The sequence below is a fragment of the Rutidosis leptorrhynchoides genome, chromosome 1 (assembly GCF_046630445.1).
Source record: "Rutidosis leptorrhynchoides isolate AG116_Rl617_1_P2 chromosome 1, CSIRO_AGI_Rlap_v1, whole genome shotgun sequence".
NCBI lineage: Eukaryota > Viridiplantae > Streptophyta > Magnoliopsida > Asterales > Asteraceae > Rutidosis > Rutidosis leptorrhynchoides.
The window spans coordinates 568,143,697-568,287,875 of NC_092333.1; the positions used below are offsets into that span (position 1 = coordinate 568,143,697).

At 33.1% G+C, this 144,179-nt stretch overlaps 1 non-coding gene across 1 annotated transcript; it reads left to right on the forward strand.

Annotated features, from left to right (window-relative positions):
* The first annotated feature begins 102,816 nt into the window (after nucleotides 1–102,816).
* LOC139886913 (small nucleolar RNA R71) lies at nucleotides 102,817–102,923 on the forward strand. The gene has a single exon (XR_011772773.1). It is a non-coding gene; the product is annotated as a small nucleolar RNA R71 (small nucleolar RNA).
* The last annotated feature ends 41,256 nt before the right edge of the window (nucleotides 102,924–144,179 follow it).

The window sequence follows — 144,179 nt, forward strand, 5'->3', positions numbered from 1 at the left end:
TTCAAGTGTCAACCAAAAGGTTGGTGAGTTCATTAGTTTAACATAAATAATCATTACATAATTTTAATAGACCACAAGATTTCATATTTCCATTTCTCATAAACATACGTCCCATGCATAGAGACAAAAATATCATTCATATGGATTGAACACCTGGTAACCGACATTCACAATATGCATTTAAGAATATCCCCATCATTCCGGGATCCTCCTTCGGACATGATATAAATTTCGAAGTACTAAAGCATCCGGTACTTTGGATGGGGCTCGTTGGGCCTGATAGATCTATCTTTAGAGTTCGCGTCAATTAGGGTGTCTGTTCCCTAATTCTTAGATTACCAGACTTAATAAAAAGGGGCATATTCGATTTCGATCATTCAACCATATAATGTAGTGTCGATTACTTGTGTCTATTTCGTAAAACATTTATAAAAAACAGCGCATGTATTCTCAGTCCCAAAAATATATATTGCATAAGCATTTAAAAAGGGATTAATGAAACTCACGCATATAAATATTGTAAAACAGTCATTAAAACAGTGCATGTATTCTCAGTCCAAAAATGTAATGAGTAAAAGGGAGCAAATGAAACTCACCATACTGTATTTTGTAGTAAAAAATACATACGACGACATTGAACAAGTGTCGGGTTGGTCTCGGATTCACGAACCTATATCAAGTATATATATTAACGCCTCTAATGGTAATCGAACAGATTTATATATTAGATTTATATATTATAAATGTTATCTTAGTAGATTAGGTGTTTCATTAGTAACTTAATTAAATGTATTTATTTTGTATACTTTAAAGAAATAAATATATTGATATAGTTTTGTTAAGTATATTTTTATATGACTAATTTCTATAGTCATTTTGATAATAATATTAATAGTAGTATTGATAATAGTAATATAGTTATAATGATAATAATAATAATAATAATGTTAATAATAATAATAAAAATGATAATTTTTGTAAAATGATAATAAAGATAATGGTTTATAATAATACTCGTAATACTTATTTTAATGATAATAAGGTAAACTATATTAATAATAAAAATAAAAATGATGATATTAATATCAATAATTAATATAATAATAATAATAATAATAATAATAATAATAATAATAATAATAATAATAATAATAATAATAAGTGGTAACTAATACTTATATTAGTAATAATAATAGTAATAACTAATGTTTCATAATACTTAATGATAATAATACTAATAATAGTAATGATTCTAATACTTCATGATCATGCTAATAATAATAATAACACTAATACTAAGTGTAATAATAATATTAATAATCATAATAACAATTTTAATAATAATCATAATAATGATAATAATAATTAAAATAAAAGTAATAAGTAAAAAATATATACCCTTTAGGAGCTTTTTGTAATAAAAATTGACACGAACAGGACTCGAACCCAAGACCTCTCGCTAAAGCACACCACACTGAGCCATTCCTACATCTGTTTCATTTCTTAACTATATTATCCCCGAATTTATTTAACCCACGTCTTCTCTTCGGCCCAAACAATAGTTTCGGCCCAACAGTAAGTTTAAGGGATCCAAAGGTTACGGCCCAACAACAAAGACATGGCCCAACAAAAATTCATGACCTCCTCTGATCTGGTAACTCGAATTGTAATTGGCAGAAACATAAATGAAAAGGAAAAAAAAAATTAAAGTGGGGTTCGATATTAGAAGGAAACAATAATATCATTCTTCCTTTTCATCATTACGTTTCATCATCAACACTTAAATCATCATCCTCTCAATTTGCTGTAACCTCTTCTTTGCTCGAACAAAAACAGAAAACAAGTACAACAGTAGCAGCCCAACAGCAATAGCGATTGAAGCTCGGTCCAAGGTTCCTCACAAGTCCACTAGTAGTTATCGGCCCAAACAAGAGATAACATGATTAAGACCCATCAATCAACCCGCTATCACATACAGAATAGATGTCCAGTTGTGGTTCCGTTTTTAAAATAGAAAAGGAACAATTAAGTCGCAGTAATCGAATAAAATAAACCAAGTGGAGTATTTGTTTAATGGGTGTCGGTGAATGGCTTGTAACAGGAATATAATATCAACACTTTACAGCCGTATTCCTCACTCATCAAATATCACTTTTACATAAAGTCATATCATTATCTATCATGCTATTTTTACTGTTACACAGAAACAAGGATAACAGTGGGCTGTAGCACAACCATGGTGTTGTAGTGGTGACAGTTTGCAGCGACTGGAATCGAAACACAAGTAGCAATAATAGTACTATAGTGGCGGTGTTGTGGTGGTTGTAATTTAAGAGAGAGAGAGAGAGAGGAGAAAAGAGAGAGATAGTGGTGAGGGTGGTGACTCCAACAATAATAATAACTAATGATGGGGATTGTGTGGTGTCCGGTGACGGAGGTGAATGTTGGTGATCGAGCAAGTGGGGTTTTTGTTGAGTGGTTTTCTTGGACAGGAACGAAGTACACAACAGCAAATTAATAGGTGTTGGGTCTCGATGGTATTTAAACAAAGATACAGAAGTGTGCAGCGAAAGGTATTCACAGAAAGTATTAACCAAGGTTCTTGGTTTTGGCTTAATTAAAATAGAAGAACTAAGTGGGTTTCATGTGGTTAAATGAGTTCCGGTGGTGGTGGCTCCAAATTGGTGACGATTTGATGATGATAAAGTTGTTGAGCAAAAAGAAAAAAAAACAAGAACGATGTTTGAATAAAGTTATGATGCTTGGTGATCGTAGTTGTTGAATGTTATAGCATTATTGATCGACAAATTCCAAAACAGAAGAAACAAAAATTGAAAAGCAAGACAACGATAGATAACCAATTTTGTACAAGTTTCATGAATTATTAGATTATTTTTATTTAATATTAATAATTAATAATAAAAATTTTAGTAATAATATTGATAATATTATTAGTAATAAATACTGATAATAGAAATAATAATAATTATAATAATAAAAATATCAAGATGATACTAATACTATTAGTAATAGATATAATATTAATATTAATAATAATATTAATGTTAGTGATAATAATTTGTATAATAATAACAATAATAAATTTTTAATGATGATGATTCTTAATGATAATAATAATATCTATTAATAATGCTAGTAATAATAAAGGTATAACAATTTACATGTTTTAAATTTTTTTTATATCAATATATAATATATATATAACCTAGAATAAGACAGATATTAATATTAATATTAATATTTATAGATAATAATGAAAGTAATATTGAAATTACTAATAGTAATGTAACATTTATCTTAATTTGTAATTATATATGTTAATATTATAATTCATTATTAATCTACATATAATATTAATTATTTATATATTATAGTATATTAGAATATACATATCATCGTAGTCATATTTAAAATTCATTTATATTTTATATATAGATTCATTTCAGCAATTAGTTGTATTCTATTTTACACTTTCATTTGATTATATATATTTATATTTATATGTATTTATATATATACATATTAAATTACATAATTAATTACAAAATAAATTGTTCGTGAATCATCGGAAATAGTCAAGGGTTAAATGGATATAAGAAAATAGTTCAAACTTTTAGAGATTAGATTTACTAGACTTTTCTTTTTGTGTCGAAATCACATATCGATTAAGTTTAAATTTGGTCGGAAATTCCCGGGTCATCACACAACATGGTTTAGACACCTGTCAAATAGTACAAGTATTCTACCAAGGATGTGACATCACTACAAGAAAATACATCGATATAGCAGCTGGTGGTTCCATTATGAAGAAAACAGCAACTGACGCTTACAAAATTATTGATAACACTGCTTCCCACTTACATGAGTGGAATCAAGAAAAAGATATCGTTAGATCATCTAAAGCAGCTAGAGCCGATTCTAGCCATGACTTCGATTCCATTTCTGCAAAGATAGATGCTGTCGAGAGACGAATGGAAAAGATGACTAATGATATTCGCTCAATACGAATTAGTTATGAGCAGTGTGGAGGACCACATTTGACAAAAGATTGTCTCAGTATTGAACAAACAATGGAACAAAGAGAGAATGTTTCCTACATAAACCAAAGGCCTGGAAATAATTATCAGAATAATTATCAACCGCCAAGACCGATCTACAATCAAAATTAGAACTATAACCGAAATGTTCCATACAACAATCAACAAGGTCCTAGCAATTAACAAGTATCCAACAATCCTTACAATCAGCAAAGACCTATTTTTCAAAATAAACCACCACAAACCGATGATAAAAAGCCAAATTTAGAAGACATGATGTCAAAGTTAGTTGAATCTCAAACTCAGTTTTTCACATCTCAGAAACAAACTAATGAAGAAAATGCTCAAGCATTTAGAAATCAACAAGCTTCTATTTAAAATCTGGAACAAGAAGTAAGTAACCTAGCAAGGTTGATAGGTGAAAGAAAACCGGGAAGTCTACCTAGTGATACAAATGCTAACCCCCGGAATGAAACAGCTAAAGCCATTACCACAAGAAGTGGTATTACACTTAAACCACCTGAAATGCCTGTAATTTCTGATGACTCTATTCCTACTCCACAAGAACCACAACCTGAGCAAGATAAGGAAACAGAACCGGTAGTTGAAAAGGTTAATGAAGATAACACAATTCAGGCTAAACCTTATGTTAAACCATACCAACCACCCCTTCCTTACCCGAGTAAAATGAGAAAAGAAAGACTTGAAGCCGAGCAATCCAAATTCTTGGATATGTTTAAACAAATAAATGTAAATCTTCCTTTCATTGATGTTATTTCAGGAATGCCTAGATATGCTAAATTTTTGAAAGATCTAATCACAAATAGAAAGAAAATGGAAGAACTCTCAGCTGTTACTATGAATGCTAATTGTTCTGCAGTACTGTTGAATAAGATACCAGAAAAACTATCAGATCCAGGAAGTTTCACAATTCCATGTTTTCTGGGTAGTCTTAGTTCAATAGAAGCATTGGAAGACTTAGGTGATAGTATAAATTTAATGCCGTATTCACTATACACTAAACTAGACCTTGGAGAATTGAAACCAACACGAATAAGCATACAACTAGCCGATCGATCAGTAAAATATCCTAAAGAGATAATGGAGAACATGCTAGTTAAAGTTGGTACTTTAGTATTTCCAGTAGATTTTGTTATTCTGGACATGGAAGAAGATTCTCGAGTTCCTCTCATATTAGGAAGACCATTCTTAAACACGGCTAAAGCAATAATAGACGTGTTCGGTAAGAAACTGACCCTAAGTATAGAGGACAAGAGTGTTACCTTTTCCGTTGATAGAGCCATGCAACAACCGCAATCTGTAGATGATACATGTTATTATATTCAAACTATAGATTCACATGCAGAATTGTTAGAAGAATTTCCAGAATTACAAGGAACAGGAGAATGTTCTTTAGGAGAAGGAACTGAACCAATTGATGAAACTGAAATGTTAGCTACACTTATGGCTAATGGATATGAACCAATAACAGAAGAAATTCAAATGCTAAAAGAAGAAGACATATATCGATATAAATCATCGATAGAAGAACCACCGACATTAGAATTAAAACCACTTTCAAACCATTTGGAATATGCTTATTTACATGGTGAATCTGAATTACCTGTAATAATATCGTCTTCTCTTACTGAAAATGAAAAATCTCAACTCATTGCTGTGCTAAAAGCTCATAAACCAGCTATTGCATGGAAGATTCATGATATTAAAGGAATAAGTCCTTCGTATTGCACACATAAAATCCTTATGGAAGAAGGTCATAAAACGTATGTGCAACGCCAACGAAGACTAAATCCTAATATGCAAGATGTTATTAAGAAAGAAATTATTAAACTGCTAGATGCAGGTTTAATTTATCCAATCTCTGATAGTCCATGGGTAAGCCTAGTTCAATGCGTACCTAAGAAGGGTGGCATGACTGTCATCGCAAATGAGAAAAATGAGCTTATTACTACTAGGACTGTAACATGATGGCGTGTTTGTATTGATTATAGAAAATTAAATGACGCCACCAGAAAAGATCACTTTCCCTTACCTTTTATTGATCAAATGTTAGAAAGATTAGCCGGAAACAGTTACTATTGTTTTCTCGATGGTTTTTCCAGATACTTTCAAATTCCAATAGCACCCTAGGATCAAGAGAAAACCACGTTCACATGCCCTTATGGTACTTTTGCTTACAAACGCATGCCATTTGGACTTTGCAATGCCCCTGCAACCTTTCAAAGGTGCGTGATGGCGATTTTTCACGACATGATAGAAGAATGCATGGAAGTTTTCATGGATGACTTTTCAGTCTTCGGTGATACTTTTGAAACATGCTGAGTTAATCTTGAACGAATGCTTATTAGATGCGAACAATCAAATCTAGTACTTAATTGGGAGAAATACCATTTCATGGTTAAAGAAGGCATCCTTCTTGGTCATAAAATTTCAAAGGAAGGAATTGAAGTAGATAGAGCTAAAGTGGATGTAATTGCTAAACTTCCACATCCCACCAATGTTAGAGGAGTTAGGAGTTTTCTAGGGCATGCCGGTTTTTACCGACGTTTCATAAAAGTTTTTTTTATAAAATTGTCACTCTTATGAATAAACTCCTAGAAAAGGATGCTCCATTCATCTTTTCAGATGAATGCATCAAATCTTTTAATATTTTTAAAGAAAAACTCACTAATGCGCCGATCATGATAACTCCAAATTGAAATCTACCGTTTGAACTTATGTGCGATGCAAGTGATTTTGCAATGGGAGCCGTTTTAGGACAAAGGATTGAAAAACAATTTCAACCTATTTATTATGCTAGTAAGACATTACAAGGAGCACAAACGAATTACACAACTACTGAAAAAGAACTCCTTGCTATTGTCTTTGCTTTTGACAAATTTCGTTCATATCTCGTTCTAGCTAAAACGGTGGTCTATACCGACCATTCTGCTCTTAGATACCTATTTTCAAAACAAGATGCCAAATCAAGATTAATCCGTTGGATCTTACTCTTACAAGAGTTCGATATTGAAATCCGAGATAAAAAGGGAGCAGAAAATCTCGCCGCTGATCATCTTTCTCGTCTTGAAAATCCTGAATTAGAAGTTCTAAATGAATCGGCCATACAAGATAACTTTCCTGATGAATATCTATTGAAAATAGATTATAGTGAAATTCCATGGTTTGCAGACTATGCAAACTACTTAGTATGTGGATACCTCGAAAAAGGATTATCATACCAAAAACGAAAGAAATTCTTCAGTGATATAAAACACTATTTCTGGGAAGATCCACATTTGTTTAAAAGTTGTCCTAATGGAATAATACGCCGATGTGTATTTGGAGATGAAGCCAGTTAAATCTTAAACCATTGTCACACAAGACCAACAGGAGGGCATTATGGGCCTCAACTCACAGCAAGAAAAGTTTACGACGCTGGATTCTATTGGCCTACAAATTTCAAAGACGCACACCTTCTTTGCAAATCCTGTGATGCTTGTCAAAGGGCCAGAAAAATAAGTTAACGTGATGAAATGCCACAAAATGTCATTCAAGTATGTGAAGTATTTGACATTTGGGGTATTGACTTTATGGGTCCATTTCTAAAATCTCTTAATAATCTCTACATTCTCGTTGCCATTGATTATGTATCTAAATGAGCGGAAGCACAAGCTCTCCCAACTAACGATGCACGAGTTGTAGTCAACTTTTTAAAATATCTTTTTGCAAGGTTCGGAACACCGAAAGCTTTAATAAGTGATCGGAGTACTCATTTTTGTAATAATCAACTTGAGAAAGTTCTCAAAATATATGGAGTAACTCATAAAATCTCTACTGCTTATCATCCACAAACAAGTGGACAAGTTGAAAATACCAACCGAACATTAAAACGTATTCTAGAGAAAACCGTAGGATCAAATCCGAAGGAATGGTCCATGAAATTGGAGGATGCACTCTGGGCTTTTAGAACAGCCTACAAAACTCCAATTGGAACCACACCTTTTAAACTCGTTTATGGAAAAGCATGTCATCTTCTAGTAGAAATTGAACACAAAGCATTTTGGGCTTTGAAGACATGTAATCTTGATTTACATGAAGCTGGACGTCTACGGTTAAGTCAACTAAACGAATTAGAAGAATTAAGACATGAAGCATATGAAAATTCGTTAATCTATAAAGAAAGAACAAAGAAATGGCATGATAATTTAAAGAAGGAGACGGAGTTCTTCTTTTCAATTCACGATTCAAGCTATTTCCTGGAAAATTGAAATCAAGATGGTCTGGACCATTCATAGTCAAAAGAGTTTTCCCATACGGAACAATAGAGTTAATAAATTCAAATGAGATTGAATTTAAGGTTAATGGTCACAGAGTTAAACATTACATACATGGTCCGATGGAAGTTGACAATGAAGTCAATCATAATTTCACCACCCAAGAAAACCCTCAGAATGAAAACATAAATATGCTATCAACAACATATAAAAAACCAAAATTAGAAGACGGGGAAGCTTCAAATTGTAGTGATGAAGAAGAATTCTTATACAAATCTCCCATTCCAAGAAACGAAGAAAAATGTGAACAAGAAGTTCAAGTAGAAGTGAAAGAACCAAGAAAAGATCACTTGGAAAAGGGTAACAAACTAACTCTACTTACTAAAGTAGGAGACCCAGGTGAATTTATCATTTCTTGCTTGCTTAACGATCGTGCTATGTATAATGGACTCGCAGATTTAGGAGCAAGTGCAAATGTTATGCCTCTTTCCTTATATAAAAGATTAGGTGTGGGTAAATTAAGACCAACCAGAATAGGTGTTCAATTATTTGATCAAACCATTAAACACCCGGTTGGAATAGCAAACAATTTACTTGTTAAAGTGCAAAGTTTGACCTTTGTTGCAAATTTCATAGTTATTAATATGGAAGAAGACCTTGATATTCCTCTAATTTTAGGTCGCCCATTTTTAGCAACCACCGAAGTGTTCATTGATGTAAGTGAAGGTAGAATGACACTTAGGGATGGTGACAAATCGATCACCTTTGTGAACCGAAAGTTTAGATCTCCACCAACCAAAATTGTTGAACCAATAAAAACGCCTAAGTGTGGGGAAGATGAAGCAATAACCAATGATGACCTGATAACAAAGAACCCCGTTGTTGATACAAAATTAGATGAACCCGTTTTTAACAGTTCAACGAAGAAACTTTATAAACGGATTCAAGATGCTAGGATTAAGGGGAACTTTAAGTTATGTAACCGATTAGTATCCAATTTGTCGCCTAAAGAAAAGGCAATGTTAGTTGAATTTGTGAAAGTTACAGAGGAAATCAACAATTGGCTTGAAGTAAAAGTCAGAGATATACAAATTGTTGATAGTCCAATTGAAAACGAAGTTAATCACACTTTCGACACCACAGCTAACTAAGTGTACGGAGAATCGAATCTTTTTAGGGTAATATATATTTCTGTTAGAGTTAGATATTCTGTTTTCGTGTAGTTTCCTAGAATGAAATCCGAATGGTCTTTCTCTAGCAGACCCTAAAGAACTAGTCTTCTCCCCCCATTCTGAATTTTTATTTTTTTTAGGTTTTACGCGATGAAGAATTCCTTTAATCTAAACCATGGTCTAATGCTACACGCTATGATTACTAAACGTAATAATGACACACTTTCGAGTGAACTAGTATCATTCATAAGAGGCAAAATGGACGGAGTAAGAAAAGAACTCCGAAAAGATCATCATAAGATACATTTTGATAAAGGAAAATCAAAATCCGCAACAAAAAGAAGAGCACGACACCTTGAAAGATGTTATAAATGCGGAAAATGGTCATACGAAGGTAAATGTTCAAATAATCAAACATATTCAAATACCGAATTTGTTACTTTATGCAGAGAAGGACCGTTTATATGTTTAGAAGAAAAGATATTGAAGATTCGAGGTTATGCTTACGTAGCTATGGAGAACCAAATCACACGACTCTCCTATGAGTCGGCTAAAGCAGGTCTCTGAGAATTCTTTCTCATAGGTAAGTATGTACAGTTTTTATTTTTATTTTTATTGCTTTTAACCTTTTGATAATAAACGCTGAATCGTTCGATATAAAGTATTAAATTGGTATTCAATAAAATTAGGTATGCGTAACCGAAATTAATGATATCATACAAAAATTTATTACATCACTGCGAAATTTACCGTTTATTCTTAAGGTATAAATATCTTTAATCAATCAACCCAAAATATTTCAGAAATTCGTCAGGAGTAAAACTAGGTTATATATCCGAAATTACTTTACCGAAAAGAGGGGCGTATATTTTTGATAATATTTGATTGATTAAAGTGGGATAAAAGACCAAATAGATTTTTAATTTTAATTTTTACTATGTTTTTAAAATTAATATATAAATATTAAATTAATATTGTAAACTTGTTAAAATCAATATATTTAAGTTTGCAAATATTTGAAAAATTAATAATTTTAATATAAGTTTGTATGTATAAAAACAAAAATATAATATAAATTTGGTGTGAATTTTTAATTTTATGCATTTTAAATTTAAGTTTGGTGTGAATTTAAAAACAAAAATGTACTTTATTTCATTAAGTTAAAAATATGATTTTTAAAAATTCGTCGTGAGTTGAAAACTAGGTCGTTGAACCGAAATTGCTTTAGCTAAGGGAGGGACGAGAACTTTTATTATCATTATTTTTAATCTTATTGAATTAAAGTATTCCAAAAAACATTAAAAAACCCAAAAATCTTTACTTTTAAAACAACGCTTTGAAATAATAAAATTTTAAAACTTTGTTGAGAGACGGACTAGGACAACGATCCGAAACGTCCTCACTCCTAAAAAGAAACAAATTTTTAAAATTTATTAATTATTTGTTTTAATTAGTACAAGGTTTTTATTTAAAAAAAAAAAAACCCGGACCCCATTCGATCGCATGGGGTTTAAACTGCAACCTCATGCGATCGCATGAGGCCTAATTTCAGGTCAGAATGATAAGTCCAGCGAGCTGTGTTCTGTCACTCCACAAAAGCACACACAAAATACAAGAACATCTCACAAAAATCACCCCTAAATTGGCAATTTTTCACCAAAATCAACCAAATTTCTTACTATAACCCGCTGTAATCATGAATTTGATAAGAAGTTTATCAAGAAAGGTAACAATTTCACCCCTAAACCTCTTTAAATTTGATTTTTATTGTTCTTGAGCTATATTTTACCTAATTTGATTTTGTTAATTTCTAGTGTAATTAGAGTTAAATTGTTAGTATATTATGCATGTATAACCTAGATTGATGCTATTTAACATGATTTGAAGCCAAAAACTTCAAAATTTTTAGGAATCTAGGGTTTGTGTTCTTGAGCAATTTGGGGCTTTTTGATATAAACAGGTTATGGCCGATTTTTGTCATGAATTATTGCTAAATTAAGTAGTGTAACATGTTTAGGTAGCTAAATGATCCAAACTTTGATCCTAAACATGATTTTTGAGAATTAAAGTGGACCTTTTAGGTATAAAATTCATGAACTTGATTAAATTGATGTAAATGCCATTTGAAACTTGTTTAATTGCTAGTAATGGTTATTTTAACATGTTATTTGAGTTGAATGCTTATGAACTTTGTAAACATTTTCATATATGCTTATTTGAAAAAGTGTAGAATTGTTAAAATTGTGAAAATGTGTATAAGTTTAATTTTGATTAAACATGTTATTGTAATTGTTTCAAGTTGTTATTTTGCTAACACTAATGCATATTTGGATGCACAAAATTTGTGTTTAATGTGTTTTGCAGAGATTTACTAATACTGATGGTGCATCATCATCATCTAGACAACCTGCTCCAGAACCTGAACCAGAAATGCAATATGAACCTGAACAGGAACAACAACAACAACCTGATCAACACGTTCCATATTATGATCCGCAACTAGAATATATTGATGCCTACATAGTATTTCCGATGCATCCGATAGTACAACAGCCAACGATTCATGAAGAACAGTTGCATCCTAATCTGAGGTTTGATCGAAGTTGGAGAGATTACCCATCATATCAAAGTAACAAATTCAAATTGGTAACGAAAAATGTAGAAGTGCCAAGGGTAATCGATTGGGAGCCTTTGGAAAGGGTCCAACTTGCGAACTCAGTTAGACAGCATCTGATCCAAAGGTATGTAAGCTTTTCTTTTCCTGATTGGGAACGTTTATTCACCATTCGTAGACCTGTATATAAGGAATGGTGCGTGGAGCTTATGAGTACTATAGCATTAAATGCGGATGTAGTTAGGTTAGATGATAGAAGTTTTCTTAGATTTATACTTGGCTGTAGGATGTACAGGATGTCCATGCTGGACATGGCCAGGGCTTTACAGATATATACGCCCGCTGAATTACTACTACCCGATTGTATGAATTTGATTTATCATGGTGAAAGGGTAGATAGGAATTTTGATGCTAACGCCGTCTGGAGGCGTATGTCAGATTATAATGTTTTTGGGCGGGCAGGAACACACACCTACTTACATATTCACAGAGCCAAGCTTCGTATAATTCATAGATTTCTGGCTAACTCGATTACACAGAGAGGTCACAACAAGGAGAAAATGACCTTACATGATTTATTCTACCTTAAGTGTATTCGAGACCCATGAGGCTTTGTTAATATCCCCTACTGTGTTGGTTTTTATTTGTCTAAGATAGTGGAAGGAATAAAGGAAGGGGGAATAATAGGAGGAGGTATTTTTGTTACTCTCATTAGAGAGTATTTGGGTGTAGATAGGGATCAAGGGGGTCCATTCTTGGTTTGTAGGGAACAAGATGATACTTTAGGATTGAAGGTCTATCAGGGTGCTAAGGTATTGAAGAGCAGACGCAATCAGGCAGTACCCTATGTTGGTCGTCATCCACAGGTAGAGAGAGGTTCAGATGAGGAAATGGAGGAAGCGGATGACATTAGGGATGTCATTAGGGAGGCTATGACTGACGTCTACCAGCGTATAGATGAGGTAGAAATGACAAATGAGGATATATTTAGTCGGTTAGAGCAGTGGCAAGCCCGGAATGAGTACGAGCATTCTAGGAAACGACAGCATGATAGATGGGACTATCATCAGCGTCAGATCATGAGTCAGCTATCACCTCAGGATCACTACGTACTGACCCGACCTGCTTACTATCCTCCACACCAGCCCGAGATGAGACCACCATTTACTCTCTACGACCCTAACCAGGCCTACCAGTACACCTATCACCAACCATGGAACCCGACCGACGACATGAACTGGAACCCCTATCCAGATTGATATAGTTCCCGTTGGTGATTTCTAGGATTTTCATCTTTTTATTATTTCTATTTATTTATGTTTAAACACATTATATTTTGATACTTTTATGTAAGTTTTAACATTTTTATTATTTTGTACTAATATTTCATATTTGATTTGAAAGTGGGATGTTAAGTCCCATTTCAAATTACCATGCATGTTTATATTTGTATGTATGTATATTGTCAATTGTATACAACAGGGTAAAACAACACATTTTCAAAGACTTGCATTAAGTTCAGCAAAAGCTACTAATTTTGACGACAAAACGAAAAATAAATGTGATGTAACAACAAGACGGAATGAACAAATGATGTGCACCATTTATCATTCAGCAAACAAACGCCAATATGTTTGGAAACTTTGGTAAAATTTAATCATTTTTCTACGCTAATCACCCTCAATAATTTAAATTGTTACTGATTTCTTGTAAATGAGGGCATTGCAAGATCTTAAGTGTGGGAAGCGGTTAAATTCTTTGGGATTTTTAAAATTTTTGACTTATACACTTGATTACTATTAAAAATACTAGTAACGCAGTAGTTGTATTAGAATCTAGTGCTCTCTGATAATAAAGAATAACCCTAGTCTTATATACTGACTACCCAATTCTAGTAAAATTTTTCAAAATTTTCAATTAAATGAACTCAAAATCATGTTTATACATATTTATGAACGATAAAACTAGGTGTTAACACCGAAATTATTGTTACCTCGGAAAGGAGATAAATTGAGAAACAACCCAAAATGTTAGAATTCATTTAAAATGGAATAGAGGACAATAAAAAAAACAAAGAAAGGAAAATAAAAGCCAAGTGTGGGAAAAATTTACCAAGTTATTTAGAACATATATCACATATTTTGTACAAATAATTGAAGATACTTTTGTTTTGGACAAAATTAACCGTTTTACCCGGTAAATTGTAAGATATTTGAAAGAAAGATGGATCTACACGATGAATCAATTCCATCATTAAAAGGAAGTAAAGTCTTCCAAAAAAGACACACGCTTCTTGATTTAGGTCAGGAAGTTGTCGTCCAGACCAGTTGTAGAGTCTACGAAAAACCTTGAAAAGTTTTCTCGAAAATCAGCTGGAAATCCACGGACCTCAGCATCAAACAGGGTCGCCAAGTGGTCAGACTTATCCTAACCATGAGAGGATCTGTCTCGTAAAATGGGGAGGGCCCCATGCAAATTAGCTTGATAAGACTAATGAATCAGATCCCCAGAAAGGATAATCTCCTTAAAGATCAAAAATCAGCTTTTAAGACTGATATTACTCAATCCTTGAGATTGACTTTTAAAGATTGAGAATTCAAACTCATGGAATTCGATGATATCTAAACTCGAGCTTGAACGAGAAAATATTTTGATCAAATTACAAACCGATTTATTTTATGAAAACCCATTTTTAATGCGTTCATTACCATTGAATGTAAAATCCTAGGAATTCACCTGGAATTCATTAGGTCACCTGAACCAAATCGGGTGTCAACCGTAAGAACGGTGGTTGCATAGCATGGTCAAAGACAGGACCTTGTGCTAGACCATAATTATAGGGTGAGCTTTACTATTGCACCTACAAAGGATAGTAATTGCATCCGACACAATATAGACCATAATTAAAAGCATGTCAGGGGACATTGCCTTAACAGTTGCTTATTCAACGCTTTCCTTTACAACCGGACGGTAGTTTATCGAAAGGTAATATACGGAGCAAGTATACTGGACGTGTTGCTTTCCCAATACAAGGTTAGCAAGTGGGTGACACAAAACCGCAAGTTTTGAGCTAAAATTTTCAAATCTGAAACCCACCAAACCCACAAAAATAATTTTGCAAACACCGGTGAAGGGTTATTCCGGAAAACTTATCTAGGGTAAAAGCTAGATTGAATTTACCAAAGATCAAATGTTTTCATAAAGATCCAATTTCCTAAAGGATCTAAATTTTCATAGTCATGTGGGACTGTAAACCACATCGTTACTACCATTGTTCATACCGCCGTATAAAAATCACTGATGTACAAAGTGTGAAGAATAAAGAAGTGATTCTAGTATTTTTATTTCAAGACTATATTGCTTGAGGTCAAGCAACGCTCAAGTGTGGGAATATTTGATAATGCTAAAAATGAACATATATTTCATAGCATTATCCCTCAAGAAAGACAAGCTTTTAGTTGCAATTGTTCTATTTACAAGTGATATTTGTTTAAATAATAAAAAGTGAAGACAAAAGACAGATTCGACGAATTGAAGACGCAAACGACCAAAAAGCTCAAAAGTACAAAGTACAATCCAAGAGGTTCAAATTAATAATGAGAAACGTCTAAAAGTTACAAGAGTACGAGCCGCAAAACGCAAAATACAAGATATTAAATTGTACGAAAAGGCGTTCGAAAATTCGAAACCGGGACCAGAGTCAACTCTAAACGCTCGACGTAACGAACTAAAAATTACATGTCAACTATGCACATAAATATAATATAATATATAAATAATTCTTAAAATTATATATATATATATATATATTATATTTATTTATTAAAACTGTCGGCAAATAAAAGACAAAAGCATGTGAGCTGGAAAAGCAGGCCATGCGATCGCATGGCCTGGAAGTGCAAAATCCATGCAGTCGCATGGTGAACAGTATCAGCTCAGGTCCTATAAAGTTCGCGTGTTTTGGCCAAATTTTTACACATCTATCTCTCTCTCAAGGTATAAATAAATAAATAAATAAATAAATAAATAAATATATATATATATATATATATATATATATATATATATATATACATATATATATATATATTATAATTTTAATTTTAATTTTAATTTTAATTTTAATAATAAGGGTATGTTAGCGAATGTTGTAAGGGTGTAAGACGAAATTCTGTCTGTGTAACGCTACGCTATTATTAATCATTGTAAGTTATGTTCAACCTTTTTTAATTAATATCTCGTAGCTAAGTTATTATTATGCTTATTTAATGCTGAAGTAATCGTGATGTTGGGCAAAATATTAAAATTAGGTAATTGGGCTTTGGACCATAATTGGGGTTTGGATAAAAGAACAACACTTGTGGAAATTAGACTATGGGCTATTATTGGGTTTTATATTAACTTAACGATACCTCGTTAATTTAATATAAAGGTTATAATTTGACGTATCTATAAATAACCACATACGCTTAATCGGGTACGGTGGGCGAGATATCTATAAATACCAATAATTGTTCATTTTACCGAACACAGAACTGGATTAATAGTTAATGGACCAGTTGACACAGGGGTGGATTACATTCAAGGGTAATTGGTGTAATTGTTAACAAAGTAATAAAACCTTGGATTACACGCAGTCGATAACCTGGTGTATTCATTAAACAAAGTATTAAGACCTTGTTACAATTCGAATCCCCAATTAGTTGGAATATTTGACTTCGGGTATAAGGATAATTTGACGAACACTCTCGCACTTTATATTTATGACTGATGGACTATTATGGACAAAACCGTATGGACATATCAAATAATCCAGGACAAAGGACAATTAACCCATGGTACTAAACTAAAAACAACACGTCGAACATCATGATTATGGAAGTTTAAATAAGCATAATTCCTTTATTTCATATTTCATCGAACTTTTATTTACTGTCATTTTATTTAATTGCACTTTTAATTATCGTCATTTTATTTATCGCAATTTCATTATCGTTATTTACTTTACGCTTAAAATTAAGTTATATTTATTTTTAATATTTTACATTAGATTTTAACTGCGACTTAAGTTTTAACATCGACAAACGGGTCATTAAACGGTAAAATACCCCTTTTTATAATAATACTACTTATATATATTTTTATTTTTACAAATATAGTTTTTAAAAATATAGCGTTAAACTTGGCTAAGATCCATGTGGAACGAACCGGACTTACTAAAAACTACACTACTGTACGATTAGGTACACTGCCTATAAGTGTTGTAGCAAGGTTTAGGTATATCCACTCTATAAATAAATAAATAACTTGTGTAAAATTGTATCGTATTTAATAGTATTTTGTAGTAAAAATATAACTATTTTGTACCCCTTCGCTTTAACATCACTCCCTGTGATGATCTCTGAGGTGAATCATAAGAATACTTCGTTCTTTTCTCCTTCTTTTTCAGTTGCTCTGCGGTCATAGGATCCGTTCCTTTTCTCTTCCTTTGAATCAAACTGGTATCCTCCTCAGTTGTTTCATCATCACCCTCGATAATCTCATCATCAACATTACCTCCTCCTTGAGCATTACTAGTAGCTTTATGATCACCTTGTCCTTCCTCATCTGTAACTTCATAGTCAGAATCTGAATCCTCATTCCTCCAAGCATTACCTGCTGGGCATCGATAGTTCTCCTTGATAAGATGACAAATGAGCTTTCTATTAAAGTCAGGCTTTAAATCCGCAATCCTTGTCTCTTCCATTCTGCGGAAAGAAATCGGATTCATCGGCTTAAGGTGGATAATATCCTCTTCAAGCTTAGGTAGATCAGGTGCAGCATCATTAATGATCAATTGTAGAAAACGGGCGTATATCAGATATCTCTGAGAAGAACTGAAGTGGTTTGCCTTGTAATAGTAGAAAACAAAACCCAAAAAATCGTATGGAGCCTTGAGAACAAGTGCCACAAACATACTCTGCACTTTCTCGTTCAGCTTATCAAAACCCGATTTGCGTCCACTCAAGCAATGCATGATCACATGAGCAAGATATCTAAACTGTGGTGGTATACAAGTCTTCACCAGTTCAGATTTGCCACAAAGGTAACCAGAATAAGCACATCTTCTAAAACAACCATGGATTCGTTCTCTATAATAGTCATATGGGAGCAGTTCTCGTCATTGAAACCCAAAATCCTTCTAATCACATCCTTAGAAACAGTAATATCATGACCTTGAATCTTACTAACAAGCTTATCTTCATCAACATCCAACACATCATTTCTCCAGAACTCTCTCTGATGACTGTAGTATGCAGTGCATTCAGTAAAAATAGCAGTGTGTATCCTTGATCTCTTAAGAAACTCGACAATCTCCTTAAAGTGATAACCTCTTTCAAGAGTAGTATCATAAAGAGCGACTTGATTATTCAGTTTGCCCATTTCTAATGGAATCTCTTGTTGAGCAGGTGGATTGATAGGATTAGCTTGTTGCTCCCCCTGTTCTTCAATGTTAACAACCGGAACGTTTACTTGTTGTTCTACCTTCTGATGATATCTAAACAGAAACTGAATTGTTAACAGAGATGTTAGATATATAAATCAATCAACATACAGCATTAAAGCATTTGCATCAACGTGTCACAAATATGTTAAACAGGATGAAATGTGCGAGTGACAGTGTCACACGTGCGGCTATGAGATCAACCGTGCGAGTGATATAGTCACTCGTGTCACTGTTGACACGTTTGAGCAGTAATATGGTTTCAGACAATGTACACGGTTGAGGCAAAATTCTTAAGCGAGTGAGTCAACCGTGTGGTGACTCGTGCGGTTAATCACACGTGTCAGCTCTTGCATACGAGTGATCAATAAATTCAAGACAAACAAGTGAGCTCAAGGGTCCACACTGTTGATCATCAACCGTGCACTAACTCATGCGAGTCATGTCTCACGCGTGCGAGTGACGTCACTCGTGCATGTCTGATGAAACCCGTATTAAATGCCTTTTTCAAATCATCAAAATCACATAATTGTGCATTTTATGGACCGATTTACATCACGATAGCATCATAAGGTTCAGTTAAACACAAAACAATTACAGATACACATCAAAACAACATTCAATTTCATGAAATTCGAGTTAAGAACCCTTAGGGTTTCGACTCATTAAAACAACAAATTAAGGTATCTAAACTCGATGAAATCATACCTAATAGGTGGCGCTAGATTCGTCTAAAGATACTTAACATTCGTTGCAAAGGAATGCTTGATCGGTGATGATTGAATTTAGAGAGAGAAAAAGAGTTGGGTGCACAAGTGTGAGCTGCTGAGCTCATCACCCCTATTTATACTCTCGTGATCAACCGTGCAGTTGATCACACGATCCACCATCAAACACGCGTCTCACCTAAATCACACGTGTGTGTGACCCAATTGTCTTAGGACAAATTTGATCAGGGTTATCCGTACGGTTAACCTCAAACGTATGGTCAATCGTACGTTTCACACATCAGGCGTGCATGTGAGAACTTAGGCAGTTTCAAAAATTCAAAATTTTACAACCTTAGGATTTCGACTCGTTCGGCAATCTTAGATCTAACAAGCCCTTTCAACTTGAGTCGAAAATCACTAAACCTTCAAGAAATGACCATTAACACTTAGGCAGATAAGAAATCCTAACCTAAACAAGGTTATTACTCTAATCATTCTGTGTTCCAAGAGTAAATCCTACAGTGTAATGTCAACTTAAGTTCATTAGCAATCTAAATCATCAATGTCCTTCAAACAGTCACAAACTTCTATCTCATGGATTTGGTGGCCCAATATCTTGATCTCAACAAAGTTCTTTTAGATGTCGTTATACACACAGAGGATAATCAGAAAAATAAGAAAATGATAAAATCTTTATGGATTTTCTGATGTAAAATGTCATGCAACTAAAATTATGCAAATGAAAGACATTCTATCATGAAATGCAATAACATGCAAACCAAAATCTTTTTGTTGTTTTATAGTTTTCAATGCAAACAAATTAAGAGTACAGATATATAAGACATACAAATCCACATTCTTTTTGTGAGCAAGATGATTAACTATTTTAAAAATGGATCAGAACTGACATATTGAATCAATTTATGTCATTCATTCCTAATTATCCAGTCTATGTCTATTATCATGTAATTACTGATATCAATCCTCATTAAACATGAACATATTCATTCCAGACATATCGACAATCATGTTGGCATTAATTACTTGAATACTATAAAGCAATGATTTTTGAGATCATTCTAAGTTCATTAATCCTTGATTCTTCCATCACTTATGATTGTTTGTTTTTATTAGGTTGTCAATTCATTACACGTAACTTTCCATTATCTCTTTCCATGTACTTCATTCAAATTGAACAGGATGGTTCTCACGGCATTTTGAATAACCCTGTCAGCCTTTGGCTTCTACCAATGTGTTGACAATCTTCAATCTAGTTGGCTCGGCTGATCTCAGAGTATATTGGATTATTCGAATAGGTGCACTATTTACCGCGGGGATTGGTCTACAATTAAAGCAGACTTGCCTGATGACCAGTCATCACACGAAATAAATCTCGAGGCCCTTAACTTCTTTATGTTCAAGTTGTCATGGAAAACGGAATCGAAAGTTAAACTTTCATAAATAAGTATTAGAGTATATCTAGGTAAGTATCTTTCCAACTTACAGTCTTAATGGATATAACTCTAAATTGCAGACGACAAGAATCTTGATAGTTCAATGTGAACGTCATGATTAAACAATTCAAGCTGCACGGGGGCATCACACTAAGAATGATCTGAGTTCTTTATGAGCACATCATGAATCAGCATTCTTCATACTTTCAGGACTTTGCCATCTTGATACGCCAATTTTATTGACATTGATTTTCTTTTGATATTTTATTTTTCAGCATGTCACTGTCTTTTGATATATTGATTTTGAACGCAATCATGAATGGATTTTCCATTTTTATGCATGAACTCATGTTTCTTTGTTGTGTGCTCAGATCACTCAAAGGTGTTCTCCCTTAAATGCTTGAACGGTCCGCAATAAGGAATTATACTTTTCAACCTTAAGCGAGAACGGACACTTACTTTCGACATAAACTAATTTTCTCTGATATTTTTGGGGTTTAGTTTCGATTATAAAGTCTTAGGCCCATGACAACGTGGTATGCACCAGCCAAACAGATAATCCTTAACCCCTTAAATGATCTATTGAATGTTCCATTCATAGCTGTGAAGCTGAATTGGTAGAGCAACGTTGAATATTGCTTGGGGACATCCAACACCAACTTTCTCTAACGATTATCAATTATGATAGGGGATACCCTCAACCGACTATTGAGTTCCTCAACAACTATCATTTGATACAGTTTCGGAGATAATTAGGTGATTACCTTCAAACTCTACAGATCGTCCATGACTTCTGAATCTTAGATGATCATTATTCTTATTATGATTGTCTAATGCCAAGAATTCATAAGTCACATCTATCAGTACATCACACAACAGATGAACATAAACGTTCAAATCAGTCATTACTAATCAAATATATCAAAACAAGCTCATTTTCGAATTTTTCAACTTTTTAAGATTTTCTGGTGAGGCATTTTTTACTTTTTAGGTATTTTCTGCTGATAACATATACTCCCCGTAAAATGCTGAAATATAAAATCTTTTTGTGTTTTAGCATTTTAACCAAACAAAAATATCTACAGACTAGCATGCAATCATGAAAGAAATTATGTAAAGAAATGCAGACAGGAAGCAAAAATATGCAATACAGATAATTAACAACCAAAAATCTACATGTCATGCATCCTACATGCAAAGTCTAAAAGCTTGACTAACCCTCACACACAACATCCGTAATTACTTTGTCTCGATCAACAATGCCATTCATCTCTAGTAGGAGTAAGAACCTAGATTTATCAAAAGCCTTAGTGAATAGGTCAGCCCTTTGGTCCTTAGTACCTATTCTCTTAACCTCAATAATATTTTTCTCATGGCAATCCCTAAGAAAATGATATTTAACACCTATGTGTTTAGTCTTAGAATGTTGTACAGGATTCTTAGCAATTGCTATAGCAGCAGTATTATCAATATAAAGAGGAGAGAAAGATATTCTTAGCCCGTAATTGCGAAGTTGTTGTTGGATCCAAACAAGTTACGAACAACAACTAGCAGCAGCTATATATTCAGCTTCACACGTGGAAAGAGAAACTGCAGTTTGTTTCTTGCATTGCCAGGTCACCAGCCTTTTACCTAGAAATTGACATCCTCCTGATGTAGACTTGTTGTTGATTTTGCAACCAGCAGAATCTGAATCGCTATAAGCTACAAGATTAAACTTCTCATCATTCGAATACCAGATGCCGAGATTTGGCGAATGCAATAGATAACGTAGAATTCTTTTGGCAGCTGTAAGATGAACTGTATTCGGATTAACTTGATAACGAGCACACAGACATGTTGCGAACATAATATCCGGCCTAGACGCAGTGAGATACATAAGTGACCCGATGATTGCTCGATAGTATGTAGGGTCAACAGGTTCTCCTTCGCACTCTAGCGAAATACCATGATTAACAGATAGCGGAGTTGACACAGGATGTTCTTGAGTCATACCGAAACGTTCGAGTATATCATTTACATACTTTGCTTGATGAAGAAAAATACCATTACTCGTCTGTTCGACTTGTAAACCAAGAATGTAGTGTAAGAGACCCAATTTACTCATTTCGAACTCGTCCTTCATAACCTGTTCGAACTCATCAACGAGTTCCTGCTTAGTAGCACCGAAGATAATATCATCAACATAAATCTGGACTAAAATAATGTCGTCATCTTGAATTTTTGTGAACAGAGTACAGTCTACCGTGCCCATTTGATATCCTTTTTCAATCAGATAACTCGATAACCATCCGTACCAAGCTCTAGGAGCTTGATGTAAACCATAAAGGGCTCGACGTAATCGGTAAACTTTGTCAGGATTTCAAAACCCGGAGGTTGACTGACATATACTCTTTCATTTAGATTGCCATAAAGAAATGCATGCTTAACATCCATTTGATAAACTTTAAACTTCATAAAAGACGCGAAAGTCAAGAAAATGTGAATCGCTTCCAATCTGGCAACAGGAGCAAAAACTTCATCGTAATCAAATTCAGGATCTTGCTAATAACCTTTAGCAACTAATCTTGCTTTGTTACGGGTAACATTGCCATCTTCATCAAATTTGCACTTCCAAACCCATTTGAGGTCGATTACTTTCACACCATGCGGCTTAGTAACTAACTTCCAAATATCTAGACGATGGAATTCCTGAATCTCTTCTTGCATAGCCATCACCCAATCAACATGCTTGAAAGCTTCTTTTGTTGTCTTTGGCTCTATTTTAGTAATATGCAGCAGCGGCTGTCATATGAGAATCAACTTGACCATCAAACTGAACTTGTCTTCTTGTTCTAACACATGCATTCGGATCTCCAATAATGTTCTCTCTAGGATGAGCAGCTGTAGTTCTGGGAACTGGGTGTGCGGGAATAGGTATTTCTCGATGTAGATTTATGGTATCTCCATCTTTAGGATTATCAGAATTTTCACTCGAAATATCAGATCCGCAGGTATCGTACACTGGATCAACATCTTGATCTGAATCTTGTGCTGGTTCAACGACAGTAGGTAATGGAGTTGAAGTAGGGGCAGACACTTCTGGTTCATTTTGAAAATCAAACAGTATTTGTAACTTAACTTCATTCTCCGTCTGATCTGGAGCAAGATTGAATGAGTCAATCAGCTCGTCATAGTTATAAATCCAAGGATGACTCTTCGGAACAGTTTTCGTATGATTCCTCGGGACATCAACTTCAGACCATTCTTTAACACATCTCATCTCATTGTTGAAAACTCACTTGTTAGGAGAACTGTAACCGAAAAATACTCCAGTAACCACTTTTGAATCATACTTACTTCCTGGTTTTCTTTTCAAAATGGTGCACGGCGCACCAAATGGTTCTAGATGCTTCAATGATGGTTTTCTCCCATGTAATAACTCATAGCAAGTCTTACCCAGTCTTTTAACAGTTAATACCTGATTCATAGTGTAACAAGAATTTGCAACAGCTTCACCCCAAAAATGAACAGGTAAAGATGAATCAGCTAGCATAGTTCTAACAGTCTCAATCAGAACCCTATTCTTTCTTTCATCAACACCATTCATCTGTTGAGCGTATACAGAACTGAACTGCATATTGATACCTTTTTCAATACAAAAACCTGCAAGAAAATGATTCTTGAACTCTGTACCGTTATCACAATGAATCTTTCTGACTTTCAAATTAAAACCTGTCTCTAATCTATTGATTAGCACTTTCAAGTTCTCAAACGTATCGGACTTCTCTTTCAAGAACATTACCCAAGAGAATCTTGAATAATCATCAGTTATCACCAGACAATACTTACTTCCATCAATGCTTTCAAAACGGATTGGACCAAAAAGATCCATATGTAACAATTCAAGTGAAGCAGAGATAGGATTGTACTTCACCAACTTATGAGCTTTCTTGCTCTGCTTACCCTTCTTACACGGAACACATGTTCCTGGAATCTAAAAAGATCGAAGATCAACACCTTCTACAAGATTGTTATGAACCAGATGGTTCATCTTCCGAAAACTTAAATGACCCATGCGTTTGTGCCATGTAATAGAATCTTGTTCAGTCGCTTTAGAAACAAAAGTTTAATGATGTTCGGCAGTTGAAGTAACAACATTCATATCTAGCATGTATAAATCAGCTTGTCTAGGAGCCTTCATCAAAATCATTTCTGGAGGAATCACAAACTCTGGTTTCAAAATGTAGCTGAATTCGTCATCAAATGCTACTTTGAAGGATTTTTCACAGATTTGTGAAACCGACAACAAATTTTTTGCAAGCTCTTGACAGTAGTTTACTTTGTCGAAACTAACTTTATCATTCTTCAATAAACCTTGAGCTGAAATGTGACCTCCTTTATCTCCAGCAAATGCAACATAACCTCCCTTAATTGGGTGTACATCCGAGAGAAGAGATAGCTGTCCAGTCATATGTCTTGAAGCGCCGATATCTACTATCCAGGTGTTGTTTGCAGGTAGTCTGGTTCCCTGCATATCAGATTAAAAGAATAAATTGATAATGGGAACCCACGCCCGGACGGCAGTAGGTTGTCCATTAACACCCATAGCTTGAACTTCCATCCATTTCCTATTTAAGTCAGGTGGAACCTCATCGTCTGAAACCATAAACTTAGACAGTTTAGAAGAAGCAACATTGCTCTTCTGGTTTTTCACATTTTTCTCATCTTCAGAGCGATTCACTCGTGGTCTGGTACGGGAAAAGTATTTCCTACGACTAGTTTTTTGTGAAGGTGATCGTGCCTTAAATTCATAGGCTTTACCTTGATCACTTGATTCGGCAACTCTTGCCTCGGTATCCTTCTTAGGAACCTTAATCTTCACAGGGGAAATTGACCTATTGAAGTTCTTTCTCTTATAGTCTCCATAGACAACATTTGTGGTATGTCTTCTAGTACGAACTTCATCACGAACAGGTGAACCTGTTCTGTGAGAATGATGTAATCGATGATCATCATATGTGAGGTCAATCTTATGTCTTGGTGTTCTATACCTTGTAGGACAGTTAGCAGCAATGTGTCCAAACACACCATAACTAAAACATTGTCGAAATTCTCTATATCCTCTTGATTGATATTGATTATTAGAGTTAGAGGAAGAGGGATCTTGTGTTTTTGCAAACACAGGAGAATCGTTTGATCTCTTTCTAGGAACAGGTTTAGATATAGGTTTAGGTGTAACCGGTGGAACCACTCTATTACGAAACTTTGGATTTTTCATAATCCGAATTGGCTCATCAGGTGTTATCACCTTCCTTTTCTCCGTCTTATCTCCTAGACTAGTTTTCTTATCTTCCTCATGATCTAAAGATCCTTCAGTGGTATCATCAGAAGGTGCATTCTCAGTTGAGCTACACTTTTTGTTCTTCTCAACATAGTCCTCATAACTAGGTGGAATACAGTCTTCTGGTCATCCATCAACAACATTTGCATTAACAAATTTGTTCTGAAACGGTGGAGCTACGGCCTTTAATCCAATACCCTTTCCCTTGGTGTCATTTAATTCCACCATTAATGCATTCCATTGTGACGCACTTGCCCAACATTTCATCTTAATTGACATAGCTTCTAAATCAGCTTTAACACATTCATTTTCTTTCTTCAATTCATTTATTGTGTTAACACATTTATCTAAAGCTTGATTTATATTAAAGTTATAACATTTAAGATTGTGAAGTTGTTTTTTATAAACTTTGATTTGCTCTTTCAACTCATTTTCAACCTTAGTGGTCACATGGTCAGCATGCCATTTTTCTTTCATCTTCGCATATGCCTTAGTTAAATTATCTATTGTTACCTTAGATTCAGCACATTTAACACATTCAATGGGTGTATCAAAGGATGGATCAGAAGATACCTGTTGAGCATTATTTGATGAGGAAGTCTCAGCCATAAATGCAAAGAAATCTGTCTTCTTCCCATCATCGAGCTCATCTTCTGATTCTGACGAGTCTGTAAGAAACTGTGAAGTATCAGCATCTTTACCCAAATGAATCTCTTCAAGTCTATCCCAGATATCCTTGGCTCTTGTCAAACCGGAAACCTTTTCAAGATCACTAGCTGATAAGCACATCTTCAATAAGTCTACTACTTGCTTGTTCAATGCTTCAAAATCAGTTTGATCTACCCAGTATGAACAGCTTCATCTTCAATCTCTGAGTCTAACTTCTTGTCTGAATCATCAATTTCTGAATTCACACTCTCGATATCTGAACCTTCACCCAAAAGAACTAACATCTCCAATTCAACAACAATCATTCTACCCCATTCGTCTAATTCCTTATCAGCATCAACCAATGTTTCTTCACTATGATCTACTTCTAGACTGTCTTCGAACACTGAGGTATCACTATACTTATCCTTTCAACTGTTGAACTAGTAGTCCTCTGATGATGTCGGTGAAACACTTCCAGATTCAGGTGTACGAGGAACCGAATCACGTGCCTTTTTGAATTTGCTCTCAACTTGCTTCTGAACCTTCTCTCTTCGAATGGTTCTTGACAATTTTTCAGCTCTATAAGCACGAGCAGTCAGCTTCTCAATTATGTTTTGACTAGTGACACAGTCTTCTTCTATTTCGGTGATCTTTGCCATGTTGGCTTTAGGTTGTTGGTCAGCCACATTTAACTTCATAGACCAATCATCATCGTCTCCATGAATAACAACCAAAGCTTTGTTCAGAATTTCAGCTGCATCAGCTTCATTTACTTTATCAGTAATGTAGATCTCAAGTTTAGTTGAATGACTCTGAGAAGTATAATTCTGATTCTTGAACGGATTATGATTACCCTGCTTCTTTTGTTTTGTACACAGCCTTGAAAAAATACCTAATTCTCCACAGTTGAAGCAAGTAACAGTATTCATATCAAAACCCAGTTTTGTATCTTTGGTCAGACTGATCGGTTTCCCAGTTCGCTCTTCATAATCTCTAGCATGTCTCACAATATTTTCCATACCCCACATAATATCCATCTTCTCAGCTTCGTTCTTATCAAGTTGATGATAATCTTCAGTTGTTAGATGAATATTACCTACGCGACCATCAAGATAACTATCATAAGAATTAACAAGGCTTGACAGTAAAGCTATATCTTAACTAATCTTTTCTTTCCCAGCTTTCCTCATGTTTTCGATCTTAAGTGCAGAAAGGACATCTGATGCAGTCGGTGTAGATGACTCAGTAGTATTCGAAGTAGGCTGTGATTTATTGTTAAGTGAACATGGTGAAACTTGTGGTGGATACGAAGTTTGTTGAATAGGTGCACTGCTAACATTCAAACCATACATATTCTGATTGTTCGTAGCAAAAGCTATTTGAAATGGTGCATGAGCCAACTTAGGCGGTGTGTAACCATTTGGACAGTACATTTTGGTGTCTTGAACTTGTTTAGACTTCTTGACTTTGTTTAACAACTCTAGTTCTTCTTCCTGAAGTCTTGCGATAAATGAGTTCACTGTAGCAGTAGCTAATTCTCCACTAGTTTTCATAGTTAATACAAAACCATTCCATTCTAACGGTAATGCTCCAGCTAGACATGTCACTTTGTCTTTCTCTTCAATAGTTACATCATGCTTATGTATTTCAGCTAGCAAATGACAAAATCTTTCAACCAATTCTATAATAGACTCTCCAACTTGCCAGTGAAAACGATCAAACTCAGCTTTCAATTCTAAACCTTTTCTAGTTCTGTAAGATGAATTTTCTTCATTGAAAGTACGAAGTGCTTCCCATATCTTGAATGAATTATCATGACACAGAAATTGATTGAAAATCGGACCATCAAGAGCACTCGTCAAATTACAGTACATATTTTTCTCCAAGTTATACTCCTCACGTTCTTCAGAAGGCATGTTGTGTAATGTATACAACTCATTCGTAACTGGTGAACGTGGCCATTGAAATTCGGTTTCAATGTACTTCCAAAGCTTCGTGTCCTGACCATCAGACCAAATCTTAAACCTCGACTTCCAAGTAGAATAATTATCCATATTCAGTAACCTCGGACATTTCGTACCACTTCCTGATTCACTCTCAGCAAGAAGTAATCATTGAGTCATATTCGTAATGCTCTGAACTAACGGTGCGGCCAACGCGTAATCATTTGAATTAAACATCTTGAAAATTTTACCAAAGGGTAAATCGTGCGGTTCAGGTTATCAATCGTACGTATGATAGTATCAACCGTACGTGTGAAAGTATCAACCGTACGTGTCACTGACTCAAACGTACGTGTTACTACTTAACCAACAAAACCGAACACTAACAAACAACCGTACGCGTGACAATCACCCGTGTGATTACTCGTACGCGTTACAATCAACCGTTTGATCACTCGTGTGATCAGACTGTAGTCACTTAACCTCAAAAGGTTATGCTAATCCGTGCGTGTGAGTTCACGAGTGACTATCAACCGTGTGGTCAACCGTGCGTGTGATCAAAAATTTTGACCCACTCGTGTGAGCTGCTGTTCAGCTCAAATCACCCAAAAACCCTAAAAATTGATGTTAAACCTCAATTTCTTTGTCCAAAAGCTGGATTAGCACTAAACAAATATAAACACACTCTCTAATTACAATTACACACGTAAAAATGATTCCTTTTTAATTAAAATCACTTTTATCTCAAAAACCCAAATAATAAACCCTATTAATCACCAAAAATCACTTGATGATGTTGAAATCACAACGAGTGCTCTGATACCAATGATGAAACATGACTAGGAACTTCGAGATCAACAGGTTTAATTCACACAAAGGCAGAATTAGTGAATCAAACCAATCAAAGTGAATATGGGTAGCTTTTTGGGATTAAATTAGTTAAACCACAACAAGGATTGTGATTAGATTAATGCCTAGAGCAATTATTCACTACCTGGAGTGATTTGGGTTGAGAGAGAGTTGGATCAGGTGAACCAGATCTGAGTGATTTTGTGTGAGAGAGGCTTAACCTAAAATGAAGAACATAAGACTTTATATACCCCTGCTGTTGACTCACCCGTATGAGTCATCCATCACACATACGAGTTGGCTTCATCAGCTGTACGGGTGATCACTCACTCGTGTCTTCTCATTCAGGTTATAATTATGACTTAGCTCAGCATCAACCGTGCGTATGAGCCTGTCATCTGTACGAGTGATGCTTCACTCGTACGTCTGACTAAGTCTAACATAGTCAAACATCCGTATCGCGTTCCTGCAGTACCTATAACCACATACAAACACAGATAGGATAATAACGAGCGATCATGGTATCCCATAAACTGAAGTACTAATCACAAACGTAGGCAAGATGTCTAAGGACTTACAGAACATGCATCAACAACAGACTTTGCTTATCATGTCAAAATCATACAAAGATTAAGTTTAAATTTGATCGGAAATTTTCGGGTCGTCACAGTACCTACCCGTTAAAGAAATTTCGTCCTGAAATTTGATTCGGATGGTCATGGCTGACAATAAGTATGTTTTCATGATGCATACGAGCTGAAAATTAGAGTTTTATCATCATTGAGTAATATAGATAAAACAATCCGTTTATGTGAAGAGTATAAGTGAAGTTATCACAAAAGAGTGAAATGAGTAAATGTAGATTCGTCATATCTTTTGACGTAGATAGGATTGGTTTCCGGAGTTCAAGGAAATTTAAAAAAATCTTCGTAATAAGATTTGGTTCTTCGTAAATTATGGAAATTTGGATTCGCTTTTATTAAATGCGATAATATGTTTTGATTTCTCTGTCGGATATTTTACTATATATCCACCCCTTCGTTTCCTTATTTCCACAACTTACACCTTCCATTCTTTCTTCCTCAACTCATACCTTAAAGCATTCGTCAATATGCTCCATCCAGTTCTGCTTCTTGATATATTTCTAACTTTCATATCTGTTATTCTTCTTTTTCATTTACCGCCGGAAGAATCTATTTACTTCTACTATACTCTTAGTTTTATAGTGTTTTTAGTTCTTGATAAGGCTAAAAAGGAACATATATTTCATAGCAATATCCCTCCTAAATAATAGATTTTTATATGTAATTGTATTATATTTTCATTATAATTGTTTAAATAAATAAATGTGAAGACGAAGCACGAAGATTAAAGAATTGAAGAAAAAGTGCCACTAAAGCCTGAAAAGTGCCACTAAAGCCATAGTACACTTAAAAGTGCCACTAAAAAGTGAGTAAAAGACTCGCACGGATATTGAAATTTAAGGAGAACAATTTTTGTGCAAATTACAAATCGCGAAACGTAAAGTGCACGATATAAAATAGTACGAAAGGACGTTTGAAAATCCGGAACCAGGACATGAGTCAACTCTCAACGCTCGACGCAACAGACTAAAAATTACGAGTCAACTATGCACGAGAATATAATATAATATTTAAATAATTATATTAATTATTTAAATATTATAATTATATAAATAATATGTCGGCAAAGCAAAGTTCCAAACTTGGATGAGCTGTATTCACGATCTCCGTGACTCGCAGAGATCCCAGCCTTTTTCTATCGCGACTCGCGGAGCACAAGATTTCAGAAATGCCTATAAAAGGCTCGAGCATTTGGCCGAGTAAAAGAACATAATAATAATAATACTCCGTAGTATAATATAAATAAATATATATATATAATATATATATATATATATATATATATATATATATATATATATATATATATATATATACAGTATAGATTAGTGTTATATTAGATTAGTTTGGGTTATGTAAAAGTTATTTTTACGGGTTTTAAAGTCGGAGCTCTGTTCGTGTACCACTACGCGATAAATAATCAATGTAAGCTATGTTCTCCTTTTTAAATTAATGTCTCGTGCTTAAGTTATTATTATGCTTATTTGAGCCGAAGTAATCATGATGTTGGGCTAAAAATTAAAGACGGGGTAATTGAGCTTTGTACCATAATTGGGGTTTGGACAAAAGAACGACACTTGTGGAAATTAGACTATGGGATATTAATGGGCTTTATATTTGTTTAACTAAATGATAGTTTGTTAATTTTAATATAAAGATTTACAATTGGATGTACCTATAAATAACCATATACACTCAATCGGACACGATGGGCGGGGTATTTATATGTACGAATAATCGTTCATTTAACCGGACACGGGAATGGATTAATAGCCACTAGAATAATTAAAACAAGGGTGAAATTACATTCAAGGGTAATTGGTGTAATTGTTAACAAAGTAGTAAAACCTTGGTTTACACGCAGTCGATAACCTGGTGTATTCATTATACAAAGTATTAAAACCTTGTTACAATTTGAATCCCCAATTAGTTAGAATATTTAACTTCGGGTATAAGGATAATTTGACGAGGACACTCGCACTTTATATTTATGACAGATGGACTGTTATGGACAAAAACCAGACGGGCATATTAAATAATCCAGGACAAAGAACAATTAAACCATGGGAATAAAATAAAAATCAACACGTCAAACATCATGATTACGGAAGTTTAAATAAGCATAATATATTTTATTTCATATTTCCTCGTACTTTTATTTATTGTCATTTTAATTATTGTTATTTATTGTTAGTTAAATATCGTCATTTACTTTACGTTTCGCTTAAAATATAAATCGACAAACCGGTCATTAAACGGTAAACCCCCTTTTATATATAATTATATATATTTTGTACAAATATAGTTGTTTAAAAATATAGTGTGCAATAAGCCCGCTCCCTGTGGAACGAACCGGATTTCCTAAAAACTATACTACTCTACGATTAGGTACACTGCTTATAGTGTTGTAGCAAGGTTTAGGTATATCCCATTTGTAAATAAATAATTAAAACTTGTGTAAAATTGTAGCATATTTAATAGTATTTCCTAGTAAAAATATAAATTATTTCGTACCCCCACGCTACGACACCAAGTTTTTGGCGCCGCTGCCGGGGAATCGGCGAAACGCTATATTTTTAATTTATTTTTGTATAAATATATTTATATATCATTTTACAAAAAAAAAAAAAAAAAAACATTTTTCAACCTCCGCGACTCGCGGAGTTTTTATGGTACGTGGAACCGCGACTCGCAGAACCGCCCTGTCTGACGCGCCTGAAACCCTAAACCAGCATTTATTACGGTATATTATTATTTATTATTATTAATAAACCCTAAATTAGTTAATTAATTTATTAATTAGTTTTAGTTTTATTATTATTTTGTTTATTTAGTTTAATTAGTTTTATTAAATTATAAAATTAATAGTTTTATTAAATAAATAATATAAAAATAATATTTTTATAAAAATTGTACTTTTTACGGATTTTAGTATATTTTTATATTTTGTCCCTTTTTATTTGTTTTTAGCGTAATATTTGTATGTTTTTCGCTCGTATTTAGTTTTAATCCATAGTTTTTGCCATAGTTATTTTTACTTCTAGATTTTTAGGCTTTGCCGTAAAATCCCTTAAGTGCTATTTCTTTAGACTAAGATTTAGGTGCTTTAGAATTTTGCGACGATTTTAAAATTTTAGTGCCTTTTAAGTCACGACGCGCTATTTTCTTATTTTTTTTTTCGACGTTTTTCGACACGCATTCTTTTTCTTTCTTATTTCTCGACGCTTTAGTTTTTAGGACTTAGAAATTTTCTCTATTTCTTATCTAATATCTCAAACGGAAAGAAAAATTATTTAAGTGGTTAAATTAATGGACGTTGACAATTTTCTGCTTCGTAGTAATAGTTGGATTTGTTAGTGGCTGAGTTGTGAGCTTCCGATTTAAAGGGTTCTGGCTCCCTGCTGCATCTTTTGGCTATTCGAAACGTGAGCAAAAGCAGAAAAGTCTATTGATTGGACAACTTATATAAGTTTTTCTATTTTTATAACTAATAGGATAATTAGTAAATGCACCATATTGTAGCTAAAATTTGGCCATCGCAATAAAATGAAAATTTTTGAAAACAAGGCTATGGAAACTCTTTTTGATATCCAAAATCAATTAAAACAATACTCTCAAACGGGTGTTGATGACAATTCGTTCGGTCAATCTTGGATCACGAATGACGAAACAATAACTGGTTGTGAAATCTGTGGAGATTATCACTCAACATGGGAATGTTATTATTACGTTCCTATGGAAAATTACGCACCCACGGAACCTGAATGGAATGATTATGAAGAATACAATTCAAATTGGGATTATTCCCAAGAATATTTCCAAACTCAACAACCAGTAGACGAGGAATATTACGTGTCTGAAAATTTATTAGACAATATGAAAATCAAACTCGAAGAACTCAATGCTCAAAATGAACAAATGAGAGAGTTTGTAAACCGGCAAGCTGAAACTCTATCAGACTACACACCTGTTGATCTGAGGAGTATTGTGCAAGAAAATCTCATATCATCGAATTTTGATGAATTCGAGAGCTCCGAAATCACCAACTATCCCGATGATACTTTTTATTCAGTTTTACCAATTTCACAACATATCGACACATTAGCCTCTACCGACGAATTCAACGATCCATTAATGGATGAAGAAGAAGAAGTAAGGGTGACAAATTGGTACTCTTGGGAAAATGATAACGTTGAAAATTTTACCCACGAGACCAAAGTGGTGGGACCGATTAGTACCGTTAATGAAGAAGAATCTACTTCTATCCTGAAATTCACCATTCCACAAACTTCCAACCCAATATTCTCAATAGATGAGTCATCTATCGAAGATGAACTACGAGCTGTAATAGATAATGACACCTCAGATTTCACCCAATTGGGTAATAGAAGTGAAACCTTTAATCCCGAGAATAAAAGGAAGGAAATGTTAGGAATTGTCCACCCTATAATATGTATGTCGGTGTATATCGATCCATTTGACCAAGAACCAGAAAAGAAACATATCCATTTACTAAAAGCTACACTTAAAAAAGAATTAAGTAGTGACGATCAGGTGAATCTAAACTTTAAACCCATTGATATATCATACACCATCCGAGATATAAATAACTGGCTCACTATTTTAATTCGTGGAACTTATTCTACCGACTTCACATGTCGTCAGCTAAGTGTGGGGAAGTTTAACCCCACTTAACGTTAAATTAGGGGTTCGGGTTAGTGCATAACTCGTTAACAAAAATGCACGATTAGGGTAAAAGACGCATTTTCAAAAATTATCAAACAGTTCAGAAAAGCAACCGTTTTTGGAAAAAAAAAAACATGTGTGATAAAACAAGAAGGAATGAACGATGAGGTGCACCATCTATCATCCTGCAAATTTATGGTATCTTTAACTACTTTCTACACTAATCACCCTCATGAATTTATAATTATAGTCTGATTTCATGCAAATGAGGGCATTGCATGATCTTAAGTGTGGGGAAGGGTTATAAATTCTCTCGGATTTACACTTGGTTTTATTTGCCAAATTTTGTGAAAATTTGAAAAATTTTCAACTAAATGAATTTAAAATCATGTTTATATATATTTATGAACGGTGAAAACTAGGTGTTAATACCGAAATTATCGTTTACCTCTGAAAGGACATAAATTGAGAAACAACCCAAAACGCTTGAATTCATTTAAAATGGAATATAAGAGAATAAAAATGCAAAGAACATAATAAATAAAAGCTAAGTGTGGGGAGAATATACCAAGTTATTCAATAAAAAAAATTATCTATCACATGTTTCCGTAAAGTTATTGCAGGTGCTTTTGTTTTGGACTAAATTAACTGTTTTACCCGATGAAAGAAAAGAAAAGTTGGATCTACACGATGAATCAATTCCATCATTAAAAGGAAGTAAAGTCTTCTGAAAAAGACACGCACTTCTTGATTTAGGTTAAGAAGTTGTCGTCCAGACCAGCTGTAGGTTGACGAAAAATCTAGAAAAGTCATCACTACAATCAGCAGGAAATCCACGGACCTCGGCATCAAACAGGGTCGCCAAGTGGTCAGACTTATCCTAACCATGAGAGGATATGTCTTGTAAAATGGGGAGGGCGCCGTGCAAATTAGCTTGATAAGACTAATGAATCAGATCCCCAGAAAGGATAATCTCCTTAAAGATTAAAAATCAGTTTTTAAGACTGATATTACTCTATCCTTGAGATTGACCTTAAAGATTGAGAATTACAAACTCATGGAATTCGATGATATCTAAACTCGAGCTTGAACGAGAAAATATTTTGATCAAAATTATAAACCGATTTGTTTTCTGAAAACCCATTTTCAATGCGTTCATTACCATTGAACGTAAAATCCTAGGAATTCACCTGGAATTCATTAGGTCACCTGAACCAAATCAGGTGTCAACCGTAAGAATGGTGGTTGCATAGCATGGTCGGAGACAGGACCTTGTGCCAGACCGAAAAATCATAGGATGATCTTTACTATTGCTCCTACAAAGGATATTAATAGCATCCGACACGTTTATAGACCATAATCAAAAGCAAGTCATTGGACATTGCCTTAACAGTTTCTTGTTCATCGCTTTCCTTTACAACCGGACGGTAGTTTACCGAAAGGTAATATACGGAGCAAGTATACTGGACGTGTTGCTTTCTCAATACAAGGTTAGCAAGTGGGTAACACAAAACCACAAGTGTTGAGCTAAAATTTTCAAATCTGAAACCCACACAACCCACAAAAATAATTTGCAAACACCGGTGAAGGGTTATTCCGGAAAACTTATCTAGGGTAAAAACTAGATTGAATTTTCAAAAGATCAAATGTTTTCATAAAGATCCAATTTCCTTACGGATCTAAATTTTCATAGTCATGTGGGACTGTAAACCACCTTTCAAATGTGCACTTTGCTTTGGAAACCGAAAGTAAATCGGCTATTTGATTGCAAGTGTCGTTGACCTAAACCCGAGGCAACTGTGGATGACACACACACCTTTAACCATGGTTCTATCGTTACTATCATTATTTATACCACCATATCAAAATCACTAATGTACAAAGTGTGATGAATAAAAAAGTGATTCATGTATGTTTTTATTTCAAGTTCTGTATTGCTTGAGGACAAGCAACGCTCAAGTGTGGGGATATTTGATAAGGCTAAAAAGGAACATATATTTCATAGCAATATCCCTCCTAAATAATAGATTTTTATATGTAATTGTATTATATTTTCATTGTAATTGTTTAAATAAATAAATGTGAAGACGAAGCACGAGGATTAAAGAATTGAAGAAAAAGTGCCACTAAAGCCTGAAAAGTGCCACTAAAGCCATAGTACACTTAAAAGTGCCACTAAAAAGTGAGTAAAAGACTCGCACGGATTTTGAAATTTAAGGAGAACAATTTTTGTGCAAATTACAAATCGCGAAACGTAAAGTGCACGATATAAAATAGTACGAAAGGACGTTTGAAAATCCGGAACCAGGTCATGAGTCAACTCTCAACGCTCGACGCTACAGACTAAAAATTACGAGTCAACTATGTACGAGAATATAATATAATATTTAAATAATTATATTAATTATTTAAATATTATAATTATATAAATAATATGTCGGCAAAGCAAAGTTCCAAACTTGGATGAGCTGTATTCACGATCTCCGCGAATCGCGGAGATCCCAGCCTTTTTCTATCGCGACTCGCGGAGCACAAGATTTCAGAAATTCCTATAAAAGGCTCGAGCATGTGGCCGAGTAAAAGAACATAATAATAATAATACTCCGTAGTATAATATAAATAAATATATATATATATATATATATATATATATATATATATATATATATATATATATATATATATATATATATATATATATATATATATATATATATATTTATAGTATAGATTAGTGTTATATTAGATTAGTTTGGGTTATGTAAAAGTTATTTTTACGGGTTTTAAAGTCGGAGCTCTGTTCGTGTACCACTACGCGATAAATAATCAATGTAAGCTATGTTCTCCTTTTTAAATTAATGTCTCGTGCTTAAGTTATTATTATGCTTATTTGAGCCGAAGTAATCATGATGTTGGGCTAAAAATTAAAGACGGGGTAATTGGGCTTTGTACCATAATTGGGGTTTGGACAAAAGAACGACACTTGTGGAAATTAGACTATGGGATATTAATGGGCTTTATATTTGTTTAACTAAATGATAGTTTGTTAATTTTAATATAAAGATTTACAATTGGATGTACCTATAAATAACCATATACACTCAATCGAACACGATGGGCGGGGTATTTATATGTACGAATAATCGTTCATTTAACCGGACACGGAAATGGATTAATAGCCACTAGAATAATTAAAACAAGGGTGAAATTACATTCAAGGGTAATTGGTGTAATTGTTAACAAAGTAGTAAAACCTTGGTTTACACGCAGTCGATAACCTGGTGTATTCATTAAACAAAGTATTAAAACCTTGTTACAATTCGAATCCCCAATTAGTTAGAATATTTAACTTCGGGTATAAGGATAATTTGACGAGGACACTCGCACTTTATATTTATGACAGATGGACTGTTATGGACAAAAACCAGACGGGCATATTAAATAATCCAGGACAAAGAACAATTAAACCATGGGAATAAAATAAAAATCAACACGTCAAACATCATGATTACGAAAGTTTAAATAAGCATAATATATTTTTTTTCATATTTCCTCGTACTTTTATTTATTGTCATTTTAATTATTGTTATTTATTGTTAGTTAAATATCGTCATTTACTTTACGCTTCGCTTAAAATATAAATCGACAAACCGGTCATTAAACGGTAAACCCCCTTTTATATATTATTATATATAATTATATATATTTTGTACAAATATAGTTGTTTAAAAATATAGTGTGCAATAAGCCCGCTCCCTGTGGAACGAACCGGACTTCCTAAAAACTATACTACTCTACGATTAGGTACACTGCCTATAGTGTTTTAGCTGTTGGGATTTAACAAGTTCATATATCTTAAAACCTTTTAAGAATCATTATAAACGGAAGCGTGTAATTATCAAATTTCACTTGTTATCTTTAAACCAATTTAAAGTTAATTCCCACAAGGATCAAGTTGTTAAATATACTCACAAATTAAAGAGAAGGAGAGAGTTTATACCTCCTCAAAATGGATTTTGAAGGCTGTTTGGATGGAGCAGAAAATGGATGAAGATGATGAAGAAATAGGCTCCTAACTTGAACTTTCAAGTAAGCAAAACCCTAGCCTTTGATTCACCAACAACACCCTTGAGCTTGCTAATGTTTAAGACCCTTAAACACCTTAAATACAAGCTTGAAACCCTCCTGTACCTGCTGGAAAATTCGACCAGCTGCTGCCTTAAAAGGATGGAGAATGCAAGTTCCAAAAGTATAGAACCTCAAGGGATAATACCCCAAACTTTGCCCAACACCTAATACAATGGTTAGGATTTACTGACACTTGAAAATAAGCCTTCAAACAAGCTCAAGAACACTCCCTTCACCCCCAAACTTTCGGCCAGGCTGCAGCAAGCAAAGAATGAGAGTGTTTTCTTTTGTTTTTGTAATGTTTGAATGCATGTTAGTCTTTCTTATTACTTGAGTCAAACCTAGGTAAACATGTAGAGCATGCACCTTTGAAGTTGTGTCATCTTGGAGTTGCAACTAAGCATGGGAGACATCCTTTTGTCCCCCTCAAAACCGCCACCCTTGAAGGGTTTTATAAAATATGTGTTATTTTTATAAAACTTGTTAATTTGCTTAGTTACTTTTGTTTTATAAATCATTTTATAAAATGACACAACTTAATTATTTAAAACTTGTAAATAATCAAATCCTTATCATTTAAATTATCCAAGTAATTGATCTCAAGTAATAATACTTTAGAAAACCGATTTTCTAAAGTCCAAGTGTCGTGTATTTATTTAATGATCCATTCATTAAGATTAAATACGTTTAAAGTGTTGGTAAGCTTGTTATTGGGTATGACCCGACTTGGATCATAACATATTAGCCACATTAATTTAATATGTCTCTCGGGCATACGAAAAACCTACAATCTCCCACTTGCACGAGAAACATAAGAAATTAAAGCAAGTGATGGATACAGCCTAACACACCGTCCATCACCCCTAATATGTTATGACTTTGTGCCATTCAATAACATCATCCCTTTCGAGTTTCCTACTCGAACTGATATATGTAGGTGAATCTTTCATTATATCCTTTCATCCTAGATGTCATGTTAAATCCAAGAGGTACAGAGTGATCACTCTCCTATAGGTTTAACTTTATCAGGGCTTAGACATCTGACTCTCAACGAATAAGAGGGACAAATTCCATCTTGACTACATACGTCCTAGACACTACACCTTGTACCATACCTGAAACCTCTCTTATGAGCTACCTTCTCAGAATAGCGAAGGAAAGAATCAAGGTACGATATTCAGTGAATATCTGAACCCAATATGTATCTCAGGTCAGAGGATACAATGATATTCTCCTTTACTCAAGATTACATGTGATCAACCACAAAGGCTCCATTTAGTAAATCTTGAGAGCGGGTCTTCCAATATTTGTATCCTACAAATATCTATGAACCTTGGTTGCAACCTTGCCCTACATTCATCCCGTGAATGTACACCAATCCAAGTTCATGATAGTCTAAACCTCACACTTGTTCCCACAAATGTGATCGACTACGGAATTTAGAATAATTACTTATTCATGGATAAAATATGCAAAATAGGAACATAACTCAAAATAAATTAATACCATAATTATATTAATGAGTTTGAACAATTTCGTTCCATTACAATACTTAAAACAGATCATGACCAATCACTAGAATATCGAAGCCCTGATGCACAAACATGTCCTGCATGTTTTGGTCCATGTAAGAGCTTCGTGAGAGGATCCGCTATATTAAGATCTGTGTGAACTTTGCGAATACATATCTTTCCCTTTTCAACTTCATCCCTTATGTAGTTGAATCTCCGCTCAATGTGACGGGTCTTTTGGTGAGCACGAGGTTCTTTGATTTGAGCAATCGCACCCTCGTTGTCACAAAAGATCTCAAGAGGGTCCTGAATGGAAGGGACTACTCCTAAGTCGTCGATGAATTTCTTCATCCATGCAGCTTCCTGAGCTGCCAATGATGCGGCGATGTACTCCGACTCTGTAGTGGATAATGCAACAACATCCTGTTTTGAACTCTTCCAAGAGACTGCACCTCCAATTAACGTGAAGACATAACCGGATTGTGATCGAGAATCATCTCGATCAGTTTGGAAACTCGCATCCACGTAACCTTTTACAGCGAGTTCCTCCTCACCAGACCCATATATCAGAAACATATCCTTAGTCCTCCTAAGGTATTTCAATATACTTTTAACAGCAATCCAATGACTGTTTCCTGGGTTATTCTGGTATCTACTTGTCAGGCTAAGAGCGCATGACACATCCGGTCTAGTGCATATCATTGCATACATGATTGACCCAATGGCAGACGCATATGGGACTTTCTTCATTCTCTCTTGTTCATCTTTCGTGGTGGGGCACTGAGATGAACTGAGGAGTGTTCCTCTTTGAATAGGTACCAAACCTTTCTTAGAGTTTTCCATCTTGAATCTTTTCAAGATCTTTTCAATGTATGCACTTTGATTCAAACCTATCAGTTTCTTGGATCTATCCCTGTAGATCCCAATCCCCAAAACGTATTGTGCTTCTCCAAGATCCTTAATGGAGAAGCATTTACTTAGCCAAGTTTTAACTCTTTGCATTGCCGGAATATCATTTCCAAATAACAATATATCATCCACATATAGTACAAGGAACATGATAGTGCTCCCACTGGCTTTCTTATATACACAAGCTTCATCACCATTTTTAATGAAGCCAAATTTCACGGCTTCCTCATTAAAACGATGATTCCACATTCTAGATGCCTGTTTCAATCCGTAGATTGACTTCTTTAACTTGCATACCTTTTTAGGATATTTCGGATCAACAAAACCCTCAGGCTGAACCATATACACATCTTCCTCAAGATGTCCATTTAGGAAAGCGGTCTTGACATCTATTTGCCATATTTCATAATCATAATGAGCAGCAATGGCAAGTAATATCCTAATAGACTTTAGCATTGCCACAGACGAAAAAGTTTCATCATAGTCAACCCCTTGAGTTTGAGTGAAACCTTTTGCTACAAGTCTAGATTTATATGTATCCAAGTTTCCATGTATGTCAGTTTTCATTTTGAAAAGCCATTTACAATCAACTAGCCTTGAGCCAGCAGGTTGTGTAACAAGTTCCCAAACTTGGTTATCATACATGGATTGCATCTCAGCGTTCATGGCTTCCTGCCATTTATCTTTATCAATCCTTGATAAAGCATCTTGGTAGTTTATTGGTTCATCCAAATCAACCACATAGCAACCATCCATGAGAAACCCATATCTCTCAGGAGGATTACTAATCCTACCAGATCTGCGAACGTCTTGTGTATTTTGATCATCCATTTGATCATTCTCAACATTTTCATGTTGAGTGCTAGTGTCAACCAATTGTGTATCATCTACTTGATCTTGAACCTCCTCAAGATCTATCTTCCTTTCACTATTTCCTTCCATTAGGAACTTAGTTTCAAGGAATTCCGCCTTCCGAGCAACAAATACATTCTGCTCGGATGGATCATAGAAATAATATCCCATATCATTCTTGGGATATCCTATGAAGATACACTTCGTGGATCGAGCATTCAACTTATTAGGGATGTAACGCTTAGGATAAGCTTTACATCCCCATACCTTTAAGTATGATAGAGACGGAGGTTTTCCAAACCACATCTCATGAGGAGTTCGTTCCACTTTCTTGGTTGGGGCCATATTTAAAATACGAGCCGCGGAGCATAGACAATAACCCCAAAACGATAGAGGTAACGAGCTTCTTGCCATCATAGATCGAACCATATCCATTAGGGTTCGGTTCCTCCTTTCGGAAACTCCATTAAGTTGGGGTGTTCCTGGTGGAGTAAGTTGTGAGATAATCCCACAACTTCTAAGATGATCCTGGAAAGCATCACTTAGGTATTCACCTCCTCTATCGGTACGAAGTACCTTGATTGTCTTATTGAGTTGATTTTGTACTTCGCTTTGATACTCTTTGAATGCTTCAAAAGTTTCGTCCTTATGTCTTAACAAGTAGACATATCCAAAACGAATGAAGTCATCAATGAAAGTAACGAAGTATCTTTCACCATTCCTAGCTATGGGCTTAAAGGGTCCACATACATCCGAATGTATTAATCCCAATAAGTCCTTAGCCCTTTCATAGGTCCCTTTGAAAGGTGCTTTAGTCATTTTGCCTTGTAAACAAGATTCACACACATCAAACGAGTCCATCTCATTTGATTTCAAGAGTCCATTCTTTTGAAGTGTATGCATTCGGTTCTTGTTTATGTGACCAAGGCGACAATGCCATAAGTAGGAATCACTCAAATCCCTTTTGAGTTTCTTGGTGCTTGTATGGTACATTGAGCTACTAGATGATGTGTCATCATGAATCAATTCATAAATTCCATTTGAAGGCGAAGCCTTAAAATAGAATACATTATCTAAATAAGCATGGATATCATCATTAACAAGATTAAGATTAAAACCACATTGTTTCAAACGGGAAACGGAAATAATGTTTCGACATAAATCGGGTGCACACAAAACATCTTTCAAAATAAGTTCCAAACCACTTGGAAGCTTTAACACAAAGTCTCCTTGAGCCTTCACATGCACTTTGGCTCCATTACCCATGTAGAGACTTGATGTTCCCGTTTGCTCGCTACTTCCTTTGAACCCCTGCAATGAATTGCAAATGTGAGTTCCACATCCAGTGTCTAATACCCATGTATTAGAAGAAGTAATACTAAGCTCTATATATACCATATATATATTACCTGAGGATTGCCCCGCATCCCTCTTTTCCTTCAACTCCTTAAGGTAGACCGGGCAGTTTCGTTTCCAGTGACCCATTTCACCGCAACCGAAACATGGGTCTTCCTTGGGGTTTGCTTGTCCGGCAACCTTTTGTTGCTTATTCTTGTTTTTGGTTGGGGTAGGCATCTTTCCCTTTCCCTTGCCTTGATGGGCGGGTCCTTTCCTCTTAGCCGCCCTAGGCTTAGAGGTGTTGTTACCTTTGGACCCACCATCATTGATCACTAGCACGGGTGAAGCCCTTTTACCCATGCTAGTTTCGGCCGTCCTTAACATGCCATGAAGCTCACCAATGGTCTTATCCATCCCATTCATATTGTAATTAATTACAAATTGGTCAAACCTCTTTGACAAGGAGTTTAGGATAAGATCGGTGGCTAGCTCATTGGATATGTTGAGATTGAGACGGTTAGCGCGATCAATGAGGCTTTTCATTTTGAGGACATAGGAGGAGACGGATTGGGTGTCATCCATACGACATGCATGTAGCGCTCGAACCGTTTCGAAGCGCTCGACACGTGCTTGTTGAAGGAACATCTCCTTCAATTGCGTAATCATGTCATATGCACTATGATGTTCGAAATCCTTTTGGAGTTCGGGTATCATAGTCCCAAGCATTAGGCAACCAACTTGCACCGAATCGGCACAATATTTGTCATAGTAGGCCATGCCCACCGTATCATCCATGTCGGGTTGATCGGGAATGGGGTCCTCCAACACATACGCTTTATCCTCGAGTTTGAGGACAATCCTAAGATTACGGAACCAATCCATAAAGTTCGTATGGTTGAGTTTGTCTTTCTCGAGGAGAGACCGTAATGATAGGTTGTTTAGGTTAAGTGGTGCGTTTGGAATGTTGTTGTTGTTATTGGCGGCCATCTACAAAATTCAACAAAGTTCATTTTAAGTATCGATTTTAGATTTAATAAACAATACCCTTTTAATTTGATTGATATTTATTAAATTTTAGAATCCAACGGTAAACCAAATTTCGGTTAGGTGACCTTTATCCCGTTATTTGATTTAGCTAGGTAGTCATTATATGACAATTGCAATCCTTTTGCAACTTCTAAGTTATGGGATCATGCAATCCTTTTGCATGGCATATTATCCCATCAACGCCTATTTGTTCATCATGCTTCGGTGACCCTAAGTTCATGATTCCCAAATCAAGTCGTCCTATTTGTATAGACTTGTAAATTTAACATACAAGTGGTTAGGTGACCTTTATCCCACAAGCATGCGAAATTTACCTTAATCATATTAGTTTGCTCATAATGGTTAGGTGACCTTTATCCCATCATGAGTTCCCTAATACTTTTAAGTGTCACACAATAGGATGGCGTTAAACTTGTTTACCTTGTTTCTAAAAGGGATTTTAAGTTTTCGTTAATTCTAGTTTGAGAAAACTTTTATGCCATTCACTAACATGCATTTAGTGTATGGTATTTATGAAAAACCAATTTCATGTCTTGTAATTTAGCCAATTACTTGATATAAACCATTTTATATACGTTATCCTTTTCTTGTTCTTAATAACCATTTATTAAGGTTTTTAGTTGCTTTCAATTTAACCAATTAAATTGCCGTTTTGCATGCACTTAGTACGTCTAATTTAATCAATTAAATTGTCGTTTTGTTTGTTGTTATCTTGTGATTAATTGTATCAACCAAACATACAAAACAATAATCATACAAACAACCATACATGCAAAATAATTGTGTTCACAATCTAGCCATTTTGGTGAGCATTTGTTTAGCCAAAAACAAATGCCACCGGTTAAGGGGTTATAACACAAAGTAGGAGATTTCAAATCTCCCACTTAACCTTGCATCCAAATGCTTCTTCATGTGTTCTTCAAGTCTTCATCATTCTTCATCATTTTACAAAATATATCCTAATACATTTTGTCTAGAAAATGAAATTACAACCTATTCTATTTTACATACCAAATATAAAATGAATTACATAACAAATGAATGAATTATTACAAACCAATTGAATAATTATTACATGCCATTTGAATGAATAATAATACATACCAAATGAATCATAAATCAACCAAACACACATGCATGCAACACAAGGTCAAGGCTAGGATTGTGAACATTAACATGCAACCAAAATTGACCAAAATGGCAAGTTCCAAACCCCTTTTGGAACCCCCAAAATTTCGGCCATCTCCCCAAACCCACCCAAACCCGAAAATTTTTGTATTCCATTTTCATGCATGTACTTGGAATGCAAATATAGTGGGTTTAAAGACAACAATTCAAAGCATATTTCAACAACTTCGGCTCTAGATACCATTGTTGGGATTTAACAAGTTCGTATATCTTAAAACCTTTTAAGAATCATTATAAACGGAAGCGTGTAATTATCAAATTTCACTTGTTATCTTTAAACCAATTTAAAGTTAATTCCCACAAGGATCAAGTTGTTAAATATACTCACAAATTAAAGAGAAGGAGAGAGTTTATACCTCCTCAAAATGGATTTTGAAGGCTGTTTGGATGGAGCAGAAAATGGATGAAGATGATGAAGAAATAGGCTCCTAACTTGAACTTTCAAGTAAGCAAAACCCTAGCCTTTGATTCACCAACAACACCCTTGAGCTTGCTAATGTTTAAGACCCTTAAACACCTTAAATACAAGCTTGAAACCCTCCTGTACCTGCTGGAAAATTCGACCAGCTGCTGCCTTAAAAGGATGGAGAATGCAAGTTCCAAAAGTATAGAACCTCAAGGGATAATACCCCAAACTTTGCCCAACACCTAATACAATGGTTAGGATTTATTGACACTTGAAAATAAGCCTTCAAACAAGCTCAAGAACACTCCCTTCACCCCCAAACTTTCGGCCAGGATGCAGCAAGCAAAGAATGAGAGTGTTTTCTTTTGTTTTTGTAATGTTTGAATGCATGTTAGTCTTTCTTATTACTTGAGTCAAACCTAGGTAAACATGTAGAGCATGCACCTTTGAAGTTGTGTCATCTTGGAGTTGCAACTAAGCATGGGAGACATCCTTTTGTCCCCCTCAAAACCGCCACCCTTGAAGGGTTTTATAAAATATGTGTTATTTTTATAAAACTTGTTAATTTGCTTAGTTACTTTTGTTTTATAAATCATTTTATAAAATGACACAACTTAATTATTTAAAACTTGTAAATAATCAAATCCTTATCATTTAAATTATCCAAGTAATTGATCTCAAGTAATAATACTTTAGAAAACCGATTTTCTAAAGTCCAAGTGTCGTGTATTTATTTAATGATCCATTCATTAAGATTAAATACGTTTAAAGTGTTGGTAAGCTTGTTATTGGGTATGACCCGACTTGGATCATAACATATTAGCCACATTAATTTAATATGTCTCTCGGGCATACGAAAAACCTACATTAGCAAGGTTTAGGTATATCCCATTTGTAAATAAATAATTAAAACTTGTGTAAAATTGTAGCATATTTAATAGTATTTCCTAGTAAAAATATAAACTATTTCATACCCCCACGCTACGACACCAGTTCTCCCGTGTCTTTATGTTACTATATGCATCGATATATATGGTTTGTAATTTCTGGGTTATTGTTGGGTTTTATATCTTCCCTTATCTTTCGATGTCTCTACTTCTGTCTTTCTATAACCATTGACATCTACGGTTAATGCTCTCTTTCATTTGCTGCGATTTACTCCCAATTATATTTCAGAGCTTCATGCTTTTGTCTTCTATTCCTGACTTCAAATCAAGCGATTAATGGTCCAGTATTTGTAGGTATGGATTTTGAAATGAACATAGTTAATGTTCTAAGAAGGGAGTTATATTGGCACGATCTTGGTTTGTCAAATTACCAGAATACCTCAGAAAAGACCGAATCATCAAGAAAAATATTTTCTTGATATGTTTAGAGGTTAAGTAGAATACAAGAGTCGTGTAACATGGCACATGATGACGTTATGATCTGTGAATCATCATGTTCCATTTAGAAACTCAGCATGACTTACTGTAATATAATCACATTGATCAAGTGTCATTATATTATACTAACTCATGCTTCAGTTCCCAACACTACTTCAAAAACAATCATACTTCAAACTCGAAGGCTTCAGAATTTAGAAACTAACAGTTTCCTTTAAGATGTGATACAGATAACGCGAGGGGATAAATGATTTCAGTTAAGAATGGTTATGAAAATATCTTCAGAAATATGGAGGATATTTATAATGGAAGATACGATGATATCTTAGAATATTTAAGATAAGAGGATGATGAAGAATATTATCCGTAAGGGTTTAGAGTCAGGAGCAAGGTATTCGATAATAATTTCGGCAGACACTGAATCATTTGGATTCTTTGAAAGTAGATTCAGTCTTTGTGATTTATCCGCAGCCCCCTTCAAGGTTTGCTCAATCCGTTTTCCAGTCCCAAACCTTCTCTTTTTCTGAGCTTTGCCAACACACTATTCTTTATCATCAAGCTTTTGACTGTTAAGGTCGTTCATGGTTTTTGCTGCTTCATCAGCATTTTTCCAAAAATTCGGAGAACTACTTCGCAGTTTAAGGTGTTTTTCAGAAACTTCACATTCAAAGTCTGTAAGTCTTGGAGGTAGACGTTATATGTATATGTATATATATAACTGTTGGCGTAAAATTGCTACGAAATTCAAAATACTGATTGCTAATTCCCAGTAGTTGGTATGACAATTGTTGTTACAAGTTGTAGATGAGTACTTGATAGAGTTTCAATGAATAAGTATCGTGATTTTTCGGAGAGGCTTAAAAATCAATGAAGTTGTTGATAAGTTTACTGCTAATGTGGCGAGATATGAAAGATTCCTTGGTAACAATGATGAAGGGGTAATCGTTATAATAAGGTTTATTCGAATGAACAATTGAAGGTGATTTGCTGGAGTAGTGACAAAACTGTCTATTTTGAAAAGGGGTTGAAAAGTTATTTTAGCTAATAAATGCCAAAGGGTATGACACGGATACGTGTTAAACTATGACTTTGGTTTCAAGGATTTTTCAGGTACAAGACTGCGGTTAACATGTGGTTGGATCATCATCTCGATGATTCATTATTTGAAGTGTCTTCAGGAATTTCGAGGGATTTGATCATAAATTGTAATCGTTAATATTTATATGATGTTCTAGGATTTTGAATGATACAAATACTTTTCTGGGTTCTATAAATAGAAATGATGTTCTAGCACAGTTTTGAAGTCAACGTATAGCTTCGAAAGATGTAGGAATCTAAGAATGATGTCTTTTGTTAAATCTTGAATTGGATTTTGATTTGTCAAAATCAAAATATGTAATCAAATTTGGATGAGGATGGTTGTTTTGATTTTTATAAAAGAATATATATATTGTTGTGAAAGTAGTGAGCATAGATGATGATTGAATCAGAATCAATGTAACATATTAATTGTGAATTTATATATATCTCTCGGGTATTACCTACCCGTTAAAATATTCTCACCATTAACAGTTTGTACAAAAGAATTTTCTTAATTACAATCTTTATGAAAATATACCTACATATATATTTTCTTTAGATGTAATCATGGATTTAATGATTTAACATAATATTAATCTTATCTGGTTTTCGACTAGGACTAGAATATATAATCTCTAAAACTTTTAGAAACTACATATTCTCTGCAGAATATTTCTTCGATGAAGTTATGAATTAATACTTCTCGTTTGTTGTTGTTGGTATTCCTTAGTATCTATGGTGCGTATGACGTTGTTGTTCGAGGTACAGATTGTGATGTTGAGGTGTGGGATGCGGATGTTGTTGTTGGTGGTGGTAATGATACTCTTTGTGTTGATGATGGTGGTACTGTTGATGTCAGTGATGCTGCTGGTGCTTGTAATCTTTGCACCATATTCTCCAAAGCCACTACCCGAACGCGAAGCTCATTGACTTCTTCTACTACACCAGGATGATTGGCGGTTCGGACGAGCGAATGAATAAAATCCAGAATTTGAGAGAGTATATAATCATGACGAGATACTCTGGAGATGAGAGAGAAAATGGTATTATGAACAGGTTCACCGGTAAGTGCTTCAGGTTCTTTGCCAAGAGGGGAATGTGGTGGATGGAAGGAATCACCTTCTTCTTGTCTCCAATAACTAAGTAGGCTATGAACACATCCCCAATTCATCCAGGATAGGTGATGGCTGATTGGTTGATCCATTCCGGTTACACTGTCTTCGAAGTTCAGGTGAATATCCATATCGGAATAGCTGTCGGAGTTTAAGGAATTTGAACTAGATATGGGATCCATCTTGTATAATTAGAGAGATGATTTTTGATATGAAATAGATTATAGAATTTAGATTGGTACTCTTCAATACATAATTTACATATGTATATATAATACCACAATTCCATAAATCACGGAGGAATTTTCGGAATATGTCAGGAAAAGTTTGTAGTAACAAATATGTTAAGATATGAATTTTGTCGATACACTATCTATGCAATAAATGCAGTAAGATATGTCTAGACTTAGGAATGATAAGCAGGTAATTTCCGAAAAGAAATGATAAGTAAAACTCGGTAAAAACAGATACGGTCATAGTCCAGACTCACTAATGCATCCTAACAATTATCAGTTAAACACACTAATGCAAATTCTGGTTCCCTATGACCTCAAGCTCTGATACCAACTGTGATGACCCATCCAAATCCATTTGAACGAATATATCATTCATTGATTTCATAGTGAGGTTTTGACCTCTATATGATACGTTCTGTAAACATTGCATTATTTTGAAAAGGCACACCATAAATAAATATATAAATCCAAGGTTTTCGACATCTGATGATTTCTACGTATAGACAATCACCGTATATAATAGTTTTTAACAATACATCCGTTGACAATACAATCAAATAAGATACATGGTGATGTTTTTGTGAATGCAAAGTTTTCTCGAATAAAGCATGTATGACTCCATGCACATAGCTTGTATAACGTATAAGCAAATAGCGAAAGACTTCTAAGAACCTGAGAATAAACATGCTTAAAAGTGTCTACACAAAGGTTGGTGAGTTCATAGTTTTAATGTTGCGCATAATCTGTATATAAAGGTGGATCACAAGATTTCAGTTGTTTCATCCAGAAACGTTTATCAAAATATTCTACAAGATTGAGCATCCTGGTAACTAAACTTTAACGTCTATATAATAAGTACCCCTGTTTTAACATACATGCAACCAACATGTATAATACACGCAAACCAACGTGTACTAACCTCAAATAGCATACGTCTGTTTTATAGTTCAGGCTAGGGTTTCTATACCTGGAACAGACGGGGATGTCAAGCCCTATGGATCCATATATAACTACTTGCTCCCACCAAGTTCTTATAACCGGCAGTTACTAGTTACCAAAGCTAAGGGATTTTCGGTTCAAACTCGGTGTAGAATTTAGTATGTACTTGTATCCATTGCGTTTAAAATAAAGTGCATGTATTCTCAGCCCAAAAATATAGATTGCAAAAGCAATTAAAAAAGGGAGCATATGAAACTCACCTTAGCAGCACATAAGGTCATTCACCGAAATGTGACCGAAACTCGGAATGCAAAATAACCGTAGATCTCAACCTAGAGAACATATGTTGGTCAATACATGTCTAACAAGCTAGGTCAGGTCATAGTGTATCACAATCCTAATGCTCGAGACCGACATGCAAAAGTTAACAAAAGTCATCTCAAAAAGTCAACTTTGTCAATTGTTTAACAAAACGAGACGTGTCTTATATAAGAATTCATTTACTCAACTAGTAGTATTCAAAAATCCAATTTATTAATCTTATAAATAAGTTGTTTAAATATTAATTGTAGTTTCAAACAAAATTTCAATTGACATCAAACATAATTTAGTTAACCATATCTTTTAATCCGTTCATCGAAATCTCGCGATTTCTAAATGAAAAGTTATTAATTTTTCGATAGCTTTCCAACGACATGCATATCATATACTTTATATCAGTGGCATATGTATCAAACTCGTGTTTCATCATAAACTATCTAATGACAAAATTAAAATATACAAGTATGCATAAATATATATACTCGAGCACTAGACATAGATACACTATTAATATTTTAAAAACAAGATATGAATACTCACGTATCAATATTGTGATTCAATATTGCAGGAGAGTACGTAGACGCAACGGAAATGATAAATGTTAGGTTGACCTTTGACTCATGATCATAACCCCCAAGCGATACCCATAACTTCCATAGCTATAACCCATAATTTCCTTAGCTCTATCCCGTTTGAAAACCCGTTTTGAAATCACTCGAACATAACCCCGTCGTTGTATTTTATGTATACATAACTAATATTATATAAGATTAATAATAATAATAATAATAATAATAATCTTAATCTTAATAATAATAATAATAATAATAATATTAAAATAATAATAATAAGAAGGATGATGATAAATATGATACTGAGTAATATCAATTCCTTTCGTAGAAACTGATCGAACATATCACATATATATACATATCATATATTAATATAATAATATAAATATAATATAATAATTATAATATAATAATATAATGAATAAAAAATGTGTTAAAACAGTGAAAAACAGTAAAGCCGCCTCAATTATGTCGACAAACATAACATTACGCGTTTCGCGTAAAGATTACAAATTCTGCGTAATCTTTTGAAACATTAGGCGTTTTGCGTAGATGGGTACGCGATCCACGTATGATGTCTTCACGAAACTTGTAGATTTTTGAGTTACGGGCGACTGGACACCAGAATCACCCTATTTCGAGTCAGTATGATTTAGTTATGATTTTTCTCGTGTAAGTGCGCAAGTTTAGTGATTTCCATCATTTTAACTTGTAATCTTGAGATGAAATGTTGTAGTCTTTTAGTGTTAATTAGAAACCTTTATTTTATCTTTATTTTTATTTTCATATCATTGAAAATCTATAAAAATATTTTATAATCAAATTCTATTATATCGAAAAAATGTTTTCGTACGTTTGAAACTAAATCAAATAATACTATAAGGTTTAGTTTTCCAAAACTACTTATATTCAAAATCATTTTATTAAAAAGTTTAAATAATAGAAATTGTTATATCATAAAATATTTTCATTTAATAAAGTAAAATCGTATAATATATAAGTCATAATGGTTTCCAGTTTTTACTTACAGTTTATTCGTGAATCGTAGGGTTAAGTCCAATGGACAATTAAACGTATGAAATTGTTTTAAATCAACATATCCATTTGCTTATCTTGTCGACATCCATTTACATTTCATGTTCTTACTATTAATTTTATGAAAGTTAAATAATTAACTTATCAAGAGTCACAAGGAAGTTATTGTAAAGCATGCATTGAAAATTTAACAGAAATTTCCACTAACTTTTGTCTAGTTCCCGTTAATTGACACATTTGTTCTTACTTGTAATTCACTTTACCATTTTCAGAATATTGTTAAAAAGAACAGATTTCTTAAATCACAGTGGACCTCACAACAGAGACCCGTAATCATATCATGATGTATCTGATAATTCAATCGTTTGATATTATCATTTAATTCCATCGATAAATATATTAAACATATATTGAAACAATTATGTTCATGTAAAGTATTATACCTCTAATACCTTGTTAATGTTTTCAATTAATGTAACTATATATTATATATACATATCTACATACACATAAATGTTCGTGAATCGTCGAGCACAGTAAAAAGGGTAATTGGTTACATGAATATAGTTCCAAAGTTTTTGAGACTCAACATTACAGACTTTGCTTATCATGTCGAAATCATACAAAGATTAAGTTTAAATTTGATCGGAAATTTTCGGATCGTCACAGCAAGTGTGAGCACGGGTGGTATACGGACGAGTATACCGGATTCTAGTGCGTCTAGGTGTTACAATTGTGGCGTGAGGGGTCACAAGTCTTGGGAATGTTCGGTGCCAAAGGGTAATGGCACGGTGTGCTTCAATTGCCAAGAAGAAGGACATCGTAAGTCAGAGTGTCCCGAGTTAGCGGGGACGGGTGTGGCGAGAAGACGTTAAGGTACTTTTGGTTTTAATAAATACGTCCTTTGATTATGCATTATGTGTCGATTGAGTTCGAATTTGTTAATTGCATCGTGTTGTGCATATTATTGTTAGGGGTGACATTCCTAATGGAATTACCCTATGGTGGTGTATGGATTGATGGATGAAGGGCGTAAGACTTGGTACAACCAAGCATTCCTTAGTGTTGGGAAATGTTACTACCAATCCATGGGCATTGGCTTTGGTGTTCGGTCTTTAAGCGCGTGTTTGCTTTCGTGTTGAAGCTGATGAACCACGAGGTTCGACGGGTGGATAGAACCCTAAAGATCAAGTATTGATCTCGATGTATGTTGGTAATGGAGTCTACGTGACATGATGTTAAGTGCCTCTTTTATACCTACTAGCGTGGTATTCGACTCTGATGGTGTTGCGGTTACATTATACTTAGGGTACCGGAGAGAAACCCTTAGGTACATGAGTGACTAGGTGGAAATTTGGCAAACTAGAGAAATCGAAGGATTGCAGGATTAAAGTTTGTGTAAATTGTGGTAAACTCTTCGTTCGAAGTGTTTAAGGATAGGCTAAAATCCTTCTTGTGCTCAAGGTTGGAGCAAGGTATCGTGATGTGGTTAAGGAACGGAGTTCTAAGTAGGGGAGTTTGAACTCTCGCACGAAGATGTTCTTGTGTATTGATATTGGACGATGCTCGTATGGATTCGGAGCTAGCGTTGAGACCTACGTTGGTCGATTGTGGTAAAAGTACGATTTGGAATAAATTGTACCTATGGTTTTGGATTTAAATTATCACCGAGGTGGTAATGTGGTGAACCTCATTTAGAGAAAATGGACGTGTTTGACGAGCAATATGAGATCCCTCGATTAAGGGATGTGTGTGGCGGATTCTCTTCTAGAGAATTATTGCTTTGTGCCTATGTGCGATATAGGTGTTTCTTGCTCAATTGTGATGGCGTTGTGTACGCGTACGTATGATGCGCGTATGTATATGATGGATTTACTTGGGTGGGTTAGTCGCGGTGTTAAGACACCACCTGGTGGTTAGTGTTACGTGGTGTTAAGTACACTAATGGATTTTTGTTTGGGGTGGACGGTTAGTGTAATCCGTTACGAATCATTATGGTGTAGCAGTGCGCGATGTTACACTACTCGTTGTGATCGAGGCTAAAAGAGCATGTGTTGATGGTTAGTGTATTCCGTTAGGATTCACTATGGTGTAGCAGTGCGCGATGTTACACTACTCGTCGTATGAGGCAAAAAGAGCGTGTGTGATTGGTGGGTTATAGCCGTTGACGTGGTCCACTAACTTCACCTTGGGAGTAGTGTTATATCGGTATGGTATAACGTTATCGGGAAATGCGAGTACCGATGGGGAATGGGAGTACCATTCCTGTGTTGATATTTGGGAGGTAAATCACGTGTGGATGAGGATTCACGATGACGCGTGTAGTTTCGGTCATATTATTGAGGAAGTGAGTCTCGTGTAGTTCGGATTCACAATGACACGTGTGGATGTGGTCATTTTATTGGGATAGTGACTCTCGTGTAGTTCGGATTCACTAGGGCGCGTGTAGTTCGGCCAATCCCGATTGTTGTTGCGGTGGAGGTGGTGAGTCGCGTGTGGTGCAGATTCGCTAAGGCGCGTGTAGTTTTGGCTAGCCTTCATGTGGTTAGTATTGAGAACTATTGGGTGTTTTATACACCAATGGTGGGGTTGTGAGGACCATGTTGTGTGATTAGTGATGCGATAGCCGTGTTTCGCTCACATGTTGTTACGGGTGTGACAATAGTCGATTTTGTTCACCTTGGGATTAGCGTTGCCATAGTCGTTTTGGACGCTATCTGTTTTAGCCGTTTGCTTATGATGTTACGATAGTTGCGTATTGGTCGTATTGCGCACTATAAGGGATGTTTAGTGATAAGTGTTATCCGTAAGGATTCGCTTTTGTTCGGTCTTCATCGTTTTGGTTGTTGACCTTATGTTGGAACTTGGTTGCTATTAGCATTGTACTTGGTAAGGGTACGATAAGGGGTTAATATCTCGGTACGAGATTGGTTGAGTTTTTCCTGATGTGAGGAAATGAGCGAGTTTTAGTGCTCGAATTTGTGGTTTTGATAAATCATGGATGACGATTTAGTTATTAAAGGTGATTCATTTAGAAGAATTGCCTAGGAAAGTCGGATTGGGACATATGTTCGAGGACCGTTGAGTGTGGTCTGTTAGGATAAGTGGCACAGATCGCGAGGACGCGATCATGTTTAAGTAGGGGAGAGTTGTAAGACCCTATTTCAGTTTCACACTTGTTCAGTTGTATGGGACGCCGTCCCAATGGTGGGATGCCATCCAGTAGAGAAGGGTTGGACGCGGTTCAGAATGTTGGACGCCGTCCAATTGGTCTGTCGGGCCAGCTGTGTAATTTTAAGATTTTAAAAGGGGTATGTTGGTCTTTTCATTTGGGGTCGATTTGGAGCCTTCAAAGCTGACCCATTGATCATCTTATCCTCACTTTACACCTACAAGCACTCTCATCTTCAAACCCTAGAGAGAGGAAGAGTTTTAAAGAGAGGAAGCTCCATTTGGAGAAGAAGGAGTTGGATTCTCACCAAAGCTCGGGTTTTAAAGTTGTTCATCTCGTTCACGGCTACGTTGTGGTAGTATTGGTAAGTTCAAACTCCGAATTTCATTTGTTAGAATTTATATTCAAGGTAGGGTTTGAGCTTGATTAGTTGTGAAACCCTTTTAGATGATGAATTGGGTTTATGGTGACTAGTCATTCTTGTCACTTGGAGGGTTTTGGGTTGGTTGACGTTTTGGCCATGCTTAGGCTTTGATATTGGGATTAATCACTAGGTTTAGTGATTATGTAAGTGTTGGAACCCTTTTGGGAGTATTTGGTTGATTAATTTTAAAATGGGTCAAAATTAGGGTTTATGTGTCAAATTGGACAAGACGAGTGTTTAACATTTGTGTTCGGGTTTAATTGGCGTATTGGGACCATTCTCACTTCTGCTAGTGATTATTTGTTGGTTTAGACGCGGTTTGGTGCTTGGAAGTGTAATGACTCGAAATTGCACTAAGTGTCGATTTGAGTTGGTTTGTAAATCCACGTTGTATTGTGATAATGGAATAGGTACTTTCCATTGGCGAGTTGCGGATTATTCGGTTGCATTCATCAAGACGACAAGGTGAGTGTTAATATCCTATGTGCATATGTATGTGTAGGATGGGTGCGGGTCGGGTGAAGTGGTTCTCGGTTATAGAGCTCACTTCACATATAGGTGGATTTGATGGACTTGCGTATAGGTCCAATTGGCATGGTTGTGCGTTTTAGTTAACCACCTTTGGCGAGGTGCACACTTTGTGTGTATGTTATCACATGTGCTTGTGATGTGGATTATATAACCCCAATGGCGAAGGGTTGATATTGAGTTGTGAATTGGATAACCCCGATGATGTGGATTTGTATAATCCCGGGACCGTGGGTTTTGATTTGGGAAGTGAATCATGTGTGGATGCGGATTCACGATGACGCGTATAGTTCGGTCATCTTATTGAGGTAGTAGTCTCGTGTGGATGCGGATTTACTAAGGCTCGTGTAGTTCGGCCAACCTCGATGTTGTTATGGTATTGAAGATAGTAGTCTCGTGTGGATGCGGATTTACTAAGGCTCGTGTAGCTCGGCCAATCTTCTTTTGGTATTGGGTTAAGGGGTTAACCTTGGACGTTTTACGCTTTATTGTTGCATATATCGTCGTATTTTTGTGATGTAGCTAACCCTCCGGGTGTAGCTTGTTGGAGTTATTCATAGCGTTGTTAGTGAACTTACTTGTTGATTATCAGCTTGTTGTATAGCGGTTGAACGGTATGCTTAGATTGCTAGTCTTATACTTGGATGCTCCGGTATGTGCTATTATTCGTTTGTTTGGCGTGTCCATTTTATGCATATATATGTATGTAGTATATTCTCACTCACTAAGCGTTAGCTTACCCTCTCATTGTTTACATTTTTATAGATTTGCATGGATGCGGTGGCTCGGGTAAGCGTGAGAACTAGTGGACTCGCGTAGGTTGCTTTAGAAAATGTGCTTTTGGATTGATTAGGATTGGGTAGCGTATCCCTGATGTGTCAAGACGTAACCTTTAAAATGTAGACAATATGCTCAATAATTAACACATAATACATGCAACTAAACCCGATCATGTAGTGACTAGCAAGTAAATTGACCAGTTCGATCCACGGGGAGAAGTTTGTTTTAATGACTTTACCACGATTAATTATTCTAAAAGGGGGGTTTGTATTTGAAGTTGTATTTTTGTTTAACGAAACAGTAAATAATTATAATGAATAACAAGAATGAGAATGCGGTGTTTACTTCTATGCTTGATAAACGACAAGGATTGTTCTTTTATAATTAAAACCGTTATGTGATAGTTACAATAGAGGAGTTCATATTAATTTCACAATTTCTATAAACTTAAGAACTATGTTTAATCAACAAGATTCTTTCGTGGTTAAATTCACCTAAAACCTAGTTTACTAAGATCACTCTAAGTTGACTACACGATAGTAAAACCTAAATATCATTCAATTATCATCCTATACTCACATATAGGTGACCCGATCACTAGGTGTTGAAGTACAAGTTATAGCCAATGATAAACTCACATAAATCAAGTCACAACTCGTATAATTGAACTAGGATATAAAGATGGTTACAGCAATGGATTTCTCGAAAGAACATGGTGATTTAGATTGATTTAACTAACTAGATCCAACCCGGTTAAACTCACGTAAAACCTAAACTACAACAATCACTTGAGGTAATTTCATGAATATGTTGCTTTGAAACTTGTTCAATTACCGAATTAAACACATAACGAAATCACTTAAGCTTATGTATCTAACCATCTAGATTACTAGGTGTATTGAAGAATAAATTGTTCACCAAGTTAACTTACATTAATTGGTTTACTATTTACGTAATTGAAGTGAGAAACTAACAATCATAACTATGGTTCTTTTGGTTGGACTAGGAAATTTAATCAATCAAACATATATGTAACTATCATAACATCGAAATATAGAACAATCCCAAGCCATAAATCTTACATTGAAGTAAACACACAAGGCTTTTATCCAAACATAATCATAGTAGAACTAATGAAACAGTAAATACAATTTGAATTCATGTATAAAAGATATAAAATGATAATCCTTATTGCGATGAATAATCCTAGCTTAATCTTGATGTTGAAAGAATGGAGATTGACTCTATAACTTTCCTTGAGCCTTGAAAATCGTACTAGAACTGAGAGAGAATGTAATAGTGAAGCTGTATCAAGTATGTAACCAAAGCCTTCCTTAAATAGGCTCAAAAGTTAGGTATTTTGGCCAGAAAGTGACCAGATGCACCGCATTTACTTTGGATGCACCGCATCCCTTTAAGGCTAGTGTAATCCAGCTCGTTTTAGCACTCAGAACTTTCGGCAGGGGGACATATGCACCGCATCTGGTACAGATGCGCCGCATCTGGCTTGGATGCGCCGCATCCATCTCAGATGCGCCGCATCTGCTGCTGTTTTGGTCCAGAATTCCTAATGCTCCGCATCTGAAACTGTCGGGATTTATTTTGTCCATAGATGCGCCGCATTTGGACCTGTTTCGGTAGTTTCAGGCTATTTTACGCGTTCAATCTTCTTTTTAACTTTGTTTTCGCTGTTGGTATTCATTTATTCAATCACAATGGACTTTTATAAATGTACATGAATTACAATGCTTAAGTACAACAAATACATACAAATAGATACAAAATTAGATCGAAATAACGACAATAAACATGTATGATTTTGGCGTTATCAAAATCCCCACAATTAAACCTTGCTTATCCTCAAGCAAGATTTACAAGAAATCGAAATTTACTACAGTAAATACACTTATTTAATTGAGAACACAAAAATGGGAATCACACTCACACCATATAGTACACAAGTTATTTTGGCACACAAAAATTCACGCTATATGAAACACACACTTGGTTCACACTTACATTTTTTTATTTATTTCACAAAGTAACACACACACACGTTTTGAGTATACACACGCCTTTGGAGTACACACACGAATTGAAATCACACCAAAGTCGAAAGGTGGGTTTTAAAGTCCACATTTCTTGAAAATTTGGATCCTTAGGGAAATTAGGATCTTTGCGGAAAATCTTTTATGTTTTGAAAATTAGTCATGTTAGTTTTTACACTAATCAAGTTTTCCGATTTTAACCTCAAAGTCCGGTTGAGGGTAACTGAAAACTGAAGCCTCAGTTGGCGCTTAGCAAGCTACTCGCCCCCATGATTGAAGTATCATGGAACTTGAAACCGGATGTCCTAAAAATGGGTTTACACAATATAGTTCATAAAATAGTATAAGTTTTAGAAGAAACTATATCATGTCCAAATATCATCGGTGAGCCATGAGTTTGCACACCTCAATTTGTTATGGCATATGTATGTTGACCGCGGTTAACATAGATGCAGTTGATCTTTATGGAGATCATCCATCTGGGGATTAGATTCATTAGTCTTAAATGCTAATTTGCAATGTGCCCCCCATTGTACGAGACAGATCCCATCTCATGGTTAGGATTAGTCTGACCACCAAAAACCCTGTTTGATGTTGAGGTTAGGTGAATTTCCAGCCGATTATAGAGATGACTTTTCAAGATTTTTCGTCAACCTACAGCTGTTCTGGACTACATCTTCTAACATAAGTTAGCAAGTGTGTCATTTTGGAAGACTTGACTTCCTTCACAATCATTACATAGATGAGCATTGGATTAGATTGTTAGAACAACAAAGTACTTGATGATTCTTTCCATTAAAATGTGGTATAGCATGATGATTATCTCTTTTATATGACTACTAATTTTATGATTTTTAACAAAATAAACTCAATTATTTGGTTGTTTCTTAATTTGTTTTGTGATAATAATTTCGATTTATACACCTAGTTTTAAAATCTACAAATTTTAAACAAAATTTTGAATTTATGAGGATAAAAGTTCAAAAAGTTTCACCATTTTAAGCCAATTTAACCAAAATCAAAACCCGAAAGAATTTATAACTTCCTCCCCACACTTGAGTTCATGTATTGCCCTCGTTACATGAAATCAGAAAAATTAAATTCAAGAGGGTTAAATAGTGTATAAGAGAGTTATTACTTTATAGGTTTAAAACCGAATTGTACGGGATGATGGCGCTGAACTGAATGCCAGCATAAGAACATCATCCTCTTCTTGCTACCACAATTAATTCATTAATCAAGTATGTACTGAACTTACTGCCAGTCTTTGAAAATTTGCAGCAATTAGCACAATGCTCACTTGTCACAAACCAAACAAATATCTCACACAAACACATGGGGTGGTACTCCATGTACCAAAAACCCCACAATTAATTAACGAAATTATTCAAATTACAAACATCCAAAATATCATCAAGTTATTACACACCAAACATGAAATAAATTGTTTTTAAAACAAACCAACATCAATCAAACCTTTAACAACTTCGCGAATCATCCCGTCAACTAGAGAAAAGTACCCAAAAAGAGTTGCTCGACCCAGCTGCTTCCTGGTTTTGGTCTGCCGAGTCGTCATGCAGAAAAACTGAGGTATGGTGCTCCTGATAAGTCGGATTGGCAGGGATGATAGCAGTTTCTTGATTAGGAGGGGGTTATGCTGGAGGATAAGGAGGAGGATATGGATCATCCATTCGAACCCACGGGTCTTATGCAGGCCAAGGAGAGGGGGAGTAGTTAGTGGGATCTGCAGCGTATGACACGGTCTGTTCATGCATCCAGTTAAGCTGATTTTGCTGCCCAGCTTGAGTGTACCAAGTTCTATCATTCCCCACATCAATGTGATGCCGTATATCCCTGTTACCTGAATCATAATAGTCCATTACCTTCTGAGCATTTTGATCTTGTTGGAGATGCAATGCTGAAAATTGGCACTCCATGTATGCTTCCCAATTGTTTCCCGGACCCGAACTACTACCAACTTGGGGCTGTGGATCTGGTGCGGTTGTGGTTGTTGCGGTTGCCTGTACTCGGGATCCACATACCTAGTTAGAAGGCCGTTCAACCCCCTCATCAAGATATTTGCCCTTGTATAATTTACTTTATCAAAGGCAATCATGCATTTCTCTTCTAACCCACTTGTATTTACACGAAAATGTTCAGCAATTTTGGTTACATATTGCCCTCCCATAATTGGTGTAAACTTTTTCCTCTCTTTGAGAAGGAAAGTTAGAATCATTCATGGAATATGAACATGGGTGTGATTCATTATCGTGTGGATGTACCAGATATCCAAGTTTGTAACTTTTTCGCTACTGTCTTTTCGACAGTTTATCGTACTTGAAATGAATCTTTGGACGCATCAATGCTCGTAAGTAAGTAGCTTGCTACAAGTCTGCTTGCTGGCATTATATGCGCTATGGCTCATGTTCACCCACGCTTCTTGATGATTAAAAGAGTAAACATAGACTATACATTGATTAAAGTAAGTTTGCATCAATTGGTTTGGCAAACCTTCGTAGATATCCAGTGCCTTTACAAATTGTAGCAGTGTTAATGTCCGGTCTTTCCCTCCAAGTCGAAATCTCATAAAGGTGTTTGATGTTGGCAAAGAATAATCAACCCTCAGTGAACCAATGGATTCCTTGGTTAAGAGTGGGTACACTTTTTCTTCCATTCTGAACAAGTTTTCCCATGCATGTATTCGATGGCCTTGATATGTTACCCGGAAAAGGTTACGAAAATTTTGCAATTCACCTGCTTCTTCCAACGGTGACCAATCAATATATTTACCCGGGTGATATTCCGGATGCCTCAAAACCGCGTTGATCCATGGATCCGGAGTGGTTAATCCACGGACATTAAGTTTTTGATTGTCTATGTCCATTTCTTCTTCTTCAACAACATTTTCTTCCTCACTTGTGTCCGGATCTATAACTGCTGGGCCCTTTTGTTTTTTTGATCTTGGGTTTGATGATGATGCTCTAGTCTACATAAAAACACAACAAAACCAAACAAATAAAACAACAAACCAAGTTGATTAGCGTTAAAGAAATTCAAAACATCTTTCATATTGCACAAGCGAAAACCATGTAGATATGTAAGTTCAAATTAAATCTCAAAGTTTATGTTAAACAATATCCTAACATGGTATGAACTAGTTTCATTCTCAACAAATATTTCTAGCATGACTCTATATCACTTCATAAGTTCAATCATATCTAGCATAATTAGTTTCACCAAAATAAATATATGGAACCATTAGCATTCATCAATAAGAATGTCAAACAATATGCAATCAATGGTTTTCATTCATTTAGCACATTAAAGCCAACTCAAGTCAACAATTTCATCAAAAAGCCTAAGCATACAATCCTTAACTTTCACAAATAATACTTTCAATTCGAACAAACACTAAGTTAAGGCATATATGAGTTTAGCATAATCAATGAATTACTTTAATTCCACTTAGAACACTTACGAGTCAACAAAAGTCAAAATCTCCAATTCAAGAACCCTAATTCTCAATTTATTCAAAACCATGTGTTTCAACAAGGGTTCGGGGCAAATTTCTAGTGTATGCTAGTAATTAAACTTCAAAACATCTCAATTTAATCAATTAATGTTCAAAAATTCGAAACCCCTAAATTCATGAAGAACCCTAATTTCTAAAGTAAAGACTTGAGCAATTAATCATGAAATTCGAGCATGAATAAGGATTAGTAACAATAATAAGCATATAATGACCAAAAACATGAAGATTCAAACATCCCCACACTTAGAGCAAGCTAAATCCGAATTTGAGAATGAAGAACACAAGAATCATAAAGAAATGAAGATTAATCTTACCTTTCTCATGTTGATAGACGGATTAGAGAAAGATGGGATTAATCGGTTGATTTAGTGTTTAGAGATGGAATCCTTGAGAGAAAATGAGATGAGAGTCGGAGTTGTAGGTGAAAAAATGAGAATAATTGATAAACTCCCGTATTTGTGCATAAAAAATAGAAAGGCAGCAATATTCAGACACAGATGCGGCGCATCTGGCTCAGATGCGGCGCATCTGCAGCAGATGCGGTGCATCTGGTGGCCAAAAGCGGTGCATGACCCATTCTCAGTGCATTTAAAACTGTCAGGATTTTTCTTGTCTACAGATGCGGCGCATCCATCACAGATGCGACGCATCTGGCCCTGTTTCACAAGTTTTCGATGTTTTTCTGTGTTTTAAACATTGCGGAAGGTCCCTAAACAACTTGGTTCATACAAAAACTCGAAAAATCACTCAAAACAATCAATCCTAAGAAACGAGACACACGAATGGGACTATTTACAATTTGTGAAGTTTATTAGCGAGTCGTTCACGCGACTCCTTCCCAAGCTAATTAGCCTTGGGGAAGAAAGTGATGTCATCTTGAACCGTGGTGTCAACTCTATTAAAATAGAGTTTCAGTCGATGACCATTCACTTTAAAAGTGTTCCCGTTTCTAAACAATTCAACATATCCCGATGGGAATGCTTGTTTCACCAAATAAGGTCCCGTCCATCGGGATTTCAACTTTCCTGGAGAAAATTTAAATCGTGAGTTAAAAACCAAAACCTTGTCACCGGTTTCAAACTCTTTCATTCCTTTTAGTCGAGCATCATGCCATCTTTTTGTTTTCTCCTTATACGAGCTTGAATTCTCGTATGCTTCCAATATTAATTCTTCCAATTCATGCATTTGCAGGAATCGATTTTCACCAGCCTTTTCCATATCCAAATTACAAAGCTTCAACGCCCAGTATGCTCTATGTTCCACTTCAACCGGAAGATGACACGATTTACCATATACAAGTCTGAAAGGTGTGGTACCGATTGGTGTTTTAAACGCAGTCCTAAAAGCCCAAAACGCATCATCTAACTTGCGTTGCCAAATCTTAGGGTTGTTATCAACCGTCTTCTTAAGTATACTTTTTAAGGCACAATTCGTGTTCTCCACTTGACCACTCGTTTGCGGGTGGCACGGAGTAGAGAAACGGTGAGCTACGCCATACTTCTTCAACACCTTTTCAAGAAGGTTGTTGGCAAAATGTGTTCCTCGATCAGATATGAGCGCCTTTGGAATTCCAAAGCGCGAGAAGAGATTTTTCAAGAAGTTTACCACCACCCTAGCATCATTTTGATGTTATGCGAGGTCTATACGAAATACTATTATTTTTAATACGAAATACGGTACAATTTACACAAGTTTTATTATTTAATTATAGATGGAATATATCTAAACCTTACTACAACACTTACAGGCAGTGTACCTAATCATAGAGTAGTGTAGTTTTTAGTAAGTCCGGTTCGTTCCACATGGAGCTAGCTGAGTTTAACGCTATATTTTTAACAACCATATTTATATAAAATATATATAATTATATATAGTAATATTATTATAAAAGGGGGTTTTTACCGTTTAATGACCGATTTGTCGATTTTATATTTTAAGCGTAAAAATAAATGATAAAAATTAAAGTGCGTACAAAAATACAAATAAAGCATTAAAAAAATTGCGATAAAGTAAATTGCAGTAAATAAAATGACAGTAAATAAAAGTACGATGAAATATGAAATAAAACAATTATGCTTATTTAAACTTCCGTAACCATGATGTTTGACGTTTTGATCTTAATTTATTTATCTGGGTTAATTGTCCTTTGTCCTGGATTTATTTGATACCTATCTGGTTTTTGTCATAATAGTCCATCGGTCATAATTATAAAATGCTCGTCAAATTAACCTTATTTCCGAAGTCAAATATTCCAACTAATTAGGGATTCGAACTGTAACAAGGTTTTAATACTTTGTTTAATGATTACACCAGGTTATCGACTTCGTATAATCCAAGGTTTTAATACTTTGTTAACAATTACACCAATTACCCTTGTATGTAATCCACCCCTGTTTTATTAAGATATGAACATTAATTTACCCACTTGATCAGTTTGAATAATCAATTACCCAACCCGAATAATTAATTAAATGATCGTAAAAGATGTCGTATAAACGTCACTAAATAGGACATGCATAATCATTTAATAATTATTAGATTAACTAATTTGAAGATAGGTTCGACAGATTCTAATGAGTTGTCATTCGATTAGACAATACCCCCATCGATTATTAGTCCATAGTCCAATGTCCACAAGTGTCGGTCTTTTGTCCAAACCTCAATTATGGTACAAAATCCAATAACCCCGTCTTAATATTTAGCCCAACATCACGATTACTTCGGCTCAAATAAGCATAATAATAACTTAGTTACGAGAAATTAATTTAAAAAGGAAGAACATAGCTTACAGTGGTGATTAATAGCGTAGCGTTACACGGACAGAACTCTGACTTTAAAACCTTAAAACATTCGCTAACATAACCTTATTATTATTAAACTTAAATTAAAATTATAATTATAAAATATAAATATATCGTAGATAGATAGGTAGGAAAAGGTGTAAGGAAATCGATCAGAATGCGCGGCCTTTTATAGGCCCACTTTGAACTGTACAGCTCCGCGAGTGCGGAGGTTTTGTCCTTACAGCTCCGCGAGTGCGGAACTTCGGATTCCAGCTCACCAAATGAATTAAAAATGGGCTGCTTTGATTAAAATAATATATAATATATATATAATTAATTATATATAATATTATATTCTTGTGCATAGTTGACTTGTAATCTTAGCTCCGTTGAGTCGCACGTTGATAGTTGGTTCATGTCTCGGTTCCGGATGTTCAAACGCCTTTTCGTATAATTTAATATCTTGTACTTTGCGTTTTGCGACTTGTACTCTTGTAATTTTTAGACGTTTCTTATCAATAAATGGAACCACTTGGAGTGTATCTTGTGCATTTGAGCTTTTTGGTCATTTGCATCTTCAAATCGTCGTTTTCTTCTTTTGTCTTCGCACTTATTTATTTAAACGATTATTACATAAAAATAGAACAATAGTAACTAAAAGCTTTACATATTAGAAGGATATTGATACTAAATATATGTTCATTTGGAGCACTATCAAATATCCCCACACTTGAACGTTGCTTGTCCTCAAGAATACAGAACTTGAAATTAAAATCACACTTCACTCGAATCACTTTTTTATTTTCACACTTTATACATCAGTGATTTTGATACGGCGGTATACACAATGATAGTAACGATGTGGTTTACAGTCCCACATGACTATAAAAATTTAGATCTTTTAAGGAAATTGGATCTTTATGAAAATATTTGATCTTTTGAAAATTCATTCTAGCTTTTACCCTAGATAAGTTTTCCAGAATAACCCTTCACCGGTGTTTGCAAAATGCTTTTTTGGATTTTGTGGGTTTCAGATTTGAAAATTTTAGTTCCAAACTTGTGGTTTTGTGTCACCCACTTGCTAACCTTGTATTAGGAAAGCAACACGTCCAGTATACTTGCTCCGTATATTACCTTTCGGTAAACTACCGTCCGGTTGTAAAGGAAAGCGATGAACAAGAATTTGTTAAGGCAATGTCTAATGACATGCAGTTAATCATGGTCCAAAACGTGTCGGATGCAATTACTATTCTTTGTAGGAGCAATAGTAAAGATCACCCTAAAAATTTTCGGTCTGGCACAAGGTCCTGTCTTCGACCATGCTATGCAACCACCGTTCTTACGGTTGACACCCGATTCGGTTCAGGTGACCTAATGAATTTCGGTGAATTCTTAGGATTTTACGTTCAATGGTAATGAAAGCATTGAAAATAGGTTTTCAGAAAACAAATCGGTTTTAATTTTGATCAAAATATTTTCTCATTCAAGCTCGAGTTTAGATATCATCGAATTCCATGAGTTTGTAATTCTCAATCTTTAAGGTCAATCTCAATGATTGAGTAATATCAGGCTTAAAAGATGATTTTTAATCTTTAAGGAGATTATCCTTTCTGGGGGTCTGATTCATTAGTCTTATCAAGCTAATTTGCACGGCTCCCTCCCCATTTTACGAGACAGATCCTCTCATGGATAGGATAAGTCTGACCACTTGGCAACCCTGTTTGATGCTGAGGTCCGTGGATTTCCTGCTGATTTTAGAGATGACTTTTCTAGATTTTTTGTCAACCTACAGCTGGTTTGGACGACAACTTCCTGACGGAAATCAAGAAGCGCATTTCTTTTTCGGAAGACTTTACTTCCTTTAATGATGGAATTGATTCATCATGTAGATTCATCTTTCTTTCAAATATATTACAGTAAATCGGGTAAAACTGATTAGTTTAGTCCAAAACAAAAGTACCTGCAATAATCTTGTACAAAAATATGTGATATCTGTTTTAAAGAACTTGGTGCATTCTTCCCACACTTAGCTTTTATTTATTCTTTTCTTTGCCTTTTTATTCTCTTCTATTCCATTTTAAATGAATTCTAGCGTTTTGGGTTGTTTCTCAATTTATGTCCTTTCCGAGGTAATAATAATTTCGATACTATCACCTAATTTTATCGTTCATAAATATGTATAAACATGATTTTGAATTCATTTAATTGAAATTTTTTTTCAAAATTTCACAAAATTTGGCAATTAAACTAAGTGTAAACCCGAGAGAATTTATAACCTTTCCCCACACTTGAGATCATGCAATGCCCTCATTTGCATGAAATCAGACTATAATTATAAATTCGTGAGGGTGATTAGTGTAGAAAAATGATTAAAAATACCGAGTTTGCAAACATATTGTTTTATATCACATTTGATATTTTACGTCTTGTCGTTAAAATTAGTAGCTTTTGCTGAACTTAATGCCAGTCTTTGAAAGTGCGTTGTTTTACCCTGGTTTGTGCATAAGATAAACTACAAACATATATATACATAATATTTTTTTATATAAAACCTTTATTTATTAAAATAATTTAAATGAATAATTTTATAACATTTTGTTTCCTTTTACTTTAGGTAGTTTCGGTACGTTTACCTAGTCCGTCCCTCAACAAAATTTAAAATTTGTCGTTTTTAAAGCGATTGTTTTAAAAGCAAAGATTTTTGGGTTTTTTTAATTTTTTTGGTATACTTTAGATCAATAAAATTAAAAAGAATGTTAACAAAATTTTTTGCCCCGCCCTCGGGTAAAGCAATTTCGATTCTATGATCTAGTCTTTAACTTACGACGAATTTTAGAAATCATTTTTTTAAAACTTAGTGAAATAAGGTAAATTTTGTTTTTTTAAATTTCACACAAAACTTAAATTTAAAATGCATATTAATTTCATACAAAACCTACAAAACAAAAAATTCAGAATGGGGGAAGAAAACTAGTTCTTTAGTGTCTGCTAGTGGAAAAGACCAATCGGATTCCATTCTCGGAACTATACGAGAACAGAACAACTAACTCTAGACAACATTTTCTTTTTAGAACATTTGAATCTCCCCACACTTAGGTAGCCGTGGTGTCGAAATTGTGGTTAACTTCATTGTCAATTTCTCTTGGACCATAATCAACTTGCATATCTGTGACTTTTGCTTTAAGTCATTGGTCGGATTCTTGTGTAATATCCACAAATTCAACTAGTTTTGTCTTTTCTTTAGGCAATAGATTGGATACTAACCGGTTACATAACTTAAAGTTTCCCTTGGTTCTAGCATCGCGAATCCGTTTAATAAGTTTCTTCATTGAACTGTTAATAACGGGGTTATTTAATTTCGTATCAACAATGGGGTTCTTTGTTATCAGCTCATCATTAGGTGTTACTTTATCTTCCCCACACTTAGGTGTATTATTATTTTTAAGCACTACCGTTGGAGTTGGTAAAACAATATGGTTTTTACCAATCGTTTTTGGTTCAACGGTTTTGGTTGGTGGAGGTTTAGACTTTCGACTCACAAAGGTGATCGATTTTTCATCATTACTAAGTGTCATTCTACCCTCTCTTACATCAAATAATGCCCCGGTAGACGCTAAGAATGGTCGACCTAAAGTTAGAGGAATGTTTGGGTCCTCTTCTATGTCAATGACAATAAATTCGACTAGAAAAGTTAAATTACCCACTTGAACGGGTAGGTTGTCAGCAATTCCAATTGGGTGCCTAATGATTTGATCAAAGAGTCAAACACCCATTTCTGTTGGACTTAACTCACCTACTCCTAATCTCTTATATAATGAAAGAGGCATAACACTTATACTCGCACCTAAATCTGCTAGTGTATCATACATGACACAATCACTAAGTAGACAAGGAACAATAAATTCACCCAGATCACCCACCCTGGGTGGAGGTTTTGGTGAAACTATCTTCACCGGGTTTACTTCTATGGTTTTTGTTTCTTGCACTTTCTTATTCTTCTTCTTCTTTCCAGAGGTATCACAAACTTTATTACCTATTACTTGCTCATACTCAACTCCTTTTCTTGAAAACGGGATGGGTGGTCTGTATGGTGCCATCACTGGCTTTACATACTCGGGTAGTGGTGGTGGCGTAACTTCTTCATTGTTACTCACATCGAAAACCTTCCCATCTTCTGATGGTGGTTTTTTAGAATTTTTTGACACCATATTAACATTCTCATTTCGAGAATTTACTTCAGTATTACTCGGTAGCTTTCCTTGTTCCCTCTCACTCATCATGCTAGCAAGAGTACCTACGTGGTTTTCTAGATTCAAAATGGAAGCTTGTTGAGTTCTTAATGACTGATCAAACCTCTCATTCGTTTGGGTTTGAGTTGCAATAAATTGTGTTTGAGATTCAACTAGCTTTTGTACCATTTCTTCCAGATTTGGCCTTTTCTCTTCGGTTTGTTGTGGTGGTTTATACAAGCCTGGTCTTTGTTGATTGAAAGTGTTGTTTTGAGTTGGTTGGTTATTTGGACCTTGTTGGTTATACGAGTTATTGTTGGATCCATTTGGATTGTAAAGAATGTTTTGATTTTGATTGAAGTTTGGCCTTGGCGATTGATAATTATTTCCCGGCCTTTGGTTCATGTAGGAAACATTCTCACGTTGTTCCATCGTTTGTTCATTGTGACAATCTTTCGTTAAGTGTGGTCCACCGCATTGCTCACAACTGATTCGTATTGCGTGAATATCTTTATTCATCTTTTCCATTCGTCTCTCGAAAGCATCTATTTTTGCGGAAACGGAATCAAAGTCATGGCTGGAATCGGCTCTAGCCGCTTTAGATGAACGAAAAATATCTTTTTCTTGATGCCACTCATGCGAGTGGGAGGCTGTGTTATCAATGATTTTGTGAGCTTCGGTTGAGGTTCTCTTCATAATGGAACCACCAGCTACTGTGTCGATGTCTTTTCGTGTAGCGACGTCGACACCTTGGTAGAATATTTGTACTATTTGATAAGTGTCTAAACCGTGCTGAGGACATCCTCTCAACAACTTTCTGAATCTTGTACACGCCTCATATAATGTTTCATTTAGATTTTTCGCGAACGTAACAATTTCTCCTTGAAGTCTCACGGCTTTAGATGCCGAAAAGAATCTTTTAAGAAATTTCTCAACTAAAACATCCCATTTGTCAATCTCTCCTTCAGGTAACAATTCTAACCAATCTTTGGCTTCTCCCTTTAAAGTCCAGGGAAACAACATGAGATAGATCTGTTCATTCTCAACTTCTCTGATTTTGAATACAGTACAGATCCTATTAAAGGTTCGAAGATGTTCGTTTGGATCTTCTTAAGGCATACCACTATATTGGCACTGATTAGTTACCATGTGTAGGATTTGTCCTTTGATTTTATAATCTGGCGCATTAATGTCTGGCTTAATAATGGCGTGACCTTGGCCCGTGCGTGTGGCTCTCATTCGGTCTTCCATACTTAGAGGTTCGGTTACTTCCATAATTGAATTTGTTGAATCCGAATCACTAGAAGATCCTGATTTAATGGTTTGTGGTTCAGGAGGAATGATTAGTGTTTTAGGATCTTGGAATTGTCCTTGAATATCCTCCGGGTTCTCGATAATGAAATTGGGTTCAAAAGATGGATAATCGGAATTTTGAATTGGGGTACTTGGTCGACTAGATGACGATTCTAAAGAAAAATCAATGGCGACAATATTGGCTAGATGTCTTGATCGAGTTACAGGTGGTGAACGTATGAAAGGTGGTGAACGTTTTGCTCGGTGCATTCACTGAATATCCTATTAGTTATAAAGATAAAAATTATTTAAGTTATCAAATTAATAGACTTTTCTGATTTTGTCCACGTTTCGAATAGCCAATAGATGCAGCAGGTAGCTAGGACCCTTTAATCGGAAGCCCACAACTCGCCACTAACAAATCCAACTATTACTACAAACCAGAAAATTTTGAATGTCTATCAATTTAACTGCTTAAAATAATTTTTCGTCGAAATTTTGAAGATAAAATCTATGTCCTAAAAACTAGAGCGTCGAGAAATAAGAGGAAGAAAAAGAGTGCGTCGAAAAATAAAAAGTCGAAAAATAATAATAAGAAAGTAAAGCGTCGAAACTTAAAAGTCTAAAAACTAAATATTAAAAGTTGCGTCTAAAGGAATTAAAACTTAAAAGGAATTCTATATCCAAAACGGCAATAACTTAAAAGGCACTCAAATTTATTTAAAACTAAAACGATAAGCGACGTCGTAAAATTCTAAAGCGCCTAAATCTTAATCTAAAGAAAAATCACTTAAGGGATGTTACGGCAAAGCCTAAAAATCTAGAAATATAAAATAACTACGGCAAAACTAAACTTAAAACTAAATACGAACGCCAATTATAAAAATTACGAATTTTAACAAATAAAAAGATACAAAATATAAAAATAAAACTAAAGTTATAAAAATGAAATTTTTATAAAAATATTATTTTTATATTATTTATTAAAAAGGGTACTACTTTATAAATTAATAAAACTACTTAATACTTAAAATACAAAATTAATTAAAACTAAAACTAATTATTGTTAAATTAAAACCCTAATTTTAATTAATTATTATAATTATTAAACCCTAACAGTGTAATTAATGTGTTCTAGGTTTGCTGCCAGAGCAGGCTCCGCGATTGCGGTATATTGTACCTCAGGGACACTGCGACTGCGGAGTTTAATAGTGTTGGGTTCGGCTGTTGGGCCAAAACAGACTCGGCCCAGTTTAATTTAATTAAAAACTGAATCGGGCTTCGAAATTTAACTGGCCCAGTTCGTATTTTTTATATATTTATTTGATTTTTTTTAGTTTTATAAAATAATATAAAGAAAATTTATAAAAAATAAACTTATATTTTAAAAACTTAAAATAAAGTACAAATACTTGATAATTTTATATATTTTGAACAAACTCTTAAATTTTTTTTTTTTTTACATTTTTATATTTTTATATTTTTTTTCAAACTTATACATAATTATATTTTTACAAATATAGATTAAAAATATAGCGTTTCGCCGAGTCCCCGGCAGCGGCACCAAAAAATTGATGTTATGCGAGGTGTATACGAAATACTATTATTTTTAATACGAAACACGGTACAATTTACACAAGTTTTATTATTTATTTATAGAAGGGATATATCTAAACCTTGCTACAACACTTATAGGCATTGTACCTAATCGTAGAGTAGTGTAGTTTTTAGTAAGTCCGGTTCGTTCCACAGGGAGCTAACTGAGTTTAACGCTATATTTTTAACAACTATATTTATATAAAATATATATAATTATATATAGTAATATTACTATAAAAGGGAGTTTTTACCGTTTAATGACTGGTTTGTCGATTTTATATTTTAAGCGTAAAAATAAATGACAATAATTAAAGTGCGTACAAAAATACAAATAAAACGTAAAAAAAATTGCGATAAAGTAAACTGCAGTAAATAAAATGAAAGTAAATAAAAGTACGATGAAATAAGCAATTTAACAATTATGCTTATTTAAACTTCCGTAACCATGATGTTTGACGTTTTGATCATAATTTATTTATCTGGGTTAATTGCCCTTTGTTCTGGATTTATTTTATACCTATCTGGTTTTTGTCCATAATAGTCCATCGGTCATAATTATAAAATGCTCGTCAAATTAACCTTATTCCCGAAGTCAAATATTCCAACTAATTAGGGATTTGAACTGTAACAAGATTTTAATACTTTGTTTAATGATTACACCAGGTTATCGACTGCGTATAATCCAAGGTTTAATACTTTGTTAACAATTACACCAATTACCCTTGTATGTAATCCACCCCTGTTTTAATAATATAATATATGAACATTAATTTACCCACTTGATCAGTTTAAATAATCAATTACCCAACCTGAATAATTAATTAAATGATCGTAAAAGATGTCATATAAACGTAACTAAATAGGACATGCATAATCATTTAATAATTATTAGATTAACTAATTTGAAGATAGGTTCGACAGATTCTAATAAGTTGTCATTCGATTAGATAATACCCCCATCTATTAATAGTCCATAGTCCAATGTCCACAAGTGTCGGTCTTTTGTCCAAACCTCAATTATGGTACAAAATCCAATAACCCTGTCTTAATATTTAGCCCAACATCACGATTACTTCGGCTCAAATAAGCATAATAATAACTTAGTTACGAGACATTAATTTAAAAAGGAAGAACATAGCTTACAGTGGTGATTAATAGCGTAGCGTTACACGGACAGAACTCCGACTTTAAAACCTTAAAACATTCGATAACATAACCTTATTATTATTAAACTTAAATTATAATTATAATTATAATTATAAAATATAAATATAAATATATCGTAGATAGATAGATAGGAAAAGGTGTAAGGAAATCGATCAGAATGCGCGGCCTTTTATAGGTCCACTTTGAACTGTACAGCTCCGCGAGTGCGGAGGTTTTGTGCTTCACAGCTCCGCGAGTGCGAAGCTTCGGATTCCAGCTCACCAAATGAATTAAACGTGGGCTGCTTTGATTAAAATAATATATATATATATATATATATATATATATATATATATATATATATATATATATATATATATATATATATATATATATATATATATATATTATATATAATATTATATTCTTGTGCATAGTTGACTTGTAATTTTAGCTCCGTTGAGTCGCACGTTGATAGTTGGTTCATGTCTCGGTTCCGGATGTTCGAACGCCTTTTCGTATAATTTAATATCTTGTACTTTGCGTTTTACGGCTTGTACTCTTGTAATTTTTAGACGTTTCTTATCAATAAATGGAACCACTTGGAGTGTATCTTGTACATTTGAGCTTTTTGGTCATTTGCATTTTCAAATCGTCGTTTTCTTCTTTTGTCTTCGCACTTATTTATTTAAACGATTATTACATAAAAATAGAATAATAATAACTAAAAGCTTTATATATTGGAAGGATATTGATACTAAATATATGTTCATTTGGAGCACTATCACATTTGTAGGCAAAGCTTTCGCTTCAGCCCATTTGGATACATAGTCAACGGCTACTAAGATGTACTTGCACTTATGAGAACTTGGAAATGGTCCCATAAAATCGATTCCCCAAATATCAAAGATTTCACAAACTTGGATGCCGGTTTGAGGCATCTCATCCTTTTTCGTGATGTTTCCCGTTCGTTGGCATGCATTACAAGTCCGAACGAAGTTATGGGCATCTTTAAAGATCGTTGGCCAATAAAAGCTCGAGTCAAGGATTTTTCTTGCGGTGTGGTTTGGTCTGAAATGACCGCCGGTGGGCCCTTGATGGCAATGCTCAAGAATTTGTTGAGCCTCTTTTCTGTACACACAACGATGAATCACTTGATCCGCACCAACACGAAATAGGTCGGGGTGTTCCCAGAAATAGGACTTAAAATCCGCAAAGAATTTCTTCTTTTGTTGATAAGAAATTCCTTTTTGAAGAATGCCTGAAGCAAGATAGTTTGCAAAATGGGCAAACCATGGGATTTCAGATTCCTTGTCAACCCTCATTAGAGATTCGTATGGAAATGTGTCCTTGATGATTGTATCATCGAGTTTATCTAATTCAGGGTTTTCAAGTCAGGATAGATGATCGGCAGCTAGATTCTTGGCTCCTTTCTTGTCACGTATCTCAATGTCAAATTCTTGAAGTAAAAGAACCCAACGTATGAGACGATGCTTTGCATCTAGTTTCGAGAATAAGTACCTAAGGGCCGAATGGTCCGTGTAAACAATGGTTTTGGACAACACCAAATATGACCAAAATTTATCAAACGCATAAACAACCGCCAGGAGCTCCTTTTTCGTGGTGGTATAATTAATTTGAGCTCCCGTTAGAGTTTTGCTCGCATAATAAATTGAACGAAAATGATTATCGGGGCGTTGTCCTAAAATTGCACCTAAGGCATAGTCGCTCGCGTCACACATTAGCTCAAATGGCATACTCCAATCCGGAAATACGATAATGGGAGCTTGTGTGAGTTTTGACTTTAGAATGGAGAATGCGTTCTCGCAATTATAATCAAAGTCAAATGGAGCATCCTTTTCAAGAAGTTTGGTCATTGGGCGGGCGATTTTAGAAAAATCTTTGATAAATCGTCTATAGAATCCCGCGTGACCAAGAAAGCTTCTAATGGCCTTAACATTCGACGGTTTAGGTAGCTTAGAGATAAATTTAGTTTTAGCTTTATCTACCTCTATTCCCGCACGAGATATCTTATGGCCAAGAACAATGCCCTCCTTCACCATGAAGTGGCATTTTTCCCAATTTAGGACCAAGTTTGCTTTCTCACATCGGATAAGCATACGTTTAAGGTTAAAAAGACATGATTCAAAGGAAGACTTCCATACAATCCTCTACCATATCATCAAAAATTACCATCATGCACCTTTGAAAGGTTCCGGGTGCATTGCATAAACCAAATGGCATGTGGCGATAGGCAAAGGTACCGAAAGGACAAGTGAATGTGGTCTTTTCTTGGTCATTGGGATCAATTGGAATTTGGAAGTAACCGGAAAAACCATCTAGAAAGCAATAATATTCTTTCCCTGCTAATCGTTCAATCATTTGATTAATAAAAGGCAACGGGAAATGATCATTTCTAGTGGCATCATTGAGACGTCTGTAATCATTACAGACTCTCCAGCCGGTAATCGTTCTAGTTGGAACGAGTTCGTCCTTTTCATTTACAATAACGGTTGTACCCCCTTTTTGGGTACTACTTGTACTGGAATAACCCAAGGACTATCGGAGATGGGGTAGATTAAATCGACGTCAAGAAGCTTGACGACCTCCTTTTTAACAACCTCTTTCATGTTGGGATTTAGCCTACGTAGTCTTTGTACTAATGGTTTGAAGTCATTCTCAAGGAGAATTTTATGTGTACAATAAGACGGGTTTATCCCTGGAATGTCGGTCGTTTTTTAGGCTATAGCCTTTTTATGGGTTTTCAAAACAAAGATTAACCTATCCTTCTCGTTAGCGGAAAGATGTGAAGCAATAATTACTGATAATTGAGATGTACCTTCGAGATAAGCATACTCCAAGTGTTTGGGTAGCTCCTTAAGCTCTAGTACGGGTGGTTCTTCCAAGGAATTCTTTATACGGAATCTATCTTTATTTTCGATATCTTCAAATGATTCCTCTTCCTTGGGAATTCCTTCTTCTATGGTCTCATCATCCGTGACCACCTTCATCAACTCATCAAAATCTTCATCAATATTGAAGTATTCACTTTCACTTATCGGGAAAAACCCCGAGGTATCAATTTCAAGTAGCTCCTGCAATTCATCCTTAACACAAAGATTTATAACATCAATTTGAAAACAAGAGTCATCAGTGGAAGTGGGTCGTTTCGTGGCTTTGTCAATGTGACAAATTATTCTATCGTTTCCCACACCTAGACTTAATTGTTCTTTTTAGACATTAATGATAGCATCTGCGGTGTTAAGGAAAGGACGTCCTAAAATGATAGGAACTTTTGTGTCCTCTTGCATTTCTAGAATAACAAAGTCGACGGGAAAGATAAGTAAGCCAACTTTTACAAGAATATCATTGGCTATACCTATGGGAGTATCAAATGATTGGTTTGCTAATCGAATACCCATCCGGGTTGGTTTCAAGTCTCCTAAGTCAAGTTTTAAATATAACGAGTAAGGCATTAGGTTAAATCTTGCACCTAGGTCGGCTAGTGCATCATACACTACCGAATCACCCATCATACATGGTATGATAAAACTACCCGGATCTCCTAATTTTAGAGGTACGTTTTGCTTTTTCAAGATGGCCAAACACTCCTCATGGAGGAATGTGGCAGAAACTTCGTGGTATTTACCCTTCGAGGATATGAGATCTTTTAAAAACTTCCCGTAATGGGGCATACCCTTAAGAACCTCCGCGAGTGGCATGTTAATGCTGATTTGCTTGATCATATCCGCAAATTTCTGATATTGGCTCGCGAGTCTGTCTTTCTTTAATGCTTTTGGGTATGGAATAGGTGCCTTGTACACCTTCACTGGCGATTCTTCACTTTTCTTCGATATGACCTCTGGTGGATCATCTTTCTCTTGTTCTTTTTCAACATGCGCATCTACATCAACGGGTATCTGCAAAACAGAAGGATACAAAGGAACTTCCGGGGACTTACGGGTCTCCGGGTTAATAGTTAAACCACTTCTAGTAGTTATAGCATTTACATGCTCATTCCTTGGTTGATTGTTGTTGGGATTCACTTGAGTATTTGAGGGGAGAGTACCCGGCGGCCTCTCTGCTAATAACTGTGACCTCCTTCCAACATCTCTTTCTAAATTCTGAATCGTAGCTTGTTGATTTCGAATTTGCTGAGTTTGAATTTCCGCAGTTTGCTCATGTTTAACCATAAAATCTCTCAAAAGATCTTCTAAATCGGATTTCTTCTCGGGTTGTGGTTGTACATGTGCTTGTGGTTGTGGTTATGGTTGATTGTGTTGGAAATTATTTTGGTAATTTCATGGAGGTTGATTACGGTTGTTTAGGTGATTGTAACCTGGTGGTGCATTTCTCTGATTTTGATTTGAGAAATTCCGGTTATTTTGGTAACCTGAATTTCCTCCTTGGTAATTGTTGTTTGAACCTGAAGGTCCTCTTATTTGATAACTGTTGATAGGAGGATATTTCCAGTTCATTGCTTCAACCGCCAAAAAGTCGTCAAACATCATTTCACCTTTACGCAAGTAACCTAAGAAATTTGCTTGCTCTTCCATTGTTGTTTGATCACAATCTCTAGTAAGATGGGGACCTTGGCATAATTCACACCCTACCTTGATAGCATGCATTTCTTTTGTCATCTTCTCAATTTGCCTTCCTTGATTTGCCAATTGAACTTTTAAAGCAGCGATTTCATCGTTGCTTTCAATACTAGCAACCGTGTTTGATCTAGAGAACTTCATCTCTTGATGCCAATTATGAGAATGTGCTGCTATATTGACAATGATTGTGTGAGCTTCTTCGGGTGTTTTTTTCATGATTGAACCTCCTGCTGCAACATCAATATCTTTTCGAGTAGCCACGTTGACTCCTTTATAGAATATTTGGAACTTTTGGAATGTATTCAACTCGTGTTGAGGACATACTCTAAGCATTTTATTGAATCGGGTCCAAGCTTCATAAAGAGTCTCATTAGGCTTTTGCTTAAAATGATTTATGTCACTTTGTAACTTTGCTGCTTTTGAAGCAGGGAAGAACTCTGATAAAAACTTGTCCATCATATCATTCCAATCTTCGATATAACCTTCTGGTAACGAGTCTAACCAATCTCTTACATCATCCTTTAATGACCATGGAAAGATTTTTAAACATGCGACCTCATCGGTGACATCCTTAATCTTGAATAGCTTGCAAATACTTACAAACTTACGAAGATGCTCGTTAGCATCCTCATTCGGAGCTCCACCTAATTGGAATGTATTAGTCACCATGTGGAGAAATTGACCCTTTATTACAAAGCCGTCAGTCATCGTGGGTTGAATAATTGTGTGGCCTTGACCTGTTCTTGTTGCCTTCATTAATGCATCCATCGTTTGATTTGTAGCAGCCATCTCTTCTTCTTCTTTAATAACTGGCTCCATGATTGGTTGAATAACTTGTTCAAAGTTAGAATCTAGTGAAAGTGACTCTAAACCCTGAGTAAGAGACTCTACTTCTTGAGCTCTTAAGCGTTCGTGAAGTTCTCTTTTAGGTTCAGGATATGAAGGAATTAAATTAGAGTTGAAAGAACGTAGATTCATGCATTAATACCTATCTTGCAATCACAACACCACAAACAAACCAATTGTAAAAGCACAAGCTTACAATAAAAAGTAACTTTTCTAGGAATTGAATTCCTACAAAAGGATCGAATAATTCAAAGTTTATTAAAATCTTTTAACAAAACCGCTCTCCGGCAGCGGCGCCAAAAAGTTGATGTGTCAAGACGTAACCTTTAAAATGTAGATAATATGCTCAATAATTAACACATAATACAGGCAACTAAACCCGATCATGTAGTGACAAGCAAGTAAATTGACCAGTTCGATCCACAGGAAGAAGTTTGTTTTAATGACTTTACCACGATTAATTATTCTAAAAGGGGGGTTTGTATTTGAAGTTGTATTATTGTTTAACGAAACAGTAAATAAATATAATGAATAACAAGAATGAGAATGCGGTGTTTACTTCAATGCTTGATAAACAACAAAGATTGTTCTTTTATAATTAAAACTGTTATGTGATAGTTACAATAGAGGAGTTCATATTAATTTCACAATTTCTATAAACTTAAGAACTATGTTTAATCAACAAGATTCTTTCTTGGTTAAATTCACATAAAACCTAGTTTACTAAGATCACTCTAAGTTGACTACACGATTGTAAAATCTAAATATCATTCAATTATCATCCTATACTCACATATAGGTGACTAGATCACTAGGTGTTGAAGTACAAGTTATAGCCAATGATAAACTCACATAAATCAAGTCACAACTCGTATAATTGAACTAGGATATAAAGATGGTTACAACAATGGATTTCTCGAAAGAACTTGGTGATTTAGATTTATTTAACTAACTAGACCCAACCCGGTTAAACTCATGTAAAACCTAAACTACAACAATCACTTGAGGTAATTTCATGACTATGTTGCTTTGAAACTTGTTCAATTACCGGATTAAACACATAACGAAATCACTTAAGCTTATGTATCTAACCGTCTAGATTACTAGGTGTATTGAAGAATAAATTGTTCACCAAGTTAACTTACATTAATTGGTTTACTATTTACATAATTGAAGTGAGAAACTAACAATCATAACTATGGTTCTTTTGGTTGGACTAGGTAATTTAATCAATCAAACATTTATGTAACTATCATAACATCGAAATATAGAACAATCCCAAGCCATAAATCTTACATTTAAGTAAACATACAAGGCTTTTAGCCAAACATAATCATAGTAGAACTAATGAAACAGTTAATACAATTTGAATTCATGTATAAAAGATATAAAACGATAATACCGATTGCGATGAATAATCCTAGCTTAATCTTGATGTTGAAAGAATGGAGATTGACTCTATAACTTTCCTTGAGCCTTGAAAATCGTACTAGAACTGAGAGAGAATGTAATAGTGAAGGTGTATCAAGTATGTAACCAAAGCATTCCTTAAATAGGCTCAAAAGTTAGGTATTTTGGCTAGAAAGTGACCAGATGCGCCGCATTTAATTTGGATGCGCCGCATCCCTTTAAGGCTAGTGTAATCCAGCTCGTTTTGGCACTCAGAACTGTCAGCAGGGGGACAGATGCGCCGCATCTGGTACAGATGCGCCCCATCTGGCTTGGATGTGCCGCATCCATCTCAGATGCGCCGCATCCATCTCAGATGCGCCGCATCTGCTGGTGTTTTGGTCCAGAATTCCTAATGCTCCGCATCTGAAACTGTCGGGATTTATTTTGTGCATAGATGCGCCGCATCTAAGATAGATGCGCCACATTTGGACCTGTTTCAGTAGTTTCAGGCTGTTTTACGCATTCAATCTTCGTTTTAACTTTGTTTTCGCTGTTGGTCTTCATTTATTCAATCACAATGGACTTTTACAAATGTACATGAATTACAATGCTTAAGTACAACAAATACATACAAATAGATACAGAATTAGATCGAAATAACGACAATAAACATGTATGATTTTAGCGTTATCAATCCCCAATCGCCATGCTCGGCCTTTATTTTGTGTTAAAACTCACGTGGTCGAAAACTTGTATTTTGTACGAAAGTCGTAAAATGGCCGATGTTGGCCCGGTGTCGTAAAACTCGATTTTATTGTGCAAAACTCTTAGTTTTAATTATTATAACATATTGTGAAAGTGTTTTCGTGTGAAAGTGTCGGGAAGCGGGTTTTCCGCTCGCATAAAATTGAAAAACTTATTAGAATATTTTAGTTCATTTGGACGCCGTCCAAAAGGCATGGACGCCGTACAGTCCTTCAGAGCTGGACGCCGTCCAGATGCACTGTCTCACAATTTTTTTAGGCGTATTTTTGGTTGAATAACGGGTTGGGTCGTTAAATAAAACATGGTTTATATATATATATATATATATATATATATATATATATATATATATATATATATATATATATATATATATATATATATATATGTATATATATGCTAGGTTTTTTAGTCCGTGCGTTGCACGGATGTGTAAAAAACCGTGTAAAAAATCTAATTTGCAGTTCATATTGGTATGTAAATAGCGATACTAAAAAATAGGAAAAGTATAAAATTATTTAAGAGTCCGTGTTGTTGAAAACTTTTAAAAATTCTTTTGAGTTTAAGAGCCCGTGGTGTTGACAAATTTTAAAAATTCTTTTTTAGTTTAAGAGCCCATGGTGTTGACGAATTTTAAAAGTTTTTTAAAGTTTAAGAGCCCATGGTGTTGATAAATTATAAAAGTGATTTTGGATGGTATTAGTCAAGGTTGTAAAAGTCGCGAGTCGGGGACGCATCGGTCGAGACCTAAAAAGGACGCGTCGGCCGAGTCGGGGGACGCGTCGGGGACGCATCGGTCGTTGATCAACGTTGACTTTATTAATAATTTCTTAAATATATATTTATATATGTATAAAATAGTTGATTTTGTACCATAAATTTCTTAAATAAGAACTTGAATTTAAATACAATCAAACTTCAAACTCAATGAATGTTACGGAGTGCATAATTAGTAAGGACACAGAGAAAAGAGCGGCCCTAAAAATGAAAACAAACCCTAATTTTAAAACATATCACATCTGGACGAAAATTTGACTGATTTTGACCATTTTTGACCAACTTTGACCGTCTTTGACCGAACTTTTAGCTTTGACCTTCTTTTGAGTCGTTTTCAGAAAAAACGGGACGGAGAACCCAAAAAAACGACGCATCGGCCGACGCGTCGGCCAAGTCGGCCGACTTTTACAACACTGGTATTAGTAACTTAATGTCTACAATTTTTTCTCATCATTAATATCTTTTTAATATATAAATTATATATAACGTAATATTTAGAGGACATTGAAAATTTTTCATGGAGCGTAACATTAGTAAAGTATAAGTTATATTATTTTAGAATTATTATATGCAATTATGTTTTGAATAAAAGTGTAACCCGCGAGTTTAATTTTAGAAAAGTTGTTAGTAATTTTTAGCAAAATAATGGTACTCGGAGGAGTCGTCATGTATAATTAATATTATAATAGTTATATTTGCGTGTTCATAAATATTTTAAGGACTTAAACTGTAAATTCAAATCACTTCCATATTTATTACTAAAACAATGCTCCGTTGGTAGTGCATTGAAGCTCCATTTTGAATACAATTTATTGCGTTTTGTTCGTAAAATTATTTCGAGTTGAACGGTGATGGCGGTGGAACCTAACTCACAGCGAACAGAAAGATTAATCCGTTGTAAACAATTGGTGGGTTTTAATATGTATTCCTAATATAATAATAATATATAATAATAATATACAATATATATATATATATATATATATATATATATAATATTTAAAAAATATGAAATTAAACTAATGATCTTATTTTATTATGATTCCGTTTCTTATATAATTATAATTAAAATTATGTTATATTTGGAATTAATATTAGTTTAATATTAAAAAAATGTAATTAATTTAATAATATATATAATATAGATATATATAGATATAATATATAGATACAAACATCCTAAAATAATTTTCAACCAAAATTCACAAAAAACTTTTGGTTTATATATATGTATGTATATATATATATATATATATATATATATATATATATATATATATATATATATATATATATGTATGTATATATGGGCAGGATCAATGGGGAAGTAACCAATCGGGGGGAAGCAAAAAATATTTTTTTTTTTTTGGTTTTTTTGGAATTTTTTTCTGGCATCATGATCACACGAAAATATGAACATTTAGAAAAGGCACTTCGTGATGAATGTTATTATTTAGGCGGGAAAACGATCGACAAAAATAACATTCAAGATAATATTGTTCGTGAAGAATGTGAACGTTTTTTCATGTTTTGTGAAGTAAAATTTAGCCCGATTTAAAGTTTAGGGTTTAGGGTTTAGGGTTTGGTGTTTCGAGAAGACGAAAACCGTCGAAGAACTCCTTTGACGCCGGAAAATGTGGTTAGAGTGACGGAAGCTATATTTATTCTTCTTCATAAACAAGATTATTCACTTTTTCTTGCACTTGCAATTCGCTAACAACATCAGGTTTAATCTTATCTTTTTCATTGAATCTTTGTTTCATAATATGTTCATGTATTAAACTAACAGACGTTATCATCAGATATAGCAAATATTATGTTTATCAAACAAAAATTATTCTCTGTTTGTGAATGTTAAATCAATTTCATGCTATCCCTTTACAACGTATCGATTTATCAGGTGAGTTTCAATTTTATCTCATTCATGTATGTATCTGTTCAACTTCTTATGTTAAAGTTTGCATTGGTAATCTTAGTTTATTTCTTTCGTTTTTCTTATTCAATTTATATATATATATATATATATATATATATATATATATATATATATATATATATATATATATATATATATATATATATATATATATATATATATATATATATATATATATATATAATCATATGTTACATAGGTTGTGTTTGTTGTAGCTCATTAATTTGTATTATGTTTATTGAATATTGTATCTCATATGACTACGAAGATCCTGTATATACAAGATGGTACTTAAAAAGATGACAACAATGAATGTTGATTGATGTCATAAGTAACAACTGAAATTGCAGGAAATCTTTAAGGATACGTTATCCAGAGTCTATATTTAGTTATTTTTCAGTTTTAGTAATATATCTTTGTGCAACATGTACTATTACAAATTTGGCCTTCATAGTATTTTTGCTATTGCTTTTTTTTACCAGGTGGTGTTGATACTTGATGTTATGCGAGGCGTATACGAAATAGTTATAATTTTACTGTGAAATACTATTAAATACGATACAATTTTACACAAGTTACTTATTTATTTATAGAGTGGATATACCTAAATCTTGCTACAACACTTATAGGCAGTGTACCTAATCGTAGAGTAGTGTAGTTTTTAGTAAGTCCGGTTCGTTCCACAGGGAGCTAGTGATACGTACTATATTTTTAACAACTATATTTATATAATATATATATATATATATATATATATATATATATATATTAGTATTATAGTAGTAGTATTATTATTATTATTATTATTATTATAAAAAGGGGGTTTTACCGTTTAATGACCGGTTTGTCGATTTTAAATAAAGCGTAAAGATAAATGACGATAATTAAAGTGCGTAAAATAAATAACAATGACGATATATAAAATTGCGAATAATAAAATGACAGTAATTAAAAGTACGATGAGAAATACGATAAAAGAATTATGCTTATTTAAACTTCCGTAATCATGATGTTGACGTTTTGATTTTAATTTATTTCTCTGGGTTAATTGTCCTTTGTCCTGATTTATTTGATACCTATCTGGTTTTTGTCCATAATAGTCCATCGGTCATAATTATAAAATGCTCGTCAAATTAACCTTATTCCCGAAGTCAAATATTCCAACTAATTAGGGATTCGAACTGTAACAAGGTTTTAATACTTAGTTAATAATTACACCAGGTTATCGACTGAGTGTAATCCAAGGTTTTAATACTTTGTTAACAATTACACCAATTATCCTTGTATGTAATCCACCCCTGTTTTAATGAGATATGAATGTTAATTTACCCATTTGATCAGAATGAATAATCAATTACCCAACCCAAATAATTAATTAAATGATCGTAAAAGATGTTGTATAAACGTCACTAAATAAAAAATACATAATCATTTTTATAATTATTAGATTAACTAATTTGAAGATAGGTTCGACAGATTCTAATGCGTTGTCATTCGATTAGACAACACCCCCTATCTATTAATAGTCAATAGTCCAGTGTCCACAAGTGTCGGTCTTTTGTCCAAACCTTAATTATGGTACAAAATTCAATAACCCAATCTTATTTTTTAGTCCAAAATCACTATTACTTTGGCTTAAATAAGCATAATAATAACTTAGTTACAAGACATTAATTAAAAAGGAAGAACATAGCTTACAGTGGTGATTAATCGCGTAGCGTTATACGGACAGAGTTCCGTCTTATAAAACCTTAAAACATTTCTTACAATAACCCAATTATTATTAAACTTAAATTAAACTTTAAATTATAAATATATAATTATGATTACAGAGGAAGAAGAGGAAAAAGGTGTATATTACTCGTCAATTCGCTGGCCTTTTATAGATGTGAGCTGATTTTGGGATCCATGCGATCGCATGGGTTCCCTTTGTTATTTCCATGTGATCACAAGGACAGGCTGGCCAGCATACATTACTTTGTTTTCTAGTTTTGCCGACATTTTATTATATATAATATAATATATATATATAATTTTAAGAATTATTTATATATTATATTATATTTATGTGCATAGTTGACTTGTCATTTTTGCTCCGTTGCGTCGCGCGTTGATAGTTGGTTTATGTCCCGGTTCCAGATTTTCAAACCTCCTTGCGTACAATTTGATATCTTGTATTTTGCATTTTACGGCCCGTACTCTTGTAATTTTGAGACGTTTCTCATCAATAAATTGAACCACTTGAATTATATCTTGTACATTTGAGCTTTTTGGTCATTTGCGTCTTCAAATCGTCATTTTCTTCTAATGTCATTTGCCTAATTATATGTTCATTTGGAACACTATCAAATATCCCCACACTTGAGCGTTGCTTGTCCTCAATCAATACAGAACTTGAAATAAAATCACACGAATCACTTCTTTATTCAACAAACTTTATACATTAGTGATTTTGATACGGCGGTATAAACAATGATAGTAACAATGTGGTTTACAGTCCTACATGACTATGAAAATTTAGATCCTTTAAGGAAATTGGATCTTTATGAAAACATTTGATCTTTTGAAAATTCATTCTAGCTTTTACCCTAGATAAGTTTTCCGGAATAACCCTTCACCGGTGTTTACAAAATATTTTTGTGGGTTGCGTGGGTTTCATATTTTAAAATTTTAGCTTAAAACTTGCGGTTTTGTGTCACCCACTTGCTAACCTTATATTAGGAAAGCAACACGTCCAATATACTTGCTCCGTATATTACCTTTCGGTAAACTACCGTCCGGTTGTAAAGGAAAGCGTTGAACAAGCAACTGTTAAGGCAATGTCCCGTGACATGCTTTTGATTATGGTCTATATCATGTCAGATGCAATTACTATCCTTTGTAGGAGAAATAGTAAAGATCACCCTATATCTTTTCGGTCTGGCACAAGGTCCTGTCTTCGACCATGCTATACAACCATCGTTTTTACGGTTGACACCCGATTTGGTTCAGGTGACCTAATGAATTTCAGGTGAATTCCTAGGATTTTACGTTTAATGGTAATGAACGCATTGAAAATGGGTTTTCAGAAAACAAATCGGTTTTAATTTGATCAAAATATTTTCTCGTTCAAGCTCGAGTTTAGATATCATTGAATTCCATGAGTTTGTAATTCTCAATCCTTAAAGTCAATCTCAAGGATTGAGTAATATCAGTCTTAAATGCTGATTTTTAATCTTTAAGGAGATTATCCTTTCTGGGGGTCTGATTCATTAGTCTTATCAAGCTAATTTGCATGGCGCCCTCCCCATTTTACGAGACAGATCCTCTCATGGATAGGATAAGTCTGACCACTTGGCGACCCTGTTTGATGTTGAGGTCCGTGGATTTCCAGCTGATTTTCGAGAAAACTTTTCAAGGTTTTTCGTAGACTCTACAACTGGTCTGGACGACAACTTCCTGACCTAAATCAAGAAGCGCGTGTCTTTTTTGAAAGACTTTACTTCCTTTTAATGATGGAATTGATTCATCGTGCAGAACCATCTTTCTTTCAAATATATTACAGTAAATCGGGTAAAACTGATTAGTTTAGTCCAAAGCAAAAATACCTGCAATAATCTTGTACAAAATATGTGATATGTGTTTTAAAGAGCTTGGTGCATTCTTCCCACACTTAGCTTTTATTTTATTTTTTTCTTTGCCTTTTTATTCTCCTTTATTCCATTTTAAATGAATTCAAGCGTTTTGGGTTGTTTCTCCATTTATGTTCTCTCCGAGGTAATAATAATTTCGGTATTATAACCTAGTTTTATCGTTCATAAATATGTATAAACATGATTTTGAATTCATTTAGTTGAAAATTTGAAATTTTCACAAAATTTTAGCCACAATTAAACTATGTGTAAACCCGAGAGAATTTATAACCCTTCCCCACACTTGAGATCATGCAATGCCCTCATTTGCATGAAATCAGACTATAATTATAAATTCATGAGGGTGATTAGTGTAGAAAAGTGATTAAAAATACCGAGTTTGCAAACATATTGTTTTATATCACATTTGATATTTTACGTCTTGTCGTCAAAATTAGTAGCTTTTGCTGAACTTAATGTCAGTATTTGAAAGTGCGATATATTACCCTATTTTGTACATAAGATAAACTACAAACATATATATATATATATATATATATATATATATATATATATATATATATATATATATATATATATATATATATATATATATATTTATAAAACCTTTATTTATTAAAACAATTTAAATGAATAATTTTTTAAAATTTTATTTCCTTTTACTTTAGGTAGTTTCGGTATGTTTACCTAGTCCGTCCCTCGACAAAATTTAAAATTTGTCGTTTTTTAAAGCGATTGTTTTAAAAGCAAAGATTTTTGGGTTTTTTAAATTTTTTTTTTGTACTTTAGATCAATAACATTAAAAATAATGATAACAAAATTTTTCACCCCGTCCTTGGGTAAAGCAATTTCGGTTCCATAACCTAGTCTTTAACTTACGATGAATTTTAGAAATCATTTTTTTAAACTTAATGAAATAAAGTAATTTTTTTTTTGTTTTTAAATTCACACAAAACTTAAATTTAAAAATTGCATATTAATTTCATACAAAACCTACAAAACAAAAATTTAGAATGGGGGGAGAAAACTAGTTCTTTAGTGTCTGCTAGTGGAAAAGACCAATCGGATTCCATTCTCGAAACTACACGAGAACAGAACAACTAAATCTAGACAGCGTTTTCTTTTTAGAATATTTGAATCTCCCCACACTTAGGTAGTTGTGGTGTCGAAATTGTGATTAACTTCATTGTCAATTTCTCTTGGACCATAATCAACTTGCATATCTGTGACTTTTGCTTTAAGCCATTGGTCGGATTCCTGTGTAATATCCACAAATTCAACTAGTTTTGCCTTTTCTTTAGGCGATAGATTGGATACTAGCCGGTTACATAACTTAAGGTTCCCCTTGATTCTAGCGTCGCGAATCCGTTTAATAAGTTTCTTCATTGAACTATTAATAACGGGGTCATTTAATTTCGTATCAACAACGGGGTTCTTTATTATCAAGTCATCATTAGGTGTTACTTCATCTTCCCCACACTTAGGCGTTTTATTATTGTTAAGCACTACCGTTGGAGTTGGTAAAACAATATGCTTCTCATCGATCGTTTTTATTGGTTCAACGGTTTTGGTTGGTGGAGATTTAGACTTTCGAATCACGAAGGTGATCAATTTTTCATCATTACTAAGTGTCATTCTACCCTCTCTTACATCAAATAACGCCCCGGTGGACGCTAAAAATGGTCGACCTAAAATTAGAGGAATGTTTGAGTCCTCTTCTATGTCAATGACAATGAATTCGACTAGAAAGGTTAAATTACCCACTTGAACAGGTAGGTTGTCAGTAATTCTAACTGGGTGCCTAATGGTTCGATCAAAGAGTCGGACACTCATCTCTGTTGGACTTAACTCACCTACTCCTAATCTCTTATATAATGAAAGAGGCATAACACTCACACTCGCACCTAAATCTGCTAGTGCATCATACATGACACAATCACTAAGTAGACAAGGAACAATAAATTCACCCGGATCACCCACCCTGGTGGAGGTTTTAGTGGAACTGTCTTCACCGGGTTTATCTTTACGGTTTTTGTTTCTTGTACTTTCTTTTTCTTCTTCTTCTTTTCAGAGGTATCACAAACTTTATTACCTATTACTTGCTCATACTCAACTCCTTTTTTTGGAAACGGGATGGGTGGTCTGTATGGTGCCACCACTGGCTTTACATACTCGGGTGGTGGTGGTGGTGTTGTAACTTCTTCATTGTTACTCACATCGAAAACCTTCCCATCTTCTGATGCTGGTTTTTCAGAATTTGTTGACACCATATTAACATTCTCATTCCGAATATTTACTTCAGTATTACTTGGTAGCTTTCCTTGTTCCCTCTCACTCATCATGCTAGCAAGAGTACCTACGTGTTTTTCTAGATTCAAAATGGAAGCTTGTTGAGTTCTTAATGACTGATCAAACCTCTCATTCGTTTGGGTTTGAGTTATAATAAATTGTGTTTGAGATTTCATTAGCTTTGCCATCATTTCTTCCAGATTTGGCTTTTTCTCTTCGGTTTGTTGTGGTGGTTTATACAAGCTAGGTCTTTGTTGATTGAAAGTGTTGTTTTGAGTTGGTTGGTTATTCGGACCTTGTTGGTTGTACGAGTTAATGTTGGTACCATTTGGATTGTAAAGAATGTTTTGATTTCGATTGAAGTTTGGCCTTGGCGGTTGATAATTATTTTGATAATTATTTCCCGGCCTTTGGTTCATGTAGGAAACATTCTCTCGTTGTTCCATCGTTTGCTCAATGTGACAATCTTTCGTTAAGTGTGGTCCACCGTATTGCTTACAACTGATTCGTATTGCGTGAATATCTTTAGTCATCTTTTCCATTCGTCTCTCGTAAGCATCTATTTTCCATTCGTCTCTGGTGCCACTCATGCGCGTTGTGATGACCCGTCCTAATCCATCTGGACGAAGTCATCAACATCTGGTCCCATTGCGAAGTACTGACCTAAATATGCCATGACTGACTCCATGTATTATGAGCAAATGCACAGCGGAATATTTCTTTCATACCTGAGAATAAACATGCTTTAAAGTGTCAACCAAAGGTTGGTGAGTTCATAAGTTTATCATAAAACAATAAAATTCATCATTTTGATAGACCACAAGATTTAAATGATGCATAGTACAAATGGGCCCGAATCCTATACCCACATGTAATGTATATGCGATATCTTTTAAATACAGTACACCTTTCTCGTGTACGCAATCCATTTTCATAAATCTTAGTAACCGTACACATATCTCGTGTACAAAATATCATACACATAACCTGTGTATAAAAATCATTCTCTCGATATATAACATTCACATCAACTGGTGGCAATTATCATGTCCACATAATTCAATGGTGACAATTATCATGTCCACATAATTCAATGGTGGCAATTATCATGTCCACATAATTCAATGGTGGCAATTATCATGTCCACATAATTCAATGGTAGCAATTATCATGTCCACATAATTCAATAATAATCCACAGAACTTCTGTCTGCATAATAATTCATTCGAGGAATGTTTTGCTTGTGTCTATCTCGTCAAACATTTATAAAAGCATTTCATGTATTCGCAGTTCAAAATATATTTCAAAAGTATTTAATAAAGCAGTTGTAAAAACAGCGCATGTATTCTCAGTCCGAAAAATGTAAAAAGTAAAAGGGAGCAAATGAAACTCACCTAATGTATTTTGTAGTAAAAATACATATGACGTCATTTAACAAATGTAGGGTTGACCTCAGATTCACGAACATATATCATGTCTATATATTAACACATTATAATATAAATCAATTAAGTTTATATATTTTGTTATGTATCAAGATTAATGTTCTTATATATAATTTTATTATTACTTATAATACATTATAATACCTACTTGATATTTAGTTAATGTTATATTAATAATATTAGTTAACACAAAATTTATGTAATATTTATATACCTTATGTAAAAATATATTTTTATATATATACATATGTTGTTTTGTAAAATAAATAATTGTAGTATTACTAGATTAAGGATAATGATAATAATAATAATAATAATAATAATAATAATAATAATAATAATAATAATAATAATAATAATAATAATAATAATAATAATAATAATAATAATAATAATAATAATAATAATAAGACTACCTTTCAAAGTAAGCTTTTAAAAAGAATTGCCATAGTCCGGACTCGAACTCAGGACCTCTCAATTAAACTGAAACACCCTTAACCATTTGAGCCATTTTGTCTTTCTATTCTTATTACTTGATTAATTATTTTTATCAGTTATCATTCTTGTTATTAAGCCTCTCGACCCAAATAGAAGCCCAACCATTAATTAGTCCATGTATCGTTTAAAGGAAGCCCAACGAAATTTTTAAAAATTCACGGCCCAACAGGCTTGAGTTTTTAAGAAAGTTTTTACTAAAAAAAAATATTGCACGCGCCTAGTTTCGATCCTCAGACCTCTCGATTATCTCACACCCTTCCAACCACTGATAATCTTATTGTTTTAATAAAATTTTAATAATAATAATAATAAATATAATAAATAATATTACTACCTTTAACTTAAAAAAACATATGTGTCGATGGTGATCAGTACACAAACAAAATAGAAGGTGGACATCTTTATCCAATCATCATCATCCTATCATCATGTACATCATCATCTTCCTCGTTATCATTTTCCTTGTTTTAACAGTAGAAAACCCGAAGCTACATTGATCGAAAAGGTGGTGGTTCAAGTGGTTCTCAAACACGATAAAGATGGTGGAAAGTTGTGATTCACGATGGCGGTGAATGTGGGTAATAGTTGCAGTGGTGGTCTCGAGTAATAACAATTCACGAGGGGTCTCATGATCAAGGTGATGGTGATTCAAGAGGGTGATGTGGTTCACGAAGAAGAGAACAAAGACATTAAATGGTGCTCGAATGATGACGTGAAAGATAGTGGTGGTCGTGTAAGTGGATGTTGAATGGTGGCGGGTAAATGAAGGTTTTGTTCAAGAAGGTGATGGTTAAAGATGTCAACGAGTGGTGGCGGTTGTAATTCAACAGGTGGTGAAGTGGTGATGGAATGAAAGTGGTTTGTTCTTGAACCGGAAGTAGAAACGTCTGAGCAGAAGCAAGTTCATGGGTGATGATATGGGTGGTGTATGGTGATAATTTCTCAAGGTGATAGCGGTAGCGATGGATGCTTGGTTTCCATAAGTATATGTATATCAATTATATATATACATAAATATAATTCTTGTTTAAAGTGAGTTTTGTTGAGTATTATAGAGACAAACATCGAGTACTTGTAATTGTTTTGATGATGGTTCATGAGTGGTGTTTCGTTGAATGTGATCTTTAAATAAGGCAGAAATAGAAACCAACTTGTAGTAGTAATGCACAAGTGTGATTTTTGTCTAATGTGTGTGTTTTGCTCCATATAAGCATATACTTATTATATGTAGTAGGTAGAAAGAGATAAATTACTTGTAAAATTCAAAAGTGATCATAAAGTAACACAGTACACAACATGATTATTTCAGTCTCGTGAAATCAATTTGTTGGTATCTACCGATGATAGTTTAAAGCGGATATTATATCGTGTCCATTGCTAAACAGTAAGAATATAAAAGTGTTCCTAAAAATCCCAAACTTTTAGGTTAAATATAATTAATTATTTCACTCAGTAACTGTTTGAAACCTGATCAAAAAGGTTCAATAATTATTTATTTTCTGTTCCAATTTATTTGTACGGAGTACGAATATTTAAACTTAAAAAGGTAAAAATACTTTTAACAAATCTAAAATCCTCGTAATCGATTTACCGTTCAACTTTTATTTCAATCCTTCGTGAACACGTACAATATCTATATTAAAACTAACAAAACATCAACCGAGTGTTACCGACGTTTACTAATTAAGCTCGAAATCAATCATTTTCCATTTACTCTCTCTCCAAATATAATCAGTTTTAAATAACAAGTTTTATCACATAAATATATATTATATATTTTTTAAATAAATAGATTTAATATTATTTTATATATTTACAAGTAGTATTTATATACATATTTATATACATATTTATATACATATATATATATATATATATATATATATATATATATATATACACACACATTTGTAATAATAGTTTTCATTATATCGCATATTATTTTACATATTTATTTCCAACAATTAACTCATATATTATTTCAATTAATATTTCAAATTATCACATATATATATATATATATATATATATATATATATATATATATATATATATATATATATATATATAAACATACATGTATCTATTTACAATTAGTTGTTCGTGAATCGTCGGGAATAGTCATAGGGTATTTTAATATATAAAAGAGTTCAAAATCATGAGACTTTAACAATACAGATTTCGCTTATTGTGTCGGATTTATAATGAGATTAAGTTTAAATTTGGTCGAAAATTTCCGGGTCGTCACAGTACCTACCCGTTAAAGAAATTTCGTCCCGAAATTTGAGCAAGGTGGTCATGGCTAACAATAAAAATGTTTTCATGACAAATATGAGTTGATAAATTGAGTTTTATCATCTTTGAGTAATATGGATAAAAATAATTCGATTATTCGAAGAGCACGAATGAAGCTATCACAAAAGATTGAAATGAGGAAAATAAGATTCACCTTAGCTTTTGACGTAGTCAGGGTTGAATTTAGAAAATAAGGTGCGTCTTAGCTTTTGAAGTTGTCTTGGTTGAATTCCGGAATTCAAGGGGTTTAAAGAAAATCTTCGAAATCAAAAAGATTTGATTCTTCGGTGAGTAAGGAATTTAAGATCTCTATAATTAAATACGGTGATCTACCTCAATTACATTGTCTGATATTTCCATTATAAATTAAGCACTTCCATTCCATTATTCTCACCATTTCTATACTTTCTTTCTTAGTTCATACATCCAAAAGATTGTGAAAATGCTTAATCCAGTTCTAATCCTTGTTCTTATTCTGACTATCGCAATGATCGTTCTTCTTTTCTAACTCCCACCTGAAGAATCTGTTTATTTCTACTATGCTCTAGGGATTATTGTATTTATAATCCTCCCGTGTCTTTATATTGCTATACGCACTGATATCCATAATTTGTAATTTCGGTGTTATTGTTGGGCTTTATATTTTCCCTTATATATCGGAGCTTCATGCTCTTGTTTTCTCTTCCCGACTTCTAGTAAAGCGAGTAATGGTTCAGAATTCATAAGTATGGAGTTTCGAATGATTATAGTATTCTAAGCAGAAAGGAATGTATTAGCACGATTTGATTTGTCAAATTATCAGAATCCCTGAGGATGGAACTATCAAGATTATATTTTCTTGATATGTTCAGAGGTTAAGTATAATGAAAGAGTTATGTAACATGGTTCATGATAAAGGTATGATCTGTGATCCTTTATTACGTTCTATTAGAAACTCAGCATGACTTACTGTAATATAATCACGTTGGCCGAACGTCATTATATTATACTAACCCATGCTTCAATTCCCAACACTTCTCCACAATTCATTCATAATTTATACTTAGATTTTACAGAAGTTTCCAATATAATGGAATACAGAAAACATGAAGAGGTAGATAATTTCGGACAAGAATACTTATGAAAATATCCTCAAAAATATCGATGATATTTATGGTAACATTTTGGAATTTCTAAGTTCGAAGGTTGATAAAGAAAGATTTTCCGCAAGATTTTAACATGAGTAAGGAGCAAGATATTCATTGAAGGTTTCATCGGATCCAGAATTACCTGGATTCTTTGAATATAGGGTTTGGTCCTTGTATTTGTCCTTAGTCTCCTTCATGGTTAGCTCAAACCATTTTTCAGTACCAAATTTTCTATCGAGCGTTCCAATATTCCATTCTTTATTATCAAACTTTTGGCCGTTTAGACCACCTACGATTTTGCTATTTCCTCTGCATTTAATGCTGCCATATCTGAATCATCGGTTATCAATCTGAGGTGGTTTCGAAAGAATTGTGTTTTTAGATGATTAAACGCTGATGGTAATATGGTGGAATATAAAAGATTTTCTGGTAACAATAAATGAGCACGCATATATATCAAGGTTATAATAAGGTTATTTTGAATGAAAAGTCAAAGTTGTCTTGCTGGAGCTGTGACAAAAATTGGCTATTTTGAAAAAGAACCGCAAAGTTATTTTCAGTAATAACAACACCAAAGGAGCTAGGACAGATACATGTTAAACATTTACTTAGGTTCCGAGTGTTTTCAGGTGCATAAATATATGCATCAATCTTTTCTTCCATAGAAGAAGTGCGGTTGGTTCATCCTTTCGATTGAGGTGTTTTTCAAGAATCATGAAAGGTTTGAACGCAGTTTGTAAACGTCAAGATACAAATAAGGTTTAAGATGAAATCAAGTGGCAAACTTGAAGAATTATTTAGTTTCATATGTTATAATCAATATTTTAATTTATTTTAATTGTCCAATGTTTTTAGTCCACAGTCGATAGTCCACAGTTGACAGTCCAATATATATTTTAATGTATAATATTTGAATTAATTAATACGTATCGTGACCCGTGTACATGTCTCAGACTCGATCACAACTCAAACTATATATATTATTGTAGAATCAACCTCAACCCTGTATAGCTAACTCCAACATTACTGCATATAGAGTGTCTATGGTTATTCCAAATAATATATATAAATGCGTCGATATGATATGTCAAAACCTTGTATACGTGTCCCGATATTTAAAATGCGTAAATAACAGTATTTAAATGACGATAAATAAAGTGCGTAAAGTAAATAACAGAAATTAAATGACGATAAATAAAATTGCGAGAATGTAAATTGCGATGAATAAAAGGTAATACGGAATTAACAGTTAGCTAGGAACAGTTAGCTAGGATTTTGTTAGCGTGGATTCTTAATAGTATTTCTCATAGTTAATTTGTTTGTTTCTGACAAATTTTATTTTGTCCAATGTTTTCTTCATTATGCCACTTGTTGGATTCTGGTAAATCAAAATCCAAATATGAAATTTGATGAAAATAGTTATTCTGCGGTGAACGGATTCGTATATCTGTGGATGTAGGTCGGATAGTAAATGACTGTTGAATCAGATTCAAAGAATGTACAGTATAACATGTTAATACGAAAGTTAAATATTTCCTCGGGTATTACCTACCCGTTAAAATATTTTCACCATTAACAGTTTGTACAAAAGAATTTTTAATTACAATCTTTATGAAAATATACTTAAATATATATTTTCTTCAGATATAATCATGGATTTAATGAGTTAATATGATATTAAACTCATTTGATTTACCGTTAGAACAAGAATATATAATCTCTAAAATATTAGAGATTACATAATTGTCATGCCGAACGAAGATAAATAATGTAGAATGTCATGTAGAATGATGATTATGCTCGAGGTACAGAATGAGATGTTGAGACATGGATTGTTGATGGTACTGTTGGTGCCATTGATGTTGTTGAAGCTGGTAAATTTTGCACCATATTCTCCAAATTGATTACTCGAGCGCGAAGCTCGATGACTTCTTCGATTACTCCGGGATGATTGTCGGTAAGAACGAGCGAATGAATAAGGTTTAGAATTTTAGATAGAATATAATCATGGCGTGGTATTCGGGAAATGAGGGTGAAAATGGTGTTTCAGACCGGTTCGCCGGTAAGTGCTTCAGATTCTCCGTCAAGAGGTAAATTCGGTTGGTGGAAAGGATCGCCTTCTTCGCGTCTACATTAATTAAATCGACTACGAACCCATCTCCAATTCATCCAGAATAGATGATGGCTAATTGGTTGATTCATTCCGGTTACACTGCTTTTGGAGCTCGAGTGGAAATCCATATCGGAATAGCTGTCGGAATAACTATCGGAATAGCTATCGAAATCTGAGGGACTCGAACTGGTTGAGGGATTCATCTCGTATGATTAGATGAAGGATTTTCAATAAGAAATAGATTATAGGATGTAGATTAGTACCCTGCAATACATAATTTACATATGCATATATAATACTAGAATCTCATAAGTTACGGAGGAATCTACGGAAACTATCAGGCAAAGGTAACAATAACATATACGCTAAGATATGAATTTATCTATACACTGTCTGTGGAATAGAGGCAGTAAGATGTGTCTAGACTAAGAATGATAAGCAAGTGATTCCCTAATAATGATAAGCAGGAAATTTTCGACACGAAATGATAAGCAAAACTTTTGACATGCAGACACGGTCAAAGTCCAGACTCACTAATGCATCTAAACAACTACTAGTTAGACACACTAATGCAAGACCTGGTTCATTAAGACCACCACTCTGATACCAACTGTGATGACCCGTCTTAATTCATCTGGACGAAGTCATCAACATCTGGTCCCATTGCGAGGTACTAACCTAAATATGCCATGAATGACTCCATGTATTATGAGCAAATGCACAGCGAAAGATTTCTTTCATACCTGAGAATAAACATGCTTTAAAGTGTCAACCAAAGGTTGGTGAGTTCATAAGTTTATCATAAAACAATAAAATTCATCATTTTGATAGACCACAAGATTTAAATGTTGCATAGTACAAATGGGCCCGAATCCTATACCCACCTGTAATGTACATGCGATATCTTTTAAATACAGTACACCTTTCTCGTGTACGCAATCCATTTTCATAAATTTTAGTAACCGTATACATATCTCATGTACAAAATATCATACACATAACCTGTGTATAAAAATCATTCTCTCGATATATAACATTCACATCAACTGGTGGCAATTATCATGTTCACATAATTCAATGGTGGCAATTATCATGTCCACATAATTCAATGATGGCAATTATCATGTCCACATAATTTAATGGTGGCAATTATCATGTCCACATAATTCAATAATAATCCGCAGAACTTCTGTCTGCATAATAATTCATTCGAGGAATGTTTTGCTTGTGTCTATCTCGTCAAACATTTATAAAAGCATTTCATGTATTCGCGATTCAAAATATATTTCAAAAGCATTTAATAAAGCAGTTGTAAAAACAGCGCATGCATTCTCAGTCCCAAAAATGTAAAGAGTAAAAGGGAGCAAATGAAATTCACCTAATGTATTTTGTAGTAAAAATACATATGACGTCATTTAACAAATGTAGGGTTGACCTCAAATTCACGAACCTATATCATGTATATATATTAACACATTATAATATAAATTAATTAAGTTTATATATTTTGTTATGTATCAAGATTAATGTTCTTATATATAATTTTATTATTACTTATAATACATTATAATACCTACTTGATATTTAGTTAATGTTATATTAATAATATTAGTTAACACAAAATTTATGTAATATTTATAAACCTTATGTAAAAATATATTTATATATATATATACATATGTTGTTTTGTAAAATAAATAATTGTAGTATTACTAGATTAAGGATAATGATAATAAATATGATAATGATAATAATAATAATAATAATAATAATAATAATAATAATAATAATAATAATAATAATAATAATAATAATAATAATAATAATAATAATAATAATAATAATAATAATAATAATAATAATAATAATAATAATAATAATAATAATAATAATAATAAGACTACCTTTCAAAGTAAGCTTTTAAAAAGAATTGCCATAGTGCGGACTCGAACTCAGGACCTCTCAATTAAACTGAAACACCCTGAACCATTTGAGCCATTTTGTCTTTCTATTCTTATTACTTGATTAATTCTTTTTATCATTTATCATTCTTGTTATTAAGCCTCTCGACCCAAATAGAAGCCCAACCATCAATTAGCCCATGTATCGTTTAAAGGAAGCCCAACGAAATTTTTAAAAATTCACGGCCCAACGGGCTTGAGATTTTAAGACAGTTTTTACTAAAAAAAATATTACACGCGCCTAGTTTCAATCCCCAGACCTCTCGATTATCTCACACCCTTCCAACCACTGAACTACTCATTTCATTTTTGAATTAAAGCCCTGTTTAATTGTTTTAACATATAGATTTATAAAGTTCACTTCAAAACCCATTTAAACCTTATGATTCATTAAATTGAATCTGTATTATGATCCTAACATTACCATTATCTAATCTATATTATTTTTATGATCTTAACACCTTTTTAAATTATAAACTTAATCCCTCTCTCCATAATCTTATTGTTTTAATAAAATTTTAATAATAATAATAATAATAATAATAATAAATATAATAAATAATATTACTACCTGTAACTTAAAAAAACATATGTGTCGATGGTGATCAGTACACAAACAAAATAGAAGGTGGACATCTTTATCCAATCATCATCATCATAAGTCATCATCATCATCCTATCATCATGTACATCATCATCTTCCTCGTTATCATTTTCCTTATTTTAACAGTAGAAAACCTGAAGCTACAGTGATCGAAAAGGTGGTGGTTCGAGTGGTTCTCAAACACGATAAAGATGGTGGAAAGTTATGATTCACGATGGCGGTGAAGGTGGGTAATAGTTGCAGCGGTGGTCTCGAGTAATAACAATTCACGAGGGGTCTCATGATCAAGGTGATGGTGATTCAAAAGGGTGATGTGGTTCATGAAGAAGAGAACAAAGACATTAAATGGTGCTCGAATGATGACGTGAAAGATGGTGGTGGTCGTGTAAGTGGATGTTGAATGGTGGCAGGTAAATGAAGGTTTTGTTCAAGAAGGTGATGGTTAAAGATGTCAACGAGTGGTGGCGGTTGTAATTCAACAGGTGGTGAAGTGGTGATGGAATGAAAGTGGTTTGTTCTTGAACCGGAAGTAGAAACGTCTGAGCAGAAGCAAGTTCGTGGGTGATGATATGGGTGGTGTATGGTGATAATTTCTCAAGGTGATAGCGGTAGCGATGGATGCTTGGTTTCCATAAGTATATGTATATCAATTATATATATACATAAATATAATTCTTGTTTAAAGTGAGTTTTGTTGAGTATTATAGAGACAAACATCGAGTACTTGTAATTGTTTTGATGATGGTTCATGAGTGGTGTTTCATTGAATGTGATCTTTAAATAAGGCAGAAATAGAAACCAACATGTAGTAGTAATGCACAAGTGTGATTTTTGTCTAATGTGTGTGTTTTGCCCCATATAAGCATATGCTTATAATATGTAGTAGGTAGAAAGAGATAAATTACTTGTAAAATTCAAAAGTGATCATAAAGTAACACAGTACACAGCATGATTATTTCAGTCTCGTGAAATCAATTTGTTGGTATCTACCGACGACAGTTTAAAGCGGATATTATATCGTGTCCATTGCTAAACGGTAAGAATATAAAAGTTTTCCTAAAAATCCCAAACTTTTAGGTTAAATATAATTAATTATTTCACTCATTAACTGTTTGAAACCTGATTAAAAAGGTTTAATAATTATTTATTTTCTGTTCCAATTTATTTGTACGGATGACGAATATTTAAACTTAAAAAGGTAAAAATACTTTTAACAAATCTAAAATCCTCGTAATCGATTTACCGTTCAACTTTTATTTCAATCCTTCGTGAACACGTACAATATCTATATTAAAACTAACAAAACATCAACCGAGTGTTACCGACATTTACTAATTAAGCTCGAAATCAATCATTTTCCATTTACTCTCTCTCCAAATATAATCAGTTTTAAATAACAAGTTTTATCACATAAATATATATTATATATTTTTTAAACAAATAGATTTAATATTATTTTATATATTTACAAGTAGTATTTATATACATATTTATATACATATATACATACATATATACATATATATATATATATATATATATATATATATATATATATATATATATATATATATATATATATATATATATACATACATTTTTAATAATAGTTTTCATTATATCGCCTATTATTTTACATATTTATTTCTAATAATTAACTCATATATTATTTCAATTAATATTTCAAATTATCACATATATATATATATATATATATATATATATATATATATATATATATATATATATATATAAACATACATGTATCTATTTACAATTAGTTGTTCGTGAATCATCGGGAATAGTCACAGGGTATTTTAATATATAAAAGAGTTCAAAATCATGAGACTTTAACAATACAGACTTTGCTTATTGTGTCGGATTTATAATGAGATAAATTTAAATTTGGTCGGAAATTTCCGGGTCGTCACACGAGTGGGAGGCTATGTTATCAATAATTTTATGAGCTTCGGTTGCGGTTTTCTTCATAATGGAACCACCAGCTGTTATGTCGATGTCTTTTCGTGTAGTAACGTCGACACTTTGGTAGAATATTTGTACTATTTGATAAGTGTCTAAACCATGTTGAGGACATCCTCTCAACAACTTTCTGAATCTTGTCCATGCCTCATATACAGTTTCATTTGGCTTTTGTGTGAACGTAACTATTTCTCCTTGAAGTCTCACGACTTTAGATGCCGGAAAGAATTGTTTAAGAAATTTTTCAACTAAGACATCCCATGTATCAATCGTCCCTTCAGGTAACGATTCTAACCAATCTTTGGCTTCTCCCTTTAAAGTCCAGGGAAATAACATGAGATAGATATGTTCATCCTCAACTTCTCTGATTTTGAATAGAGTACAGATCCTATTAAAGGTTCGAAGATGTTCGTTTGGATCTTCTTTTGGCATACACTATATTGGCATTGATTAGTTACCATGTGTAGGATTTGTCCTTTGATTTCATAATCTGGCACATTAATGTCTGGTTTAATAATGGCGTGACCTTGGCCCGTGCGTGTGGCTCTCATTCGGTCTTCCATACTTAGAGGTTCTGTTACTTCCATAATTGAATTTGTTGAATCTGAATCACTAGAGGATTCTGATTTAATGGTTTCTTCTTTGACAATCTCTGGATGAGTAATTTGTGGTTCAGGAGGAATGATTAGTGGTTCAGGATCTCTGAATTGTCCCTGAATATCCTCCGGATTCTCAATTGTGAGATTGAGTTCAAAAAATGGATTATCAGGATTTTGAGTTGGAGTACTTGGATTACTAGATGATGATTCTAAAGAAAAATCAACGGCGACAATATTGGCTAGATGTCTTGATCGAGTTACAGGTGGTGAACGTATGAAAGGTGGTGAACGTTTTGCTCGGTGCATTCACTGAATATCCTATTAGTTATAAAAGATAAAAATTATATAAGTTATCAAATTAATAGACTTTTCTGATTTTGCCCACGTTTCGAATAGCCAATAGATGCAGCAGGTAGCCATGACCCTTTAAATCGGAAGCCCATAACTTGACACTAACAAATTCAACTATTACTACGAACCAGAAAATTTTGGATGTCTATCAATTTAACCGCTTAAAATAATTTTTCGTTTTGAAATTTTAGAGAAGAAATAGAAAATTCTATGTCCTAAAAACTAGAGCGTCGAGAAATAAGAAAGAAAAAGAGCGCGTCGAAAAACGTCGAAAAATAAAAGGTCGAAAAATTAAGCGTCGAAAAATAATAAAATGTAGCGTCGAAAATTAAAAGTCTAAAAACTAAGAATTAAAAGTTGCGTCTAAAGGTATTAAAGCTTAAAAGGAATTCTATATCCAAAACGGCAATAACTTAAAAGGCACTAAAATCTATAAAATATTAAGGCGATAAGCGACGTCGTAAAATTCTAAAGCACCTAAATCTTAGTCTAAAGAAAAAGCACTTAAGGAATTTTACGGCAAAGCCTAAAACTCTAGAAATAAAAAATAACTACGGTAAATACTAAATTTAAAACTAAGTACGAACGATAAATATACAAATTATAAATTAAACGATTAAAAAGATACGAAATATAAAAATAAAACTAAAGTTATAAAAATACAATTTTTTATAAAAATATTATTTTTATATTATTATTTTATAAAAGTATTAATTTTTTAAATAATAAAACTAATTGAAACTTAAAAATACAAAATAAAATAAACTGAAACTTAATTATTAAATAACTACACCCTAATTATGGTTTAATAATAATAATAATTAATAATACTCCGTAATTAATGATGTACTATGATCAGACCTGACGTGTCAGGTTACCTCATGCGATCGCATGAGGATTCTTTGTTAATTCCACGCGATCGCATGACCCTCGGATCCAGTTCAGATGTTGGGCTGCTACAGTGTAGTGGCCTGATTACTTTTTAATTTTTATTTTTATTTTTCTGTTTTTAATTTATTTATATAAAATAAATAAAAACTTAATTTTTAAAAACTAAAATAGAAATAGAAAAACTTTATAATTTTATATATTTTTAACAAACTCTTAAAAATATATATATTTCGTTTTTTTAATATTTAAAACGTATTTTTACAAAAAGAAATTAAAACTTAATAAAAAAAATTTTTATATAGCGTTTCGCTTTCGGCGTTGTTGAAGCTCCCCGGCAGCGGCGCCAAAAACTTGATGTTATGCGAGGCGTATACGAAATAGTTATAATTTTACTGTGAAATACTATTAAATACGATACAATTTTACACAAGTTATTTATTTATTTATAGAGTGAATATACCTAAACCTTGCTACAACACTTATAGGCAGTGTACCTAATCATAGAGTAGTGTAGTTTTTAGTAAGTCCGGTTCGTTCCACAGGGAGCTAGTGATACGTACTATATTTTTAACAACTATATTTATATAATATATATATATTCGTATTATAGTAGTATTATTATTATTATTATTATAAAAAGGGGGTTTTACCGTTTAATGACCGGTTTATCGATTTTAAATAAAGCGTAAAGATAAATGACGATAATTAAAGTGCGTAAAAAAATAACAATGACGATATATAAAATTGCGAATAATAAAATGACAGTAATTAAAAGTACGATGAGAAATATGATAAAAGAATTATGCTTATTTAAACTTCCGTAATCATGATGTTGTCGTTTTGATTTTAATTTATTTCTCTGGGTTAATTGTCCTTTATTCTGGTTTATTTGATACCTATCTGGTTTTTGTCCATAATAGTCCATCGGTCATAATTATAAAATGCTCGTCAAATTAACCTTATTCCCGAAATATTCCAACTAATTAGGGATTCGAACTGTAACAAGGTTTTAACACTTTGTTAATAATTACACCAGGTTATCGACTGAGTGTAATTCAAGGTTTTAATACTTTGTTAACAATTACACCAATTATCCTTGTATGTAATCCACCCCTGTTTTAATGAGATATGAATATTAATTTACCCATTTGATCAGAATGAATAATCAATTACCCAACCCGAATAATTAATTAAATGATCGTAAAAGATGTTGTATAAACGTCACTAAATAGAACATACATAATCATTTTAATAATTATTAGATTAACTAATTTGAAGATAGGTTCGACAGATTCTAATGAGTTGTCATTCGATTAGACAATACCCCTATCTATTAATAGTCAATAGTCCAATGTCCACAAGTGTCGGTCTTTTGTCCAAACCTTAATTATGGTACAAAATTCAATAACCCAATCTTAATTTTTAGTCCAACATCACGATTACTTTGGCTTAAATAAGCATAATAATAACTTAGTTACAAGACATTAATTAAAAAGGAAGAACATAGCTTACAGTGGTGATTAATCGCGTAGCGTTATACGGACAGAGTTCCGTCTTATAAAACCTTAAAACATTTCTTACAATAACCCAATTATTATTAAACTTAAATTAAACTATAAATTATAAATATATAATTATGATTACAGAGGAAGAAGAAGAAAAAGGTGTATATTACTCGTCAATTCGCTGGCCTTTTATAGATGTGAGCTGATTTTGGGATCCATGCGATCGCATGGGTTCCCTTTGTTATTTCCATGCGATTGCATGGACAGGCTGACCAGCATACATTACTTTGTTTTCTAGTTTTGCCGACGTTTTATTATATATAATATAATATATATATATATATATATATATATATATATAATTTTAAGAATTATTTATATATTATATTATATTTATGTGCATAGTTGACTTGTCATTTTTGCTCCATTGCGTCGCGCGTTGATAGTTGGTTTATGTCCCGGTTCCGGATTTTCGAACGTCCTTGCGTACAATTTAATATCTTGTATTTTGCGTTTTGCGGCTCGTACTCTTGTAATTTTGAGACGTTTCTCATCAATAAATTGAATCACTTGAATTATATCTTGTACATTTGAGCTTTTTGGTCATTTGCATCTTCAAATCATCGTTTTCTTCTTTTATCTTCGCACTTATTTTTTTAAACGAATATTACATAAAAATAGAACAATTGTAACTAAAAGCTTTACATATTGGAAGGATATTGTGCCTAATTATATGTTCATTTGGAGCACTATCAATACTTTTTTCAATGAGTTTTAATTAGTCAGTGAAGAAGCAGTAAGTCAATGCTGATAATACTAATAAAGCTTTGTATGATTTGATTTTGTATTTCAGTTTATGAATTTTCTTGAGTTACACTTTCAGGTCCACCATCGATTGATATATATTCGATGGATCAAATCAGAGGTTTATGAAGGTTTCTCACATGTGTTTTGTCCTGAATTTATGCAGGTTACACTCTTTCAATGCTTTATAATGTTTTTGATTAGTTGTTGTTGATATGTATTTGAATATTTGAGTCATATGTTACTAAAAAAATAGTTTCGTTGATAAATACAAGCATGTTTGATGAAATGCCAAATAGGAAAAGAGTTTCTCATTTGTTTACATTTCTCTATTTTTTTTTATTTGAGTTGGTTATTTTAGATTCTAATTTGTTTGTAATTGTAATATTTAGTGAGTCACGAGTTCCTATTTATTGAAAAGTTTTTTTTTCTTTAATGCATAATTGGTACTCTCTCCGTCCCACCACAAGTGTTCACATTCCTATTTTGGGATGTCTCATTACAAATGTCCATATTGTACTTTTAACCAATGAGAAGAGGTTATGTTGGAGAGAGAAGATTTTTGATTGGTGCAGAATGAAGTTAGTGAGATTTTCTAAAAATGTGTGCAAAAAGTAAGTGGACACTTATAATGAGACGGAGGGAGTAATATTTAGTAGTGTGGCTCCGTGCTTCTTTGTAGGGTCTACGTGTTGGCCACAATTTAGCCATATCCACCGCTTTGCACAACATTCCAGAAGTTAGCAACTGTTCATCTATTCTTTAATGATTAGTAGGAGCTTTAACTGATCTCTTTATAGATGGCTGAATTTAATATAATTAACGGTCTTACTTTGACCGTGTGTTGTTGTTCCACTTCATGTTTATTTTTCAACACAAAGGTGAGGCGCCTTAAAAAGTATAATAAATAAATTATAGCTGATGTTTATGTTTTTCTTACCTTTCATATTGTTTTTGCTTCAGGAAATGGCAGGCATTTAAGCTAGCAACGGTTTCTGGGCTTGCTGAACCTTTGGGTGTCATTATGTAGGTATGTAACTTTTGCCTTTATAAGCATTTTTAAGAAAACATTCGCCTATCTATTACATGTCAAAAAAGTATTTTTGTTGTAAATTTAGTAGTTAAATATGGATGGTAATTATTCAAATATGGATAGTAAAATTTGTACTATATATATGTGCATAATATAAGTTACAAAAACACACATATACATTAAATACATCACACCTCTTCAACCTTTTTCTCTCCTATATCTTCTACAACACATCTCTCTTTTATTGGTTCTTTCAATTTGAATATATTGAACGAGGCCACTAAAGATAGTTATAAGCCTACTGAAATATAACACGTTATCAGCACGAAGTGCTCCGTATAATCAAGGTTTATCTAAGCAAGCACACGTCACTAATCAGGGTAAGAAATTATCTAACTTTTATTAACTTCACTAACATTTATATTTATGTTATTTAAGTTATATATGGTCGGTTATACCGCCTGAATTATATTTCTGTAATCTAACTTTTATTAACTTCACTAACATTTATATTTATGTTATTTAAGTTATATATGGTCGGTTATACCGCCTGAATTATGTTTCTGTAATCTAACTTTTATTAACTTCACTAACATTTATATTTATGTTATTTAAGTTATATATGGTCGGTTATACCGCCTGAATTATATTTTCTGTAATCTAACTCTTATTAACTTCACTGACATTTATATTTATGTTAATAAGACCTCATGATTGTACGCAACACGTCATTTGACAACACGGTACTTTATGTACGCAACACGTCATTTGACAACACGGTACCATGGGTCGAGATTAATTCCGATCAATACGAATACGATGGGGTCTTTATATGTTATCTAACATTTATGATTACTTATGCAATTAATCATTATTTATTTCATGCATACTAATGTTTATTTTTTAAAAGTAAATCTTAAAAGTTAAAATAAGAAAAAAATAGTTTGCATTTTTATTAAAAGTAAATCTTAAAAGTTAAAATAAGAAAAAGTAGTTTGTATTTTTATTAAAAGTAAATCTTAAAAGTTAAAATAAAAAAAAGTAGTTTGTATTTTTATTAAAAGTAAATCTTAAAAGTTAAAATAAGAAAAAGTAGTTTGTATTTTTATTAAAAGTAAATCTTAAAAGTTAAAATAAGAAAAGTAGTTTATATTTTTATTAAAAGTAAATATTAAAAGTTAAAATAAGAAAAGTAGTTTGTATTTTTATTAAAAGTAAATCTTAAAAGTTAAAATAAGAAAAAGTAGTTTGTATTTTTATTAAAAGTAAATCTTAAAAGTTAAAATAAGAAAAAAAAAATCTTGTCCTTTATATTACTCATACGCGTTTTGATATAGTGACTTTATTCGTTAACGTCAACTAACGACGTTACAACGGTCATATATACATAACGGTTGTTAACGTCAACTGACGACGTTACAACAACTATATTTTTCAAATATAAAATAAACATCTCCGTTTTCACATTTTCACAAATCAATCTTCATTTTTCAGATTACTACTCTCAAAAAGTTTTTGTAAAAATGATTCACACAAGGATGATTTTTCCTATTGTATTGGTCATATTAACTATCATCATTGTTGCTAATATACCACCGGGTGAACCTATATTCTATCCTGCCCTTGTGGTTTTATTATTTGTAATCATACCATTATTCTGTTGTTTGCTACTTATGAATTTAAAATGATTCTAATTTCATTTTATTATTTGTCTATGAATAGAAGTTGATTATGATTATGATTTATGTTATTCATCTTTTTGATAATAGAAAATGTCGAATTTGAAAAGGCTTAAATTTGCTCATTTAGAACAAGTGGGAACAACTACTTAACATGGGTTATGAATGTAGAAAAACATCTCGAATCAAACGGTATTTTAAAAACCCTGAATGAAAATAACAATTATTCTGAACAAGAGAAAGCAATAGTAAGTATTTTTCTTAGCAAACATATTGACGAGTCCTTAGAATCTACATATTATATGATCGAAAATCCAAGTGTATTATGGAAAATACTCAAAGATAGATACGATATTAATTATCAAAATAATAATAATAATAATAATAATAATAATAACGATGATCCATGAAAGAATAAAATTAAAGATATTAGTAGACGCTCTTATAAGAATTCTGGAGATTCTTATTAATGATCTGGTAACGTGGATCATCAGTCTAGTATTTCTTGAATACATGAACATCTTGTTTAGCTCTACAAATAAGTCCCAAAAGAAAAGAAAATGAGAGTGAATCTGTTGACAAATCTTGATTAAATTAACCCTGAGCTACCTTGAGACTTGAATGGTTTGAATTTTCTAAGATGCCTAGTTTTTTTTATGTATCACTCATAAATAAATAGTTTTAGACCATAACGCATATGTTTTATTAAGTGTTATCTTTTATGTACTTCAGATTATAACTTGTTTGCAGGTAATATAATTTGATTATCTTGCTGAAATATAACTCATTATTTGCTTATCTTATTTGAAGTTTTAGTATGAATCCTGCTGAAATACAACATCAATTAAATGGTAAAGACCTATATATTGCAGATAGTAGTAACATACACACTATGATCAAATCTAAGAAATATTTCATTGATTTAAATCAAATGAAGGAATTATAAATACTATATCAGCTCTTGCAAACTTGATATATGGAACGAAAAAGGCAAAATTTCATATTACCAAATGGTACGAATTTTTTGGTAAACAATGTCTTGTTTTCTCCCAAATCAAAGAGAAATTTATTAAGTTTCTCTGATATATATGATTATCAGTCAATGATAATCGAAAATGAGAAATATCTATGTAGCACCGAAAAGCGCATATGATAAAAAGCGCATATGATGAAAAGCGCAGCGCATAGGATTAAAAGCGCATATGATAAAAAGCGCATATGATGAAAAGCGCAACGCATATGATTAAAAGCGCATATGATAAAAAATGCATATGATGAAAAGCGCAGCGCATATAATTAAAAGCGCATATAATGAAAAGTGCATATGATGAAAAGCGCATCACATATGATTAAAAGCGCATATGGTGAAAATGATATATGATGAAAAGCACATATGGTGATTAATGAAAATCACATATGGTGATTAATGAAAAGCACATATAGTGATTAATGAAAAGCACATATAGTGATTAACGAAAAACACATATGGTGATTAATGAAAAGCAAATATGGCGATTAATGAAAAGCACATTGAGAAATAATCACCAATGTTTCTTGAAAGAATTCAAGGGTATATATATGGACCAATTCATCCATCATGTGGACCATTTTTCTAATAGACGCATCTAACGCATGGTCTCATGTTTGTGTGTTATCAAGCCGTAATATGGCATTTGCAAAGTTTCTTGCACAAATTATTAAATTAAGAACACATTATTCTGATTACACCATTAAAAGGATGAGACTTGATAATGCTGGTGAGTTAACATCTCAAGCTTTTAATGATTATTATATGTCTACAATGATTGTTGTTGAACATCCAGTTGCTCATGTGCATACACAAAATTGGTTTAGCTGAATCAATAGATAAAAGCTTACAGCTAATAACTAGACAATTAGAAATGAGTACAAAACTCTCAATATTTATATGGGGACATGTAAATTTACATGATGTGACATTAATTCGCATTAAATCAAGTGCAAGTTATAAATATTCTCCATTACCAACTTAATTTTGGTGGAGACCGAATATTTTCCATCTTAGAACATTTGGTTGTGCAGTGTATTTTTAATTGAACAATCACATCAAATGGTTCCTCAAAGAAGGATTGGAATATATGTTAGATATGAAACATCTTCAATCATAAGATATATTGAACCCATGACGGGTGATGTTTTTACAGCAAGTTTTGTCGAATGTCACTTTAATGAAACATTGTTCCCTATATTAGGGGGAGAAATGAAATATAAATAAAATGATGTTTCATGGTGTGAACATCAATTAAGGAATATTGATCATCGCACAAAAGAATGCGAAAAGAAAGTTCAAATATAATGCATATGCAAGAACTTGCAAATTAATTACTTTATGCATTTAAAGATACAAAAAATAAGTGACTAAATCATATATACCAGCAGTAAATGCTTCAGCTAGAATTGAAATTACAAAAGCTGGCAATAATGTCACTTATGAGTCTTTGCTACGGCAGAAACGTGGGAGACCAATTGGTTCCAAAGATAAAAATGCTCGAAAAAGAAAATCAACTGATAATGAGGTAAAAGAAAGTGTTCAAGAAGAACCACAAATCAATACTCCTTCTGCAGAGGATATTGATAAATGTAAATACATAAATTGCAATAAATTATGCAATATTATGAAACTGAAATGAAATGAAAAATCTTGATGAGATATTTTCATATAATGTTACAATGACATCATGAATAAAGATGATGATCTGGAACCAAAATCTGTCATTGAATATCAAAATAGACGTGATTGAACTCAACGGAAAGGAATTAGAATCGCTCAATAAAAGAAAAGTTTTTGGATCAATCGTTATCACTTTTAAAGATGTGAAACAATGGGATACAAATGAATTTTTATCCAAAAAGAAATGTGCAAATGAAGTTACAAGGCAAAACTTGACTTGTAACTCAAGATTTCCCACAAAGATCAGAAATGAATTAGGAGAAAAACTTATCCTCCTATAATGAATACAATTACTTATTAGATACTTAATCAACCTGGTAGTTATTTAAATGCATCTCATGGATGTTGTTACTACTTATCTGTATGGATCACTTAATAATGATATATATATGAATATACCTGAAGGGTTAAGGTATCATAAGCATCTAATGCAAAACCCAATGGAATATATTCCATTAAATCACAAAGATTTCTAAATGGGTTTATACAATCGGGACGTATGTGGTATAATCGATTAAATTACTACTTGATAAGAAAAGGGTATACATATAAACTTATTTGCACGTGTGTTTTATAAAAACAATGTTCGGATATGTGATCATAGCTGTTTATATCAATTATCTTAAATAAAGAAATCTATGAAGCCATTCAACTTCTAAAGAAAGATTTTAAAATAAAAAAATCATCAAGTATTACGTTGATTAACATATTGAGCATATAACTAATGACTTACTTATACATCAAACAACTTATACCGAAAAGATTTTAAAATATTTTAATATGGACAAGACAAAAACCATTAAGTACTCATATGGTTGTTAGATCTTAATATTGATACTAATCCATTTCATCCTCTAGAAGATCATGAAGATCTTCTTGGTTCAGAAGTTCCATATTTTAGTGCAATTGGGGCTCTTATGTATCTTACAAATTATACAAGATCTGACATTTCTTTTGCAGTTAATTTGTTGACAAGGTTCGGCTCAACCCCTACCAAAAGACATTGGAATGGGATCAAACAAATAGTTTGATACCTTCGGGGAACTACTGATTTATAAGTATTTTATTCTAACAACTCGAAACAAGATTTGTTTGGTTATACAGATGCAGATTATTTATCTGATCTACATAAAGCTAAATCTCAAACTGGATATGTATTCCTAAATGGAGGCACCGCAATATCATGACGTTCTCAAAACAAACACTTGTTGCAACATCATCAAATCATGCCGAAGTGATTGCGTTACATGAAGCTACTCGGGAATGATTTTAGTTAAGATCAATGATACAAATCATTATTGATTCTTGTGGACTAGAACGCTATAAAAGCCCAACAACTATCTATGAAGATAATACAGCTTACATAGTACAAATGAAAGAAGAGTATCAAAAATGACAGAACAAAACATAAATGCTGATGAGGCGCTAAAGCTATAAACGGTCTTAACGGTCATAAGTTTGATGGAAAAGAATGGTATATTGGTAAGGCTCAGAAAAAGACTGAAATAGAATAGGAATTGAAACAACAGTTTGAGCAAACCATGAAGGAGACTGTAGACAAATCACATTGGTCAAACTTGTACATAAAAGATTTAGATGATACAGTTTCAGATGAAAACCTCAGGTTCTTCTCATATACTCAAGATCTCGTAAAAGACAACCAGATTAAAATGAGATACGCTCAATCAACAACTCTGCTGATCTTTATACCAAAGCACTGTCAATCGCTGTTTTCAAAACATACGTTCACAATATTGGCATGAGGCAAGTTCAAAAGATGTGACGACTCAGCGTTGTCTACTTGAGGGGAGAGTCAACTCTATGCTGCACTCTTTTTCCCTTAGCTAAAGTTTTATCCCACTGGGTTTTCTTTAGCAAGGTTTTTAACGAGGCAGTATTAATTGCTCTTTAAAAAAAATTACCATCCAAGGGGGAGTGTTGTAAATTTAGTAGTTAAATATGAATGGTAATTAGTCAAATATGGATAGTAAAATTTGTACTATATATATGTGCATAATGTAAGTTACAAAAACACACATATACATTAAATACATCACACCTCTTCAACCTCTTTCTCTCCTATATCTTCTACAACACATCTCTCTTTTATTGGTTCTTTCAATTTGAATATATTGAACGAGGCCACTAAAGGTAGTTATAAGCCTACTGAAATATAACAATTTTTAAATTATAAAGTTTATAAGTTATACGTTTAGAGAGTATGTTCAGTCGCGACCAAGCAAAAATAGGAATATGGTGAAATCGACATTCCTGATATGGTAATGTACTAATCTGTGTTGCAGTGTTGATATTCGTTATATGTTATATTAACCAGTTGTTCTAATATTCAATTTGTGTACTTGCTTATAATTACATGTTAACCTTTTTTCTTGCAATTAATTCATGCTAAACTTGACTTTTAGATAATATCAACAATATCACGTGTATATATGTGATATGAGGTATTTGCTTTCGATGTTTATCAATATCTATATATACTAATTGGCATGAGCCTTCACTGTTTCTATATATACTAATTGGCATGAGCCTTCACTGTTCACAGGAGTAGTTCGGTCTTTTTGCCTCACAGGGGCATTTTAGTCTTTCCACTTCCAGCATTTAAGAATTACTATTTTACCACAACACCACTTCCTACCACCACAGTCACCATACTTCCTGCCACTAACACCACCACTCCACCGCCACCAACCACCTGCAACCGCCATTCCGGCCATCATCAACCATCAACAATCTTCTATCATCACCACCACCACCATCAACCATCTTCTACGACCATCAAATTTGAACAGAAAAATTAACAATAATCACCACCAAACACTTCTAGCCATTACCAAACACTCTCATCGACCATCATCCACCAGATCTAACAACAACTAGGTAAAACCGAACAAAAAAGAAGGGTAGTTGGTGTACGTCACTCTGCCGGCGAAGGAGATGAGAGCGGCTGTTTAACCAAACGAAAAATAAAAATGTGAATCGTGATGTTTGAAGTCGCTGTGGTGGCAGTGGTCGGTTCTGATGTAATTGATTTTAGTGTTTTACTTTTAGGGTTTTAATTATAGGGAGGAGATTGTAGTTTGGGAGATTTGACAGGTGGCGTAACAATAAACGGCGACAGCAGGAAGACAAGCGGACAATAAACAGGGGTGAGCGGCAAAGGCGTGACCGATGGTGTTGCTGATTGGATTTGTAACAATGCATTGGTGGTGGTAGTGTTTTTGTAGCGGAGGAAAAAGTGACCGGAGAGTTAATTTATGAGATTGTGAGATCCAGGTTAAAAAAAACCTCTATTATATACCTATATCTACAGTGGAAATGAATAGTACTATTTATTTTTTCACTTTTCGCAACTTAACCCCCTAACTTTCCAAATCGAACCTCTCAAACTTAACCCCCTAACTTTCATTAAAATACAAATCGAACCCCCCACTTTATACGTATATTTTTCCCCAAATTTCACAAACTTAACCCCCAAACTTTTATTAAAATACAAATCGAACCCCCACTTTACTAACTTTTTTTTTACTAATATTCAATTTTCACAAACTTAACCCCCTAACTTTTATTAAAATACAAATCGAACCCCCACTTTATACGTAAAGTTTTTTCAAATTTCACAAACTTAACCCCTAACTTTTATTAAAATACAAATCGAACCCCCACTTTACTAACTTTTTTTTTTAAATAAAACCCGAACGTTAAAAGAAGCAACTTTCACAAAAAGAACAACCCTTTAATGTTATGTCGAAATTTTTTTTGACAAAATAGATCACGACTTTTTTTTTACTCGCATTCAAAACGGAGCCCCCGGCGCGAAGCGAGGGCTCCACAACTAGTTTTAAACTAAACCATATACTACACTGTTTGAGTCCATCAAGTGAATTAGCACCTGGCCCATTAGACCATAATGTTTTGATAAAAGCAGACGTACATTATATATTTATGACATAAAAATTCACTAAATTAATCCATATAGTCATATACATTTTTGTGTAATTAAAATACACTTTTTTAAAAACACTTATAGTAAAATACAACCGTTAACGTTAATCGTAAACCGTTTTTAAACGTTCAATTACCTAACCATTAACCGATCGAAAGCACCCCACAACGAAGCGCGGGTTTTTAATCCTCTTTCTTTATCAAAGTCCATAACATGTAGTTATATACCATGAACAAGTTGAGAAGAAGCTTATGTTTCTGTTGTGTTTAACACTTGATATACACTATGTGTTTGATTATATGTTCAAATGAAAAAGACTTCATATTTTGTGAATTTATTTGAATTGTTTCATGTTAAGCGTGGCAATATGGATATGATATATAAGAAGCAATGACTTTTTAGCATTATACATGTTTCTTTTCTCATCTATATCTTCCTCATCTTTATATGAACTTTGTGTTAATTTACAATATTTACATATTGCTTTTGTTACTAATCAGACGTTTGGTTTCATTTTCACGTTAAAATAAAATCAATGTAAGTCACCTAAATGGAAAGAAGTAAAGGTAATACATCAAATTTCATTAATAATATAACTTGGTAATATTTGTAAGTGAATGTCGAATGTTAAATTTGCCAAGATTCATAGTCCTTATTTCAATAGTTTTTTTTATGTTTCTTTTAACAAACTTTATTATTATTATAATTATAGTTATAATAATTATTATTATAATTATATTTTTCACAATACCTAAAATATATAATTAAACTGTTTTTTTAAATAAACTTGCGATTTCACGAGTCATTTCACTAGTTTATTTCTATATCTCTATCTTCATCTCTCTCTATACAGAACTAACTAATGTGCACATAAATACGCTTTTGCACAATGATACACATTAAAAAGGGTAAACGGCCCGAAAAGATAACCACCAAATTTGATAATAAATATGGTTTTTGCTGATCCACGAAGAGGTTGCTTGTTCCAATTTTTGCCCAAAAAAATTATTGTTAGAAAAACTGTGAAATTGAGGTAATATCGTCAAATTTATTGACGACCGGTAGTCAAATTTCGTTAAGTGCTCACATGTGCTTGGCATATTAGCAAATAAATTACACGGTTGGTCCTTTAAACATATAAAAATTTATAAATTTAAAATAAAAAATTTAAAATTTAAAATAAATAAATATATAAAATTAAAAATTAAAATAAATTAATACTTAATAAAAATTTATAAAGTTAGTTTCTTTTTTATTGTTTATATTTATTTCTCTCAAAAAAATTTAAAATTTAAAATATTATAAAATTCTTAAAAATAAATCTATAAAAAATAAAATATAAAAAAAATCAAAGAATTATTTTTAAAAAAATGTAAATTAATTACAAAATAAAAAATAAAAAATTAATTTTTATGTTTATATTATTTTTTTATTTTATTTTTCAATTTTATTATATTTTTTTATTTTTTATTTTTTAAAATGGTTTAGGGACCAACCATGTAATCTTTTCCATGTGAGGACTTAACGAAATTCAACTAACGGTCGTCAATAAATTTGACAATGTTACCTCAATTTAACAGTTTATCTAACAATAATTCTTTTCGAGAAAAAATTGAAACACATGAACTTTCGAGCATCAGCAAAAACCATATTACCTTTATTGTCAAATTTTGTATTATATATTATATTTTCGGGTCATTTGACCATTAAAAAACTATTGTATTTGTGCAAAAAAATACACTTATTCACAATAGTGTACATTAATAAATTTCTCTATTGAACTTTTAACTATATATATATATACTAGGTTTTTGAGCCCGTGCGTTGCACGGGTGTGTAAAAAACCGTGCAAAAAATGTAATTTGTAGTTCATATTAGTATGTAAATAGCTATACTAAAAATAGAAAAAATTATAAGAATTATTTAAGAGCCCGTAGTGTTGATGAATTTTAAAAATTCTTTTGAGTTTAAGAACCCGTGATTTGCAGATAGAAAAAGTATAAGAATTATTTAAGAGCCCGTGGTGTTGAGAAAATTTTTATTTTTTTTTAAAAATTTAGTTTAAGAGCCCGTGATTTGCAGTTAAAAACTTTTGGTTTATATATGTATGTAAAAAACCGTGCAAAAAACGCAATTTACAGTTCATATTCGTATGTAAATAGCGATACTAAAAAAATATAAGAATTATTTATGAGCTCTTGGTGTTGACAAGTTTTAAAACTTAGAGCCCGTTCGTTGCACGGTTGGTAAAATAACTGTGCAAAATTAATTGATTTTTTTTAAACAATTATTCATTTGAGTTTAAGAGTCCGTGGTATTCACAAAATTTGAAGGTTGTTTTGGATGATCTTAGTAACTTAACGTCTACAATTTAAACAATATGAGTCCAAGAAAACATGTTAGTGAAGTCTAAGTTATATATGTTCTTTGTTATCTGATGTGACGACCCGGGAATTTCCGACTAAATTTAAACTTAATCTTTATATGATTTTGATACGATAAGAAAAGTGTGTAATGTTGAGTCTAGAAAATTTTGAAACAATGTTCATTTATTCATTTGACCTTTGACTATTCCCGACGATTCACGAACAACTATTTATAAATAGATATGTGTGTATATATATAAATAATAATTGGAAGTATAATTTGAAATATTAAATGTTGTGGTTATGAAATATGATATTATAATATAATATTTATTATGTAAAACATATCTATATATAAATAAAAGTATATTAATAATTAAAAATAAATATTAAAAGATTGTAGTACTCGTTCGATGTTCCGAATAATACTAAGTAAAGTTAAATTCAACTTATATGATTTTATATAATAAACAGTGATCCGAAAATGAGTGAATTAAATTATAGGCTTATTAATAATATATTTAAAGAACTATTTGTTGAATTTTAAAATTTTTATATTTTACTTGGGGGTTGTGAGTGAATAATTAATGTGATTTTTATTTAATAGTTAATGACCGAATTTTATACCATAATGACTAAAATAAATAAATTTGGTTAATCTAAAAATTTGGAATTTTTCTGAAGACTTTTATCCGCCACTAATTTATAACGGGACACGATATAATATCCCAAATATAGTGTCGGTAGTATACAACAAATATATGTCACGAGATTCAATTAGTTATTTTCCTGATTCTAATTCCATCCACTTAAGAATTAGAATTATTATTATATACTTTAACTTTTACAAGTTGGCATATCATTTCTATAACTTAAATTTCTTGAATAGTCTAAAGTTACAACTTATGAAATTCATCCGTTCACTTTCAATGATCTTTTGAATATAAAGTATGCAAAGTTACAAAGAAATTCGGGACGTGCTACTGTATCCTTTTTTGACTAATTCCTTCATTCATATAGGAATTGTTATATATATATATATATATATATATATATATATATATATATATATATATATATATATATATATATATATATATACAGAAGATACATCACATATAATCACAACTATCACCTTCTATCTCATAACACCAACGCCACCGGCCAACCTCATCTTCACCACCAACGAGCCGCCATAGTTCACCATCTCCACCTTCACGTTGTATTTTTTTTTTCTTTCTTCTCTCAACAGCAATCACCTCTCTCTCTAGGTCAATGACCACCAAACAAAAACATAACCATCGCCATCACCACCTTGACTCATCTTTAAACTTTGATCATCACCCTCATCATGTTATTTTATTTTTTCTAATCGATTAACCAACCATGATCACCACCATCATATCTTTTAATTTTTATTTGTTGAACCCAACGTCAACCATTATCGCCACCATCACCGAAGTCACCTATCACCAATGTAATACCCAAACGTTTTTGTTTTATCATACATGAAACTAGAACCCACTTCATCACTTTCACGACACCTCTCAACCATTGAGACTGCAAATTCTAATACTACAGCGAATGATTTTGTTATTCTATCAAAGACACCATCACCATGCTAGATCACCACCACCGTCACCAAAACAAACCCATTTAAACTACCGCTGCTATGTGTGTTCTTTTTATTGCCATAAACCGCCACATAACCACCAAATCGAAAACCCTATAAACATTATCATCACCTAACCATAACTGTGAACCGACTGCGGTATTTTTTTTCCTATTTATTTATTTTTTTCTCGGTTTTTTTCCTTATTCACCAAGCATCACTATTATCCCACTTGCCAATTAATTAGCTAGTGAAGAATACTTTAACTTATAATATAATATAATGCTTGTTGAATTCTTGTCAAACGAATATTTGCGGACAATTCAATTCATTATGGTCGACATCTTTAAACTTAGATAAACCCCACTTGACTTAAATAATGTATACATGATGGACGTGTATGTGTTATGGTGTATACGACGAATGAACCTTAAACAATTACATGTTGGGTCTCGAATTGGAAGGTTACCAGCTAGCGTCGAATATTAAACGGCTTATATATATTTTTTTTTCTCTTCTCTGCTGACCAGCTTGTCCCACGAACAAGTTAATCCCATCACCATTATATTCCAATTAAACGAGCTATCAGATCTCACCTGGGCCACAATGATTCAGATTAATTAATTGGGTTTACATTTGGGCCGAGTTTTCCTGGTGGGCCGTATAAATAATTCTGTTGTTGGGCCGGTTCTTGACTAGTTGGGCTGCTACTTTTGTTTCTGTTTCGATGCAAATCATCACCACAACCAACCCTCGAATAACCACTGTTTTCTGCTGTTGATGTTTGCATTTTTGCTGAAACCAAGGTCCTTTTGATTGTTGCTGCTGCTCGTGTCTGTTTCTGCAGATAGAATGGAACATACACAACACCCATACACTTGCATTTCAAAGTCACGATGATGATGCATGATGAAGGTGGTGAACAATAATCGAATGAGTTATGTTGATGAAAGAACTTGAAAATGTTATGATGATGATTAGGATTTTCATGATTAAGATGATATGGTTATTATGATTTTATGTTGGGAAATGCTATGATGATGAATTAAAAAGATGGTGAGATATTATGATGATAGTCTATGATGCTAGATCAAGATGAAACAGACAGTTACTAGTCAAATAGATATAGGAATGGAATAATAACAGGAAATCAGAGTAGCTCAGATGGTTAGGCGTAATTGTGTGTAACGAGAGGTCCTAGGTTCGAGTCTCGGAGGTGGCATGTTATTTTTTTAAATCCTTGGAAGGTAGATTTCTATATCAAGACTATTGTTATTATTATTACTTAGTATTATTAGTATTATTATTAACATAAGTATCACTATTAATAATGACATTTTTATTAGTATTATCATTATTGATAAAGTTATTATTATTATTATTATTATTATTATTATTATTATTATTATTATTATTATTATTATTATTATTATTATTATTATTATTATTATTATATTATTATTATATTATTATTATCATTAAACTTATTAATATAAATATTAGCATTATTATTAAATGGAAAATCATTATTTGATAGTTATTATTATTAGTAGCATTATTATCATTATGATCAAAAATTACTTTTATTACTATTATTGATATTAGATTAACAAAGAAACATTTTGTATATAAAAATTATACTTTTATTAATATTACATATATGTATGTATTAATCATATTAACATTTTTCGTATATAACAAATTAAGTATTTTAATCAAATATATAATAATATAACTATATAAATATTAGTCATTAAAAGTGTATATACACAAATATATATAATATATAAAGTAAAGTTATAACATGTGAAATTGTTCAATTTCGATTATATGTATTAATATACATATGAATAATATAGGTTCGTGAATCCGTGGACAACTCTGCATTGTTCAATATCGTCATATGTATTTTTACTACAAAATACAGTATAGTGAGTTTCATTTGCCCCTTTTACTCTTTATGTTTTTGGGCTGAGAATACATGCAAATACTTTATTAACTGTTTTACAATATTTATATGCGTGAGTTTCATTACTCCCCTTTTAAATGCTTTTGCAATATATATTTTTGGGACTGAGAATACATGCGCTTTTATAACTGTTTTACGAAATAGACACAAGTAATCGAAACTACATTCTATGGTTGAATTTTTAAACCGAATATGCCCCTTTATAGTCTGGTAATCTAAGAATTAGGGAACAGACACCCTAATTGACGTGAATCCTAAAGATAGATCTATCGGGCCCAACAAGCCCCATCCAAAGTACCGGATGCTTTAGTACTTCGAAATTTATATCATGTCCGAAGGAGGATCCCGGAATGATGGGGATATTCTTATATGCATATTGTGAATGTCGGTTACCAGGTGTACAATCCATATGAATGATATTTTTGTCTCTGTGTATGGGACGTATGTTAATGAGAAATGGAAATATGAAATCTTGTGGTCTATTAAACTTATGAAATGATTATTTATGTTAAACTAATGAACTCACCAACCTTTTGGTTGACACTTTAAAGCATGTTTATTCTCAGGTATGAAAGAAATCTTCCGCTGTGCATTAGCTCATATTAGAGACATTACTTGGAGTCATTCATGGCATATTTCAAAAGACGTTGCATTCGAGTCGTTGAGTTCATCAAGATTATTATTAAGTCAATTATAGTTAGAGGTATTATGAATTGGTATGCATGCCGTCAACTTTCGATGTAATGAAAGATTATCTTTTCAAAAATGAATACAATGTTTGTAAAATGTATCATATAGAGGTCAAGTACCTCGCGATGAAATCAACTGTTGTGAATCGTTTATAATCGATATGGACTTCGTCCGGATGGATTAGGACGGGTCTTTACAGTTGGTATCAGAGCGGTGGTCTTAGCGAACCAGGTCTTTCATTAGAGTGTCTAACTGATAGTTGTTTAGATGCATTAGAGAGTCTGGACTTCGACCATGTCTGCATGTCAAAAGTTTTGCTTATCATTTCGTGTCGAAAATTACCTGCTTATCATCCTTAGAGAATCACTTGCTTATCATCCTTAAAGTCTAGACACGTCTTACTGCCTCTATTGCATAGACAGTGTATAGATAAATTCATATCTTAGCGTATCTGTTATTGTTACCTTTGCCTGACAACTTCCGTAGATTCCTCCGTAACTTATGAGATTTTAGTATTATATATGCATATGTAAATTATGTATTTCAGGTTACTAATCTATATCCTATAATCTATTTCTTATCGAAAATCCTTCATCTGATCGTACAGGATGAATCCCTCAACCAGTTCGAGTCCTTCAGATTTCGATAGCTATTCCGATAGTTATTTCGACAGCTATTCCTACATGGATATTCACCTAAGCTCCGAAAGCGGTGTCACCAGAATGAATCAATCAATCAGCCATCCCCAATTTATCTGATGAGTTCGTAGTCGACTTAATCAACGGAGATGAGAAGAAGGCGATCCTTTCCACCCACCAACCTGCACTCTTGACGATGAACCTGAAGCACTTACCGGAGAACCTATCTGAAACACCATTTTCAACCTCATTTTCAGAGTAGCTAGACACGATTATATTCTATCTAAAATTCTAAACCTTATTCATTCGCTCGTTCTGATCGACAATCATTCCGGAATAATGGAAGAAGTCAACGAGCTTCGCGCCCGAGTTGTAGCCTTGGAAAATATGGTGCAAAACGTACCAGCTTCAGCAACATCACCGACACCAACGGTACCATCAATAAACAGCACCAGTACCATCAACAATCCATGCCTCAATATCTCATTCTGTACCTCGAATGTAATCATCGTTCTACGTATCGTTCTACATCAAATACCTTCGTTCTTCATGCCGATTATGTAATCTCTAATATTTTAGAGATTATGTATTCTAGTTCTAACGATAAATCAAATGAGATTAATATCATTTTGACTCATTAAATCTATAGTTACATCTGAAGAAAATATATATGTATATATATTTTCATGAAGATTGTAATTAAAAGTTCTTTTGTACAAACTGTTAATGTTGAAAATATTTTAACGGGTAGGTAATACCCAAGGAATATTCAGATTCCACATTAATAAGTTATACTGTACATTCTTCGAAGCTGATTCAACAGTCATTTACTATTCTACTTACATCCACCGATATGTGTATCCGTTCACCGTAGAGTAACCATTTTCATTCAATTTCATATATGGATTTTGACCTATCAGAATCCAACAAGTGGCATAATGAAGAAAATATTGGACAAAATAAAATTTATTAGAAACAAACAAATTAACTATTAGAAATTTTGTTAAGAATCCACGCTAACGAAATCCTAGCTAACTGTTCATAGCTAACTGTTAATTCCGTATTACATTTTATTTATCGCAATTTATTTATCGCAATTTATTTATCTCAATTTTAATTCTCGCAACTTTATTTATCATCATTTAATTTCTGTTATTTATTTTACGCACTTTAAATATCGGGATACGTATACAAGGTTTTGACATATCATATCGACGCATCTATATATATTATTTGGAATAACCATAGACACTCTATATGCAGTAATGATTGAGTTCTCTATACAGGGTTGAGGTTGATTCTATAATAATATATATAATTTGAGTTGTGATCGAGTCTGAGACGAATACGGGTCACGATACGTATTAATTAATTCGAATATTATATATTAAACTATATATGAATTATTGAATTGCTAACTGTGGACTATCAATTGTGGATTACCAACATTGGACAATTAAAATGAATTAAAATATTGACTATAACATATGAAACTAAACAATTCTTCAAGTTTGTCACTTGATTTCATCTTAAACTTCATTTGTATCTTGACGATTACAATCTGCGTTCAAACCTTTCATGATTCTTGAAAACATCTCAACTGAGAGGATGAACCAACCGCACTTCATCTACGGAAGAAAAGATTGATGCTTATAGTTATGCACCTGAAAACACTCGGAACCTGAATATACGTTTAACACGTATCTGTGCTAGCTCCTTTGGCGTTGTTATTACCGAAAATAACTTAGCAATTCCTTTTCAAAATTAACCAATTTTGTCACAGCTCCAGCAAGTCAACTTCGACTTTTCGTTCGCAACAACCTTATTATACCTTGATTTATATGCATGCTCTTTTATTGTTACCGGGGAACCTTTTATATTTTACCATATTACCAGCAGATGCACCAGCAACCTCGTCACTCCTTGGTTTAAATCTCTCCGAAAAATCACTATATTTATCTATTGATGTCTCATCATGTACTCATCCGCATCTTGTAATAAGAATTGCCATACCAATTACCGGGAATCAACAAATCTGTATGGTGAGTCTCGCAACGTTTCCACATCAACAGTTATATGTATCCATATAACATTTATCTCTTAGAACTATGATCTTCCATTCTGAAAAGCAACCAGTCTGCGAATTAATACTATGAATTCTGAAAAGTTGAATGAAGCAACAACAAAAACTGTAAACAACCTCAACAGCCAAAAGTTGATGATAAAGAATTGTTTGTTGGCAAAGCTCAGAAAAAGTTTGAAACTGAAAAACTGATTGAGCAAACTACGAAGGGGTCTCTGAACAAATCACAAGGACTAAACTTGTACATTAAGAATCCTGATGATTCCGTTTCTGATGAAATCTTTAGTGAATACCTTGCTTCTGATTCCAAACTCTTGCGGACAAATTTTCTTCACCATCCTTCGATATTAGAAATTCCAAGATATCATCGTATCTTTCATTATAAATATCCTCCATATTTCTGAAGATATTTTTATAACTATTCTTATCTGAAATCATTAATCTCTTTGTGCTATCAGTGTTACATCATATAGAAACTGTTAGTTTCTATATTCTGTAAACTTTCGAGCTTAAAATATGAATGTTATAGAAGTAATGTTGGGAACTGATGCATGAGTTAGTATAATATAATGACACTTGATCAACGTGATTATATTACAGTAAGTCATGCTGAGTTTCTAAATGGAACATGATGATTCACAGATTATAACGTCATCATATGTCATGTTACATAACTTTTTCATTCTGATTAACTTCTGAACATATCAAGAAAATATATTCTTGATAGCTCTATTCTCAATGATTCTGGTAATTTGACAAATTAAATCATGCTATTACGTTCTTTCTCGTTTAGAACATTAAGTTCATTCGAAACTCCATACTTATGAATTCTGGACCATTACTCGCTTTACTAGAGATCGAGGGGATAATAAAAAGACAAAGAGCTCCAAATATAAGAAAAATATAAAGCCCAATAACAACATGAAGGTTACAAACTACGAATATTAATACGGATTGCAATATAAAGAAATGGTATGATTAAGAATAGTATCATCCCAAGGTAATAGTATAAGTAAACAGATTTTTCTGGTGGAAGATTGAAAAGAAGGATGACAGAAATGATAATTAGGAAAATATCAAAGATTAGAATTGGATTAAGCATTTCCACAATCTTTTGGATGTATGAACTAAGAAAGAGAATATATGAATGGTGAGAATAATGGAACGGAAGAGCTTAATTTATAAGGGAAATATCAGACAGAGAAATCGAGGCAGATCACCGTATTTAATTATAGAGATCTTAATTTCCTTATTCGCCGAAGAATCAAATCTTTTAGATTTCAAAGATTTTCTTTAAATCCCTTGAATTCTGGAATTCAATCAAGACAACGTCAAAAGTTAAGACGCACTTTATTTTCTAAATTCAACCAGGACTACGTTAAAAGTAAAGACGAATATCTATTACCTTATCTCAATCTTTTGTGATAACTTCACTCGTGCGCTTTGAGTAATCGAATCGTTTTATCCAAATTATTCAATGGTGATAAAACTCTATTTATCAACTCATATTCATCATGAAAATATTTTTATTTTTAGCCATGACCACCTCACTCAAATTTCGGGACGAAATTTCTTTAACGGGTAGGTACTGTGACGACCCGGGAATTTCCGACTAAATTTAAACTTAATCTTTATATGATTTTGATACGATAAGAAAAGTGTGTAATATTGAGTCTAGAAAATTTTGAAACAATGTTCATTTATTCATTTGACCTTTGACTATTCCCGACGATTCACGAACAACTATTTATAAATAGATATGTGTGTATATATATAAATAATAATTGGAAGTATAATTTGAAATATTAAATGTTGTGGTTATGAAATATGATATTATAATATAATATTTATTATGTAAAACATATCTATATATAAATAAAAGTATATTAATAATTAAAAATAAATATTAAAAGATTGTAGTACTCGTTCGATGTTCCGAATAATACTAAGTAAAGTTAAATTCAACTTATATGATTTTATATAATAAACAGTGATCCGAAAATGAGTGAATTAAATTATAGGCTTATTAATAATATATTTAAAGAACTATTTGTTGAATTTTAAAATTTTTATATTTTACTTGGGGGTTGTGAGTGAATAATTAATGTGATTTTTATTTAATAGTTAATGACCGAATTTTATACAATAATGACTAAAATAAATAAATTTGGTTAATCTAAAAATTTGGAATTTTTCTGAAGACTTTTATCCGCCACTAATTTATAACGGGACACGATATAATATCCCAAATATAGTGTCGGTAGTATACAACAAATATATGTCACGAGATTCAATTAGTTATTTGCCTGATTCTAATTCCATCCACTTAAGAATTAGAATTATTATTATATACTTTAACTTTTACAAGTTGGCATATCATTTCTATAACTTAAATTTCTTGAACAGTCTAAAGTTACAACTTATGAAATTCATCCGTTCACTTTCAATGATCTTTTGAATATAAAGTATGCAAAGTTACAAAGAAATTCGGGACGTGATACTGTATCCTTTTTTGACTAATTCCTTCATTCATATAGGAATTGTTATATATATATATATATATATATATATATATATATATATATATATATATATATATATATATATATATATATAATATATACAGAAGATACATCACATATAATCACAACTATCACCTTCTATCTCATAACACCATCGCCACCGGCCAACCTCATCTTCACCACCAACGAGCCGCCATAGTTCACCATCACCACCTTCACGTTGTATTTTTTTTTCTTTCTTCTCTCAACAGCAATCACCTCTCTCTCTAGGTCAAGACCACCAAACAAAAACATAACCATCGCCATCACCACCTTGACTCATCTTTAAACTTTGATCATCACCCTCATCATGTTATTTTATTTTTTTCTAATCGATTAACCAACCATGATCACCACCATCATATCTTTTAATTTTTATTTGTTGAACCCAACGTCAACCATTATCGCCACCATCACCGAAGTCACCTATCACCAATGTAATACCCAAACGTTTTTGTTTTATCATACATGAAACTAGAACCCACTTCATCACTTTCACGACACCTCTCAACCATTGAGACTGCAAATTCTAATACTACAGCGAATGATTTTGTTATTCTATCAAAGACACCATCACCATGCTAGATCACCACCACCGTCACCAAAACAAACCCATTTAAACTACCGCTGCTATGTGTGTTCTTTCTATTGCCATAAACCGCCACATAACCACCAATTCGAAAACCCTATAAACATTATCATCACCTAACCATAACTGTGAACCGACTGCAGTATTTGTTTTCCTATTTATTTATTTTTTTCTCGGTTTTTTTCCTTATTCACCAAGCATCACTATTATCCCACTTGCCAATTAATTAGCTAGTGAAGAATACTTTAACTTATAATATAATATAATGCTTGTTGAATTCTTGTCAAACGAATATTTGGGGACAATTCAATTCATTATGGTCGACATTTTTAAACTTAGATAAACCCCACTTGACTTAAATAATGTATACATGATGGACGTGTATGTGTTATGGTGTATACAACGAATGAACCTTAAACAATTACATGTTGTGTCTCGAATTGGAAGGTTACCAGCTAGCGTCGAATATTAAACGGCTTATATATATATTTTTTTCTCTTCTCTGCTGACCAGCTTGTCCCACGAACAAGTTAATCCCATCACCATTATATTCCAATTAAACGAGCTATCAGATCTCACCTGGGCCACAATGATTCAGATTAATTAATTGGGTTTACATTTGGGCCGAGTTTTCCTGATGGGCCGTATAAATAATTCTGTTGTTGGGCCGGTTCTTGACTAGTTGGGCTGCTACTTTTGTTTCTGTTTCGATGCAAATCATCACCACAACCAACCCTCAAATAACCACTGTTTTCTGCTGTTGATGTTTGCGTTTCTGCTGAAACCAAGGTCCTTTTGATTGTTGTTGTTGCTCGTGTCTGTTTCTGCAGATAGAATGGAACATACACGACACCCATACACTTGCATTTCAAAGTCACGATGATGATGCATGATGAAGGTGGTGAACAATAATCGAATGAGTTATGTTGATGAAAGAACTTGAAAATGTTATGATGATGATTAGGATTTTCATGATTAAGATGATATGGTTGTTATGATTTTATGTTGGGAAATGCTATGATGATGAATTAAAAAGATGGTGAGATATTATGATGATAGTCTATGATGCTAGATCAAGATGAAACAGACAGTTACTAGTTAAATAGATATAGGAATGGAATAATAACAGGAAATCAGAGTAGCTCAGATGGTTAGGCGTAATTGTGTGTAACGAGAGGTCCTTGGTTCGAGTCTCGGAGGTGGCATGTTATTTTTTTAAAGCCTTGGAAGGTAGATTTCTATATCAAGACTATTGTTATTATTATTACTTATTAGTATTATTATTAACATAAGTATCACTATTAATAATGACATTTTTATTACTAGTATTATCATTATTGATAAAGTTATTATTATTATTATTATTATTATTATTATTATTATTATTATTATATTATTATTATTATTATTATCATTAAACTTATTAATATAAATATTAGCATTATTATTAAATGGAAAATCATTATTTTATAGTTATTATTATTAGTAGCATTATTATCATTATGATCAAAAATTACTTTTATTACTATTATTGATATTAGATTAACAAAGAAACATTTTGTATATAAAAATTATACTTTTATTAATATTACATATATGTATGTATTAATCATATTAACATTTTTCGTATATAACAAATTAAGTATTTTAATCAAATATATAATAATATAACTATATAAATATTAGTCATTAAAAGTGTATATACACAAATATATATAATATATAAAGTAAAGTTATAACATGTGAAATTGTTCAATTTCGATTATATGTATTAATATACATATGAATAATATAGGTTCGTGAATCCGAGGACAACTCTGCATTGTTCAATATCGTCATATGTATTTTTACTACAAAATACAATATAGTGAGTTTCATTTGCCCCTTTTACTCTTTATGTTTTTGGGCTGAGAATACATGCAAATGCTTTATTAACTGTTTTACAATATTTATATGCGTGAGTTTCATTACTCCCTTTTTAAATGCTTTTGCAATATATATTTTTGGGACTGAGAATACATGCGCTTTTATAACTGTTTTACGAAATAGACACAAGTAATCGAAACTACATTCTATGGTTGAATTTTTAAACCGAATATGCCCCTTTATAGTCTGGTAATCTAAGAATTAGGGAACAGACACCCTAATTGAAGCGAATCCTAAAGATAGATCTATCGGGCCCAACAAGCCCCATCCAAAGTACCGGATGCTTTAGTACTTCGAAATTTATATCATGTCCGAAGGAGGATCCCGGAATGATGGGGATATTCTTATATGCATATTGTGAATGTCGGTTACCAGGTGTACAATCCATATGAATGATATTTTTGTCTCTATGTATGGGACGTATGTTTATGAGAAATGGAAATATGAAATCTTGTGGTCTATTAAACTTATGAAATGATTATTTATGTTAAACTAATGAACTCACCAACCTTTTGGTTGACACTTTAAAGCATGTTTATTCTCAGGTATGAAAGAAATCTTCCGCTGTGCATTAGCTCATATTAGAGACATTACTTGGAGTCATTCATGGCATATTTCAAAAGACGTTGAATTCGAGTCGTTGAGTTCATCAAGATTATTATTAAGTCAATTATAGTTAGAGGTATTATGAATTGGTATGCATGCCGTCAACTTTCGATGTAATGAAAGATTGTCTTTTCAAAAATGAATGCAATGTTTGTAAAATGTATCATATAGAGGTCAAGTACCTCGCGATGAAATCAACTGTTGTGAATCGTTTATAATCGATATGGACTTCGTCCGGATGGATTAGGACGGGTCTTTACATCTGATATGCCCCGTTCATATACAATATAAACGATTCACAATAGTTGATTACATCGCGAGGTAATTGACCTCTGTATGATACATTTTACAAACATTGCATTCGTTTTTAAAAGATAAACTTTCTTTACATCGAAAATTGATGGCAAGCATACTATTTCATAATACCTCCAACTATAATTGACTTAATAATATTCTTGATGAACTCGACGACTCGAATGCAACGTCTTTTGAAATATGTCATGAATGACTCTAAGTAATATCTCTAATATGAGCAAATGCACAGTGGAAGATTTCTTTCATACCTGAGAATAAACATGCATTCAAGTGTCAACCAAAAGGTTGGTGAGTTCATAGGTTTATCATAAAACAATAAAATTCATCATTTTGAAAGACCACAAGATTTAAATGCTGCATGGTACAAATGGGCTCGAATCCTATACCCATCTATAATGTACATGCGATATCTTTTAAATACAGTACACCTTTCTCGTGTACGAAATCATCTTTCATAAATCTTAGTAACCGTACACACATCTCGTGCACAAAAATAACATACACATAACCTGTGTATAAAATCATTCTCTCGATACATAACATTCACTTTTCATTGCTTTCATAGCTTGGCTTGGTAATCGACATTAACATATAATGCGCATAATAATATCCCCAAAACAGAACATCTCGTTTGTATAATAATCATATAAACTTCGAAGTACTAAACACCACGCCCACTAGCCCTTCCGTCTAGTGAACATTCTGGGTGGGGGTGTTAAACCCGGTAGCTACCTTTAGGATTCGCGTCAATTAGGTGTGCACTAATTCTCAAAATTAGTGATGTTCCCTAATTCTTAGGTTACCAAGCAATAATAATCAGGGGAAAAAATTCATATCAATTGTGGCAATTATCACGTCCACATAATTCAATGGTGGCAATTATCACGTCCACATAATTCATTCGAGGAATGTTTTGCTTGTGTCTATCTCGTCAAACATTTATAAAAGCATTTCATGTATTCGCAGTTCAAAATGTATTTCAAAAGCATTTAATAAAACAGTTGTAAAAGTAGCGCATGTATTCTCAGTCCCAAAAATGTAAAGAGTAAAAGGAAATCAAATGAACTCACCATACTGTACTTTGTAGTAAAAATACATATGACGTCATTTAACAGGTGTAGGGTTGACCTCGAATTCACGAACCTATATCATTTATGTATATATTAACACATATAATCGTAATCTAACAGATTTATATATTATATCTTAACTTATGTATTATATATATTTAATTTGTGTATATATTTAAAATGATTAATATATATATAGTTATATCAATATATATATTAAAAATACCTAATTTGTTAAAAAAAATGTTTATATGATTATTACATACTTATTTGTAATATTACAATAAGTATATTTTTATATTAATAATAGTAACAAAGGTTGTATTCGATTATAATGATAATATTAATAATAATAATACTGATAAAAATATTAATTATAGTAATAATAATAATAATAATAATAATAATAGTGATAAAAATAATAATAATAATAATAATAATAATAATAATAATAATAATAATAATAATAATAATTATTATAATAATTATAATAATAATAAAAATAATAATAATTACTACCTTTAAAGGCTTTTCCAAAACCAAATGCCCGAGACCGGGCTCGAACCCACGACCTCTCGTTCCCCCAACATATTCCCATACCATATGAACTAACTTGTTTTTCTGAAATATAGCAGGTACACTAACTATATTTAACATGTATCTTCCTGTCATCTTTTCATAGATCACGAGCATCATCATCGTCATCCACATAATCTTAACCATAATCATCATCTTTCTTTCATTGTTACCGTACTCAAATTATCATCATCCTATATCTATATTTTCATAATCTCTTAATCTTCATCATAATCCTAAACATTATCGAGCATAATATCACCAATATATTGTTATCACCTTAAACCCGTTATCATAATCTTAACATATATCATCATACTCTAATCATCAACATAATCATATTCATCATCTATCTCGCATCTTCCTCATAGGTTATCATCATAATTTATTATGATTCAATATCACTTATCCAACATACGCGTACATAATCATAATATCATTCTTCTTAAAATCATGCACTCATCATCATCTTTCATGCATCGTCAAATAAATAAAAAATAAACGAAGTGATAGCTGAGCAATATGATTGTGCCGAGCAAAAAGAAAAATGGGTTTTAAAGCTGGTTCAACAACATCCCATCAAAAATAATTAGTTGGATCATGGCTCAAAACAAAATAAAAAGCCCAACTGAAACATAAGGTAACTCTCGGCCCAAAAATAAAAGAAAAACAACCGAAGCCAAACTGCCATGATAATATCCAGTAACAATTTGAGGTGTACGTGTGTGTGTGTATTCCTGGCTCCACCGAATTAATTAATAACAAAATTAAGTTATCAAATTGAACAAGTGGTTATCACTTTTTGGTGTTTTTCGGTAAAAGGAGGAAAGAAAGAAAAAGAAAAAAAAACGTGTAACCATAATAGTATAAATCAATTATCAATATGTGGGTTTGTTTTTGATTTGTAGAAACAGGAAATAGAAAAAAATGATGAGGATAGGTGCATATGAGAGTATGCTGATATGCTGATCGAATATGAGCATGAACAGAAGCAAGGAACATGCTGCAAACAATCGACTTCTGTGATGGGTTTGATGATGACTCTTGCTGATGGTTAAATGAGTTGGAGAATAAAGTGATGATGGTGGTACTATTTCGATGGTGATTGTGATTGAGTTGATGTTGATTTGCAGCTGCAGATAGCAGCTGTTTTGTTCGAGTAAGGTACATAAAGCAGCAGCAAGTGACGATTTGGGTTCCGGGTTATAAATGATGTTTCGCGAGGTGTATATAAAATACTATTAAATTTTACAAGAAATATTATTAAATACGATACAATTTTACACAAGATATTTATTTATTTAGAGAATGGATATACTTAAACCTTGCTACAACACTTATAGGCAGTGTACCTAATCGTACAGTAGTGTAGTTTTTAGTAAGTCCGGTTCGTTCCACAGGGAATTCTTTAAACAAAGCTTAACGCTATATTAGTTTACTTTTATAAAAATACAAATATATATATAAGTAATATTATTATTATAAAGGGGGGTTTTTACCGTTTAATGACCGGTTTGTCGATTTTAAAACTTTAGTCGCAGTTAAAACCAAATGTAAAATAATAAATAAATACAAGACTTAATTTAAAGCGTAAAGTAAATAACGATAATGAAATTGTGAATAATAAAAGTGCGATAAAATAAACTTGCGATAATTAAAAAAAAATACGATAATTAAAAGTGCAATTAAATACAATAACAATAAAAATGCGATAATTAGAAGTGCAATTAAATATAAAATAAAGGAAATTAAATATGAAATAAAAGAATTATGCTTATTTAAACTTCCGTAATCATGATGTTTGACGTGTTGATTTTAGTTTTATGCCCATGGGTTAATTGTCCTTTGTCCTGGATTATTTAATATGTCCGTCTGGTTTTTGTCCATAACAGTCCATCAGTCATAAATATAAAGTGCGAGTGTCCTCGTCAAATTATCCTTATACCCGAAGTTAAATATTCCAACTAATTGGAGACTTAAACTGTAACAAGATTTTAATACTTTATTTAATAATTACACCAGGATGTCGACTGAGTGTAACCCATGGTTTTAATATTTTGTTATCAATTATACCAAGTGTCCTTGTACATAATTTCACCCCTGTTTTAATTATTCTAGTGGTTATTAATCCATTCCCGTGTCCGGTTAAATGAACGATTATTCGTACATATAAATACCCCGCCCATCGTATTCGATCGAGTGTATATGGTAATTTATAGGGACGCCCAATTGTAAATCTTTATATTAACATTAACAAACTATCATTTAGTTAAACAAATATAAATCCCATTAATAGCCCATAGTCTAATTTCCACAAGTGTCGTTCTTTTGTCCAAACCCCAATTATGGTACAAAGCCCAATTACCCAATTTTAGTAATTAGCCCAATATCATGATTACTTCTTTTTAAATAAGCATAATAATAACTTAGCTACGAGACATTAAATTAAAAAGGTTGAACATAACTTACAATGATTAAAAATAGCGTAGCGTTACACGGACAGAATTTCGACTTACACCCTTACAACATTCGCTAACATACCCTTATTATTAGGATTAAAATTAAAATTAAAATTAAAATTAAAATTAAAATTAAAATATAAATATTTACGTATATAGATAGAGAGATGGATATATATGTTATATTTTGCGATCAGAATTCGTTTGCTTTTATAGGGAGTTTCAGACTTTGGGGCTCCGCGACTCGCGGCATTTTTTGCCTTCAAACTCCGCGAGTCGCGGAGTTTGAAATTACAGCTCACTCCAGTTTGGAGTCTTTCTTGCCGACGATTTTTATTATTTATATAATATATAAATAATTATAAGAATTATTTAAATATTATATTATATTTATGTGCATAGTTGACTTGTAATTTTTAGTCCGTTGCGTCGAGCGTTGAGAGTTGACTCTGGTCCCGGTTTCGGATTTTCGAACGTCCTTGCGTACAATTTAATATCTTGTACTTTGCGTTTTGAATCTTGTACTCTTGTAATTTCGAGACGTTTCTTATCAATAATTGGAACCTCTTTGATTGTATTTTGTACTTTTGAGCTTTTTGGTCGTTTGCGTCTTCAATTCGTCGAATCTGTCTTTTGTCTTCACCTTTTATTATTTAAACGATTATCACTTGTAAATAGAACAATTGCAACTAAAAGCTTGTCTTTCTTGAGGAATAATACTATGAAATATATGTTCGTTTTTAGCATTATCAAATATTCCCACACTTGAGCGTTGCTTGTCCTCAAGCAATATCGTCTTGAAATACTAGAATCACTTCTTTATTCTTCACACTTTGTACATCAGTGATTTCTATACGGCGGTATAAACAATGGTAGTAACGATATGGTTTACAGTCCCACATGACTATAAAAATTTAGATCCATTAAGGAAATTGGATCTTTATGAAAACATTTGATCTTTTGAAAATTAAATCTAGTTTTTACCCTAGATAAGTTTTCCGGAATAACCCTTCACCGGTGTTTGCAAAATATTTTTGTGGGTTTGGTGGGTTTCAGATTTAAAAATTTTAGCTCAAAATTTATGGTTTTGTGTCACCCACTTGCTAACCTTGTATTTGGAAAGCAACACATCCAGTTTACTTGTCCCGTATATTACCTTTCGGTAAACTACCGTTCGGTTGTAAAGGAAAGCGTTGAACAAGCAACTGTTAAGGCAATGTCCCCTGACATGCTTTTAATTATGGTCTATAATGTGTCGAACGCAATTACTATCCTTGGTAGGAGCAATAGTAAAGCTCACCCTTATGATTTTTCGGTCTGGCACAAGGTCCTGTCTTTGACCACTATGCAACCACCGTTCTTACGGTTGACACCCGATTTGGTTCAGGTGACCTAATGAATTCCAGGTGAATTCCTAGGATTTTACGTTCAATGGTAATGAACGCATTGAAAATAGGGTTTTCAGAAAACAAATCGGTTTGTAATTTTGATCAAAATATTTTCTCGTTCAAGCTTGAGTTTAGATATCATTGAATTCCATGAGTTTGAATTCTCAATCTTTAAGGTCAATCTCAAGGATTGAGTAATATCAGTCTTAAAAGCTGATTTTTAATCTTTAAGGAGATTATCCTTTCTGGGGATCTGATTCATTAGCCTTATCAAGCTAATTTGCATGGTGCCCCCCATTGTACGAGATAAATCCTTCTCATGGTTAGGATAAATCTGACCACTTGGCGACCCTGTTTAATGCTGAGGTCCGTGGATTTCCTGCTGATTTTAGTGATGACTTTTCTAGATTTTTCGTCAACCTACAGCTGGTCTGGACGACAACTTCATGACCTAAATCAAGAAGCGCGTGTCTTTTTCGGAAGACTTTACTTCCTTTTAATGATGGAATTGATTCATCGTGTAGATCCATCTCTCTTACAGTAAATCAGGTAAAACTTTTTAGTTTAGTCCAAAGCAACAGTATTTTCGGTTATTTGTACAAAAATATGTGATATATGTTTTGAATAACTTGGAGAATTTTCCCACACTTGGCTTTTATTTCCCTTTTTATCGTCCTCTATTCCATTTTTAAATGAGTTTTAACATTTTAGTTTGTTTCTCAATTTATGTCCTTTCTGAGGTAACAATAATTTCGGTGTTAAAACCTAGTTTTATCGTTCATAAATATGTATAAACATGATTTTGAGTTCATTTAATTGAAAATTTTGAAAATTTTTACTAGAATTGGGTAGTCAGTATATAAGACTAGGGCTGTTCTTTATTATCAGAGAGCACTAGATTCTAATACAACTACTACTTTACTAGTATTTCTAATGGTAACCAAGTGTATAAAGTAAAATTTTTAAAATCCGAAAGAATTTAACCCCTTCCCACACTTAAGATCTTGTAGTGCCCTCATTTGCAAGAAATCAGTAACAAATTAAATTATTGAGGGTGATTTGTGTGAAAATGATTAAATTTTACCAAAGTTTCCAAACATATTGGCATTTGTTTGCTGAATGATAAATGGTGCACATCATTTATTCATTCCGTCTTGTTGTTATTTCACATATATTTTGCATCTTGTCGTCAAAATTAGTTGCTTTTGCTGAACTTAATGCCAGTCTTTGAAAATGCGTTGTTTTACCCTGTTGTGTACATAAGATAAACTGCAAACATATATACATATTTTTGAAGTTTGGTATATTACCCCACATTCAAAAATTATTAAAATCTAAGAATAAAAGTTAGAAAATTATAAAAACTATTACAATATTAACATAAGTATTAAACGTATCAATATTACAAATTACAAAATAAATAAAACTAAGTAGACTAGGGATGATACTGGTACCAATAGGGGTTCCATGCATAACCATAGGTGCTATAAAATGCTTCGGCAGGGTTATACGTAGGATACGGTGGTTGCATCTCTATAGACCAGGGAGGGAATATGGGTTTTGGTGTAGGAATATAGTTTCTACCTATATTTTGGCAATGAGCTATGATTTGGTTTTGATGAACTTGCCAATCTTCAAATGCTCTCTGTCTAGCATTTTCGTACTCCTGTGAAGCTATAAACCTTTGCATTTCTTGCATTTCATTTCCCCCTCCTACATTACCTTGTTGTTGGTTTCTCTCAACCTGTGGATGTCTACCATGGTATTGTACTGCGGCGTTATTTCGCCTCTTCAAAACTTTCGCACCATGGTATACATTTAAACCTATAGTATCGCGGGGTTCTGGTTCTTCGACTAATAATCTCCACCGACTTATATCCACACCGAGATATTCAGCAATCAAAGTAATAAAAATGCCACCTCCTATTATGCTATGCGGTCTCATCCCCCTAACCATAGCTGATAAATAATAACCCACACAATAAGGTATACTTACAGCGCTTTGTGGGTCTCGAATACACATATGATAAAACAAATCCTGTTCATTTACCTTTTCCTTGTTCTTACCTCTTTGTGTAATCGAATTAGCTAAAAACCTATGAATCACTCTTAATTCAGCTCTATCTATATCCAAATAAGAGTAATTTCCCCCTTTGAATCGGTGATGGCTTGTCATTTGACTCCATACACCGTGTGTATCAAAATTTTCATCTATTTTTCTACCATTTAGTATCAACCCTCTACAATCGGCAGATGATAACTCCTCAGGCGTATATATACGTAAAGCCTGAGCCATGTCTAGTAAAGACATGTGACGCATCGAACCTCCGAACAAAAATCTAATAAAAGATCGATCGGTTAAACTAGCTACCCGATCATTTAATTCTATACTACACAACAATTCTTCACACCATACTTTATATACAGGTCTACGCATGGTGAATAAACGTACCCAGTCATTAAAAGTAGAATTACCATACCTCTGTACAAGTAATTCCCTAATTGGCCCGGCCAATTCTACAGCTTCTAATGGTCCCCATTCTATGACCCTAGGTACTTCAACAACCTTAGAATGAAGAGTATGCAAACCCCTTTGGTATTTTGGATAATCTATCCAAAGTCTGTCAAATCTCAGGTTCGGGTGCAAATCTTCCAAGTGCATATCAGAAAATGTCATGAATGGATGAGGTATATCTTGCTTGTAGTAGCTATCCACCTCATGTTGTTTCGCATTCTCAGCAGGAGCATTGCAAGCTTGGGATGAAGATTCACCCCTTTCAGTCTGCAAAACACATCAAACACAATTTTTGTGCATCCAAATATGCATTAGTGTCAGCAAAATCATCAATCAAAATAATTACAATGACATGATCAATTTATATCAAACTTAAGCTCATTTTCACATTTTTATCAAATCTACACTTTTTCAAATAAGCATATACGAAAATGTTCGCCAAGTTCATAAGCATTCAACTCAAATAACATGTCAAAATAATCATTACTAGCAATTAAACAAGTTTCAAATGGCATTATCTCTCAAAAATCAAGTTCATGAATTTTAGACTTGAAAAAGTCCACTTTAATTCTCAAAATCATGTTTAGGCTCAAAGTTTGGATCATTTAACTACCTAAACATGTTACACTACTTAATTTAGCAACAATTCATGACAAAAATCGGCCATAACCTGTTTATATCAAAAAGCCCCAAATTTGCTCAAGAACACAAACCCTAGATTACTCAAAATTTGAAGTTTAAGGCTTCTAATCATGTTAAATAGCATCAATCTAGGTTATACAAGCATAATACATAAACAATTTAAGCATAATTACACTAAAAAGCATCAAAATCAAATTGGGGAAAAAATTGCTCAAGAACACTAATTTTCGGATTAAATGGTGTTTAGGTATAGAAATTTACCGTTTTTCTTGAGTAATTTCTTGGTAGCATCCTTCTCAACATGATTTTAGTAAAAGATTTGATGATTAACGGTTAAAAATTGTGATTTTGGGGGTGTTTTTGCGTGTTTTTTTGAGGGTTATTTTCGCAGTTTTTTTTCTTCTGTGGTGTGTGGTTTGAAACTGATCATTTCGTTCAGCTTTATTTTTTTTCTTCTGTAATTTGGTTCCTCCGCGACTCGCGGTATTTGGACCCTTCAAACTCCGCGAGTCGCGGAGTTTTTTTTTTATTTACATCTTATACTAATTGAAACAATTAAGTAATTAATTTTAAAATTTTGTTTCCCTTGTTATTTAGGACGAGGTCGTTTCGGATCGATGTCCTAGTCCGTCCTTCGACAAAATTTTAAAATTTGTCTTTTTGTAGCGATTGTTTTAAAAGCTAAGATTTTTGAGTTTTTTAATGTTTTTGGCATACTTTAATTCAATAAGATTAAAAATAATGATAATAAAAGTTCTCGTCCCTCCCTTGGGTAAAGCAATTTCGGTTCAAAGACCTAGTCTTCAACTTACGACGAATTTTAAAAATCATATTTTTAACTTAATGAGATAAAGTAAATTTTTGTTTTTAAATTAACACAATTTAAATATAAAATTCAAAATTAATATTAAAAATTCACACCAAACTTAAAATTTTAAATGCATAAAATTAAAAATTCATATTTTAAAAATTAAAAATTCACACCAAACTTATATTGATTTTTCAAATATTTACAATTTTAAAAATATTGTTTTTACAAAGTTTACAATATTAATTTAAGATTTATATATTAATTTTAAAAACATGGTAAAAATAAAATTAAAAATCTTTTTGGCTTTTTATCCCACTTTAATCAATCAAATATTATCAAAAATATGCGCCCCTCTTTTCGGTAAAGTAATTTCGGTTCCAAAACCTAATTTAACTCATGACGAATTTTTGAAATATTTTGGGTTGATTGATTAAAGATATTTATACCTTAAGAATACACGTTAAATTTCGCAGTGATGTAATAAATTTTTAAATGATATCAATAATTTCGGTCGCCAAACCTAATTTTATTCAATACCAATTTAAAACTTTATAACGAACAAATTAGCGTTTATTATCAAAAGGTTTAAAAAAAATAAAAATAAAAACTGTACAGACATACCTTTGAAATAGATTTCTTAGTTATACGATCTATCCCATTCATAAGATAGTCGATTTAATTGGTTTTCCATGGCTACATAGGCGTAACCTCGAGCATTCAGTGTCTTTTCTTCTAAACATATGAACGGTCCGTCTCTGCATAAAGTAACAAATTCGGTATTTGAATAGGTTTGATTATTTGAACATTTACCTCCATGTGACCATTTTCCGCATTTGTGACATCTTTCTAGGTGTCGTGCTCTTCTTTTCGCTGCGGATTTTGATTTTCCTTTACCAAATTGTAACTTATTATCTTCGCATCTGGATTCTTTTCTAACTCCGTCCATTCTTTCTCTGATTACTGATACTATTTCACTCGGAAGTGTGTCATTATTACGTTTAGTGATCAAAGCGTGTAGCATTAGACCATGGTTTAGTTCACAGGCAGTCTTCATTTCCTAAAAAAAATAAAAATTCAGAATGGGGGGAGAAGACTAGTTCTTTAGGGTCTGCTAGGGAAAGACCATTCGGGTTCCATTTTCGAGAACTACACGAAAACAGACAATCTAACTCTAACAAAAATACATATTATCCTTTAAAGACTTGATTCTCCCCACACTTAGTTAGCTGTGGTGTCGAAATTGTGATTAACTTCGTTGTCGACTTCCATCGGACCATGTATGTAATGTTTAACTCTGTGACCATTAACTTTAAATTCAATCCCATTTGAATTTATTAATTCTATCATTCCGTATGGGAAAACTCTTTTGACTATGAATGGTCCAGACCATCTTGATTTCAATTTTCCAGGAAATAGCTTGAATCGTGAATTGAAAAGAAGAACTCTGTCTCCTTCTTTAAATTCTTTTGAACTTCTGATTCTTTTATCATGCCATTTCTTCGTTCTTTCCTTATAGATTAACGAATTTTCGTATGCTTCATGTCTTAATTCTTCTAATTCGTTTAGTTGACTTAATCGTAGACGTCCAGCTTCATGTAAATCAAGATTACATGTCTTCAAAGCCCAAAATGCTTTGTGTTCAATTTCTACTGGAAGATGACATGCTTTTCCATAAACAAGTCTAAAAGGTGTGGTTCCAATTGGAGTTTTGTAGGGTGTTCTAAAAGCCTAGAGTGCATCCTCCAATTTAATGGACCATTCCTTCGGATTTGATCCTACGGTTTTCTCTAGAATACGTTTTAAAGCTCGGTTGGTATTTTCAACTTGTCCACTTATTTGTGGATGATATGCGGTAGAGATTTTATGAGTTACTCCATATCTTTTAAGAACTTTCTCAAGTTGATTATTACAGAAATGAGTTCCCCGATCACTTATTAAAGCTTTCGGTGTTCCGAACCTTGCAAAAAGACGTTTTAAAAAGTTGACTACAACTCGTGCATCGTTAGTTGGGAGAGCTTGTGCTTTCGCCCATTTAGATACATAATCAATGGCTACGAGTATATATAGATTATTATGAGATTTTGTAAATGGACCCATAAAGTCAATACCCCAAATGTCAAATACTTCACATACTTGGATGACATTTTGTGGCATTTCATCACGTTGACTTATTTTTCCGGCCCTTTGACAAGCATCACCGGATTTGCAAAGAAGGTGTGCGTCTTTGTAAATTGTAGGCCAATAGAATCCAGCATCATAAACTTTTCTTGCTGTTAGTTGAGGCCCATAATGCCCTCCTGTTGGTCCTGTGTGACAATGGTTTAATATTTTACCAGCTTCATCTCCAAATACACATCGGCGTATTATTCCATCGGGACAACTTTTAAACAGATGTGGATCTTCCCAAAAATAGTGTTTTATATCACTGAAGAATTTCTTTCGTCTTTGGTACGATAATCCTTTTTCAAGGAATCCACATACTAAGTAGTTTGCATAGTCTGCAAACCATGGAATTTCTTTATAATCTATCTTCAATAGATATTCATCAGGAAAGTTGTCTTGTATGGCCAATTCATTTAGAACTTCTAATTCGGGATTTTCAAGACGAGAAAGATGATCAGCGGCGAGATTTTCTGCTCCTCTTTTATCTCGGATTTCAATATCAAACTCTTGTAAGAGTAAGATCCAACGGATTAATCTTGGTTTAGCATCTTGTTTTGAAAATAGGTATCTAAGAGCAGAATGGTCGGTATAGACCACCGTTTTTGCTAGAACGAGATATGATCGAAATTTGTCAAAAGCAAAGACAATAGCAAGGAGTTCTTTTTCAGTAGTTGTATAGTTCGTTTGTGCTCCTTGTACCATCTTACTAGCATAATATATAGGTTGAAATCGTTTTTCAATCATTTGTCCTAAAACGGCTCCCATTGCAAAATCACTTGCATCGCACATTAGTTCAAATGGTAGATTCCAATTTGGTGTTATCATGATCGGTGCATTAGTGAGTTTCTCTTTAAGAATATTAAAAGATTTGATACACTCATCTGAAAAGATGAATGGAGCATCTTTTTCTAGGAGTTTATTCATAGGAGTGGCAATTTTTGAAAA